This window comes from Tachyglossus aculeatus, chromosome 9, assembly GCF_015852505.1.
Source record: "Tachyglossus aculeatus isolate mTacAcu1 chromosome 9, mTacAcu1.pri, whole genome shotgun sequence".
Lineage (NCBI taxonomy): Eukaryota > Metazoa > Chordata > Mammalia > Monotremata > Tachyglossidae > Tachyglossus > Tachyglossus aculeatus.
In genome coordinates this window covers 14,819,368-14,941,945 of record NC_052074.1, presented here as the reverse complement: position 1 = coordinate 14,941,945, position 122,578 = coordinate 14,819,368, and the positions used below count along the sequence as shown (strand labels likewise).

The 122,578-nt window shown below is 43.1% G+C and overlaps 1 protein-coding gene and 1 non-coding gene across 4 annotated transcripts; both read right to left on the bottom strand.

The window, feature by feature from the left end:
- Positions 1-2,737: 2,737 nt before the first annotated feature.
- On the bottom strand, positions 2,738-54,400 carry BMP2 (bone morphogenetic protein 2). 3 transcript variants are annotated; one of them, XM_038751511.1, is made up of 3 exons: positions 54,326-54,400; positions 7,925-8,271; positions 2,738-4,714 (listed from the first exon to the last, which is right to left on the bottom strand). In XM_038751511.1, exons 1-3 carry the CDS (start codon positions 54,328-54,330, stop codon positions 3,870-3,872), a joined length of 1,197 nt encoding a protein of 398 aa, XP_038607439.1. In that variant the 5' UTR covers positions 54,331-54,400; the 3' UTR covers positions 2,738-3,869. The 3 variants fall into 3 exon arrangements, with proteins under 3 accessions (XP_038607439.1, XP_038607441.1, XP_038607440.1); XM_038751513.1 differs by lacking the exon at positions 54,326-54,400 and adding an exon at positions 27,377-27,426; XM_038751512.1 differs by lacking the exon at positions 54,326-54,400 and adding an exon at positions 9,951-10,830.
- A 12,343-nt stretch (positions 54,401-66,743) lies between these two features.
- LOC119932684 lies at positions 66,744-66,881 on the bottom strand. Its single transcript, XR_005452425.1, has one exon. It is a non-coding gene; the product is annotated as a small nucleolar RNA SNORA7 (small nucleolar RNA).
- Positions 66,882-122,578: the final 55,697 nt, after the last annotated feature.

Sequence of the window (122,578 nt, the reverse complement as noted above, 5' to 3'; positions counted from 1 at the left end):
CGAGTGTAGTACACTGACTTGAGTGTTGGCCTTAAGAAAAAGAGTTTACACCTGCTCCCTCATCCTCATAGATGGGCTAATGTGTATTTTACTAAATTGGCTCCAGTACATGCCCAAGCAAGCAACAGAGCTGATTTTACAAGATAAGCGACCATGTGTTTTCAGGCATCAAAGTTAGTGCCTCACAAATTGCCAGCCATTTTAGGGAGGAAAATAAAAACATCTTTGAAAAATGTACAGACATTATTTAGAAAACAAGTAAAAGATGTTCAGAGGGTCTAACAAATTCATATTAAAGAAAATGATGGGATTGATGTAACAGTGATAATAATAAAATTGCGGTACTAAGCACAGGGGTAGATAGAAGATAATTCTGTCGGCTATAGTCCCTGACCCACATGGAGCTCTTAGTCTAAGTAGGAGGGAGAACAGGTATTGGCTGAATCCCTATTTTACAGATGAGGAAATGAGGCCCAGAGAAATTAAGCGACTTGTCCAAGGTTGCACAGCAGGCAAGTGGTGGCCTGCTGTTGGGTAGGGACCGTCTCCATATGTTGCCAACTTGTACTTCCCAAGCGCTTAGTACAGTTCTCTGCACACAGTAAGCACTCAATAAATACTATTGAATGAATGAATGAATGAATGGTGAGGCTGGGACTGCAACCCAGGTCCTCCGACTCCCAGATCAGACAAGTATTTAAACTTGGTAACACTTTTAAGTTTGATTTTTGCAGCAAAGATTGAAATGGCCAGCAGCAGAATTATGCATAGGCATATATGATCCTGAGATCCCTCAGAAGATCACACGTGAGATCTGGAAGACAGAAGATGACACTAAAGGGAAGGCGAAATACTGGGCTAGTGCTAGTGACCAAGAATAAAATGGGTCTACACTGGTAGAGTGGAGTTGAGGCAATTATCTGGATAAATCAAGCTCAACTATTTTCCTATTGAAAAGAGGGCATTTTGAACTGAACTATCCAGGATGGCTGTCTTCACATTCTCACCAACGAATGTGCCACAGTGATCTACTTCACTTTGCCCAGGTAAGCTTCGGTCTACAGTGGTAGGCTTGGAGTACAGCTGAACGGAAAGAAAAGGGGGAGCTGGCGGAAAGCAGAGCCAGAGCGTTTTATAATTCAGATGCAGAACATAAGTAGAAGAACTGAAGTGTGGAAGGGGGTGAGAAAGAAGTCTAAAAACTGAAAGAGAATCGGCAGCATTTGGGCCGCAGTTCAAGGGATCTTGGGCAGAGAAATCTGGAAATCCCCGCTCCGATCAATCAATGGTGTTTATCAAGCATTTACTGTATGCAGAGTACTGTACGAAACATTTGGGAGAGAACCTTACAAGAGTAGGTATAAATGATCCCTGCCCACCATGAACAAACCAGTGAAAGCATGTAATGTAACCCATTAGCAGGTCAATTGTTGCAGAATTCAAAGTATCTAGGGAAAGCAGGCTGGCTCTCCCAAGCCTGAATGAATGGCCATGATTTACAGCTCTTGGAAATACAATCCTTATGCTCGGGGATGTTCAGTCGATGTTAAAATGAAAACACCAGGCAGCCCACTTCCTACACAAACGCACCGATGCTGTCATTCTGATGAGATCCCTTAAAGTCCAAACAACCTCCCACTTCTCCAAAAACGGCTTCCTATTTTTGTTCACATTCCATTTTTTTTTTTGCTTTACAATGTCAGCAGAGAAAATGTGATTGAACACCTTAAAGAAAAACCCAAGACAAACAAAACTCAGGATTAAAGGGGTACATGGGTGATGTCACTATTGGAAAGAAAAAAAGCACCTTCTTTTTTAACCCTATCCTCCCATAAATGTGTCCATCTCTTGTTCTGGCACAAGCTGAGAGAGAGAAAAAGGGAAGCCACTGAAAGGATTCATCTCCAAGCACGTCTTCTTCTGATCCTTGTGCTCTCTCAAACTCTTTCCCAATGAGACATGGAAAAGGAACTGTCTTTCATTATTTTACGGTGGTAGACAGTTCTTCCACCCACAGGCCCCCTTTGCTAGTTTATTTGGAGGTTTTCCTTAAGAGTCCTCATGAAGCTGGGACCATTACATGACCAACAGGCCCTTTTAGAGATCTTATCAGGAGCTGCAGATCTGGAAACTTAGCTGGGTGGAAAATGATGAGTAGGGGTGTTAAAAATGCCTCCTCCATTTTGTAAGCATCCTGAAGCGTCTGCACAATGCTGATAATTCCAGCCCAGAATATTTCCACTACCCCAGCCACATTGCTGTGGCAGGTAGGGAGTGTAAAATAGGAAAACACTTGCTACAAGTAAAGCTAATTTGAGTTCATTCTGCTTTGGTTTCAGTCCAATTTTCAGATACATTCGAAGAAGTCAGTTTCAGGCACTTTCCTAATCTAATTTTTTGACAGAATTGACAATGTCACAAGTCAAGTTTATATCGGTACCCTCATTCCAAGTTCACCAGATCTGGGGTGGTTTCATTTTTTGTTTGTTTTTGTGTGGCAAGACATGGAGCCAAACGTCTTTTCTTGCATAAAATGTTAAATGATTGGAAATCCCTTTGGCGCAAGTATGAACTGTTATTATTGCCTTGCTTGCCCACTGTAAACGGTGACTTTGCCCTTTTCTTTTCCTTCTAAATGAAGAATTTCAGAAGCAAAAATGCAAACACAAGGTATCATTGTGAATACTACACAAATGAACCATTTTCTTTTACAGATTGGACTTTGCAGAATGAAATGTCAGAGCTCCATTATTTATTATCTGAAATAGGTTTAACAGTTGGAGAATGCTTTCAAACACAAAATCTTTGAACGAAAAGCAAGCTAATCTGACAGACAGCAAAACCAGCAGCGGGGTAGACAGAAACTGTAGACAGCAAGATTTTGCTGTGTTTAGGGTGAAATTTTGAAGATGGTGCCCATCACAGCAAAATGAGCTCCCATTTGAGGTAAAAAAAAAAAAGTCTTATTCCCAGCTGTTAAGACAAGGGCCAGTAGAAATCAGTTTTACACATACATAACCACGATATCAATGATAAAGAAATCTTACATTTTATTTCATACTTTGGCCAGGACAGCGATTTAAAGGGAGCACTATTTAAGGAAAGAGGAACAACAAGCCATCATTCACTTTCCTGTGGGTCCAAACCAGGTTCAATGAACATTTTCATAAAGATTTCTATTGGCCCTGCTGTATTCATTCTGCGAATTAGTTGGGAATAGCAGTATTTATATTAGATCAGCAATGTCTGGTTCTTATCCAAATATTCCACCTAACAAGGATGCCAGTTCTCATGGATTGGACAGCCCACCCTGCAGCATTCCTGAGAATTGTACAATATAATAATCTTGAAAGTCAGCAGAGTGGATTATCCACTTTTTTTTCTGGACTTGAACTTGTGACCTTAACAGTAGCACTGCAAAAAGCAAACGTGCTATGCACTTTGCCATAGTAACCTTCCATGTATACTTTTCAACTTAAATACACACAACTGAAACAGCTACAATTTTGGAAAATTATGTACAAACCCTATATTTCTTTTGATTATATATAAATACAAATTAGCTATTCTTCTAAAAAGTGGTTATAATAGTAAATAAATACAAAATAAGAATCTGACCATTATACTTCATGTGCTGGGGTTAAACCCATATAAAATGTACAACTAAAATACATTTAAAATCTTTAAGGAATAATTCTCTGATTAAAATATTTGTTTTCCCAACTTCTTTTTGTAGACATAAATATATTTTCAAAATAGCTGTGTTTTTTTTTCCATTTCATTACATAAATAAAGTCTTCATTGGGAAATATTAAAGTGTCAACTTTTTTTTTTTTGCTTTTGTCTAATATATATCTTTATTTGCTGTGCTAACGGCATCCGCAGCCCTCCACAACCATGTCTTGATAGTTCTTTAAGACAACTTTCTCGTTCTCATCAAGATAAAGCATGGAGATGGCGCTGAGTTCCGTGGGCACGCAGCACGCTTTGGGGATTTTGGAATTTACCGAATTGACCAAAGTCTGAACGATGGCATGATTTGTTGAGTTCAGGTGATCCGCCAGTGGAAAGGGACATTCTCCATGGCAATAAAAGGCGTGATACCCTGGAGGAGCAACAATCCAGTCATTCCACCCCACATCACTGAAGTCCACGTACAAAGGATGTCTTTTGCAACTCGATTTGAGGCGTTTCCTCTGCTTGTGTTTCGCCTGACGCTTCTCTCGCTTGTGGAGAGGGTGTCCCTTGCCGTCGTGGCCGAAAGTTACTAATAAGGGCCTTATTTGAGGCCAGCTCTGTTCGTCTTGATGCAAAGACCGACTGATCCTCACATGCCTCTTGGAGACACCTCTCTCATCTTCCAAGTGAACCACTTCGACCACAAAGCCGTGGTTGGGCTGTCCTTGTGCAATCCACCTCGTTACAGCTGGGGTCACATCAAAGCTTTCCCATTTACTTGCATTGTGATTCACCAACCTGGTGTCCAACAGCCGGGTGACAGGGTCCTTAGAGATGGCGGTGGCTGGTTTGATAATCTCATAAATATTAATACGGTGATGGTAACCGCTGTTGTTGTCCAAGGCTTCCCGTACCTGCTCCCGAAAAACCTGAAGTTCAGCTGAGGTGATAAACTCCTCATTAGGGACGGAAGTTAAATTAAAGAAGAAACGGCGGGCTGTTGTCCCACTTGCTTCGGGCAGCTCTTCCAGAGATTCTGAGTCGATTCAATGAAAAAAACAAAACAACAACATTGGTGAGTGGGACAAGAAATGAAAACCTGAAGTAGAAAATTTCCAGTGATGTATGGGATTCTGGGAGGTGACTGCTCAGCATATGGGCCATGGGAGATTGAAAATCTTAAAAAAAATAAAGAAAGAAAGAAAGAAGGGAAGGAAGAGAGAAAGAGAGAAAGAAAGAAAGAAAGAAAGAAAGAAAGAAAGAAAGAAAGAAAGAAAGAAAGAAAGGAAGAAAGAAAGGAAGAAAGAAAGAAAAAGAAAGAAAGAAAGAAGGAAAGAAAGAAGGAAGGACAGAAAGAAGGAAGGAAAGAAAGAAGGAAAGAAGGAAAGAAAGAAGGAAAGGAAAGGAAAGAAAGAAAGAAGAAAAGAGTTTTCCCTTGCTGTATGTTTGTTTACGTAAGCATGTACAGCATGAACCAAAAATACTTAATTCACTGTCATGCCTTTTGATCCAATACTGGTACACTGCATTCCAGGTGGTTATAATAACGGGGAAAGGACTGTGAAGCATTACTTTGGAATTCAAGGACTTTAGCAAGAAAACTTTAGCACTATAGTTAGCAGAGGTCTAATGAGAATAATTAAAACTGACTGAGGATTTACGGAAATTATTGCATTTCTTTTTTTAAAAAAATACGGCTTTAATGTCAATCCCTTAAGCTCTAGTCTAAAACATTACTCTGCAATTTAGATGATTTACAAATCTTGATATACAGAGTTTTGTGTCCTAATTAAAGACCATGAACTCAACATCTGTGATGATACTTTACAAAGCACACCCTGCTATTTTATTCAAAAGTCCACAGACAAGGGCATTTTTATGGATTTAGTTCTCTGTGGAAACACACGGGTGGCTAGGATGACACTAATAATATAAATTAGTTCCAAACAATTTCAAGAGAAATAGCTTTCCAACTGCTGCCTTTCCTCTCACCCCCACTTGACCCCAGAAACTTAAATTATTTTTCAGACACTTTCAGTAGGAAAACAACTTTTTTTTTCCTTTTTTTTTTTTGCTGAGCAGTTTAGTCAAAACCAAAGTCCAGCCAATTGCTGAAGAAATACAAAAGACAGAATGCAACATTTCCAAAATCCAGTATCTAGACTAGGTAAATTGAAGCCCCATTCCACATCACACATGCAACATATCTGTAATCCTGACTTTGAAATAGCCAACATGAACGTGTGTTTTGAGCAACCAACAGTACTTTTACCATAGATAAATCTCACAGATATGGGGCTCACTGAATTTCAGATGGTTTTAAGACAAAGAATTATGGTTTTAGAAGAAAAGACAATGGAATGTTTCTCTCGGTTACAGTCTCTGGCAGCATTATCAACCCCACTCACTGCAAACTCTGCTACCATTTTTAAATTTTAGATGCATTTTTTTCCACCTACAGTGTAATCTGCCAGTCACTTCCATAGTTTGCTTTCAAACACAGGAACCCAAACCACAGTTTAAGGTTAAATTTCACCAATAATCTCCTTCCTCATTATAAGGCTTCCTATTAGATGGAATAATCACTGATCTCAAGCCACTTCCTTTGTATACCAACTTAATTAAACCCTAATAAAATTTCTTTCGTCACAGTTCCATGTCATAACAAGTGGAGTCTGTGTTTTCATTAATTTTATGGTTTGACTACAGCATACCACCACTGAAGACTAATAGCTAAAAGTTATTTACAAGCTCTAGTAGCCTCTGCAAAGAGTACAATATACAGACCATTCCACCCAAGGCTCTGAGCTAGTCCAATCTCAGCAGATCTATGTAAACTCATTGATGGAATCCAAAACGACTCATTAGTTCTGGTGTCCTTGGAGAGTTTGGGGATGGAGATTAGCAAGTAATACATTCCTGCCTTTGGAAGGGGTTAGGAATATTTTGATTCTGCTGGGCTTATTCCAAAAAAATGGAAATAAAAGATAACAAACATATAAAAAGCCCAATTAACTGAAAACTGAATGCAACCCCAGCTTGCCTGAAATGGGAAGCCTTGAACTCTAGACAGACGTGTTCTGGTTTAATTGCTTCAAGCAAGGTGCGGGGGTTGGGGGGTGTGTGGAACGATGTCAAAAATTGTTATGAGATGCAGTTTGGCATATGTTTTGTCTAGATGCCCTCTTTATAAACCTGGGCAACAAGGGATATCTAGTTATTTTCAAGAGCATAGACTCTTGAAGGCATCTTCGGCCACAAACGTCTCTTCTGATGAAGTGTGCGGAAGTCTTAACTACATTTGGGGGAGTCCTCATTAAGTAATAACCGCATTACCTGGAGGTTCAGGTGCACATGAAACAAAAATGGAAAGCTGTTGCCAAGCTTTTATCGGCCTGTTTCTAAAGGCTTAACTTGGATCTACACTAACTCTAGCCTAGATTTAAACGGGAGACAAGAAAGTCATTGTGGAAACAATGCAATTGAATGTGAAATTGATCTCTCGCAGGGCGATTAGGAAGCCTTCCAAGAGACCCCCAGATCGACTGCAAATTAGAAGACTTTGCTGGTATTTAGTAGTAGAAAATAAAAGCTATCTGGGAAGTCTCAGCTTGGATCCAGTCTTGAAAACACCTCACATGGGCAGAGGGAGAAAGGGGAAAAAAGGGGAGGGAAAGGGAAGGAAGGGGATTTTCTGAACAAGTGCGTCAGAATAGACATTTTTTAAGAGTCCTTTAATCTGCTTCAAAAGAAAGGCCTATTCTTGCAATATGGGGAATTTAAACAAGGACACAGAAAATCTCATAAGCAAATTGGGAATGCATTTTGCCCACCTCTTCTCCACTCCGTCTCCCACCTCCAACCCATATACTTGAACGAGCAGGGACACTGCCATTCTTCGCATCGATTTCTCTCTATTTAGGGGGCCAAGGCGGAGACACTCTCCACCTTGAGCAGCGCAACCGGCTGAGAGAAGACAGGGAGGACTGAGTTGTGGCCCAACATCATGCAAAGGGATGATTCCTCCCCACCCCACCCCCACAAACCCATCCACCGCTTCACATACACATACGCCCCATCCCTTCTAACTTTTAATGGGAAGCAGTAGAACTTTTCCATCATCAATGACTTATTGATGATGAGTGTCCGTGGATGCCAGGCCCTCTACGAAGGACTTTTCAGAAACCAGCAAAGGCCTCCCTTCCGACCTCTGTACTCCTACCCACTCCCTCTCCTCCAGCCTTACCTTCGTGATGGAAGCTCCTGACAGTGTTAGCTCGGCTGGCCGCTCTCTCCAGCCGGTAGTCCATGGCGGGCTCCTCCAGCTGGCCCGAGTGCAAGTGATACAGGTCCAGCATGTAAGGCGGGATGACGGCACCCTTGCTGGGATTGGGTCTCCGCTTCAGCCCAAACATGTTGAGCAGTCGCAGCTCAAACTCACTCAGGATGTCTTCCGACTGCTGTGGCGTGGAGCGGCCCGACTCGGTGAATTTCCGCCGGCCCACCTCGGGGATGAGGCCGGCCGAGCCGCCCAGCAGGACCTGGTAAAGCAGCAGCGCTAGAAGAGAGCGGATCCCGGCAACCATGGTCAACCTGCAAGGATAAAAGGGGAGGAGAAAGGGGAAGCTTTGAAGGTGAGTCAGGGTGGATATGTCAGATGCAGCATGTGTTTAAAAATAGTCTGCAGGTGAGAGAGGAGGGTGGGGAGAATCCCGCCAGTGGACTCTGAACTGTAGTGATTCCCCCCCCCCCCCAACCCCCGACCCCTACCTCCTCATCTCCACCCCCACGCCTCACTTCCCATCCCGAAATAGAGCATCTTCTCGAACTGGGATGTTGAACTATGATCTCTTCCTGAGAGATTAAGAGAAAGAGATTAGGAGCACCGTACCAATTTTTCAGATACAGTACCCACAGCCTATATGCCTATATGCATCTGTATACATGTACACATCTATATTTATGTATGTAAAACATAACTGCTCCCACTAAGCACAATACTTTCAAAGTCGGTAAAACACACACACTCGGCCTGTGAGTGACCACCTGATTCACACACATCGTCTATACCATCCGGATGAAACGGGTAGGGACTGTCTCTATTTGTTGCCTATTTGTACTTCCCAATTGCTTAGTACAGTGCTCCGCACACAGTAAGCGTTCAATAAATACTACTGAATGAATGCGCACAAGGGTCTATAACTTCCCCAGCATATTACACACTGCTTACTGATTCAAACTCTAACGCCTCATCACAAGCCTTTCTTCTATGCCCACATCCACTGCTCAAACCTTGTAACACTTGTAAGATATTGTTCACACACACACACACACACACACACACAAACTCCTCTGAGAGAGTTAGGCAAATGTCTAGGTATTTGATCGACGTATTATATTTCAGGTGTCAGAGTCGTTAAACAGTAAGGGGGATGGGGTGGGGGAAACCCAGCTGGTCACCGTCTCCGGAAAACAGAAAAGGAGGCAAACTCCAAATACACTCCCCTCCCTTGCCCCCAAATGCCAAAAAGCGAAAGGAGGGGAAGGGGTGGGGGCTCCTGGGCGGGAGAAGGGGGCGTGGAAGGGGAAAGGATACCTGGTTGGCAGCGGGAAGGGGCCGGTGCCTAGAGCATAACGGGCGAAGCAGGAGGGTAACCCTCTTAAAGGGGTTTTAAGTCGTCGGCGACGTGTTAACAGCTATAATAAAATATCTTGGACATGGGGGGACGAGGGAGCCTGGGGATTGCCAGGGCGCTGCTGGGCCGGCCTCGGGACGGTGGAGGGGGGGGAGGAGGAGGGATTTGAGGGCGATGGGATGGGATGGGATGGGGGGAAAAGGGGGGGTCGAGCCGGGGCCAGCTGCAGCCGAGAGCTCGCAGCACGTGTGCATCGCAGAGTGTTTACCTTCTGCGAAGCGCCCGGGAGGCCGAGGGGATGGAGGCAGAAGAGCCCAGGCAGGGGGGCAGAGCATTCACCCACCAGGCCGATCGTCCCCCCAATCCTCGACCCACCCCCCTCCCGCTGCCCCTTCCACCGTGCAACCCCTCCCCGGCGCGGTCATGGGTTCAAATCCCGCTCCGCCGCCTGTCAGCTGTGTGATTTGGGGCAAGTCACTTCACTTCTCTGCGCCTCAGTTCCCTCCTCTGTAAAACGGGGGTTAAGATTGTGAGCCCCACAGGGGCCAACCTGATCTCCTTGTATCCTCCCCGGCGCTTAGAACAGTGCTTCGCACAGAGTAAGCGCTTAACAAACACCAAAATCATTGTTATTACCTTTAGGAAACTGCCGATTGCCTAAGAAGCACACGGGGGCACGTCCATTGAAACAAGCTCCACATGGAAAAATCTCTGGCGGAGGAGACCGGAGGTGGGATTTTTTTATGTATGTTTTTTTATATCCGTTCCTGCTCCCCGTGCGACGGCCGGTCGGTGGTGGTGGTGGGCGCCTCGGGCTGGAGACGGTGGGGTGAGGACGGGTCCTTTGGGGAGATGGGGGTCGGCAGAGTCGCGAGAGAGGGGGATGGGGGGTCCTGCGGAGTCGTGAGAGAGGAGGATTTGGGGGGCCCTGCAGAGTCGTGAGAGAGGAGGATTTGGGGGTCTTACAGAGTCGCGAGAGAGGGGGATTGGGGGTCCGGCAGAGTCGTGAGAGAGGAGGATTGGGGGGGGGCCCTACAGAGTCGTGAGAGAGGAGGATTTGGGGGTCCGGCAGAGTCGCAAGAGAGGGGGATTGGGGGGTTCTACAGAGTCGCGAGACAGGAGGATTTGGGGGTCTTACAGAGTCGCGAGAGAGGGGGATCGGGGGGTCTACAGAGTCGCGAGGGAGGAGGATTTGAGGGTCTTACAGAGTCGCGAGAGGGAGGATTGGGGGGTCCGGCAGAGTCGTGAGAGAGGAGGATTTGGGGGGCCCGGCAGAGTCGCGAGAGAGGAGGATTTGGGGGGGCCCGGCAGAGTCGTGAGAGAGGAGGATTTGGGGGGCCCGGCAGAGTCCTGAGAGAGGGGGATTGGGGGGGTCCTGCGGAGTCGCGAGAGAGGGAGACTGGGGGGTTCTGACAGAGAGTTTACTTTCTCTGCGAGTTCAACAAGTCCTCGGCCAAGCGCTGACACATAACACCAGCGAGGAGGAGGGAGGAGGAGGAGGAGGGGGAGGAAGAGGAGGAAGAAGAGGAGGAGGAGGAGGAGGAGGAGGGGGGGCAGGGGGCAGGAGGGGAGAACGTGGTGCTGTTGTCCCGAAGGGCAGGCGGCGGCTGGCCTGGTCCGGCGGGTCGGGCTGGGCCGGCTCTAGCTCCTGCGCGGCCCATGGTGGCGGGCAGACATCATCCTGGGGGCCGGGCCCCGCCAAGGGACGGGGGGCAAGCCCAAGCGGGCTCTACCGACCGGACGGGGCGGCCACGGCGGAGGAGACGGCGACGGAGGCGACGGCGGAGACAGAGGCGACGGAGACAGCGGACACAGCGACAGGGGCGACAGAGACGACAGAGGCGACGGCGACAGCGACGACGCTGGGGTCCCCGGGAGCCTTCTCTGCCCTCGGCGTGTTTCGTCCCGCATCACTCGGTGTTACTCCCAACTCGCCGCTCTTCCAGCTGTCGGGCGGCCCGCACAAAAATCTCCCCACTCCCGCCCGCCTCTTCAACCGAACTCGCAGCGGCCGGGAAACAGTCCCGCAAGGATGCCCTTTCTCCTTCTCCCTCCTCTCCTCCTCCTTCTCCCCGGGCGCTCAACAAGTCCTCCTCTCCTTTGTGTCACCGGCCGGAGGCGAATCCCCCATCTCCAGGCGCCGGCCCACCGGGTCCCCGCTCAGGAAAGGGAAAAGCGGGCGGAGGGGCAGCGCGAGGCCGGCAGATCCGGGACGGGGAAGGTTTTTCCCCTTTTCCCCCCTTCTTCCTCGTCCCCTCTCCTGGAGCGGCCGGATTCCTGGAGGGCGAAGCGGCTGGGCAGGGAAGTTTGCCTCTCCCTCTGGCCCGCAACTTTCCAGGCTCCTCCTGAGCGTGTGTGAGGGAGTGTGTGTGTGCGCGTGTGTGTGGGTCTGTGTGTGTCTGTGTGCATGCGTGCGTGTGTGTGTGAGTGTGTGTGTGTGTGTGCGCGCTGCTGTAAATTGATTGAGGTGGTTTGATGCCTCCCTGTGCTTTTTGTTTCCCGGCTGATGTCACGACCCCGGGGGCTGGAGAGCGCTCTGCCAATCACCAGCGGCCTGTGGGAACCGGGATTCGCCGGGATGAGAGCCGGGAGACGGCGGCGGCTACTACGGAGGCGGCGGCGGCGGCTACTACAGCGGCGGCGGCGGCGGCGGCCTCGCTGCTTTTAAAGGGACCGCCGTCCCTTTTCGGCCTACCCCGGGAAAACCGCCCCACCCCGCCCGGCTCCCTCGCCTTGCCCCCCTCCTTTTTTCCCATCGATAGTAATAATAGGAAGTAAGCGCTTATTATGTGCCAAGCGCTGGGGTGATGATAACGACGGCATTTATTAAGCGCTTGCCATGTGCCAAGCGCTGGGGTAATGATAACGATGGCATTTATTAAGCGCTTACTACTAAGAATAATAATTGGCATTTGTTAAGCGCTTACTAAGTGCCTGTTCTAAGCGCTGGGGTAATGATAACGACGGCACTTATTAAGCGCTTACCATGTGCCAAGCACTGGGGTAATGATAACGACGGCACTTATTAAGCGCTTACCATGTACCAAGCGCTGGGGTAATGATAACGACGGCATTTATTAAGCGCTTGCCATGTGCCAAGCGCTGGGGTAATGATAACGACGGCATTTATTAAGCGCTTGCCATGTGCCAAGCGCTGGGGTAATGATAACGATGGTATTTATAAAGCGCTTACTACTACTAATAATAATTGGCATTTGTTAAGCGCTTACTAAGTGCCAAGCACTGTTCTAGGCGCTGGGGTAATGATAACGATGGCATTTATTAAGCGCTTACCATGTGCCAAGCGCTGGGGTGATGATAACGACGGCATTTATTAAGCGCTTACCATGTGCCAAGCGCTGGGGTAATGATAACGATGGCATTTATTAAGCGCTTACCATGTGCCAAGCGCTGGGGTAATGATAACGACGGCATTTATTAAGCGCTTACCATGTGCCAAGCGCTGGGGTAATGATAACGATGGCATTTATTAAGCGCTTACTGCTACTAATAATAATTGGCATCTGTTAAGCAATTACTAAGTGCCAAGCGCTGGGGTAATGATAACGATGGTATTTATTAAGCGCTTACCGTGTGCCAAGCGCTGGGGTAATGATAACGATGGCATTTATTAAGCGCTTACTACTACTAATAATAATTGGCATCTGTTAAGCAATTACTAAGTGCCAAGCGCTGTTCTAAGCGCTGGGGTAATGATAACGATGGCATTTATTAAGCGCTTACTACTACTACTGATAATTGGCATTTGTTAAGCGCTTACTAAGTGCCAAGCGCTGTGGTAATGATAACGATGGCGTTTATTAAGCGCTTACTACTAATAATAATAATTGGCATTTGCTAAGCGCTTACTGAGTGCCGAGCTGTTCTAAGCGCTGGGGTAATGATAACGATGACATTTATTAAGCGCTTACCATGTGCCAAGCGCTGTGGTAATGATAACGATGGCATTTATTAGGCGCTTGCTACTACTACTACTAATTGGCATTTGCTAAGCGCTTACCATGTGCAAAGCGCTGTTCTAAGCGCTGGGGAGGATACAGGGTGATCAGGTTGTCCCACGGGGGGCTCACGGTCTTAATCCCCATTTTACAGATGAGGGAATTGAGGCCCAGAGAAGTTAAGTGACTTGCCCAAGATCACACAACAGACATGTGGTGGAGTGGGGATTAGAACCCATGACCTCTGACTCCAAAGCCCGGGCTCTTTCCACTGAGCCACGCTGCTTACTATGTGCCAAGCGCTGTTCTAAGCGCTGGGGTAATGATAACGATGACATTTAGTAAGCGCTTACTATGTGTCAAGCGTTGTGGTAATGATAACGATGGCATTTATTAAGCGCTTACTAGGTGCCAAGCGCTTTTCTAAGCGTTGGGGTAATAACGATGACATTTATTAAGCGCTTACTAGGTGCCAAGCGCTGTTCTAAGCGCTGGGGTAATGATAACGATGGCATTTATTAAGCGCTTACCAAGTGCCAAGCGCTGTTCTAAGCGCTGGGGAGGTTACAAGGTGATCAGGTTGTCCCACGGGGGGCTCACAGGCTGCATCCCCAAGAAAAAAAGCGCTGGGGTAATAATAACGATGGCATTTATTAAGCGCTTACTGTGGGCCAAGCGCTGTTCTAAGTGCTGGGGAGGTTACAAGGTGATGAGGTTGTCCCACGGGGGGCTCACAGGCTTCATCCCCATTTTACAGTTGAGGGAACTGAGGCCCAGAGAAGTAAAGTGACTTGCCCAAAGTCACACAGCAGACAAAAGGCGGAGCCCGGATTTGAACCCGTGACCTCTGACTCCAAACCCGGGCTCTTTCCATTGAGCCACGCTGTTTCTCTGGGTAGACACAAGGTGATCAGGTTGTCCCCCGAGGGGCTCACAGTCTTCATCCCCGTTTTACCGATGAGGGAACTGAGGCTCAGAGAAGTTAAGCGACTTGCCCAAGGTCACACAGCAGACATGCGGGGGAGCCGGGATTAGAACCCATGACCTCTGACTCCCAAGCCCGGGCTCTTCCCACTGGGACATGAAGGTGACACCCCAGAGGTGCTGGGTGGGGAAGGAAGGGGAGGACAGGACCGGCCCGGACGGCCCACTCTGACCCACGACCTTTAAAAAAAAAATAAAGAAAGAAAAAAAGAAAGAAACCAAGGAGGTGGAGGAGGAGAAAAAAAGAAAACTCCCCGAAGGGGAATGTCAGGAGTCATTCATTCATTCAATCGTATTGAATGAGCACTTACTGTGTGCAGAGCACTGTACTAAGTGCTTGGGAAGTACATGGCTCAGTGGAAAGAGCCCGGGCTGGTCATGGATTCAAATCCCGACTCCGCCACTTGTCAGCTGTGTGACTTTGTACAAGTCACTTAACGTCTCTAGGCCTCAGTTACCTCATCTGGAAAATGGGGATGAAGACTGTGAGCCCCACGTGGGACAACCTGATCATCTTATATCCTCAGCGCTTAGAACATAGTAAGCACTTAACAAATGCCATTATTATTATTATTATTATTACAAATCGGCAATATATAGAGACGGTCCCTACCCAACAACGAGTCACCTTGCCCCCCTCCCCCCCGGACCCCCGCTACCCCTCCCCTGCTGCCGGCCCGTTATTTGCCTTTCAGTTTTTGAAGGCTTCTCCTGCAGACGGGTTTGGAAAAACCATCTACAAGTTTATGACATTTGCAGGGCGGCGATAAAGGCACATCTGTCCTCCCAGCTAAAACTCAAGCATCAATAAGCCATCGGAACTTTAACTCTGTGGAAGGTGGGGAATAGAGAAGGATATTCAACCATTAAATATATGTACCTTAAAAAAATCTAGTCTGCCTTGTACGTCTTTTTTTTAATCTTTGTGGGGGATGGAATAGGAGAAAAGGGAGGATTAATAGCGATGGACAACAATCTCATCTCATCCAGCCCATCGATTAGAAATCGGTTGCCCAGGATGATAACAGAATAAGGTAGAGAGAGGGGGGAGAGAGACGTGTATCTGGACAACTGTGGTTTTAAATTCAGCCTCCTCTTTCCCGTTCTTCAACTTCCCCGACCCTCCCCTCGTTCCAGGGCGGGGAAAAAAAGATATTTGGCATCATTTCTCTTTTTTTTTGGGGGGGGGGGGTTTCCTTTTTTTTTTTTTTGGTTTCTCCTAAAACAGTAGTCCTAAGGACCTGCTGCTGCGGTGGCTGCAGGAACGGTGGGAGGGAGGGGGTTTTACTGAAACTTCCAGTGTCAGGATCTCCCCAGGGCCTGAGCAGCCAGAGCTGGGATCGCTCAGGCATTTCCTAAAATGTTGAAAGGGATCGCCCCCGACCCACCGAAACTGGACGCGGCCAGGCGCGGAGGAGGGAGGTCCAGGGAGATTAGAGCCCGCGCGCCTACAAGTGGAAAGACAGGGACAAATAGGATCACCTATGGATTGAGCAGCGATCCATAAGGCATGCGAAGGGTGTAGACGAGGACGGAGACACACGAGCGGTACGGGGGAGGGACTAATGATGCTTCGCTTCGTTTACATACATCGGATTAGCTCTCCACCGTGAGGAATTAAGCCTCGCTGCTTGGCGAGGTGTGAAGGTCATTTAAGGTGACGAGGTGATTTCGACCGTTGGGAACTGGAGAACTGGGATCGTCTCCACACGGAAAGACATTAGACCAGAGGATACATCAACGGGCCACACGGTCAGCACTGCAGGTTGAGGGGGAATTTCTCGACGCTCATTTAAACCCAGCTTCCCTCTTCAAACGCTTTTACAAATCTGAGCTCATTGAAAAGGCTGCAGAAGGAGATCGCAGAAAAGAATGGAAAGATCGAGCCCCAAAAGAACACAACTAAAACGCCCTCTCTCTCCAAAAGTCAAACATAAGTCACTGCTTTCGGGAAACCTAATTGTGAGGAGAGCGATTGCTTAAAACCTCCTAGGGAGACAATAGGGAGCTGCTTTCTCTAATCTTATTTTTTTACCTACTCAGATCAATGTGTAGCTTCCAAAGAGGAAAAAGCTGCTCCTTGCAACTGAGGTCTCAGAACAAATTCCCAGACAAATTTTGAAAGCCACTAGGGTTGCCCCTTTCCCTCCCCCCCACCTCCCCCTCCCCCCACCTCCTTTCCTGTATCCCTAACTTTAAACAGCCTATAGGATGGCCCTATAGGTCTATTTTCAGTCTCCATAAGGAAGAGAATCATGGAGACTCATTACATATGATCTCACATGACTTCCTAGTCAATCAGGACAAGGAAGAAATTCCAGTGACTCAGATCATCCCATTGCATTTCAGTGCACCTATTACACGCTGCTTTCTCTTTGAGTAAGCCATCCCCGAAGGAGTAGACGAATCAGAAAGTGAAACATAATACTTCTTATTGGTGACCCTTTTCCCCCCATCTCTTTCAAGCATATCCCAAGGCCTGTAGAGCAGGTCCTTTAACATCGATCCAGTGCTGACAGTGGGCTTGGCGCTGTCCAAAACAACAAGGAAGAGGGTTGGGGTAACCGGAGGGGTGGGGAATGGCGGGGGAAGGGAACTCCAAAGGGCAGAGTTCATTTCGTTATAAAGACAACACACCGTACCTGGTTTGGGGGGCTATGGAAAGGACACCAAAAGGGAACTGCAGCGAACATGGTTTGGCCTACAAGAGAGGTAACCTATAAAATGACCCCAGAAGAGGAAAATCCTCTTCTTCTTTTAGCCTGCTGTCACAAGAAGTCAACAGATTATGTCACGCTTACTCTCGGCTGGCTTTGAGAAGCACAACTCAATTGCATTTCTAGGTCTTGTAAGAGCTCTCGCTTAGAGCGTCTGCAGGTTTTTTTAGAGATGGCTGCCCTCGTGTGGTAGAAATAGGTCAGAATGCATCTGAGGAAGGTTGAAAAGTTAAAAATCATCATCAGAACTACTCTTAAGTCTCTTGCTACCTTCCTCCGCCTCTCTAGGTCGATTCGCAGTCATGACTGGAAGCGCTGCCTCGAATGCCAAAACCTCCTGTGTCCCTCTCCCACGTTTCACCCTCTTTTTGCCAGAGAAGAGAGACTTGGAGACCATCATTCCTTCTAACCTTCCGAAGAAATTCCAAGTCAATAGTATGTAGTATGTATGTATTCCAATCAATAGTATGTATTGAGTAAGTAATAATAATAATGATGGCAATTATTAAACGCTTACTATGTGCAAAGCACTGTTCTAAGCGCTGGGGAGTTTACAAGGTGATCAGGTTGTCCCACGTGGGGCTCACAGGCTTAATCCCCATTTGACAGATGAGGTAACTGAGACCCAGAGAAGTGAAGTGACTTGCCCAAAGTCACACAGCTAAGTGGCGGAGCCGGGATTTGAACCCATGACCTCTGACTCCAAAGCCCGGGCTCTTTCCACTGAGCCACGCTGCTTCTCTGCATAGAACACCGTACTAAGTGCTGGGGAAAGTGACGGTAGAGTTAGTAAGACACGATCGACCCCTGACCTCAAGGGGTTTACGATTAGTAGGAAAGAAAGACATTAAAATAAATTAATGGTCGAGGGAGTGGCAAAGTTTAAGGATCTGTATGTAAGTATTATGGGGGAGAAGGAAGAGTACCTAAGTGCTAAGGGGCTAAAGTTATATCCAAAATCTTTCAATTTGAAGGGAGAGATCTCATTGTTTCTGAGATTTTCAGACATTTTCCCTCTGCCAAGAGATTCTGGAAGGCTGGCATGTTTTATGAAGTGAAGGTGAGCGCACAAGGTTCTCAGGTGCTTGGTGTCTTAGTGCCTTCTTCCTCCACTTGGGGATTCCTATTTCCTATTCTCTAGTCCTTGTCTATTCATATGGCAGATTAGTTAAATGTGAGAGCCTCCTCAGGGGAAGAAATAGCTTCAGCTCTTAGAGTCTCTAGTTCTAGCTTTTCGATTCACCCTAGATTGTTCATGGGTAGATGCAGGAGACCTGACCCAGGGTCAAATGAACTCCTAAAAGAGTGACAGGTTGGCCACTTTTCCTTAAACAATCCGGTCCAGATAGTGTTTAATTTTATTGCTTCCTTCGGTTATTTAGTGTGTGCATGCTGTGTTACTCCAGGGCTTACCAATTATGATAATAATAATAATAATAATAATAATGACACTTGTTAAGTGCTTACTTTGTGCAAAGCACTGTTCTAAGCACTGGGGGTGATACAAGGTGATCAGGTTATCCCACGTGGGGCTCGCAGTCTTAATCCCCATTTTACAGATGAGGTAACTGAGGCTCAGGGAAGTTAAGTGACTTGCCCAAGGTCACACAGCAGACATGTAGGGGAGCTGGGATTAGAACCCATGACCTCTGACCTCCAAGCCTGGGCTCTTTCCACTGAGCACACTGCTTCTCAATATGTAAATCAACAGTAAAATAACAATCACAACGCACTTCACACATTATTGGCATTAAATGATCATCCTATCTTGTAATTGTCATTCTGGTAAAATCGGACCATTCTCGAAAAGTGCCTCAACACCATCTTTTTGTTTAGAGCATTAATTTATCCACAAAGCCATTTTACAGCCTAGTAGCACTAATACAGACAAGATTGCTTCATAAGAGTAAGAATAATGAATAATTAAACATAAATATACATAGCCACAGTAAGCACTGAACAAATACAGTTGATCGATAAAGTATAGAGAAGAAGCGTGGCTCAGTGGAAAGAGCACGGGTTTGGGAGTCAAAGGTCATGGGTTCTAATCCCAGCTCCGCCGTTTATCAGCTCTGTGACTTTGTGTCACAACTTCTCTGTGCCTCAGTTACCTCATCTGTAAAATGGGGATTATGACTGTGTCACATGGGAGACCCTGATTACCTTGTATCCCCAGGGTTTAAAACAGAGCTTGACACATAGTAAGCACTTAATACAGTGCTCTGCACACAGTAAGTGCTCAATTAATACGACTGAATAAATGAATGAATAGTAAGTGCTTAACAAATACCACCATTATGATTATTATTGTTAGCTTGATACATCTAGGCTGGCTCAAACTAGATTAGATAGTAGAAGTGAGTATATTGACTTAAATGCACATTTTTATAAAAGACTATCAATGAAAAGTATTTATTGAGTGCTTTCTGTGTGCAGAGCACCATACTAAGGGCTTAGAAGAGCACCTAAGGCCTGAACCCTGCCCAGGATGAGTTGATGATCTAATGGGAGAGACCACAGTTACTTTTCCCGGGCAAGGGCATGTCTTTTGGGGCACCAATGAGATGTGTGTGAAATTGTGAGAATATAACACTGAATAGCTGATTGACAGTGCCTGTGTCTGCACTTGCCCCCTTACCCCCACCCCAAAACCCCCCAAATCTATGGAACCTTTCTATTGGGTTTGAATCCCGACACTATTGCTTGCTTCTGGTACAACCTTGGGTGAGTCACTTAACCTCTCTTTGCAACAGTTTTTCCATCTGTAAAACCGGGATTCAGTTCCTCAAAAAATATAACTCTAAATTATTAATGATGCTATATATTATATATGTATATACATGTACATGTATCATTTGAATTTTATTCTGTATTTACTTGAACTCTTTTGCTCAAACTAGACTGCAAGCATCTAGAGATCAGGGCAGTGTCTGTTCACTGTTCAGACTCCCACTCTTTAGCACCTAATTATAGTGTGCCCGTCAGCTCCCTGCTTGAAGTCAGGTAACGTTAGTTGACTCAAATAGAAATTAATGGAATGAAGAACTTTTCCCTCAATATTTCACAAATACATTTTTTTCTAATTAAATATGATGATCTCTTGATCAAGTTACAGCCCTCTAGATTGCAAGCTCCTTGTGGACAGGTAACATGTCTATAGATTCTATAATATTGTATAATATGTTCCCATATGAGGATATTGGCAAAAAATAAAGGGAGTAACTGGGTAACAGGATGATTAGGCTTCCGTTAATCTGCCTGGATTCCATATTGTAAACTAGGGCACTGGCCTCCAATACACATCCAGTTCTTCTGTAACTCAAGGATTGCATTGTTGCAAAGCCCTTAGGAAAATTTTGCTAAAAAACTCACCTTTTCAAGGCTGTGCACATGCATAAAAGCCGTTTCTTCAATAACATGGAAAACTGAATCTAAACAGGCTCGTATTGTTGGGAGAATGTTCCCTAACGCCTTAATTTCATTCTAGCCAAAACGTGTATGGAAAACATGCGTTATGGCAGAACTGAGTGTACTCTGCTACCTTGCAAGCAACCCTTGTCTCTGCCTCCTCTTATGATGTCTGAGAGTTCACGATCAAAGCCCTTTTCACTCAGCCAATCGCCATCAGTCTTGCCTTCCTGACGCTTTCCCTTGCTGGCGTCATTCTTGTCTGTGTACTAAGCGTGTGAACTTCTAGGTCCCATACTTAAAAGCTTTCGAATTTGCCTCACAGCTGAGCAGTTTAGGAACTTAGGAACTTATATGATTCAGGTTAGGACATATCATTCACAAGTATTTACTATCAGATATTTATCTCTTTGATATGAAAGGAAAGTTTGGGAGAAGTGTCAACATCTACTGACTCTGTTCCTCTAGAATGTACCTTATGTTTGAAATCTAGAAATATTATGCCTTGAAACAGTAACCCGGTAAGAGCTTGTGAACCTCAGAGTATAGTAAAAGGGAGTGTTTTTTTTTTTAAAAAAAAAAACCTATTCAAGGAACTCATCATTTCCAGGCAAATTCCATGGAAGCCAGAAAAATCCCAAATGATTGCCACCTGCTATTTAATAGGCATTCTGATCTTAACCTCCTTTTAATCCAATGGAAATCATCAACATCAGCAAGTATTCATTATAATTCATATCATTATGGGATCTGTTAAGTGCTTACTACTTGTCAAGCACTCCACTAAGCACTGGGGTAGTTACCAGTGAATCAGGTCAGACACAGTCCCTGTCCCACATGGGGTTCACAGTCAATCAGTGTTATTTTCTGAGTGTTTACCGTACGCAGAGCACTGTACCAAGTGCTTAAGTCTAGGTAGAAGGGAGAACAGATATTGAAATCCCATTTTACAGGTGAGAAAATTGAGGCACAGAGAAGTTAAGTGACTTTCCCAAGGTCACATAGCAGGCAAGCAGTGGAGGCAGCACTAGAACCCAAGTTCTCCATCTCCCAGGCCTGTGCTCTTTCCACTAGGCCATGCTGCTCTTCACTGAGGACTCAGAGAGTGCACCTAACTATGCTTTAAAGAATGGATGTTTTAGAAAATAGTCCTGGATTATTAATTAACAGCGTTTACCTTCTGGACCCCAGGTTGGGTTGAGGAGACAAGACGTTGGTATCTTTTTCTTGAATTGCTTCTCTTTTGTGTCTCCAGAGCAAACAGCCAATATCCTGCGATCCTGTTGTTGATTCCCTGTCCCACCTCAACCCACTCAGTATTATAGCACAGAAGGGGGCTGAACTTGCTGTCAATCAGGTTGACATAATGATGCAGGAGTTGGTACAGTGCAGATTGTACTAAGTACAGACTGTAACTACTCCAGTGCTTAATAATAATGATGGTATTTGTTAAGCGCTTACTGTGTGCAAAGCACTGTTCTGAGCACTGGTAAAACACTGTTCTAAGCGCTGGAGAGGATACAAGGTGATCAAGTTGTTCCACGTGGGGCTCACAGTCTTAATCCCGATTTTACAGATGAGGTAACTGAAGCTCAGAGAACTTAAGTGACTTGCCCAAGGTCACACAGCAGACACGTGGCAGAGTCAGGATTCAAACCCATGACCTCTGACTCCAAAGCCCGTGCTCTTTCCACTGAGCCACGCTACTTCTTAGAACAGCGCTTGGCACATAGTAAGCGCTTAAAAAGTACCACAGTCAATTAATTAATTGTAAGCTCGTTTCTAGATTGTAAGCTCATTGCAGACATGTCTGTTCATTGCTATATTGTTACATTGTACTCTCCCAAGCACTTAATACAGTGCTCTGCACAGTAAGAGCTCAATAAATATGATTCACTGCTTGCACTTAATAAATCCTCAATAAATGCCATCAATTGACTTGACTGATTGATTGAAGCATCTTCACAACCCAACCAACCATGAGAGTCAGTCATCAACATTATCAACATCATCGTCATCAATATCAATGGTCAGACAAGAAGATTGAGGCACAGAGAATTTAAGTGACTTGCTAAATTACTTTTAGTTGGGACCCCCTCATTTTATGGGGCTTTTTTTATGGTATCCGTTAAGCATTTACCAAGCGCCAGGCACTGTACTAAGTGCTGGGGTAGATAGAAGCTCATCAGATTGGGCACCATCCCTGTTCCACATGGGGCATACAAATCTTATCCCCATTTTATAGGTGAAGCAACCGAGGCCCAGAGAAGTTAAAATGATTTGTCCAAGGTCGCACAGCAGAAAAGTGGCAGAACTGGGATTAGAACCCAGGTCCTTCTGACTCTTAGGCACCGTGTTCTATCCACTAGACCATGCTGCTTCCCACCGGCCCAAGCAGAACTACTCTTACCTCCCCAGGGTCAGGAACCAAAGCAGTTATCTCATTTCCCTTTCCAGCTGTCTCCACCTGCCCCCAGTCTGGGATAGGAGTAGTGTTGGGGAGGGGGGCAATGGTGCTGGGGAGGGGGTGATGGCAGTAGCCTGAGGCAGAGCTGTTTACCCAGCTGACTGATTTGCTTGGTCCCGGGGAGAGAGCGAGGTCAGAGAGGAGACCCAAGGAAGGGACCAGTGAGTGACTCCAAGAGATTGGTGAGTAGAGCTTTTGACTCAAGTTACCTTCTCTCCAACCGTGTGGCCGGGACATCTTGTCACCCCTGCCACACCCTCTGCATGGCCTTGTTTTCTGTTAAATTAGTTCAAATAACTATTCGGGATGTTCCTGCTTCAGGATAATAAATAACTCCCTGGAGACTTCAAGGTTCCTAATGTATAACCTAGGAGTAGCTTAGATACTGGGAGAGTCCCTCAATATATTCTCTCTCCAATTAAGCATCCCTTCACCCATTCCTCCTCCTGTACCCCAACCCCTTGAGCAATTTAGCATAGCCTCCTTTTTCATCCCTCCAGTTTCTTGTGGCGTTTTCAAGGAAAACCTTGAACAAGGGCGGATCAGCCTTAGAAAATGAATCGCTAACCAATCCTACCAGAGGATCTTGGTCGAACAAAGACGAACAAGAATATCCTGAACTTCATTCTAAGTTGTCTTTCCGTTTGTGATTTTTGGTGGTGGTGTTCATTGTGTGACATTTCCACTCTCTCAAAATCCTCTTAATCACTAGGCTTGAAGGCATATTAGCTTTTTGTACCATTTGGGGTGTTACTCTTCTTTGCTAAACATCAGTTTAATGATCTGCCCAGGCCATCTTCAAAGGAAGAGAATTAATAACCACCCAAGAGACTTTAGGTTGGCTGTTTTCTGGTGTGTTTTATTCCCCCCTCACCAACCCCGCCACCCCTTCACTAGGGAAGAAGCTAATGGATTGCAGCCTTTGTGGTAGCCAACTCAACTGTTAAAGCTACTCATGAGCTTCACAATACTGTCTCCTAGTTATGAAGTGGTTTGGAGGCTAATATTTTCGTTCAAGGGAAGATAAGTATGAACAATTTCAAATTTAACAATGGCTAATAAGCTTAAAAAGTACCATAGTCAATTAATTAATTGTAAGCTCGTTTCTAGATTGTAAGCTCATTGCGGACATGTCTGTTCATTGCTATATTGTTATATTGTACTCTCCCAAGCACTTAATACAGTGTTCTGCACAGTAAGAGCTCAATAAATATGATTCACTGCTTGCACTTAATAAATCCTCAATAAATGCCATCAACTGACTTGACAATTGTACAAAACCCCAAAAGGGAGAGATAAATTCTATTACTAATGTTGACCGATACAAACGCAAAATTTAAGTTACATTAGACAGAGGGAGTATTTTCAAGGTCATACTCTTAATTTTACCATGACCCTTCATTTTACTGCCGATTTTTAAAATGTAGCAGTCATAGCTCACAGATAATGGCACAAAAGACAGTCGACCTTGCCCTGAGTTTATATGTAATATAACATGTATAAAAAATATACTATTGTTTTCTTCAGGCAAAATATGTGTCCCTGAATACCTTACTGCATTCCCTAGAGAGATGTTCAAAAAGCAACTTCCATCATTTCAATTGCTAATAGAATCATCTTAATTTTTAGTTGCTTTTCACTTCAGTGGTCATTCACTTAGAATTAAATTGCATTTGGGTGATTTGAGCTAAATCGTTTCATCATCTTGCAAATTAGGCAACACTTGCAAAATTACACTTTATTATTTTTTTAAAAAACCCTCACTAAAATACTTTTCCTGTGCTGAATGTTATTCAGAAATGGATGAAAGTATAGCATTCAATCTTGGCAGGAATCAAATGGTCCCCAAGGAGGAAAAATCAAGGCAAATTTCAAGATAATTGGCTTAGTGTTTTTTACGGTTCTAAACATTTCTCGCAATGTGCTTTGAATTCAGGCAATACAACGTTTTCTGTTTGACTTAAAGTGAATCAGTGAAAGACTCTTAGAGAAAGGCCTTGTCAGCTAGAGTTACCATGGCAAACCTGACTCCATTAACAAAGTCAGTGGATTATCAGCTAAAGAAGAAAGATACTTCAGGTAAAAACCCTTTCTTTCCTTATTTTTTCTCTCCTTTTAAGAAAAAACCTGAATGTTGAATGTAAACAGGACCTTAGAAAAACTAAGTAGTCAAGTGCAGGTTTCATTGGTGACCACAGATAATCTTGTAAAGTGCTATCACAGTTTGAAATTTCTCTACATTCTCAATTTTTTCCCAGGATTCATGGATCAGGTAAATTCCATCCACTCCACAGTTGGAGCAAATATGATTCCCTCCATTACAGTCACGTTGCCTGTTCTCACTGATGACAACTAATTGGAAGGCCAACACCCTCTTCATTTTGCAGGAAGAGTATTCTGATTTATTTTGGGTTTTAAGTGCATGACTAGGTGGTGACACTGGTGAGTAGGCATAGGTGTGCCTCTCAGAATTTGGTGTAGTAAAGTAAAGGTGTGCCCAAAAAAGTTGGTATCATGTGATGTGAAGAAAATACATTATTGAGTTTGTGGCCCAGTCTTCATTTGTGAGTACCTTAATTTTCCCTGACTGACTAGACATTTTCAGTTCAGATACTCTTTTAAAGGGTTGTTACAACCCATTCTCTAGACCTTTCAAGCAACTGATGGCATTTATTGAGCACTTACTGTGTGCCAGAGCACTCTATAAAGTGATTTGGTGAATACAGTGCTGGTAGACACGATTTCCCCTTCCCCCAGACCCCTCAAAAGAGTTTATAATCTGGTGGATTAACAGCAGATAAGAGGTGGAGAAGGTAAGAGGTGTGGCTGCTATTGGTATCCCCCCGCCCTCCCAACCTTTAAAGTCCTCCTAAAATCGCAGTTCCTCTAAGAGGCCTTTCCTGACTAATGCCATCATTTCTTCTAATTGCCCTCCCTTTTGAATCATCTATGCACTCAGATCTGTACTCATTCATTCAATCATATTTACTGAGCGCTTACGGAGTGCAGAGCACTGTTCTAAGCGCTTGGGAGAGTACAATACAACAATAGCCTGTAGCCCTTAAGCGCTTGATAGTCACCCTATTACCCTCAGTCCCATCTTGTGGGCAGGGATTGTGTCTACCAACTCTATTGAATTGTATTCTCCCAAGCACTTAAAACAGTGCTCTGCACACTGTTAGTGCTCAATTAATACCACTGACTGACTAATCCAGAAAGGGTATATAAAACTCTTTCCACTGAAAGATGGCAGAGCTTTGGAGAGAAAGAGCAAAGTCATGATATGGTGTCCCTCCCCATTTCAATTTTCTCTCTTTCTTTTCCCCTTCTCCAAAGCCACATAAAATGGTTATAAACCTCAAATCCAGTTTTTCAACACCTGAAAAACCTAGTTCAAACTTATGAGTAGAAAGGTGCATTTCATCCCTATTCTTCTTGCTTCAGTCTTACGACTGAGCCTAACATTGGACACAGCTGGGATCTTCCGTGCCATTCAAACCAATGCCCCAGTTTCTGATCTGGGGCTGTGGAAAGATATGGGATGATGTCACCTGCTTAGTGAATTAAGATTGAGTAGGTCTGACTGGTAAATAGCTAGGAAAAATTACCATTCCATCCGCTTAAAAATAAAACAATGATCCTTCCTTCTACATGGAGAGACACTAGCAGTGCAATTATTCAATCAAAATTCCTGCCTTAAATTGTCACTTGCCCTACAAGAAACTATTTCCAAGGCTGGAATAGGATTGAAAAAACTGGCATGGAGGCTATCAAAAGAGGGGGAGATCATGACAACAATGCCAATATTGCCATCCAGGAGGAAAAAAAAATATGCCTGCTCCGTGATGGAATCTATTTACAGTCCTGCAGCTCCAGAAAATGCTGCCTGATATTTATATTCCATCTCATCTCCCTAGCCAACCCTGAGGGCCCGGGAGGTAGCCTTCTGGCTTGTCCCAAGGGATTAAAGAAGGAGGAAATGCCACATTGCTGAGTCCCTTCCAAGAATTGTGACTACTGAAGCTTAGAACCAGGCAGACTTAACAATTTCCTTTGGTGCCAATTCTAAGAAACACCCCAGAAAACTTGACAGTTCCATAAGGTTTTTCTTTTACGTCTGGACAACCTCAAGGTAACCCGAGCAGGTTCAGATCTACATAAACTCAGTTTGGCTAACTAGATTGTTTGACCCACATCTGGTCTATTCCCGCCCAGAATCCATATTCAGAGTGGTGACTTCCAGTGGAGTTCGCCATTTGGTGTGGCCATCTAACCCAAAATATGCAGTGCTGCAGTGAACTCTGAACACAACTGGAAATTGCCAGTCTAATAGTGGATCCCAGCCTAACACAACAACTTAATTGCATATTTGTGAAGTATTAGCCTCCCACCCTCCTTCCCATGGATTTCTCCTTTTAAATTCTAAGCTATTGGGATAATGATAAAGCCTGGCCACATTTCATTACATAGCATCTATAATAGCCACATACACAAGATAATAAGATCAAAATAATAATACATACTTACTGGTCCTCTACTTTGTTTAAACTACCACTCACTAGTGGAGGAGCAGAAAACTTCAATCCGGGAAGGCCAACAGCGAGGCAGAACTTTTTGCCCGTTATATCTTTTATTTGCTTATGCTTCGTCATTGCAGACGCACTGACGCAGAAAATGCACTACCATAAAGAAACACAAATACCTTAGGACCTGCATATTTCGGCAAAGAAAGTGGAGAGTATGTTGCAATTAACTAAAATCAAGGCAGGCTGACGTCCTTTTTAAAGCAGATTGAGTGGAAAAAGCCTTATTAGAGCTGCAGATTTAGAGCATATGAAAAGATTTTCTGTCCTTTAATTTCTGGATGAAGGGCATTGCATCACCAGGAATTCCTGTCCTCTAACCCATATTGACCAAAACTCCTTAATAAGTACTTGCTGTTTTATTTTCAGGTCAATAACGTCATGTTTTCGGCTCATTATTCGTCTGTTTTGAAAAATCTCTTAAAACTCGAGGGAAATACGTAAAATAATCATTCCAATGTTGTGACTCTTTGGTGTGAACCAGGCACATGTGATTGGTCAGTGCAATTCATTTTAAGTTCCAAATAAATCAGGCAGTTTTCAGGTTTTTATTTGGCCATGTTGCTAAGGAAAAACTTCCTGACTCTGTGGGGCAGGAGACACTGCGTTTCCAGGGCAGGCTGAGCATTTTCCTTCTCCAGAGGTCTTAAACAAACCTGAAATCTATGCCCAGGGTATTGTGGAAGGTGCTAATTTACCTAAAAGCAAAGGTGGGATAGATACTCGCTGGAGCTCTGGTTAGCACTTTTCAATGCTACGATGGCCACCCAATTCTACTTGTTCATTTGAGGAACCTTAGACCATATTTACCACGCATTTTGTACAGTGTTGTGTGCACAGTAAGTGCTCAATAAATATCATTAATTGATTGGTGGGGCTGAACCTGAAACAAGGTAGAAATTTCCACCTGGGTTGTTGCCACAGTGGTTCTAGATTGCTAACGGCTCTATTGACCATCTGGATCCCACAGGGTGAACTATTTTGGCCTAAAATTTCAGCTTCAGCTTTAGTCACCGTGGTTATGTAGCAATGTCTTTCATCTAGCTAAATACTTTCAATAATTTTCATAGTTATGACATCATGGCAGAAGGGAATCACATTATGGACACTTAATGGCTTTGAGATGGGAGCTCATTGCTGAGGAGAAAGGGAAAATATTTAAAGAGAAAATGCAATGGCCGAGGTCATCTTGACAGACTCTGAAAATTTGAAGATTTATTATTATGATATTTTCCAGCATTAAACAATTAGTAAAAGCTAAAGAACTGGGCTAAGTTCTTCAGACTCCACACAGTCCCTGTACTTCAGTAGAATCAAAATCTAAGAGCTAGGGAGAGTAGGGATCTTATCCCTGTTTTACAGTTGAATCGATAATCCAATCAATCAATGGTATATGATTGCTCTCACTGTGTGCAGAGCACTGTATTGAGCATTTGAGAGAATACATCAGAATTGGTAGACACATTTCTTCCCCACCAGGAGCTTACAAGGTAGAGGAGGAGACAGGCATTAAAATAGATTATGGATACATACATAAGTGCTGTGGGGCTGAGTGTGAGGTGACTATCAAGTACAGATCCAAGAGCAAGGAGGATGAAGAAGGGAGAGGGAATAAGGGGAATGAGGGCTTAGTCAGGGAAGGCTTCTTGGAGGAGATGTGATTTTAATAAGGCTCTGAAGAGGGGGAGAATGGTGGTCTGTCATATATGAAGGAGGAAAGAGTTCCAGGTAAGACAGAGGACTTGGGAAAGGAGTCAGCGGGGAGATAGGCAAGATTGAGGTGTAGTGAGTAGGTTGGTATTGGGTTGTAGCAGGAAATCAGGGAGATAAGACAGTAGGCGTTGAACTGATTGAGTATTTTGAGAAAGCCCACGGTAAGAAGTTTCTGTCTGATGCAGAGGTGGCTGGACAACCACTGGAGCTGAACAATTTTTTTTAGAAAAATGCTCCAGAAAGCAGAGTGATGGACATGTCTGCCATCTCTGTTGTATTGTGTTCTCCCAAGTACTTAGTGCAGTGCTCTGCACGTAGTAAGCACTCAATAAATATTCTTGATAATTGATGATGATGATGGTGATGATGATGATGGGAGAGACAGGAGGCAGGGAGGTTAGCGGGGAAACTGATGCAGTAGTCAAAAATTGAAGAAACTGAGGCCTAGATAAGTTTAATGATTTGGCCAGGGTCATCAAGCTGATTAGTGGGAGACGTCATGCCAGAGCCCACTTTTTCTGGTTCCCATTTGTGTGTTCTTTCCACTAAACCACAGTGAACTATTAAAAGTGAAGTTGTAAACTTGCCACTCTATTCAGCTACCAGGATCACCAGCGAAAGAAAAATATGGCGGGCATTTCCATGAGCACTAGCGTTTACAGCCAGACACAGCAGCAGACACATATGGTTCTACTATCAAATAAGGCAACTGCATTTGGTTTAGTTCAGGCCACGTTTAAACAATGCACTTCTTGTCAATAATGCATCAGATTAAATAAGAGTAGTAAAATCCTTTAAAATGAGTGATGAAACTTTCAGGAACTGCCTAAAGAACTGTCAGTTAAGGAAATAGCCTTTTATCTTCATGTCCCAGATGACCTTACTCCAAGGACAAATTAGAATTTAATGAAATGAAGCTGCCATTAGCTAGAGATTTCAACGCCGCACTAGTGAAATGACACAAGGCAAAAAAATGGGCCATTTGTAATTTCCAAATACAGTCTCAATGGCGAGGAAGGAAATTTAATGAGGAAGTTAAGTTGATCTGGTGATATTTCAAGCCTTTTGGGGGTCATAATGGATACTAATCATTTTGGGTTGGTTTAGGGTTCAGTCCTGTCTGTGGGCAGGGAAATAGAGCAGGGGATCTCTTAGGTCCCTGACAAACCTGCCATTCTGTGGTTCTGCAAGCTATTTGTTTTCTTTTACTATTTACGCTTAAAATTTTCCACACTTCTGCTACTGAAAACCCCATGTTACTCCGTCCGTTTTCCCTCCTCGTCCTGCCTCTGCTTACACTTGAGGGGCATTTGGTTTGCCCCGGACTCTCATACATGTTCAAAAATCCATGTTCTTCCCCAGCACTGATGGGGCAAAATGTAAATAGTTTATGCTTGGGCTCAACTACTGACAAAACCAAACATTACTGGGTACAAATGGTCAGTGTACATTAAATATCATTCCCTCTAACCCAATACTTTTCACTTTTTAAAGTGGTATTTGTCATGTGCTAGGCACTGTACTAAGCGCTGGGGTAGATACAAGCTAATCAGTTTGGACACAGTCCATAGCCACATGGGCCTCACAGTCTTAATCCCTATTTTACAATTGAGGTAACTGAGGTACAGGGAAGTGAAGCGACTTGTCCAACGTCACACAGCAGACAAGTGGAGGAGCCTAGATGAGATCCCAGGTCCTCTGATGCCCAGGCCTGTGTTCTACCCATTAGGTTTCACTGCTTCTCTATTATTGGGTCAAACCTGACACATAGCTGTAAAGTGGCTGCTAAGGAGACTCTTTCAAATGATATAGCGGCTCCAAAATACCATCTCTTTGGAATCTGAGGTGTAAATTATTCCACCAAAGTTCCCCTTTCTGTTCTAACACCAAATTAGCCCTGGAAATGTGCTAGTGGTGTGAGGATATGTAAATAATCTTTGAGGCCAATAACCCATATTAAGGTACTACTGATCTCTTTAATGAACTCTGTTAGTGACAAAGACATTTTTAATGCTTCTATTTTTACACAAACAATAGGGTTATAGAAGGAAAGGATAAATAACTCATTAGAATCAGGCAGGTTTATAGAGGGTTAGGTTAGAGGTCAGGCAATTTGCTGTCAGTCAAGACCAGTCGGCAAACAGTGGCATGTGCTGTATGTATGGAAACAGGTTTTTAAAAGTCTCTCCCCAAGCTATAAAAATGTTCCTTTTTGTAGCAGATGGAAACACTGGGCTATGAAACTAAGAGTAGCGTAATATCTTATAGCCTCTACAAAGGGACGTGAGACTAGGTGTTCTTCAATGAAAACCCTGTTCAAAAGAGACAATTAAAGGCACCAGAAAAAAAGGAATAAACGTGAATATTAAATCTACATAGCCATGTTTGCTGAGTCTCTAAATTATATAGGTGCTGGAGGACTTTGAAAGAAATAGAGGTTAAATTAGGTTAAACTAGCAAAGACAGCCTTATTTTGGGCTGTAGGAAAAATATGCAAAGAACATGGCCCCTTTTCCCCGGAACCAAAAATATATCTAGTGGATGCCTCTCTGTCCTTGTAAAGCTTTAAGAGGTAAAGAGTGTTTCTTCAGCCTCAGCCCTGGATATATCAAAATCTCAAGCAAAAATTGAAAGTCAAGGTGATATACTGCAAAACCCACCCAGGCCCTCAGCAGAATATCAATCTTACCCCAGATTTTTGTACAAATGTGAGATTCTAGGCTCAAAAACTCAGCTGGATGGGACTGAGGTAATTCTGTCAGTCAATCAATCGCATTTATTGAGTGCTTACTGTGTTCTGAGCACTGTACTTGTCACTCTGGAGAGTATAATATCATAGAGCTGGTAGCACGATCCCTGTCCACAGTAAGCTTAGTCTCACCACAGCATTATCAGAGGAAACAGGTAAATGGCCTCCCAAAATGACCTTGGGAAATTCTGTCCTAAAACAAAAGAGCAGCTTCAGAAAAGCACCATTCCACACACCTTATCACTCTGAGAAGCAAATTCAAGGCTTATTATTTAAAACAACTTCTTACAGTATTACTCAAAGTAAAATAAATTTGTATTCCCAAAGAGAAAGGAATGGGAAATGGATGCTTCCCTGATGTTTTCAAACATGGAAACAAAACACCGTATTGTACTTTCTCAAGCACTTAGTACGTGCTCAGTAATTACGGCATTTGTTAAGCGCTTACTATGTGCCAGACACTACTAAGTGCTGGGGTAGATACGAGCACATCGGGTTGGACACAGTCCCTGTCCCATGTGGGGCTCACAGTCTCAATCCCCATTTTTCAGATAAGGTAACTGAGGCTCAGAGAAGTGAAGTGACTTGTCCAAGGTCACACAGCAGACAAGTGCGGAACCGGAGTTAGAACCCATGACCTTCCGACTAGGCCCATGCTCTATCCACTACACTCTGCTTGATCATCCAGAGTGTAAAAGAGTACTCTCCCTGAAATTTATTTCTAGTTCAATCAGTCCTTCTGCATGACCATTTTAGTTCAGAACATTGACCCCAGCCTCATTTTATGGTGTCATAAAAGTAACAGTATTAGTAACAGTATTAGTAATAGTAATTAGTAACAGTAACAGTAACAGTTGGTAGAAACAGTAATAATGGCAGCAGCATTTATTAGGATTACGTGAACTTTCAGAACTGGTAGGCCTGACCATCCATTTCATTTCTATTTGTGGAGCACATACTTGTGCAGTGGAACTTGTGCTCAGATCGATTAACCTGGGAAAGAAGCGTGGCCTAGTGGAAAGAGCACAGGCCTGGGACTCAGAGGACCAGTGCTCCATACTTGCCTACTGTGCTGACCTTGGTCAAGTCACTTAACTTCTTTGGGCCTTTGTTTTCTCAACTGTAAAATGGGGATTCAGTACCTGTTCTCCCTCCTACTTAGACTGTGATCCCCATGTGGGACACTTCATTCCCATGTGGGATCCCCTTCCTTCCTCTCCCCCTCCCCTTCCTTCCTCTCCCCCTCGTCCCCCTCTCCATCCCCCCCATCTTACCTCCTTCCCTTCCCCACAGCACCTGTATATATGTATATATGTTTGTACATATTTATTACCCTATTTATTTATTTATTTTACCTGTACATATCCTATTTATTTTATTTTGTTAGTATGTTTGGTTTTGTTCTCTGTCTCCCCCTTTTAGACTGTGAGCCCACTGTTGGGTAGGGACTGTCTCTATAAGTTGCCAATTTGTACTTCCCAAGTGCTTAGTACAGTGCTCTGTACATAGTAAGCGCTCAATAAATACGATTGATGATCCATTCTCAGGATTGCACCTGGAGAATTTCCAGTACTCTACCTTTCTTGGCTAGGGGAGGGAGAGTCAAGCAGAGGCATACCCATTCCATTCCTAGCTTGGCCAGTGGCTAGTAAGTGGAAGACAATCTACTACAAGTCAAAACTCACCTATGCTGGGAGGAAGCGGCACGGGAGAGAGTCGAGTGTGGAGACTCAAGTTTTCTGTGTGTTAGGAGGCAATGGTAAACCACTTCTGTATTTTTACCAAGAAAACTCTAAGGATATACTACTAGAACAATTGTAGATGGAGGGTTAGAGAAGCAGCGTGGCTCAGTGGAAAGGGCACGGGCTTTAGAGTCAGAGGTCATGGGTTCAAATCCCTGCTCCGCCACTTGTCAGCTGTGTGACTTTGGGCAAGTCACTTCACTTCTCTGGGCCTCAGTTCCCTTATTTGTAAAATGGGGATGAAGACTGTGAGCACCCTGTGGGACAACCTGATCACCCTGTAACCTCCCAAGTGCTTAGAACAGTGCTTTGCACATAGTAAGTGCTTAATGCCATTATTATTATTATTATTAGGTGGGGCATTCTGGGAGAGATGAATCCATGGAGTCGCTATGGGTCAGAGGCAACTTGACAGCACAAAACAAGGCAGGACCACTGAGTAGCAAGCTACAATCATGGCGGTGGTTACAATTTTGGGGGCAAGGTCTGCTGATGTGGATATTTCAAGTGAAATGAGAAAGTGTTAATAGTGTAGCACCAACTCAATAGCAGAGGTTGAATAGAAGATGAATGGCTTTATTCCTAGTAATGCACTTCGGAATGTTTCAGCTGACATACTTAAGGGAGGTACTTTAGAGAGGAAAATGTTGATTGACACGCAAATCACGGAGTAAATCATCTAAGTCTGGCTGAGGAATTTTCTTGCAACAGAATTTATGCTGCACATTCAAGCAGGAAACAGGAGTTCAAGATGATGAGAATATTTTATAGAAAATGCAACAGCCTTTGAAACTAGTACTAAGAACCAATTTGATTTTTGATATGCACAGTAGGTTTATCAGGTCTATGATTGACAACTAGTAAAGAGTGGCTTAGTGGATAGAGCATAGGCCTGGTAGTTGGAAGGACCTGGGTTCTAATCCTGGCTCTGCCACATCTGCTCTGTGACCTTGGGAAAGTCACTTAACTTCTCTGTGCCTCATTTACCTCATCTGTAAAATGAGGATAAGAGTGTGAGCCCCATGTGGGACAGGGATTGTGTCCGACCTGATTAACTTGTATCTAACCCAGCACTTGGAATAGTGTTTGGCACATAGTAAGCGCTCAACAACATTCTTCTTCTTCTTCCTTTCAATACTTTGAAAAATTTTGATATATTATTATATATGATGTGAAATCAGGTATATATATATTTCATAATTCTATAAGCTTTGTAGGTTTGAATCATAGGACAGATCAAACTATTTTATAGCCTCGTAAGTATATGCTAATAATAAACATTTCTTAAGAAAAGAGATGAATAACAAAAAGAATAATAATGATATTTAAGTGCTATGTGCCAAGCACTGCACAAAGCACCGGGGTAGAGATAAAATAATCTGGTTGGACACAGTCCATTTCCAGATGGGTCTCACAGTCTAAGAGGTGTGTATGTGGGCGGTGAGAACAGGTATTTAATCCCCATTTTTCAGATGAGGAAATTGAGGTACAGGAAAGTTAAGTGACTTACTCGAGGTCACACAGCAGACAAGTGGCAGAACCAAGAACCTAGGCCTCTTCATTCCCAGTCTGGTACTCTTTCCTGCAGGAGGTAAATTGTCCTACAAACTAAAGACTTGAGAATGGAAATTCACTTTTACTCTTGTTGATTCAAAGAATTTAAAGGATCACTGGAATCTGTCTCACTAGTGGAGGATCATTAGCTACATCAAAATCTAATTAATAAACAGTGGGAGGAATGGGAATCTGTGGTTACATGTACTGATTTTGGGACTATTTCACTGATTCTTTATTTTCCAATATAAGGTGATGGCTAAATGGGTAAATGGCTATCAAGTTATTCTCTGTTGTTATTCTTGACTACAAATGAACTGACTCTATTCTCTGCTACAAATCAAAGCCACAATAAAGATAAAGGTAAGAAGTCTGGTTTCCTTTAAGCAATTTCAATAGAAATCAGGAAGACTTGGTCACTACTTGCCCCCAGGTATTTTTCCAATATCTTTGTGTTCCCTCCACATTCTTTCTCCATTCCAGATCATGCCTGCTTTTTCAAAAGGAACCCTATGTGTTGTACTTTCTCAAATGCTTAGTACAATGCAGTCAACTCAATAAATAGAAACAGTAAGGCTCTCAATAAATGCAACTACTATGTGGTATCAGTACACTTGTATTCACGTGGAGATCTGTGAAAACTCTCAGATCTTTGGCCTAAAATATCAAAGAAATAAAATTCTCACAAAGAAATGATCAACATAGACACCCTGTGCCTTCCAGCTAATCAAGTCATTATCCATCAATTGATGGTATTTATCGAGCACTTACTGTGTGCACTATACTAACTGCTTTGGAGAGTACATTGGAAAAAAAAAGTGGGAATGGACTGATTTACCACTGACCTTTCACACTTGTTTACCAAGCTGTGGTTATTCAAAAAAACATTTTTTTGGGGGGTGGACTTAAAGCACTTCAACAGACAGGATTAAATAGGCAGCATTTGACATGTCAAGCATCTTTAAGGGAGTTGAGAAGAAATCATTGGTATGAGGGCATTAATTTCAAGGAGTTGAAGTGTTAAAGCTGTTGAGGGGAAAAGGTGGACCATTTCCTCCAAAAGCAATATGGTGAAAGTATCCTCAAAAGTATTTGTCAGGTCTTGGCACTGCTCATAGCTAATGTCCAAGGGGTGAGCAGGCTTTTAGGATATGCAGGGTTGAGAGGGGTTGGGAGGGTCAGCAGGGTTTCAACTCTCTGGGTAATGCCTGATGAACTGGATGCTTCCAGTAAAACGAGAAACTGTCAATAGTGTAGGGGACTGGGAAGTAGTCAAGACATGCCTGCAAGTCAGCAGGGTGACTTCAGGATCTCTGCCTTGTGATTGTCCGATTGAACTGAGGAACAGCTGGTGAGAGGAGAGGCAGAAAGATTCTGCCCCCGGGGGAACAGAATAATCCCAGGGAAGAGTAGGAAGGGAAGAGTTAGGTAGGCTCATGTGTGATTAATCTTACTGTGGTTTGTTTGTGGTATCTCTGTTGGTAACGAAAATGTTGAGCTCAACTTTATATACCTCTCATTGAACCTCAGCTTGTGGGCACTGCTTCGGCCTAATTGGAATGAAATGGCCTTTCCTACTATGTGTGGCTAGAGGTTGACCAAAATGACCAAGTGTCTACCAATTCTATTGCACTGTACTCTCCCAAGTGATTTTTTAATAGTATTTCTTAAGTACTTACTATGTGCCAGACACTGTACTAAGCCCAGGGTTAGATAAAACAGAATCAGGTTGGACACACTCCCTGTCAAACATATGGCTCACAGTCTTAATCCCCATTTTACTCTATAGGTAACTGAGGCACGGAGAAGTGCGTGAGTAGCCCAGGGTCACACAGCAGGCAAGTGGTGGAGCAGGGATTAGAACCCAGGTCCTCTGACTCCCTAGCCTGTGTTGTTTCCACACAATGCTCTCTGTATACATTAAGTGCCCAATAAATATGACTGATTGATTGATTGACTGATTGATCAGACACTCTGCAAGAGGCAGAAATCACAAAAAACTTCACTGGCTGGTGAGAAGGTGGTGGTGAGGTGAGGACTTTTGTGTGGAGTGGGCCTGCAGGGATAGTAACAATAAAGAAGAGAAGCAACCAAAATAGCAGCTAGGTTGTCCGACTTCCTGCTGTGGCTGCCAGTCGTGGGGCTTATTGAGAATGGTGGGGGCTGGGAGTTAGTAGAAATGGTAGACATGGTGGCAGCCACTGAATCAACTGCCTCTGACTTCTTACGTGCTTCTGCTGTTCCAATCCAGGCTGAGGTTGCCTTGTTTCTGTGAGGGACTGATTTTGTCAGTAGGTGCATATGTGAATGTGTTTCTGTCTGCCCTGCCTGTGTGTGTATGTCCCTCTCGCTGTTTCTCTTTGTTTCTTGTTCTCTTTTTGTCTCTTCATTTGCTTTTAAAAGTCTCTCTCTTGTAATCACTTCATCTTTGCTCCTCTGTGACTCTCTGGATCTGTCTTTGTCTCTATGTAGCTTTGTGTCCCTCTGTCCCTGCTTTCTATTTCTCCTCACTCTGAATTACCGAGCCATTTCCCCCCTTGGAAATCCAGTCTTTGAGTTCCAGAAAATCTGATCATTTTAACCATACCCCCCATACAGTGAAATGTAAAACAAGACGATTCTTTTGGCAGACTGGGTTCGATCAAGCAGTTGAGTTCAAATTCAGGTTACCAAGTCCCAGAATCCAATGGGATTCTTAATGGTATGAGATTAGCAGAGACCCCAGGGCCCAGAGATTAGACCAGACATAAAAGAAATCAGGCTGTAGGTAAGATTTTTTTTTTTCCATTTAAATATAATCTCCTTGATGTTTATTGTCACAGGGAAGTAAGAATAGGATGGGTTGAGGAAAATTAAACATGTGCTGAATGAGAAGGTGTGTGTGTGGAAATGAAAAAAAGGAAATGTAGATTTTGATTCCTTTTTTTTCTGTCAGTCCATGAGTTAGCCTCCTCAATCAATTTAACTTGATCTCAAACCCAGTAGGAGTCAATGTTTGCTTTTGTCTCGGGGTTCAAAGTACAGAGTACAGTAGTTGGCTTTTAAGCAATGTTCTAGCTTAATTCTTCTGCTCAGATGAAATGAGGAATACATTAGGTCTGTGAGGAAAATCATGATTGATGAACTGGCTTATATGACTACAGTTCCTTAAGCAACAAAAATATTTTTTAAGTTCATTTATTATTGAGATCAAGCAATGAGCCTGAATCTAAACGACCCAAAATGGTTCAAATTAGAGTCAAGTAATTGCCATTCTGAATGAACATAAACTTTTTTTGGATGAAAAAACACCAATAAAAGCTGAAGTAAAACTCACATCTGAGATTTCTTCTTCAAAGCTCTTAAAAAAGAGTCACAGAAAAAAACAAGGGGATGTATGAACCAGGAGGAGTGGTTTTCCCAAGCTGATTTTTTTACTGGGTGACCCAGGCCCTGTTGGAATGTTACCCATGTGATCTGCTCAGACTGTGTCAGCAACACAGCAACAGCACAAGAGCAAGGAACTTCTGTAGCATCATTAAAATAATTGGCCAAAAAAAGAAGTTAAGCTCTACAAGCAAATCACAAGCTCTTTGGAGAGGTTAATAAGCTTGTTGAAATCTTACCACTGTGGTTATCCCCTTTTCCCTCCCCCTTATGTTTTAAAGGTAGACAGGGCAGCTATCAGGAAAGTAGGAACCAGCACGGAATTCATAGAATAAGCCTTTGTTTTGAGAAACCTAGCAGAACACCTCACTGAACTTAAATTTTCAGGTGGTTGGATAAAAACAGGAACTTTCAATCCATGGGCGGGACCCTCTGCCTGCATCTCTCCCACCGCCTCCAAGGCACATGGCCCCATGCAACACATCAACCAAACAAGCTCCTCTCGCTGCTGCTGCCATACAAGAAAGAAGTCACAGCCTCAGGAGACTGGGGGAGAAAAGAAAATCTGCTAATAAACATTCCCAAACCTGAGGCAGTCAGAAACATCTCCAGCTCCTGGACTAGCAGTAAGAGCAGGAGCGGCAGGAACAGGAGCAGTCATTCTCCCAGAAAGTGTTGGAGCATGTAGTAAATTAGACCACTTTCGGATTCTCGCCAGCTGGATCGTGACGGCAGCTGGATTAATGTCAGAAAAAGAAACGAGAACTGCACAGGATGGGCCTCCTGTAAACTCACTGCCATTCTACCCTGGAATCTCCTTGCAGCCAAGAGTATGCTTCCTCTAATTCTGAGGCCTCTCTGGCCTGTCTTTGCTGTTCTCAGACTGAAACCCTCAGTTGGAAATCAGCACTGAGGCGTGCGTCACCTCATCGGAGCTGGTTCTACCGCCTCAGTGGGAGAGTGTACCTGTCCCCAGTGCCAGAGGTACTTACGCGACAGAAGTGGAAGTTGGGGGGGTGACAGGATGGGCAGGGTTTCCTTTTACAATAGGGAGAAAGTGGGCGATGGGGCATGTGTGGGAAGGGAATGTGTCTATCAACTCTGTACCCTCCCAAGCTCTTAGTACAATGTTCTGCACACAGTAAGTGCTCAATAAATACCCCTGATTGGGAGGCCAGACTGAGAGTCAGAGTGAGGATCTGGGGCCTGCACCAGAACCAGGATACTGGTATGCAGGCGAGACCTGTAGAATTAACTCTGCTCCTGATTAACTCTGGGAATTGATTAACTCCAGGAATTGATAACTGAAACACAAGTCACTGTTTTCATCCAGACTTCATGCTTTGCAGCCCCACGAAGAGCCATCGCTGCCAACTAAGTTGGCTATAGTTGAATTTCTATAAGAAACATCTTCTAATAAAATGTGGAGAAGCAGTGTGGCCTGGTGGAAAGAGCCTGGGCTTGGGAGTCAGAGGAGCTGGGTTCTAATCCCAGCTCATCACCTGCCTGCCTTATGATCTTAGGCCAATCACTTAATTTTTCTGTGCCTCAGCTTCCTCACCTGTAAAATGGGGATTCAATATATTGCTCTCCCTTCTACTTAGACTGTGAACCCCATGTGGGAAAAGGACTTTGACTATTGTCTCTACCCCGTGCTCAGTACAGTACTTGGCACATAGTAAGCGCTTAACAAATACCACAATTATTTATATAATGTCTTGTTGCCTCTATTAGTACTAGGATGATGCAACTTGACATTTATGGGAAAGAATCTATTACTGTCCTGTTGTTAAAAATTGTTGGGTTTTTTTGATGCTTTGTCTACAGTCAGACCCCCTATCTAACCAAAGAGTTTGGCATCTTTTCTGTGCCTCGCCATTCATTTTTTTCTCCCGTAACTCTGATCCAATTCTGATTAATTTTGGAAATGTCCACTAGAGGAGTTAAAATCAGGCAGTCACAGCAGTTTGATATCTAACAAGCTGTGGAAACAACAAAACAAACATCAAACCAACTAGAAATAAAAGATGAAGTTATGCAGTCAAAAAGATAAAGTAAAATCTGTAAATTTTTTTTTTTTTACTTTCCAGACAAGAGTTGGGAGGTCCGAGAGGCCAACTGAAAAATATTCAGAAAATTATGAATCTGCCTTTCTTTGGTCAGTTTATCTGGGCTTAAAAAAAACCAAGGGATCCCCTAACAATGAAAAATGACTGCAAAAGAGACAGATGCTTATTTGTAAAAGAAAGATCCATAGGAAGCAGGAAAAGACTAAACCTCACAGAGATCTGCTGTGTCTCAGGGCTCCATGACAGAAGTCACCATTAGCCAACTGGTCAGGTTAGGTCACTGGTGGAGGGCAGAACATTGAGGCTGACCAGAGGTCCGAAGGATTGCCACCCATCATCTTGTTGACCCAGAACAATAAACATTGTGCTTTCAAAAGAAATGGGAAGAGTTTGGTCGACAAGGCCCCTGAACCCAGTTAAGGCCAAAGATCAGTGGTTAGGAAGTGAGCCCTGTGGCCATTTTGTGAAAAACATGTTATTCTTTTCCCTACCACACAGATTTACATTTGAAAATGAAAACATTGCCTACCAGTACATCCTTGAGGATTCCAGAAACTGACCCAAGAGCGGAGGGAAAGGTGATCTTTAAAGCAAAGGTTCCAGAATGGAAGGATGCAATGAAGGAAGAAGTTTGTCGGAGAATTTTAAAAGATGGAAATGACTTGTGACTCTTGACATGGCCCTGGGTTAGCCCTGGAAATTTGATAATGACTATAGCGCCTAGTTCTGAAAAATAAAATAAACAAACAGAATATCCTTCCTGCCTCCTTAACACTATAGATGATTTGTTGGTTTTTTTTTTTTTTTTTTTTTTTTTTTTTTTTTTTACTATAAATGACCCAAACCAGCAGGGATTTTAAATTTTAAATATCAGTGAGGGGGAGCCTAGTGGAAAGGGCATGGATCTAGGAGTCGGAGGACCTGGGTTCTAAATCTGATGCTGCCACTTGCTTGCTGTGACTGTGGGCAAGTCACTAAACTTCTCTGTACCTCAGTTTCCTCACCTGTAAAACAGAACAGCAACTGTGTCTGACTTGATTGCCTTGTGGCTAACCTGGTGCTAAGTACAGCACAAAGTAAGTGCTTAACAAATACAATAATAATAATAATAATAATTTTGGTATTTGCTAAGTGCTTACTATGTGCCAAGCACTGTTCTAAGCACTGGGGGTAATCAGGTTGTCCCACATGGGGCTCACAGTCTTAATCCCCATTTTACAGATGAGGTAACCGAGGTCCAGAGAAGTTAAGTGACTTGCCCAAAGTCACACAGCTGATAAGTGGCGGAGCTGGGATTAGAACCCATGACCTCTGACTCCCAAGCCCGTGCTCTTTCCACTGAGCCACGCTGATTATATAAGCAATATTATCATATCTCACCAAATTCACTCCTCAAGGAGAGCGAAGTCTGTTCAGCCTCATTCATTCTTTCATTCAATCATATTTATTGAGCGCTTGCTTGGCTAGGTTAGGGTATTGCTTCTGGTGACAATACAATACTTTTTTAAGAGTAGATATCAGGACGATGTGTTGGTAGGAATAATAATAATAGTAATAATTGTGGTATTTGTTAAGTGCTTACTATGGTCTTACTGTACTGGGGTACAAGATAATCAGGCCAGACATAGTCCTTGATCCATATGGGGCTCATAGTCTAAATAGGAGGTAGAACAGGGACTGAATCCCCATTATACATATGAGGAAACTGAGGCACAGAGAAGTTAAGAGACTTCTCCAATATTATATAGCAAGCGATTTGCAAAGCCGGGTTTAGAACTCAGGTCTCCTGACTCCCAGGGCCATGCTCTTTCGAAGGAATGAGTATAGCTAAGATTTGTGAGATTCGGTCTATTTAATTGGATCTCCGCTTATTTCTATACCTGGTTTCCAGGTAAACAGGAGAAACAAATGAATAGTTAAAATAATAATAATAATAATAGTTGTGGTATTTGTTTAGCATTTACTACGTGCTAAACTCTGAGATAGATATACAGGATAATCAGGTTGGACACAGTCTCTGTCGTGCTTGGGTTTCACAGTCTGTGTAGAGGAGAACAGGTATTTAATCTTCATTTTACAGAGGAGAAAACCTGGGACCAGAGAAGTTAAGTGTCTTCCCAAGGTCACACAGCAGGCAAGTGGCAGAGGCAGGGTTAGAACTCAGGTCTCCTGACTCTCAATCCCAGGCTCTTTCTCCTAGGTTATATGCTGCTACTCAGCTTCTGCTTAAAAAAAAGAATGATGTCATCTTCACCTCATTTAATGTTGGTCCCTTGCTCTGAGCTCTAAGCTTCTTTGCATGGCTAACTTTTGAGAAACATGATTGTTTAAAAAGGAAAGAGGAGAATATCAAAAAGACAGGCTGTGGAAGATGGGGGAATAAAACGACTTGCACTGAAAAAAAAATGTTTAGATAAATTTTGGTCACTTAAGAAATTGCAATATTTCCACCTTCAATACCTGGCAAGGTAACTATATTTAATAGTACCTCACTATTCACTCATTTATCGTGCATTCTTTCCATCTGCTAAGTAGAAGAACCATAGTGAACTGCTAATTATTTTTCCATCAGCTGGAAAATATTAAACTTGACCAATTACTGCAGAACTCTGGTAAGCCCTGTGGTGGTTGTAAGGAAAAATTTTCCCAGAAATTTTGTGTATTTATCCAAAGACCAAAGGTGAAGTAACACTGATCTCTGGTGCTCCCAACATTCTGCCAGTTTCTAGTGTGCAATGTTATTTGTTTATTGGTGGCTAGAGAACAGCTTTCAAATTGAGAAATCTGTTAATGCTTTGTGCTCTTGCGCTTTCCCCTGACATTACTTCTCACATCCATTCTTTGAAGAAGGTCAATGAATAGTGGTCTGAACAACAATTAAAGAGCTGATAGGTTAAGTGATTTATGAGTAACATGTCATAAATCAGGATGGAAGAGGATAGGAGTTGGAAGTCCTGCTAGATGATTTATTTTGGCTCTTAGCTATATAACCAAACTCTCACAATAGAGCTCATGAAGACCATATTTTCACGGTTGGTAATTTGGGCCACTTTACATATGCCCCTTGTATGCAACTCACCAGTGAATTTTGGGTTCTTAAATCAATTTCCCTCAATCTCTCTGGTGCTGATCCATTCAGCACCAAGGGCTAACATTACATATGTGTGGAGGGATATCTTTGCTAGGGCTGGAGAGAGGGAACCCTCTCCCGTGTCTTAGAAGCTAAATTCAGAAAGATGCTCTCCTGGGGGTCTGAGCTTGGAGAAGCTGTAGAATACACGGGTCTGAGGTAGCTGGAAAACATGAGATTCTATGTCAATTGATCAGTCCATCCTATTTGTTGAGTGCCTACTCTGTACTGAGGACTTGAGTAAACAGGAGAATATAGTAGGGTTAGGAGACACAATCCCTGCCTTTAAGGAGTTTACAGGCTAATTTACACATAAAAGAAGGAAAAATGGATATGTAAAGGAGTCAGTATCCCAGAGGTATGATGGAAGGGGGAGTGAGGGCATAAGTGATTAGTTGGTTCTGAAATTGCAGCAAGGGAGAAGAAAATATAATTGCAGTAGACCTTCTAAAGAAAATATGATCACAGGAAGCCTTGGAAAATAGGAATAGTTATGGTGTGGTGGTTTGAAGGGGAAGGGACTTCCGGGCAAGAAGATGGGTGTTAGTGAGGCAACACAGCAGGGAGAGATGAGAATGAGGCACAGTAGGTAGGTGAGCTTGGGAAGAATGAGGAGTGTGAGTTGGGGTGTAGTGGGAGAATGAGTAATAGGCAAATAATTGATGGAGTGCCTTAAAGGTGAGGAGTGAAGAGTGAAGAGAAAGAATTGTATACAGTCTACTTGCCTCAAGAATTATCTGGCATCGACCTGGGAAAATGCTTAGAAATACAGTGGTCCCCAGTTTTATCTTGAAGATCAATAAATCCATAGAGCTTTTAACACTTACAGTGTGCAGAGCACTATACAGAGTGCTTAGGAGAGTACAATCCAAGTTAAAGACACCATCACCACCAAGAAACTTCCAATCTATGACAGAATATCTTGTTCCACTGCTCTAGCAGCCCACATTCCCTCACCCCCCGTGGCTGCAGCCCTCAGCCATAAGGATAAAGTTAGAGGGATTCTGGAAGAAGCTCACTTAGCCAAATAATAATAATAATAATGATGGCATTTGTTAAGCGCTTACTATGTGCAAAGCACTGTTCTAAGTGCTGGGGAGGTTACCAGGTGATCTGGTTGTCCCACGGGGGGCTCACAGTCTTAATCCCCATTTTACAGATGAGGTAAATGAGGCACAGAGAAATTAAAAGTGACTTGCCCAAAGTCACAGAGCTGACAATTGGCAGAGCTGGGATTTGAACCTGTGACTTCTGACTCCAAAGCCCGAGCTCTTTCCACTGAGCCATGCTGCTTCTCTAAAGTTGCTAAATGGTCGACAAATCTAGGCCCAGAGAGATCTAAGTCAGAAACTGCAGAAAGTGGACTTGTGCTGGACATGGACACTGGGCAGTGTCCTCTCCTCTGAAAGCTTTCTTTTTTTTTCTAGCAGGGGCCATACAACCATTTACTAAATGCCAAACTGGATTGCTGCAACTCAAGCTGGACTCCAGCATGCTTTTAGGGCATTCTTATTGTACTCTCCCAAGCACTTAGTACACTGCTTTGCACACAGTAAGTGCTCAATAAATATGACAATGAATAAATTGTTTTAGTGAATTGAATAGTGCCCCAGTATCCTGAACTTACAAAGGCAACCCCAAGAAAGGTCTAAATTTACAACCTGGGAACTGCTTAGACCCTGAAAGGATCTGGCACAATTTGGATCTTGGGGGGAGTATATTTAGGCATACCTTATGGCATAACTACATAATGTTAATGATGGAGAGTGCAGCCTCATAGCAGAACAACACATGTGAAACTTTCCAGTTTGGGAAAGGAAGGGGAATAAAATTAACCTGAAATCTTAGGTAACACACTGGTATAAACTAACCTTGGAGATTTCAGGTACTTGGTCTGAATGGAATAAATAACTTCCCACTTATTCACTTATCTGATTCCTGGTTTGGCTCTCTAAATTATCTTCCCCGCCAGTCACATTCCCATAAACCCCTTTGCTTTTTTCCCCCTATTCTGAATGCATGGCAGTGTCCCAGTATTTCTGGCAACCCTCCTGGGCCAGCTGCTACATCTCCAGCTGTGGCGTCTGACTGGTGTGTTCCAAGTCTTCTTCAAGGTCATAAGATGCAGTGTATTCTGGGATGTCTCTAATGCTCAGGAGATCCAGAGAGACCATAACTCTCTTTTTCCTTTATAACCACTGTCAATTCAGTACCAAAGATAACACTGCTGAAGATGTTATCATCATGATCACTGCTTTGTGAAACACATATTGTCTTCCAGGAGCAGGCTAGGAGAAATACACACCTTGTTGCTTAACTAACCGGTATTCCACCAGTTTGCTAGGAGCTCTATAGAATTGGACTTAGTTCCTGACTAACAAGCTTGCTTGCAATCATCAGGTACAGTAAAACCTCGTTTAACACAGTAGTTGTGTTCTTGGAAAACACCACGGAACATGAAACCCTGTTATGAGTCATTGATTCAGTGGTAAATAGGAGTTTAGGCTTTTGAGGTCTTCGAAGGTCTGTTCACCAGGAGGGATGGGTATCCCTAAGACTTTTAGAACCCTCCCGGGAGGGGTGGGAAAGTGGTGGGGGAGTGGAGCTGGGGGAAGGTTAAAGGGAAGGAGAAGGAGAGGTGGTAAAAGGGAACATCCACTCTATAAATTCTTCCCTAAATATCTGGACTGGTGGTTTGCTGTTGCTTCCCCACCTCTCTGGTCGAATCTCTGGGCCACTTCCTGGGTATTCCTGGGTTCTGTGGGCTGGGAGGCATTGGAGATAATAATAATATAATAATGATAATGATGACATTTGTTAAGCGCTGACTCTGTTCTAAACGCTGGAGTAGATAAAAGATAATGAGGTTGTCCCTCGTGGGTCTCACAGTCTTAATCCCCATTTTACAGATAACTGAGGCACAGAGAAGTTAAATGACTTGCCCAAAATCACACAGCTGATAAGTGGCGGAGCCAGGATTAGAACCCATGACCTCTGACTCCTAAGCCCCTGCTCTTTCCACTAAACCACACTGCTTCGGTCTGGAAATTGGGGGAGAGGGAGAAATAAGAGCGGAACTTCCACACCTCAAACCGGAATCCCACCATGCCTACCCTGAATGGATGGGTTCTGCATTAGGCGAGAGACACCTTGTCTACATCATCCAAGTCACTCCAAATAATCCAGTCACATAGCTCCACCCTCCCACTTCTCCATCAATCATCCAACCTTCCCACCTCCAAGATTATTGAATACTTGGGTGTTTAGCTGCTTATGTTTAGGATGTTTATAGGTTTGATATTTCTGTTTAATTGCTGAATATAATGTTTAATCTCTATATTTCATTCTTCTGTCTATTTTCCCCACTAGAATGAAAACTCCTTGAGGACAGGATACTTTAATTCCCAACAGATTATAGTATTTGCAAATAATGGGAACTGGCTAAATATGATATTCTATGAAATGTTAACAGAGAAAAACTAGAATGTAAAATAACTTGGATATTTAGTAGTCGTAGTATTTTTCAGTGTATTCTTTCCTATTGCTTAATTTAGTGCTTTAAACACTGGAAGCACTTGCTAAATTCTACTACTATTTTTTATTGAGCACCTTGTGGGTGCAATGCACTGTAGTAAGCTCTCAAAGTGAACTCTCTAGACTGTAAATTCGCTGTGGACCCAGGGTACGTGCCTACCATCTCTGTTCTATTGTACTCTCCCAAGCAGCATGGCTCAGTGGAAAGAGCATGGGCTTGGGAGTCAGAGGTCATGGGCTCGAATCCCAGCTCTGCCACTTTTCAGCTGTGTGACCTTGGGCAAGCCCCTTAACTTCTCTGTGCCTCAGTAACCTCATCTGGAAGATGGGGATTAAGACTGTGAGCCCCACGTGGGACAATGTGATCACTTTGTATCCCCCCCATTGCTTAGCTAGAGAGGCAGCATGGCTCAGTGGAAAAGAGCTCAGGCTTTGGAGTCAGAGGTTATGGGTTCAAATCCTGGCTCTGCCAATTGTCAGCTGTGTGACTTTGGGCAAGTCACTTAACTTCTCTGTGCCTCAGTTACCTCATCTGTAAAATGGGGATTAAGACTGTGAGCCCCCCTGGGACAACCTGATTACCTTGTAACCTCCCCAGTGCTTAGAACAGTGCTTTGCACAGAGTAAGCATTAAATACCATCATCATTATTATTAACAGTGCGTTGCACATCGTAAGCACTTAACAAATACCATATTATTATTATAGAGGTGGGGTAGTCATATTAGGAATTCAGCATTCTATGCTCCTTTCCCCTCTTTTCCTCATATATCTGGTATGGTGGCAAGAAGGGAGGAAAACATGGATGCATTGACATTATGATAATTGAAGTTGGGGGGAGTGGGAGTGGGAAGAAGAGAGCAAAGACCTGAAAAATTTTATTAACTAAAATGGGTAATTCTCAACTTTTGGCTTACCACCAGATTTGCAAACTCAGGGAGGTCTGCCCATCACTAATTATCACATAATAACATGTTCCCAGGAAAAAAAAAGTGTTGTTAAAATACCACTGTGCTTCAGCTCTTAGAGGATGGAAGACTTCTGAAACATGATTCTATGGGGTTTCCATGAGGTTTAAAGGGAATAAATAACCACCCCACAGACTTTTTTTTAAAGTGAACATAGCCAGAGAAATGTCCCTCCCCAGGACAGTGTTTGGAAATAGCCGGAGTTGAGTTGTATATTTTAAACATGATGATGGGCCAGCTTGTTAGGCTGGCTGGCTAACTGCCACTCATGAGCAGACATTGAACCATTTGTGGGAAATGCAGTGCCCAATACTGCTAGTGTTCTGCCTTTGTGGAGCACTCAGTCAAGAGCGTTTTTAAGGACTCATGTTGGCTTATTTTCATTCCCTCTGAAGGAGATAGATGAACCTTAAGCAAGGTAAACTCTGACCTCTAGGGTGGGATCTACCATTTCAGTATGGTACAAACACTAGGTATCAAGGCATGGATCCATTATGAGCCCATTGTTGGGTAGGGACCGTCTCTATATGTTGTCGACTTGTACTTCCCAAGTGCTTAGTACAGTAAGTGCTCAATAAATATGATTGAATGAATGAATGAATGAAAGACTCAAGGCCCCTCAGTGGAAATGGGATACCTGAGGGGAGAGGATCAACCAAGGCCCCTGAAAGTTCCCCTAATAAGGGCGGAAGGTGATAGATGTGGTGGGTCGGGAATGCAGCCGCTTCCTTTATTCCCTCTCCCCTTAGATCCCAGAAATCAAAACTTACTCAGAGTAATCAAAGGTGTCTTTCTGACCAGTATATGACTAGGAAGTTCTCGTACTCCATGATGTCATTGGCTTTCCTAATCAGAGGACCTAGGGTTTTAACTTCATTCTGTCTATTCTAGGGCTGTCTCTGACAAAGAAAAATGGTGGCAGAAAAAGGCAGGACTGATGGTGGAAACTGGGGAGCCATGGCTCCAATCTTGAGGGAAATGGAATGGCCCACTGAAGTTGGGGCATGATGGGGCCACAGTGGGGGTGTGCAGGGATGCTTGAGGGAAATCCGGCCACCTGGAAAAAGTTCCCAGTCACCAGAAGGGCCGGGTGAATTTGAATTTAAACACTAAGCTGATGAAGTCACTTCTTCCCACAGTTTCTTTTTTTGTCTTTTCCTAAGCAGTCCCGATGTAGTCTGACGAAAGGACACAATGTGGGGGCTCTAAGTCAGCACCTGCAGGAAGTCAGCAGCATTGGGAATAACTGGGAAACACAGGCAAGACTTACTGTGCTAAAACAGAAAGGTTACGGTGCAAGTGGTGATTGGAATGCGGGCTATACTTTCCTTAGAGAGAGCAATTGATGCCTCATTTAATCTTTTTCCCCCCTTTTTGTATGCTTTCAGAATCTGCTAGTCTTAGAGTGTGTGGCTTAGGGAAGATGGAATTTCAGCACATTATCCTGACCTGGATGTCTCATGGTCTCTCTAGCTACTGAGCAGCAACTTAAGTTTTACAACTTTCTTGAGGACCTACATCTTTTGGAATCAAATCCCTCAATCAATCTTTGTGCAGAGTCCTGTACTAGGCATATGGGAGAGGACAAGAGAGTTGCAAAGACACTCAAGGAACTTACAATCTAGTTGGGGAGACAGACACTAAAATAAATTATAGGGAAGAGGGAAGCAACTGAGAAAAAAGATATCTGCAGAGGTACTGTAGGGAAAAGAGATGAGGTGAGCACCTAAGTGCTCAGGTGATGCAGTACTTAGGGAAATAGGTTAGGAGGTGAGAGATTTGTCAGGGAAGTCTTCCCGGAAAAAAAATGTGATTTTCATGACTTCGGGTCTACCAAGATGAGGTTTTGAACAAGTCATCATCTGAAATTCAACCAAACTTTTATTAGTTAGGATCCACCCTGAAAGATCTTACAGCAAGAAGCAGTGAGGTATAGTGGAAAGAGCATGGGCTTGAGAGTCAGAGGACCTGGGTTCTAAATCCTGGCTTGGACAATTGCCTGCTGTGTGACCTTGGGAAAGTCATTTAACTTCTCTGTGCCTCAGTAGCCTCACTTGCAAAATGGGGAATAAGACTGTGAGCCCCATGTGGAATCTGATCAACTTGTATCTACCTCAGTGCTTAGTACAGTGCCTGGCTCATGGTAAGGACTTAAAAATACCATTAAAAAAAAGATGATTTTCACCCAAACATCATCCTCTTCTTCAACATCCATGAGGAGGGAAGGAGGGATCTTTGTACAACTCACTGACACCAAGTTTGGTTTAAATGATCCACTGCATAAGGAATACCTTTCAAAAAAAACCCCAAAAACCCAGAGCTAAAGTTATTTGTACGAGGTATAATCTAGTCTTGAAAAGTCACTTGTCTATTTGTCTTAGGTAATGTGTTCTGCAGGGTGAGATTGAAAGCCATTGAATTTCAGTTCTCTACTTCTAAGTCACCAATTACCAATGGGTAAAGGATGGCTGGAAATAAGGAGTATTATTATGCCTGTTTTATTAATATACCATATGCCCTGCATTCCTCTGAAATAAAAGCACCGTATGAATTCAAATATTAGAAAAGTTTGCAAGCTGCTCTGCTGGATTGCTAGCTGAATGTTAAATTTGGTATGTGGATGGTGCTTTTCTCTCAGTGACCTCAAAATGGCTGGAAGTCCACAGGAGAAAGATACCACAAGCACCTAGGGAAGTTACTGGAAGACTCTCAGTTCGACTATGCATGTTCTTTCAGGGAAATATGTATATAAAGTGTAGTCCTGAGTTACCCACTCTATTCTCTATTTATAGAGAAGCAGTTTGGCCTAGTTGAAAGACCATGGGCCTGGTAATAAGAGGTTCTAATCCTGGCTCTGCCACTTGTCTGCTCTGTGACCTTGGACAAGTCACTTAACCTCTCTGTATCTTCATTTCCTCAGTGTAAAAACAGCATAAAAATCCTACTTCTTCCCAGTTAGACTGAGTGCCCCATGAGAGATGGTGATTTTGTCCAAATCAATAAACTTGTATCTACCCCAGTACTTAGAACAGTACTTGGTACATAGTAAGCTTCGATGATTATGAATTATTATTCAGATCACTGAAATTAGAAACTTCTAACAGTTTCTAATAGCTATTTACCTCTCTCCTCCACTCTTCCTTCCACCTTCTGTGTACTCTCTCTCTCTGTTCCTCCCCACTTCTCTCTGTTCCTTTCCCCATATTATCCCTCCCTGCTTCATCGCTCTCAAAGTTACCTAGGGTGATTCTGGAAAACGAGTATGCTAGTGTATACAAATGAACCTAAGGGCCTAGGGGTGAATATTTTGTAGGTAGATGAATGTCACTGAGCTGCTCACATTTTTCCCCACTTACTGAGGCAATGAGACAATTTCTGGTGACAATTTGAAGGCCCTAGGCTTAAAACAAGCTCAGACAGTGCCTTTTTCTTGGTCCTCTACTTCATCTTGGTTTATCACAATTAAATCAAGAACATCTTTAAAAAGCCAGCGCACTACTTTTCTAAATGAGTTACACGAAGCTGAAGAAACAAACTGATGTAGCAAGATAAATAAAGCAGCACAGATGTGGAAGGAGGAAGAAAAAAAAAACCCAAACTAGCCTGGGTTTATGCCAGTTGGTACATGTTTTATATGACATCTTGCACTAAAACGAGACTTAGCCAGTGTGTTCGACTCCGAGCCAGATTTTATTAAAGGTGAAAATCACGTTATTGTGAATGCCAAATGTGAAACCCGAATACAGCTTCAACCTGCCCCAAGACTTCAAACCCACTTAGTCTTCCTTCCTACTGTTACTGCTGGAAAGAGGACCAGTCCTGGAGCTAGACATTAACAGGAAATGCTCACTTCTCCCTAATCTCCCATTCGACAAAGAGGGACTGATCGGCAAAGGGGAACCTTTACGGCTAGCCACTGTGGCGCACACATGTGGTAAGAGGTCCAGGGCCTGAATGATGCAGCTGAAGGGTGGGGAGAAGGTTTAGGGCTTCAAATCAAAGCCACATGCCCTCAGCCTGTTACACAAGGAGCCAATTCTTAATTATTCCATGTGTGGATTATCCAGGCCTACATTTGCTTTCTCCCTTTGGCTGACCACCATTAGACTGCTTATTAGCAGGGGAAATACAGGGACCTGAAACTCAACTCAAACCAGTCAGTCTTGTTTCTTACTGACAGGTCTCGTAAAAGGTTTAGTGGGAGACGAGGCTGAAGTTTGGGGTTAAATGGATTTTTTTGGATTATCTGTGGATTTTAATTACCCATGTGCTCCATGAATAATTGAGAATTGGCTCTTCCTCTGGTGAGAAGGAAATCAAATTATCATTAAGAAAAGGATACTTTTCGCCAGCTCCCTTATTGGCAAATTTATGGGCAACATAAAACTGATGGGAATACCATTTATAAGTAAAGCAAAAGAATCTTTTTAATGCCTGCAAGATATACTCCATCTGGGCTGGTTAGCGTTCCCGGGGGTTGGATGTAATCACTACTGAATTTCTTTCTTACTAAATTGTGGAAGGGGCTCCAGATTTTCACTGAAATTAATAAGGCTCCCATGTTGCCATCTGTACCAGTTCCAAGTGTTTGTGAATTACATTCAAGCACTCCAGAAGGGCCACCTTTTCAGGGGAATGAAGGGAAGGTTTTTACATATTCTGTATCTATAGTTAAATGGATGATTTCCTTAGGGTCAAAGTACAGTTGTGTAATTAACTAAAGTCAAATCCAGGATCAGTATCTCATGTTTAGCTCACACTTAATGAAAAGCCACTCTAAATTATTTATTGGATGTCATACTTCAGGTTTTAATTTCAATATACTGTGATCCATATAATACATAATTTAAGAGTCAAATTCCAATTCAGTGTTTACCTATGCTTCTCCATTCTATGTCCTGTCTGCTGCTTGCAGTTTGTGCCCACTTTTCACATCAGTGATTTAGAATGGACGCTAGCACCCTCCACCTCTTCTCCCACTTCCAAAACCCAAAGTGATGTTTTCCTTCAGAGAAAGGTTCAACTATGTGAGCCCACTTTACAGACTGTGAGCCCACTGTTGGGTAGGGACTGTCTCTATATGTTGCCAACTTGTACTTCCCAAGTGCTTAGTACAGTGCTCTGCACACAGTAAGCGCTCAATAAATACGATTGATTGATTGATATTCAAGTAGAGTAAAAATCTTTTCTGCAGAATGATTTAACAGCCCACTCCTACCTTAGAAGTGTCCCTGAAACATGGCTTAGGTTAGAGTCTCAAGTGGATCTAGCAGAGAATGGCCCAAGTGTTTCTTTTTTTTCAGCAGCTCCATTCAAGGAGTCATTCTGGAGAGAGCACTTTCTTCCTTCCCCTTCACCCATGTTCGATTCCCCTGCCTCCTGCCACAACCCATTCATTTTGAGCTGAGTGTTCTCCACTATTTTCCCTTTCCTCTGTTGTCTTTCCCACCCGGAATTATTCATTAGCCTCTGAGGTGGAGCCCAGGTCTCCTCATAGCATTTCCTCTATTTCCTTTGCCTCTTAGGTAATTCCTGAGTACTCTAAAGAGCCAGTGAGTTCTAACATATACAGCTCGGAGATTTGGAGCTCTGTGCTGGAACAGCTTTACAATTACCGGTCCCCTGGCATCATTTCCTCTTGACTTTTTGGCTAAAGGGGAGTGTTAGAGGAGGAAGTGTGGTACGACACTTAAGACAGCCGAGCGAGAGTCAGAATCCTGGCTCCATACCCTGGCTCCAATCCTGACTCATTGTAAGATCAAGGCCAGTTATTTAAGTTCGCTCCTCTCTGCCTTCGTGGCTCTGCAATGGGGATTACTATCTCATTTGCCACCTACCCATCAAGTCTGCCAGGCTTCACTGAACAAGAAAGAGATCCAAAGTCACAAGTTCTTTGAGGAAGAAGATGATGCTTGCAATGGGCTTTCATAATCGGGAATGAGAGTACTATACTCCTGGCTTCTACTCAATATACACTTTTGATGTGAGAGTGGTCTTGGAATCACTGGGGAATCTGGAATAATATCAGAGGGGCTCTGGATACCAAATTTTGCAAATGGAGTCGCTTACCACATCCCATCATGCCTACCAGCCTTGTCTTTGAATGGGTGGAGAGGTCCAACACGGAACTTGTTGGCTTAGTAACATAAATGTGGTCAGAGCTGGGAAAAAGGAAAATGAGGAAGGAAGAAGGAGAGAAGGAAGAATATTAGGCATATTCTGTTTGCATGGTCATCCTCACCAACTTATTTATTTCTACCTGAGCCACAGCTGGAAATAAGAACAAACTATATAAGTGGCTAATAAAGGGAGGCAGGTCCTTTCTGGAGTCCAGTCATCACAGTGGGAGAGAGGAAGGAGCAATGGAAATCTCACTGGGAATGGGATAAAAACTTCTCTTTGGCCACTTTTACACCTATCATGTAAACCTGTCTCCCTTCACCCTACACTTTTCTTTCCCATGAAATTGGTGGCAGAAGGAAGAACCAGTGAGAGCTGTGTTGATCGGAAAGGCAAGTTTCATCTCCATCTCCTGTCCCCCCTGGCTACTACCAGAATTCTCTGGAAGCAATGAGTTGGAGTGTTGGAGCCAAGTTGTGGACTTGTGTTCCACATTCCCTCATGAATCCCATACCTCTCACATGCATAACTCCCCCGACAGGAGTAGAATTGAGGAAGCTATGATTACCCCCATAAAGGAATAGCTATTGTGTGTGCCATTCTTGTCACAACCTCAACATGGTTATGAACAGAAAATTCCCTGTAGTTCTAAGGGAGGGTTGGAACTCCCCTAGTCCTACAGGTAATGGGGGTTAGATGGAATTTCCCCCGGAGTGAGGAGCCCCAGTGAGTTAGGGCTGTATAGGAAAAATTGGAATCTCTTCTACCCTCATACTTCTAACCACCATGGTCTCCAGGGGGCACCCAAAAGGAACTGCGACTAGTTTTTTGTATTTTTAAAAAAGTATTTGTCAAGTGTTTACTATATGCCAGGCATATACTAAGTGCTAGGGTAGATACAAGATACTCGGGTTGGACACAGTCCCTGTCCCACATAGGGAGAAGTTAAATGACTTGCCCAAACTCAGCCAACATATATGGCCTAGTGAAGCACAAACATGGTCTAGTGAATAGAACACAAACCTGGAAGTCAGAAGGACCCGGGTTCTAATCCTGACTCTGCCACTTGTCTGCTGTGTTACCTTGGGCAAGTCACTTCACTTCTATGTGCCTCAGTTAACTCATCTGTAAAATGGGGTTTTAAGACTGCGAGTCCCATGTGGGGTATGGACTGTGTCCAACCTGATTAGCTTGTATCTACCCCAGCGCTTAGAACAGTGTCTGGCACATAGTAATCCCCTAACAAATACCAATAAACAAAATTAGAGCCCAGGTCTTCTGACTCCAGGCCTGTACTCTTTCCACTAGAATATTGAAGTCTCTATAATAATAATAATAATAATAAGACAATGGCATTTATTAAGTGCTTACTATGTGCAAAGCACTGTACTAAGCACTGGGGAGGTTACAAGGTGATCAGGTTGTCCCATGGGGGGCGGGGAGGCTCACAGTCTTAATCCCCATTTTACAGATGCGGTAACTGAAGCCCAGAGAAGTGAAGTGACTTGCCCAAAGTCACATAGCTGACAATTGGTGGAGCCAGGATTTGAACCCATGACCTCTGACTCCAAAGCCCGAGCTCTTTCCACTGCACCATGAGAGCTGTTAAAATTGTGATCAAGGCCTACAGGTGTGAACTTTTCACAGTTACCTGAAGATTCACCTGGCCAAATACCACAGCACTTCCCAAGGTGCTGTAGTATCTATTAGTAGTATTACTGTATACTGAGAAGCAGCGTGGCTCAGTGGAAAGATCACGGGCTTGGGAGTCAGAAGTCATGGGTTCAAATTCCAGCTCCGCCGCTTGTCAGCTGTGTGACTTTGGCCAAGTCACTTAACTTCTCTGTGCCTCAGTTCCCTCATCTGTAAAATGGGGATGAAGACTGTGAGCCCCACATGGGACAAGTTGATCACCCTGAATCCTCCCCAGCACTTAGAACAGTTCTTTGCACATAGTAAGTGCTTAACAAATGCCATCATTATTATTATTATTACCTAGTACAGGCTCTTCAAGGAGTAAGCCCTCAAGAGAAATGAATGATTGAATGAATAGGTCAAAGTGTCCTGGGGCTACGTTGCCTTCAGAAGAGATCTCCAGCTGCTGATGGCAGTTCTGTTTTCATCTGTTCTCTTCCCTCCCATGCTATCCTAGGGCAAGAACCCGGGGAAGGTGGTTCCTGCCATCCCCTTTCTCCCCTCAGTTTCCATAGAACTTTTCCAAATTACCTCAAAGACATCTAAAGAGCTGCAGACAGGCCCTGTGAACCAATCAGGAGTATTTATCGAGCTCTTACTCTGTGTAGAGCACTGTATTAAGTACTTGGGTACAATAGAATCAGTAGACACAATCCCTGCCTTCAAAAAGCACTAAAAATAAATTACAGGTAGAGGGAAGCAACAGAGTTTAAAAATGTGCACATAAAATAATAGAGTAGTAATTACTCAGGAAGGTTATTAAGCCCATGTATCTTGGATAATCACTGAATCTATATTTTGTTTTCACTATAGGAAAGTTCCAGAAAGCTAGAGAGGTTGGCATGGGTAGCCAGGCATGCAGAAAGTTTCTTCTTTGACATCAGGTAGACATTCCGATTAACACTCCCTGAAAGAAGCTCTAAGCTTGATTGGAACTCAATAAAATGCATTCATTCATTCAGTCAGTCGTATTTATTGAGTGCTTACTGTGTGCAGAGCACTGTACTAAGCTCTTGGGACGTACAAGTTGGCAACATATAGAGACAGTCCCTACCCAATAATGCACTCACAGTCTAGAAGGGGGAGACAGGCAACAAAACAAAACATGTAGACAGGTGTCCAAACCATCAGAATAAATAGAATTACAGCTATATGCACATCATTAACACAATAAATACAGTAATAAATATGTACAAGTAAAATAAATAGGGTAATACATCTGTACAAATATATACAAGTGCTGTGGGGTGGGGAAGGGGGTAGGACAGAGGGAGGAGGGGAGGAAAAAGGGGGCTCAGTCTGGGAAGGACTCCTGGAGGAGGTGAGCTCTCAGTATGGCTTTGAAGGGAGGAAGAGAGCTAGTTTGGTGGATGTGTGGAGGGAGGGCAATCCAGGACAGGGGTAGGACGTGGGCCGGGGGTCGACGGCGGGACAGGCGAGAATGAGGCACAGTGAGGAGGTTGCAGCAAAGAGTGAGGAATTTTTGCTTAATTCGTAGGTTGACAGGCAACCACTGGAGATTTTTGAGGAGGGGAGTGACATGCCCAGTGTGTTTCTGTACAAAGATAATCTGGGCATCAGAGTGAAGTGTACACTGAAGTGGGGAGAGACAGTAGGAAGGGAGATCAGAGAGGAGGCTGATGCAGTAATCCAGTCAGGAAAGGATGAGAGATTGAACCAGCAAAGTAGCGGTTTGGATGGAGAGGAAAGGGTGGATCTTGGCGATGTTGGGGAGGTGAGCCCACTTATGAACACCTGACCAGTCTCACTATCTCTGGGTCAACTTTGGTTTCGTTTGTCTAATCTTGCTATTGGGAGTTTGTGGGTAATTCATTAATTATGGGGTATTCTGGATTCTATTTTAGGACATTCATTGCTTTATATCTCTGATCTGCCTTAAGTTTTAAGTAGTTACTATGCCAATTACTATGCTTTAAAGAGTTGCTATGCCAATTATCAAGCCAGTGACAGCATGCATTGTTATGTTAATGACACAAGGATTGAATTTTGTTTCACAGTGATCTCATCACTGCAGTCTCAATTCTTTTATCATGCAAATGGAACACAACCTGGATTTGGACAGTTAAGTCTAAGGAAGATGCAGCTCTGACTGAAAAGGTGTTGTGGGGTATTTGAATACAATAATAACAGGGGTCAGGGAAGGAAAAGTGAATGCCTCCCCTGTACTAACCTCTACCTGCCAATGTCAACAGGGTTTGTGAGAGAACACTTCTGCTGGACTCTCCCAAGCACTTCGTACAGTGCTCTGCATGTGGAAGCCCTCAATAAATATGATTGGTTGATTGACTGATTGCAGTTCAGCCTCTAGGTCACATTTCCCATGATACGGTCATTCATTGCTCTGGAAGTCTTCATGCTACTCTCTAGGAAATATCTTTTTAAGACAAGGGCTGCAACATGAGGTAGAAACATGCTGTGGGTTTTAGGGTGCCTTTTCAACTCCCTAATCTTTCTCAGCTCTGTTGTCTCTATCAAAAGAGATTTTTGACTCTTTGGAACCTACTTCAGCGTTCTGTGGCAACCTGTGGATGCTCATTATATACTCTGGCTGCCCCCTTCACCACTTCATTACTTTTCTACACAATTCTCAAGTAATGTCCTTGTGCCTATCGAACCCATTACGAATTCCGACTTTGACTCTCCTTCCTCCTCCCTTTTCTGAACAGAGGCAAAAGATAGAATAACACTTTACTGATAAAGGCATTTATTTTAATACTATGTGCCGAGGCACTCAGCTACGAGCTGGAATCTATGTAAGATAATCGGATGGGACACAAACCCTAACCAACATGGACTCAGAATCTAAGAGGTCAGGAGAGAAAGGTATCTTATCCCCATTTTGCAGAAGAGGAAACCGAGGCCCAGAGAGGTTAAAAAAAAACTTATGGTAGATCACACAGCAGTCCCGTGGCAGGGCTGGGATTATTACCCAGATTTCATGACTCACAGTCCCATGCTCTTTTCACAAGGCCCTCTGTCTCATTTTCAGTGGAGCCTCTCAGGAAGGTAGACTGACTGTAAGATGAAAAGCAGACCATATAGGCTGGTGTGAGGTACTTTCCCAAGGTGCCAAAAGCAGGCAGCAACCAAAGGCAGGAGGCTTCTGGTGGAGCTGGGAACAAAACCTATGATTCCTTGTCTTTAGGCCCCTGTTCTAACCCCTATTTCCTAATATAAACAGGATCTCTGAGGGAGTCTGTCTGCTGCTGTTCATCCTTCATCTGAAGTCAAAATACTCTAACCGTGACATCACCACTGGCTGTTGTGGAAAGGAATAGGGTTATCTCAAATAAAGGATTATGACCTTAGGTTATAATGATGGAGCAAATGAACTCACCAAGGACTTGGATTCTATTTTCATGCAAACATACTTAGCCAAAACCTGTAAATCTAAAAAGGATGACCCAAGCAGACTCCCCGGTTCAAGTTCTCTGTGAAAGATATTAATGCATTAACTTGCTTGATATGTTATTGGTTGTTCTGAGAAATCAACTGGTAATGACACTGTTTTCTTCCAGAAATCTATAAAATCATATATTGTTTACATCCAGAAAGGAGAGTAACCCATCAGGAGCTCTCAGATTCTCCAGATGCTCAAACAAACCCACTTTGTCAGGTTAGCTCTTCAGGCTGATTTAACACTTGGGTTTTTTTGTTTGGTTTGGTTTTTTTTTAGTCCTCTAACCTTCTCAGGTGTGCTGGAAGGATGAATGAGCTATTGTTTAGATAGTTCTGTGATGAGGTAAATTAGTATGCAATGCTACTACATTAACAATAATAAAATAAGAACAACAACAAAACCTAACAGCATTCCAGTGCTGAACATGTAGTGTTGCTTGTTTTCATGCTTCATGTTATTTTGAAAAATACCAGCAGCTGGAGTTACTGGCTGGCTTTCAGTTAATCATTTTTTTGTTTTCAGAGGTACTGTTTGTGGGGAGTAGATTAGAGTGACCATTTGTCCAGTTTTATACTAGACAGGTTTACAGTTTTCAGTTCGTCTGTCCCCTGTCTAGTAAGCATACTGCACTAGGTACCATAACGTTCAGTATTTTTATTTCTAGTATCTAACCATCTTCCACTGCAGGCCCTGCCACTGAGCTCCACAGCTCGGAAGTAGTGCCTGTGTCCACATGGTCCCAAGATGGGAATGCAATAGCTCTGGAGCAAGTGGTGGGTTACGGGATCAACCTCCAGATCCCCTCCTCCCTGAAACCCTCTGACTTTGGGTGGGCTCAGAGGACTTCTGCTAAATGGTATACATGATGTCTCGATCTCTTGTCTGGTTGAGTGCCGTCCATGGTCACCTGCGGGTTGGAACACCAAGAAGGGAACACCAGGCCCTTATGATTACGAGCATAAGTACAAGTAGCTGAATCTGGGGCCAGGAGCTGAGGCAGAGGGAGGCTGGACAGGTAAAATAAAAGGCACTGGGGGGGATGTTCAGTCTGTCATAAAATGGATGGCCCCCCTATTGAGAAATCCGGCCCAAGCAGAAGCCTCCTAACAAAATACAAGTTCCTGATCAGAAGAGAAAAACAAAGCATAACGACCTTAGAGAGGGACAAAAAATGCTACTGATTGATTCATTTAATTATAACTTGAAAACTGTTTCTTTGGCCTTTCCTGCCACAAACACCAATAGGTGAATTTCACCATCAGGGGTGGTTTCTTTGAATACAAAAGACAAACATACATGTAAAATGCACACACTTTTCAATAGAAATTCTCATAAGGCTTTCCTGTTTCACATAATTGCATGTGGTTCTTTGGAAAATGCAAGACCGATTTAGAATAATTTTATAGGAAATTATGTGTTCAGGGCATAAGCATCTTTCTTAAACATTCCATCTTAATTAACGTCTCATGAAGATGCATTATTATGTGGGTGACCTCCTGCCCTTCCATAATCTCCACCTATCTTTTGAAAGATCTGACGAGAGAATCCTCAAATAATTATGATAGCTTTGAGGCTGGAACTCTGGCCTTGAAACAAATGTTCTCTCTCTCTCTAAACTTCAAGTGCATCATAAGTCTTGATTTTGTAAGAGGAGGTTTCTTCCCTGAAGGGCATTGGTGAAAATCCAGTTTTCACATGAGCATAATGAACTGAAATTACCATTTATTGTGCATCCCATCTAATGTCCAAAGAGATCCATAACCTTGTATTTGAACAGAAACAATTCTGCAAAATGTCAGAGGGAGCTTGGGATTTTCTGAAATGTGATACCAAGTCCATTTTGAAATAATAATAATTATGGTATTTGTTAAGCACTTACTATGAGCCAAGCATGTACTAAGCACTGGGGTGGATACAAGCTTATTGGGTTGGACACAGTCCCGTCCCACATGGGGCCACTGTTTCAATCCCTATTTTACAGATGAGGGAACTGAGGCACAGAGAAGTGAAGCGACTTGCCCAAGGTCACACAGCAGGCTGTCAGAGCCGGGGTGAGAACTCATGACCTTCTGACTCTGAGGCTCATGCTCTATTCATTACTCCATGCTGCTTCTCCTATGCCATTGAAAGGTGACTCTGCTTGGTTGTCTTCAGCTTAATGATTTACTTTTTCCAGGAAAGCCCAAATATACTTAATATTATCACTCTACCTAGAATGATGAGTGCAAAAATAGCTGGTACAGTTTCAAAAGCAAGTATGCAAGTAAGCCAGAGCTCAAGGTAATAATAATAATAACAATTATGATGGCATTTGTTAAGCACTTACTATGTGCAAAGCACTGTTCTAAGCGCTGGGGAGGATACAAGGTGATCAGATTGTCCCACGTGGGGCTCACAGTCCTCATCCCCATTTTACAGATGGTAACTGAGGCACAGAGAAGTTAAGTGACTTTCCCAAAGTCACACAGCTGGCAATTGGGAGACCTGCTGTAACCCACTTCCAAAGACAGGATGATGATAACAGCAATACCATCACCAAGAAAGTTAATTTCAATGCAAACCCCAGATTACAGGCTTTTATCATCTTGGATCTATTTTTTTCCAAATTATATCAGAGTAGTGTTTGACTGAAAATGTAAAAACACAGTAATTCAAAACATCCTGGTTTTGCACAGTGTCTTTTATCCATGAATTTCAAAACATTCCATTAGCATTAACTCATACTCAAAGCACACTGTGAAATAATTATCATCTCCATTGCATAAACAATGAAACTGAGTCAAAAGAGTGAAATAGAAGACCTATTGAAAGACCACCGCAAGCCAAAGACATGACCAGTACTAGAATTAAAATTCCTGCTTCCAAGATTAATGGTTCAAATTCCTAAAATAGTCTTGTGAATGATTTTTTTAAAGAAATTATTAGATTTTAAAGATTATATTTGTCCCACGAAGTTTACATTATTGCCACTTAGAGTTAGTCTCTGTCATCTTCTCCCTCCCCTAGACAGCTCCTTCTTCTGCTCCCACTATCACAAGGCTAAGAGAACACAAACACTGGAGTGCAATGAACTTCACTCAGAGCTCCCCCCAGACCCAGATTCTCAGGAAAGCAAGTACAGACACAACAGACTGGAGAGGAGGTATGTACTGAGCTTCTCATCAGCTCTGATTTTCATTAACTAGTGAATCAATCAATCAATAGATGTATTGAGAACTGTCCCTGTGCAGGGCACAGAAATAAGGGATTGGGAAAATACAACTGAGTCCTCCTTTCTTTTAGACCCTGGGCATGGGCCCTGCGATTCTTCCAGGCATGGTTTTGAGTTATGGTAGATGATGCTCTCTTACTGTAAAAATGGTAGGTTTGCCCAGTGGGGTGGCTTTTTCCAGTCCTTTTGGCTAAGGGCAGGTGATCGTAGCCTGAGGAGTTTTACATTCCTCACTGCAAGCTGGCACCATCATTTCACGCTAGGTAAAAGAGTCTCTGAGCTTTCGAGGATTTTCCTTTTCGCGTTCTCATCCTTACTAATCCCCCCCATCAATCGAGTGGGATTTACCACTGACAGAACACTCTCAGTTTAAGTCCCAGATAACAATTTGCGACATCAAAGCCAAAACAAAGTCAAGCCACTGAAAGCTTCTGAGACCAACATTATCAAGTCAAATTACAGCAGTTTCCTAAAATACCAATGGGCTTCATTAAAAAATACGCTTAGAAATTACCACATACTAGTAATAATATTTATTAGTAGTAATAGTACTTAATAAGCACTTACTGGGAACAGAGCACTGTACGAAACACTGGGAAACAGTCTACAAGTGGGAAATAGACACAGACCCTGTCCCTCGAAGGACTCACAATCCATAATTAGAGGTGGGGGAAAGGACTTGAGACAGGCACCTCGGGGCAAATTTTAAAAGGACTACTCTGGATTGGCCACCCCTTCTCACATCCCTCAAACAAACCCTCAGAATAATTGTGAGTATGAAACATGGACAGCTCATCTGAAATACAAACAGCTGCCAGTTTAGGCCAGAACGAATTCTGTACCACCTTACTAGAGAAAAAAGATGCATACAACTGGAAAAATCTTTTTTTCCATGGACTTGACTCAAAACAGCCCTGACTACGTCAGTGTTGAATATTTGGTGAGTTCCACCAGCATATCAAGCTAAGGAATGAAAGAATTAGGGGAAGGGGCCAGAAGAAATGTTAAATAGAGAGTATTCAAACCCAGGGTCGTAGATCCAAGCTGTTAAACCTAGAACACTCTTTGAGCTACAAAAGTGATCTGTTTCACTTTTCTATTTTGAGCCTGTGACTCACATTACAAATATTGACTTCTATTTTTCTATTAGCATCAGATTTTTCTCCTATCCTCCATATTGACTTTGACTATGACTTTGGTTAATATTAAACCTCTCAGGTCAACACATTTTTATAGCTGTTAGCTACTCCAACCACAAAGGGTGGGCATTGCTACTGGAGAGTTACAACTCGGGGAACCGTAAACTGAGAGTGATTCTTCTACCTCAGCTATTCATTTTATTCACCTGATTAATGTAGTCACATTAACATGCCAAGAGTAAACACTCTACAAGGTGGCACAACCAGGATGCCATGTTTAAAATAAGATGGGCTTTCTTTAATGAGATTCTCAAAGAATGCAACCCACATACCAAACCAGATTCTCCTGGTGAGAAGCGGAGAAACTGGTGGCTTTTGAGGGAAAATTTGGCAGAATACAGCTAAATCGTTATCATCCACTGAAATAGAGAACTGGAATAAGCATGACAAACTAAAATCCACCATTAATACAGAAAACCTTATTTTATTCAGTAGTTTTCACCTCTTCCCTTCCCCAAACCAGAATTGTTAAAAGAGAGTGTATGGACTCATCTCAGTTTCATCACTGGTCTCTGCCCCTCTAGACTGTAAGCTCCCTGTGGGCAAGGGATATGTCTACCAACTCTGTTGTATTGTACTCTCCCAAGCCCTTAGTACCATGTTCTGCACACAAAAAGTGCTCAATAAATTCCACTGATGGATTGCCCTTGCACAAGGCCTGAAGTCGGCTGACAAGAAAAAGAAGACTCATGAGGTGGCCTGAATCATCCACATTCTGGATAGCAGTTCCTTTGATGATAAAGAGTGAACCGTAAATCTTTCAGTGAACCAAATGACCTGAAAATGTTAATACACTTCCAAACTGTGTGGAATGCTTAACCTTCTTACCTGGGCATTTAGCCCCTTAATTTCCCAAGGCTTTTTAAAGGTTAGACCCATTCCTTTTTTTTTTTCTCAAGGCAAGCCACTGATTCTCATCAGTCCTGGAATGAAATGGCTATGAAAGAGGGAACGATCAAGGGTTAGATCATCTGTGACTCATTAGGGCAGGATTTTCAGTTAATGACCAAATTATCAGAAATTCCACCTGACAGTTTCCCACATCATCTTCCTAGCCTGGAATTCCCTTCCCTTCCATATATGCCAGACCAACACACTCTCCACCTTCAAAGTATTATTAAGGTCATATCTCCTCCAAGAGGCCTTCCCTGATTAAGTGTGCTCTTCCTCAGCTCGATTTCCCTTCTGCCATGTCTATGCCCTTCAATCTGTGACCTCTGGACACTTTATATTCACCCCGCCATCATCCCCATAGCACTTGTGTACATATGTTTATTTCTATGTTTATGTTTATGTTCATATGTTTATGATCTATTTATTTTATTTTGTTAGTATGTTTGGTTTTGTTCTCTGTCTTCCCCTTTTAGACTGTGAGCCCACTGTTGGGTAGGGACTGTCTCTATACGTTGCCAATTTGTACTTCCCAAGAGCTTAGTACAGTGCTCTGCACATAGTAAGCGCTCAATAAATACGATTGATGATGATGATGATGATTAAATATGTATACGTATGTTTAAATATGTCTTTAGACTGTATGCTTGTTATGGGCAGGGCATGTGTATGCTAATTCTGTTCTAGTGCACTCTCCCAAGCATTTAATACAGTGCTCTGCACATAGTAATTGCTCAATAAATATGACTGATCGATTGGTTAAGAAAATGGTGATGAATGGTTAAGAAAATGTGCAGCTTGATTTCCATGAACTCTGATTTTTTTAAATCTGTCTCATTTGCTTCTGAAATTCAACTTTTGCCTTCCACTGAATATTTTGTACTAGATTTCCTTAGATGTAACTTCAAAATCATTTTGGTTTTAGCAAAATAAGGAAAGGAAAGGCTACCTGATAATAAAACTTGCTAGAAAATACATGAGCGATTTGTGACTTTTTTTCTCATGTTTGGAGTAATGGAAAATCAAGGAGAATGAACTTCCATTTTGTCAGATCCCCATGGACATTGAAATCCATATTTCCCCATTGCCTGAACTTAATGGAAACACAAATAAATAAATAAAAATCCTCAAATGAAAACCAGCAACCTAATTTTTATGACTCATTTTCAGTGTCACCAAATTTTCCTCTCCCCCAACTGAGCACTTTCAAAAGGAAAAACAACGGAAAAACAAACCACCCATCAACTTAACCATTTGAAGAATGAGAAACTCCATACGAGTTGACTGCAGACATGGAAGTATCAATTTTATATCAGAAGCAGTCTTTCTATCCTTAGTCTCTCAACTGAATCTGAAATTGAGCAGTTCATCTGCAACAAACCTTTCCCCTAAAACTTAAATCATATTTTGTCCACAGTTTAGTTAGTGTTTGAAGACCATCCTGGAACATCAGGGGTTGAGACTGAGGTTTGGGAAACTCATTCCACACTGAGCTAGAATAACACAATCATTTGAGTGGACATCTCCATTATTAGACTGTGACATGGCCAAGAGCAGGAACCTTAACCCTTCTTTACAATATACCCTAAGTGCCTAAAATGGTTTTTTCAATTGCTTGTTGACTGACACATTGATTCTAGAAGATGTTGTTCCAATTCATGGTAAAATTCAGTGAGAATTAAGGTCTCTACCATAAAAGATAGTCCCAGGGCATTTATGTCTTATTTTGTCTTATGTTGTCAAGTTGTTTCCGACCCATAGCGATGCCACGGACACTTCTCTCCCAGAACGCCCCGCTCTCCATCTGCAAATATTCTGGTAGGGTATCCATAGAGTTTTCTTGGTAAAAATATGGAAGTGGTTTACGACTGTCTCCTTCCAGGCAGTAAACTTGAGTCTCCACCCTCGACTCTCTCCCATGCTGCTGCTGCCCAGCATGGGTGAGTTTTGACTTGTAGCAGATTGCCTTCCACTTGCTAGCTACTGGCCAAGCTAGGAGTGGAATAGGCATGCCTCTGTTTGACTCTCCCTCCCATAGCCAAGACTGGTAGAGTACCAGAAACTCTCCAGGTGCGACCCTGAGATGGGGTGCACTTATGAACATATCCGTAATTTGCTTATTTATTCATATTAATGTCTGTCTTCCCCTCTAGGCTGTAAGCTGGTTATGGGCAGGGAATGAGTCTACAAACTCTATTATATTGAACTCTCCCAAGTGACTGGTACAGTGCTGTGCACACAATAAGCACTCAAAATATATGATTGATAGAAAAAGAGGAACTATGAAATGGAAATAGCTGAACATCCCTTTTCCAAGAAAGGTACTTCCTCCTGAACAATATAAGGTAATAATTGGGAGAGATAAATCCAGGAAATCTGGGCGAACTGACAGGTGACCCCTGAAATTGTTTCCTGGGTTCTTTGAAGCAAAGTAAGTGAAATGTTGGCTTTATGGTTACCTGGCCACTTTTTAATTCAACATTCCAATAAGGCAGTATTCATTTTATGAACATCATAGTAGTGTAATAATCACCTCCATGGTGCATATACATATATGCACATATGTTTATCCTATTGAACTTATAATTATTTATTCTGATTTTACTGTTCATTAATAAATATATTATGGCGGTCTCCCCCTTTAGAATGTAAGCTCCTCAGGGGTAGAGAATGGGTCTTGTGTTTCTGCTACACTTTCCCAAGCATTTACTACAGTACATTGCAAATAATAATAATAGTAACAGTATTTAATAATAATAATAATGGCATTTATTAAGCACTTACTATGTGCAAAGCACTGTTCTAAGCGCTGGGGAGTTTACAAGGTGATCAGATTGTCCCACAGGGGGCTCACAGTCTTAATCCCCATTTTACAGATGAGATAATTGAGGCACAGAGAAGTTAAATGACTTGCCCAAAGTCACACAGTTGACAATTGGCAGAGCCGGGAATCGAACCCATTACCTCTGACTCCAAAGCCTGGGCTCTTCCCACTGAGCCAAGTACTTACTATGTACTGGGCACTGTTCTAAGGCGAGGAAATAAAATGGGACACTGTCCATGACCTCCATGGGGCTCACAGTCTTAATCTTCATTTTACAGATGAGGTAACTGAGGCACAGAGAAGCTAAATGACTTGTCCAAGGTCACACAATATACAAGTGGCAGAGCAGGGATTAGAACCCAGGTCCTTCTCACTCCTAGGCCCATGCTCTAACCACTAGACCATGCTGCTTCTCTATTTAGTGCTTTCCTTCCCTGTATCCTTTTACCGCACAACTCTCAATGGCTGAACAGCCATTACACTGCATACTGAGAGTCTTATTTTGATCAAGCTCCAAGTATCAGAAGAGCCGGCTCTAGTCCCAGCTCTGCAAGTAAGGTTATGCCTGCTAGGTCAGTGCGATCAGTGGTGCAAGATGCTACTTAGTACTTTCCCAAGCACTTAGTACAGTGCTCTGCGCACAGTAAATGACCAATAAATGCGATCAAATGAATGAATGAACTACCCAGAGCTTTTCGTTAGCTGGGGAGGCTCAGCAGAAATATTGAAAAGACCTGGCTAGTGAGGGCAGAGAAAACTTCAGCAGGTGTGGGATAGCTTTGGCACCATGCTGAGATCACCCAAGCTATCCAGCAGAATCCTTCATATACAAGGTGCTGTGATCCCATCTCCCTATTTGCTCATTGCAGTCTCCCCAGCAGAGTTATGACTCATAAGGATGAAAGGGTACAAGTGGTACCACACAAACCATTAGCACAATCGTCAGTCCCTTGTGCAGATTCATTCATTCATTATTTCAACTGTATTTATTGAGTGCTTACTGTGTGCAGAATACTGTACTAAGCGCTTGGGAAGTGCAAATCGGCAACAAATAGAGACAGTCCCTACCCAACAACAGGCTCACAGTCTAGAAGGGGGAGACAGACCACAAAACAAAACAAGTAGACAGGTGTCAATACCATCAGAATATACCATCAGATCCTTGGCAGAGACTCATCGTCTCTCTACTCCATTGACCGGAGATCCCATTGAACAGTCATTTTGCTGCCCTTGACTTATGCTTTCTATTTTGACCCTTGTGCATCTGGAAGCTTCCCTGCTGAATTGTCTTCCAGTTCCACCACCAACCAGAAAAATACATCTTCACACATTCCATGGGAATCATCCTATCCCAGTGACTTTCTCCTCCCAAAAGGGGCTTCCCACCCTCCTTTATTTTCTGCCCCATGACTCTGCCCTGGGAAGGCCTTCTCCTTTGTTACCTTCACCAAGGCAGCTTGACAAACCACTGACCTCAATTATTAACTGGGTTACGCAGGGACACTATTAAACCTGACTCTTTGCTCCCTGTCGGGCTATCATGTGTCTCTCTGCAATCCAGCAGGAACCTTTTTCTCACCCTGTGCCCTTCCTATTACCTCTAATTGTGCCCCGAAGCCTTCAAAGCAACCCCGGCAACACAACCCGGGGTATCAGAAATGAAATTGCTAGACTCTTTGCTCCAATGATTTTCCACAGGTCAGCACCTAACAACAGGATTATTCCTTTACTTGGCTGTTTCACGTTGCTATGTACAAATCTGTCGATGCCAAACTTATGCTAGAAAATTGCCCATTCCTCCTCAGGGTCACCATTTGCTATTTGATAAGCTAAAAAAAATGTATTTCTATGGAAAAAATATCATCATTCAACCATAAAAGAAGGTTGGACATTTTTGGAGCAAGACCCATCTGGCCCAGAGGGCTACCAGCCTACGGTTTAAATCCTCGAATGCCAGCCAGTTTGTTCTGACACTGATCATTCAACAGGGTTAGATTCATCAAGAAAACCAATGCTGGCATCCCAGAGATCACTCTCACTGCTGAAATTAGCAAAGTTTAGGCTATTTGCAGAGAGATGTAAATATGCATATGGTTGGCAATTTGAGCGTGGCTCAGTGGAAAGAGCCCGGGCTTTGGAGTCAGAGGTCATGGGTTCAAAACCCGGCTCCGCCAAGTGTCAGCTGTGTGACTTTGGGCAAGTCACTTAACTTCTCTGGGCCTCAGTTACCTCATCTGTAAAATGGGGATGAAGACTGTGAGCTCCCCTGTGGGACAACCTGATCACCTTGTAACCTCCCCAGCACTTAGAACAGTGCTTTGTACATAGTAAGCGCTTAATAAATGCCATTATTATTAACTAAACACAACAGGCAATTGGCAGTGATGTGGCATCTATTTACATCATCCTTGCTCTCACTGAAGATAAAATTCTTTAGGAAGTATATCCTGCAAAGTAAATGGTGTCTTAAATGGGATGTTTTTGCCACCTGGTCCTCCTGAGAAAAGGGTTGGCCTATGCTGTTGGGACCTGGGAGGGAACTCAGTTGTTTGCCAGATCCAGGACCAGGAGGTGGTGTTGTCCACACAGATCACCTCTGCCAGGAGGCAAACGGCACACAGCAGACACCTTGGGCGACACCTTCCGCCCCAGGTAAAATCATGAACAATTATGTGTGAGGGCGAGACAAAGCTGGGTAAGCAGAGTGGCCTGAGAAGCAGTGTTGCCTAATGGAAAGAGCACAGGCCTGGTGTCAGAGGACCTGGGTTCTAATCTTGGTTCTACCACATAGCTGTGTGATTTTAGGCAAGTCACTTAACTTCGCTGTGCCTCAGTTACCTCATCTGTAAAATGGGGATTAAGGCTGTGAGTGCCACATGGGACATGGACTCTGTCCAACCTAATTAGCTTGTATCTGTTCCAGCACTTAGTATGGAGCCTGGGTTATAGAAAGCATTTAACAAATACCATTTTTTTTAAAAAAAGAGTTGTTTGGGTGGCATACACACAAGTTGAAACAGAAGACCCATATTAACTATGCAATCGATGCCAGTGTGCTTTGAGAAAGGTCTGTGTTTTCTGGGTGGGGACTCACCAGTACTGTTAATAACAACCCCTTTGGACCTCACTGTGGCAGAATGGATTCTAGAAGAGAGGGCCAGAAACCCTTAAAATATTTGTTTTTTTATTGACGACCAGGATCCATTTCAGATTCTGATTAGGTTGAGCAAATTCTGGAGGGCTCGACCCTTTGGTGAGACATAGGCAGGGTGTTGTTCTGCACCCTTAGTTTTAAGAGTGTAGTTCATCCCTTGAGACTCATTTATTCTCTATTTCCTTAACACTATTTTTCCCTCTCTGATTTTTGAGGAGGCTTGTTTTCAGTCTTTCTCATGCTTCCATTCTATCCTTTTTTACTATGTGGGGACTATTTTCCTTTGCAAAATACTAAAACCTGATAAAAAGTGAGAGAGGATACCACTCTCTTGCCTCAGCACCCCCTCTTTAAACAAAAAAAAAAAGCAGAACATTACAAGCTTCCACTAAGTCATTTTTTTTTTTGGTAGCTCACGTTTAGGAAAGGACCACTCTGTTGAAATAACAGTGGGAAAAGGAAATTCAGAGCCTAGAAGCAGAGATTGTGCTAAGAAAAGACAGAGGAAAGTAGTTCAGCTGGGTGACACCCAATCAAGACCATCGTAATAAAGAAAAGTTCAAACATTGCTTGGGGACATTTACTGGAAATGGAATAGAGTAAAGGCACTAGAGGTGAATGAAAAAAAGAAATCAGCCTTGCTTGAGCTGAAACAGAGTTTTTCACAGAAAAGGAGTTGTAGAAGGGTTTTAATTAAAATAAAGTAGCTCTGAATGTGTAGAGGCATACACCTAAGCTTAAGAAGTTAATTATTCCATAGATGAGATTTATTTTCTGTTTTTCCTCAATGAAACCAGCAATTAGGCTTATGACTATCCATATTTTTTTTTTATGTCAGGAAGACAAGGGTTCCAAGGAAGGGAATGGGCAGGACTGCCAGAGAGCGATGAAAGAAGGCCCAGTTGATGAAGAGCGTAACTGTATCAGAAATTAGCAACATTTCTTGCACAATCAATCCTTGAAAACATGCTAGCAGGAATAAAGCCATCTTTAAATGTCAGCAACTAAACTGAAATAGACTACTTAAGTAAGGGGAGTCATAACCCCGAGCAAAACAACATGGCCTTGTGGAAAGAGGAAACCCAAGTTCTCATCCTGGTTCCACCACTGGCCTCTTATGTGTTCTTGGGCAAGTCACTTAACTTCTCTGGGGTCCATTTTCCACATGTGTAAAACAGGGATCAAATATGTGTTCTCCCTTCTAGTTAGACTGTAAGCCCCAGCTGGGACAGGTACTGTCTTTGACTGTACTGTATATAACCAAGAGCTTAGTTCAGTGTTCGGAATGTGGCAAGTGGTTAGCAAATACCACAGTTATTGTTACCAGCAGGCTTAGTAACACGTGACACTGATGATCTAAAAATAAGATACTGTCTCCACATTTGAATGAAAATGCTATAGTATGTGTCAGCACACTAAATTTAACAAGCTGGAATTATTTTTAAAATGCCAACCTATTCAAGCTTTGGAAATGAGAGAACTGCTCTTTAATGGAAGAATTTGCATTTCATCATCAACATTCTGCACAGAAACAGACACTATAATGCATGCTTAGCAGGAGTACAACCACAGATGCCAGCACATGCACTTGAAGCCTACAAGATGGACTAGAGGCCTACGTCTATATAGCTAAAGCATGGAAAATTCAGCCTGAAATACCAGATTACTAAATATCATATAGTAAAAACTCGCAGATGACATCACTAAAAACTCCAGTTTCATAACTGGTCTGTGAGGATAGACCAAGACAAGAAAAAATGGGCTGATTTAGAACAAATGATTAATGCAATTAAAGTTATTGGTAAAGGAAGCTCAGTCATTGAGGGGGTAAATGACTCAGCAGCAAGTTTAAGCCACTAAATAATGCTCCATGCGGTGTTTCTTGAATTCTTGTTTACTTGGAGAATGTAGGATGCCACCCTCAGAGATCTCCTTGAGTCTGCCGTGGCCCGAGCAATTAAAAAACGTTGTGGGGGCAGAAGCATTCGGATGGCTGGCATTTCTAAAGCAAGAGTATACTACATTATTGGCAGTTTCTGTGGCCTAGGTAAGAAGTCAGTGAGGGATGATTTTAATAAACCTGACATGTTTTCCATCCAGATCAACACCGCTCAAGGCATAACTGAGGTTTGTTCAGAATCATGTCAAATAATCTGCAAGAGAAGAACCAGGCTCACAAAGGGATGGCACAGATTTCAAAAGGATTTTTCTCGTGGACTCTCTCATCAGAGCATGATCTGATGAGCCCAAGGTGAGTCTAACCTCTCAACAGGAAACCAACACTTTCAGGGAGCTCACCACAGGCAGAGTTTACATCTGTGAAATTCCAGACCCCAAATCCCATCATGGACCTTCACCGGGATGCTTTGTATGAGCCTATCTGCTTTATTAGCAGAGAGCATATAAGCTTTTCCTCTCCAGTTAATTGACCCATCAGTTAGTATTTATTGAGTACTTACTCTATAATTCTATTTATCTATTTTGACACTATTGATGTCTGTCTCCCCTTTCTAGACTGTGAGCCCATTGTTAGGTAGGGACTGTCTCTATATGTTGCCAACCTGTACTTCCCAAGTGCTTAGTACAGTGTTCTGCACACAGAAAGCGCTCAGTAAATACAATTGAATGAATGAATGTGAGCCCGTTGTTGGGTAGGGATTGTTTCTATCTGTTGCCAAATTGTACTTTCCAAGTGCTTAGTACAGTGCTCTGCACACAGCAAGTGCTCAATAAATACGACTGACTAAATGAATGAATACTCTGTGCAAAGCACTATGATAAGCGTTTGGGAGAGTATAACGGAGTTAGTAGACGGGAATGTATCCACCAACTCTGTTGCATTGTACTCTCCTAAGTGCTTAGTACAGTGTTCTGCACACAGGAAGCCCTCAACAAATATCACTGAGTAGCTGATTGGAAGCAACCAAGTTTAAATATATGCTCATAAGTATTACTGAAGGAAAGGGGTAGGGCTGAGTACCCAAAGGCATTGGTGATGCAGAAGTTCTGAAGAGGCTCTTACAGCCTCAATTCAACTGCCACCCTGAAAAGAGAGTCCAGTCAGGCTGGCAAGGGGAGATGGGAGTAATTGAACTCAGAAAAGCTCTGTCCTCTGGGAATGCAGCCATCAGTCAGACAGATGCCAAGGCCAACAGGAAGACATGCATAAGAAAGCAGTTATGTGGCCCAAAATCACGGTCCACACAAGGTGAGATGAATGGCATGCCATTTGACAATTAAACATTACAACAAAACCTGCCATTTGTTAAATCTCTGCAGCTGCTGCATGGATCAACTTCTTGGAGCTTCACTCAGCTCACATTCTGCTAGATTGTAACCTCTTTCATTAGACTGTAAGCTCCTCGTGGACAGGGATTGTGTATACCAACTCTATTGTACTCTTCCAAGCTTTTAGTACAGTGCTCTGCACACAGGAAATCCTCAAATATCGCTGATGGATTGACGGCTGTCTTGTCTCAAGTCCCTCCAATGGCTGCCCACATCCCTCAGCATCAAAAAGAAGTTTCTCACACGTGGTTCTCAACTAACTCACCCGAACTCCTGCATTTGCTCTCTTCAGCTACTACCCCTCAGCTTGTTCTTTTCACTCTTCTCAAGATGACCACCTAACTCTACCTCATCTTGTCCCTCCTGTCTTCATCATCTTGTTCCTCGCCTTCATCCCAAGCTGTTCCCCTAGACTCATTGCCCTTCCTTCCCAAAGTCCAACAGACCAGAGACCTCCAAACATTCAATGTCCTCAACAGCTAATCTCCCCCAGGAAGTCTTGCCTAATTAGTTCCAAGCATCCCAAATTGTACAAACCCACTGGTCAGTTCCAGTATTTATGTACTTATTTATGCACTTATTATTGAGGAGCAGTGGGGCCTAGTGGAAGGAGTATGGGCCAGGTTGTCAGAGGACCTGGATTCTAATTTCAGCTCTGGCAGGTATCTGCTGGGTGACCTTGGGCAAGTCATTTAACTTCTCTGTGCCTCAGTTTCCTCATCTGTAAAATAGGGATTCAATTTCTCTTTCCCACCTAGACTGTGAGCCCCATGCATGACAGGAACTTGGTCTGACTTTATTAACTTATATCTACCCCACCACTTAAAACAGTGCTTGACATGCCAATCACTCAATCATATTTATTGAGCACTTACTGAGCATAGACCACTGTGCTAAATTTTTGGGAGAGTACAACATAACAGTGCTCTGCACATAGTAAGCGCTTAATAAACGCCATTATTATTATTATAACATAACAGAGTTAGTAGACACATAGTAAGTGCCTAACAAGTAAATAATAATAATTAATAAATAGTCATCCTGAACACTTTTGTATATGTGTTATTCTATTGAACATTCAATCCACTAGACTGTAACCTCCTTTTGGGCTGGGATCGTGTCTACCAACTCTATTGTATTCTCCCCAAAGCATAGTCCAGCGCTCTCTGCACACAGTAAGTGCTCAAAAAATAGCACTGATTGATTGAATTTCTTGGATTACTCTATTTGTACATGTTTTTTATGTCTCACTGTAAGTGTAAGCTCCTTGTAGGCAGGGAGTGTCTTACGACTCCGTTTTGCCCTGATCGAATGTTTAGTACAGGACGTTGTACCTGGTGGGTACTCAATAAACATCATTACTTCTACCCCTATTCGGACACCCCAATAAACAATAAGTATGGGTATATTGCTAATGCTGATAATTATTTTCTTAATAATCAAAATGTTATGTACTGAGTCAGGACATTTTACAGCTGTTCTTGAGAGAACTCAAGTTTGACTTTGGAGCAACAGCAGAACTCAGTGCCAAAGAAGCTGACGATTTGCTAGAAAATGGTCCACCTAAATCAACAGATAAAACTTTAGAAAAATACGAACTCCCAAAACATACAGGGTGGTGAGGGTTCAACTCTGTTCAAACCTCAAAGATAGATCTAAAAGGCCCTCAAGCTGAGAAACTTGGGTAGCATAAACCTAATATTCCTGATTGAACTGGATAACAATAACACCATTCTCACAAATAATTCAAGTATATTTGTTTTGGCCAGTGGAGGTAAGAAAATTGTATGTACACGGATACTAAAGTAAATTATGAACTTGTTACCCTTCATGAGTTTATGGGAATTGACTAAAAAGGGACAGACCAAGAGTGAGTGAAGATGTGGGGGAACATGAAAGGGGAACGACTGAGAAGGAGAATTGCAGAGGTGGGAAGAACTGGTGGAGTGTGTCAGGCGAAAGTGGCAGATGGAAAGTTTCCCCCACATTTCCAAAGGTTCACCAAGAGAAACTCTTTAGCACCCTAACCCGGAAGGAAACTGCCTTCTGTCTAGGGTCCAATGGAGTATTTCGATGTTCCACCTCCTCAAAGGGCCTCCCTTTCATCTCCACCTCCTCAAAAGGCCTCCCTATCATCTTACCTCAAGAAAACTGCCCCACTTCCACTAAACAGATAGCCCAACCCTGCCAGGGCAACTTATAGGTCTCCCAACACACGAGAAGCTTCTTCCAAGTTTCACAAAGAACAAGTGGTTTTAACCCCCTTCTGCATTCCCAGTTTCCCTACCGACCTCCACCCAAAAAAAGATGCAGTTATGAAAATAATGCTGCATACTGAGCCATTAGACTAGAAATATTGAGAGCTGTTTTCTTTAAAGCTTATTTTTTTCAGCGCTCCCTTTTTTGGTCCAGTATGTTTTTAGCAATTTAAACAGGTTGGGTTACCCACAAGGAGCAGCCCTGAAGTTATTTTTCCACCCAGTGGATTGAGGCATTCATTCCCACTTTAAACTTCTCTAAATTTATTTGCCTGAATTTTCCATGTAGACGTATTTGCAGGTAAGATCTGGATTGGACTCCTCCAGAATTCACTGGGGATGGCAGACATCACTTGGACAAATCCAGGGTTTAAAGTTTCATACGCTGACCTTTGGCAGTGCCTGGATGGGTTGCACTTGGATAATTTTCAACCTTTTTTTTTCCCTTCTGTAAGGAAAAAGGCTGTAAGGAGTTTACCAAACGAGCCCAGATCCTCAGGCTTGAAATAGCCACTGTAGTCATCTGTGTTTGTGACGTGCCTACGGACTGAATAAAAATGGATGGAATTGTTTGTGACCCTGACATAAGGATGAACTGGGATGTTTGGAAACAGTCTCTCATCAGCTTCTACCTTAGTTTTCCAGGGTGACAGGATTACTGTGGGTCACCCAATGGGACTAGAGAGGCAGTATACGTCACACGGGAGATGCTGCTCCCTGGGAGTAGGTTACGCACCCTGGATCACCAGGGGACCAGGCCCATTATTAAGGATCATTAGGCAAGGGGAGGAAGCTGAGGAATGTTCTGGAATTTGGACGGCTCCAGGTTCTAGCATCTAATCCTGGCTTTACTGCTGACTCACTGGATGAGTCTGGTAAAACCACTTTACAGTGCTCCGCACTCGGTAAGTGCTTAATAAATACCAGTACTACTATTACTTCTACTATGGCTCCCTCTCTCAATTTCCTGAAGTATAGGGAAAGCACTGTGAGGTGGTCATAAAAAACAAGTGAAACACTGTGGAGTTTATTAATGATATAAAAGAGTCATGGACATACTAACTCAGAAAATTAAAAACAACTAACTCTTCCACATCCCTTTGCCTCCACTGCTTTGTTAAGCACTTACTATGTACAAGTGATCATTGGGGTATTTGTTAGGTGTTTAATATGTGCCAAGCACTGGACTAAGCACTGGGACATACACCAATCAAGTCTGATCCACGGATCACAGTCAAGTAGGAGGGAATACAGGTATTGAATTCCCATTTTGCGATGAGGGAACTGAGGCACAAATAAGTGATTTGATTTGTCCACGGTCACACAGCAGGTACCTGAGAGGGGTGGGATTAGATCCCAGGTCTTCTGATTCCCAGGCCCATGGTCTTTCCACTGGGCCATGCTGCTTCCTCATGTCATGCAATAAGATTTCATTAAGACTGAAATCACCTCTGGGAGGGAAACAATGAAGGCAATTGCACCTAATCTATAGATCTGAAGTCGGAAGCCCATGAGAAGTCACCTGACCTTGGGGTGTCAGGGTCACACAATGAGTAAGAAGAAGTTTAAAATAGCTTCAAGCTCTCATGACCCTCCTGACACAGCTTTGGAAGGACTGTGCTGACTCCTTGAATCCCATTCTTTTGAAGAGGGAATCTTTGCAAACTGCAAACCGATATCAGATATGTCCCTCCTGCTATGAGTTGGCCACCCCAATAGGGCCATGTGCAAGAGCAAAGCTATTATTATTATTATGGTATTTGTTAACAATAATGATAATAGTAATAATAATAATTCTGGTATTTGTTAAGCGCTATGTGCCAGGCACTGTACTAAGCACTGGGGTGGATACAAGCAGATCAAATTGGACACAGTCCCTGTCCCACATGGGGCTCACAGTCCCAATCCCCATTTTATAGATGAGATAACTGTGGCACGGAGAAGCTAAGTGACTTGCCCAAGGTCACACAGCAGACAAGTGGTGGTGCCAGGATTAGAACCCATGACCTTCTAACTCCCAGCCTGTGCTCTATCCACTGTGCCATGCTGCTTCCCATGCTGCTCGTTAGGTGTTTACTATGTGCCAAGCGCTAACCTCAATAATCTCCAGTGGCTACCAATCAATCTGCGCATCAGGCAGAAACTCCTCACCCTGGGCTTCAAGGCTGTCCATCACCTCACCCCCTCATCATCATCACCATCATCATCATCAATCGTATTTATTGAGCACTTACTATGTGCAGAGCACTGTACTAAGTGCTTGGGAAGTACAAATTGGCAACATATAGAGACAGTCCCTACCCAACAGTGGGCTCACAGTCTCCTACCTCACCTCCCTCTTCTCCTTCTACAGCTCAGTTGGCACCCTCCGCTCCTCTGCCACTAATCTCCTCACCGTGCCTCGTTCTCGCCTGTCCCGCCGTCGACCCCCGTTCCACATCCTCCCCCTGGCCTGGAATGCCCTCCCTCCCAACATCCGCCAAGCTACCTCTCTTCCTCCCTTCAAGGCCCTACTGAGAGCTCACCTCCTCCAGGAGGCCTTCCCAGACTGAGCACCCTCCTTCCTCTCCCCCTCACCCCCCTCTCCATCCCCCCGTCTTACCTCCTTCCCTTCCCCACAGCACCTCTATATATGTATATATGTTTGTACATATTTATTACTCTATTTATTTTACTTGTACATATCTATTCTATTTATTTTATTTTGTTAATATGTTTGGTTTTGTTCTCTGTCTCCCCCTTCTAGACTGTGAGCCCACTGTTGGGTAGGGACCGTCTCTATATGTTGCCAACTTGTACTTCTCAAGTGCTTAGTACAGTGCTCTGCACACAGTAAGTGCTCAATAAATACGATTGATTGATATACTAAGAACCAGGGTAGATACAAGATAATCAAGTTGGACTCAAACCCAGTCCCCCATGAGGTGCACAATCTAAATCAGGAGAATAGGATTTAATACCCATTTTAAAGATGAGGAAACTGAGGCACAGAGGACTAAGTGACTTGCCATGGTCACACAGCAGACAAGTGGCAGAGCTGGGATTAGCACCCAGTTCCTCTGACTCCCAGGCTAGATGCTTGATCCTCTAGGCCAAGCTGCTTCCCCAGTGAAAGCTTGGGGGGAAACTGAGTCATTTTTGAAGCAGAGTGGCTTGGTGGAAAGAGCCTGGGCTTTGGAGTCAGAGGTCATGGGTTCAAACTGGCGGAGCCAATTCTCAGCTGTGTGACTTTGGGCAAGTCACTTAACTTCTCTGTGCCTCAGTTCCCTCATCTGTAAAATGGGGATTAGGACTGTGAGCTCCCAGTGGGACAACCTGATCACCTTGTAACCTCCCCAGCGCTTAGAACATCGCTTTGCCCATAGTACGCTCTTAATAAATGCCATCATTATTATTTTGAAGGGATTTTCTAAAATGTGATTGTTGCTGCCTAGCTGAACCTTGCAGACTTTTTTTTTTAAGATAAAAGCTGAGATTGACGGCTGGAGCTGAGGTGCAGTGAATCCACCTGAAAACCAGGGACCCAGTACCGGACGAGATGGAATTAGCACAAGACAACCATCATCACTCTGTTAAGCACACTTTGTTGGGTCAGAGCCAGGTGGAGGGAGAGAACAGAGGAGCTGGCAGGGGGGGATGGAGCAGAGGACAAAACATTAGGTTCTGTCTACCCCTACCCCAAAGAAGCTCGCTCATTCCCTCTGCAGCTCAAATGGATTCTTCTCCTCTCTCTCTTTGTCTTTCTCAATGCAGTAACAGGGCACAGGATAGAGTGAGGGGCCTCAATGACACAGACAAGTCCAATCAACTCTGAGCATCTTTCTAGAGTACTTTAGGGTCTGTCCATCCTAGCTTACATGGTAGAGGAACGGGTGCTTCCGAGAGACTTCCCCGAGTAGGCACAGATTGCCACACTTCACGCTCATAGCACATTTTACCCAAGCAGCGTAACTGAGCCTTCTGCAATGTACAACACAAGAAAGTGCCTAGAAAATAGTTCTCTGCCTGGCACTCATCAGGAAAACTTGGGGGCATCCTGCTGGGGTGCATGTTCCTAAGGTCCCTGGGCAGCTCCGTTTCACTCCCAAATTGGTGGGAGGGGGGGCATAAAGTTCTTCATAAACTGTAGATGGGCTTGGAGAGGCATTCAGGAATATATGTACATGGAGAGCACACATACGTGTTGAAGATAATACCGTATCATTAGCTCCACGTTTCGAAATTTCCCCAGCTTTGTAGATCAGATCATATTGCTTTTTAATGGTCTAAAAAATTAAAAGCTGATCGAGTGGACCCTTCCTCGAAAAGGTCAGCATCTATTTTCGACAGTTCAAATATTTTCACAGCAAATTCGTTGACTTACATTTATACTGACACTTTTTACTTCTAAAAATCATTTGCTGACAAAAGAGACATTGCCTTTAAACTGAATGCAAAAGGTACTTTCATGTCTAGTATCAACATTAAGAAATATCAAAAGCAGTGTTGACAGTTCAGCTTTCATTCACTGCTTTCAAGAAGTTGCCAAAATGAACAAAATGAAACACTCCAAGTCACAGCAGGGTAGTTTTGTCAGTTTCCCTAATCTGTAATTTAACACTATCATAACTCCTATCATTCTCACTTACTTGCCTTAAAAAGAGAAAAACATATTTGTCTGCAAAGGTACACTGTTGGTCCAATAAAGCCTCAGTTTAATCTTCAGATTTTCACAAGCCACCAAACACAATTGAAGCCTGCTCCTCTTACGTGGGGAGAAATATTATCTTGTGCTTTACAAAGGAAACTAAGTGAACACTGCTATTACAATTTGAAAATTGTAATGCTGAATCATTGGATTGTGAATGTAAGTGGTCACTGCAAATTAAAAGAGGTGTGTGTGTGTGTGTGTGTGTGTGTGTGTGTGTGTGTGTGTGTACACCAATCATTTTCACTGTCAGCAGAGGAAGAAATATTCTTCTGCTTGGTCACACCCACTCACGTCAAGAATAATTGAAGGCGAGTCACCTCCCAGCTGGCAAAATTGGAGGATTTCAAAAATCAGTGGGTCAGATTCCCAAATTCCTCAGTGCCCAAGCAACTCCCTGGGATCAGTCCATAACTCAAGGAGAGAAATTCACACTTTCATGCCACTGGGGCTTTTAAATGTGTGTTTCAAAACAGCAGCAAGAATGAATTGAGTTCCGTAGTGACTAACCTACTTCCAGGAAGCATCTAAGAATCCATTATATAAAAGGTTCTTTCGGATTTAGAACGTCATCTCTAAAGGGCAGGATTGTAACTCCAGAACAATGTCTAGGATTGTGTGGGTACTTCATTAAAAAAATCAATTAGTTTTCCAGTGGAGAGTTCTATGAAATGGCAATACTCTTAAAATGCAGATATGCTTATTGTGTTTCTCAAAACCACGGAAAAAGAGAGGAAAAAGCTAAAAAAAAAAAAAGGCAAAAGAGCAAAAACATGTAACATGCAAGTACTCTTTTGATGTAAAGTTCAGAGTATTTGTGGAACCTGGATTGATGCTTCAGTGAGAAAGAGAGGATTGCTGCATCTTTGAGAATTTCATTAACACTTTCAGTTAGCATAATATTGAGTAGTACCATAGATTCCCTAAATGACATTCCCTTGGCATGAAAGAATTAATGCACCTCCATGACAGGATCAAGCCTGTTACCTCAGATCATCCCATATCCCCATGAGAAAGATAGGTGGGTAGTGACAAAATGTTTTCCCAGGACATGTTCTTTGCTGCTTGTTCTTCCGAACTGTATTTATGACTAAATGGCAGTTCCATTTTGAAATGAAATCCTGATGCTGCTCTGACATAGGGGAAAAGAGGGGCACCACATTACCTTAAAGAGAAAGATGAAGGATAAAAACAGCATTTTTCAAACAGCGCTATTAGTGGGATTTAACCTTTTCTGGAGATTTTGACCATAAGCAGGGCTGGGGCAGAGCTAAATAGCCCCCAAACACCCCAGAATAGAGTCTGAAACTGCACAAGCTGCTCCCGCCTCTGTAGCCCTCACCCCCACAAAAGCTGTCCTCAAGTGCTATCTCATGGAGCACATAATAATGTTAACAATAATAATAATAATAATAATAATAATAAATGATGGTGTTTGTTAAACACTTACCATGTGTCAAGCACTATTCCAAGCACTGAGGTAGATGCAAGTTAATCAGGATGGACACAGCCCCTGTCCCAAATGGGCCTCTGAGTCCTAATCCCCATTTTACAGATGTGGTAACTGAGGCACAGATAAATTTAATAACTTGCCCAATGATACATAGCAGACCAGTGATGGAGTCATGATTAGAACCTAAGTCCTTCTGATTCCCAGGCCCGTGCTCTAACCAATAGTCCGTACAGCTTCCCATGCCCCACCAATCACTGCCCTTACTGTGAGGAGTTCTTTCTCCTCCCCTCCGTGCACCTCTGGCCTGTGACTGGGTCATTCATGGCATGTGATTGGCAGACAATGTGACCACATTGGGAAAAGAAGATCAGGGTCTGGGAAGTCGAGAGCAGAGGGTGGTTTGGGCAGTGAGATGAGAAAGGGAAGGAGACAATGGTGATCACAGCCAGCTCAAGACACTGAAGCACCCAGTAATGGCTCCTGGCTGCACCTAGCCAGGGTCTCCCTTTCGATTTGCAAAGCTTTTCACTCAGCCGTTGTTTCCCAGGGAATGTGTCCAAATTCCTGACGGAGAAAAAGCAAAGAACAAGAAGCTGGGGAAGAAACTGTTCATTTTTCCCCCTGAGTGAGGAGTTCAGGGATGCTCTCTGGGAAGCAGCAGCTGTTGGCCAAGCGTGGGGCTTTGCGTGACTTCACCTAGGATGGAGGAGGAGAACACTTCCAGGGTGTTGAGAGCCCCTAGATGATCCTGGGTGTGCTTGGGAATCAGGTTTGTCCCCCCAAACCCTGAGTCCCCATGTAATATGCAGGGGGTTGTTTTGGAAGAGGTCCTTGTGATTTTCTCCCTTTTTCTCTGTATCTCTTTCTCTATCCGTATCTTTCTCTCTTTTGCCATTACCCAGTGACTTGGGCATGCATGTCACGGTATGATGGCATCCCACTCCATGTAGTATTCTTGCATAATTGATATCTCTGGCCATATCGCATCCTATCCCGTCTGGACTACTGCACTAGCCTTCTCTCTGATCTCCCATCCTCGTGTCTCTCTCCACTTCAATCCATACTTCATGCTGCTGCCCGGATTATCTTTGTCCAGAAACGCTCTGGACATATCACTCCCCTCCTCAAAAACCTCCAATGGCTACCGATCAATCTGCGCATCAGGCAGAAACTCCTCACCCTGGGCTTCAAGGCTCTCCATCACCTCGCCCCCTCCTACCTCACCTCCCTTCTCTCCTTCTACTGCCCAGCCCGCACCCTCCGCTCCTCCACCACTAATCTCCTCACTGTACCTCGCTCTCACCTGTCCCGCCATCGACCCCCGGCCCACATCATCCCCCAGGCCTGGAATGCCCTCCCTCTGCCCATCCGCCAAGCTAGCTCTCTTCCTCCCTTCAAGGCCCTGCTGAGAGCTCACCTCCTCCAGGAGGCCTTCCCAGACTGAGCCCCTTCTTTCCTCTCCCCCTCGTCCCCCTCTCCATCCCCGTCTTACCTCCTTCCCTTCCCCACAGCACCTGTATATATGTATATATGGTTGTACATATTTATTACTCTGCTTATTTATTTATTTATTTATTTTACTTGTACATTTCTATCCTACTTATTTTATTTTGTTGGTATGTTTGGTTCTGTTCTCTGTCTCCCCCTTTTAGACTGTGAGCCCACTATCGGGTAGGGACTGTCTCTATGTGATGCCAATTTGTACTTCCCAAGCGCTTAGTACAGTGCTCTGCACATAGTAAGCGCTCAATAAATACGATTGATTGATTGATTGATTGATAAGCAGTGATGGAATTGTAGGATTCTTAATTTCCTTCTCCCATCTCGATCCGTTGTGTAAGAAGACTTTGGCTTGGTGGACACCCTCTAGTGGTGAGATTTTTCTTCAGTACCCATTTTGTCAGTTATGCGGGCTCGCTCCGAAATTGGGACTGTATCATCATCATCATCAATCGTATTTATTGAGCGCTTACTGTGTGCAGAGCACTGTACTCGCCCCTAGTTGATCACCCAACATCAAGTAACCTGCCCATTCTTCCTTTGGAAAAGAGGTGTACCGTGCATCCCCTCCTCTCATGTGAGCTCTTCAGCTAACAGTAGAAAGGGGTCTGTTAATGATGGCATTTATTAAGCACTTAGTATGTGCCAAGCACTGTTCTAAGCGCTGGGGAGGTTATAAGGTGATCAAGGTTGTCCCACGGGGGGCTCACAGTCTTAGTCTCCATTTTACAGACGAGGTAACAGGCACAGAGAAATTAAGCGACTTGCCCAAAGTCACACAGCTGACAATTGGCGGAGTTGGGATTTGAACCCGTGACCGCCGACTCCAAATCCCGTGCTCTTTCTACTGAGCCACGCTGCTTCTCTAGTAATAATGATGGTATTTGCTAAACGCTTACTATGTGCCAAGTACTTTTCTAAGGGCTGGGGTAGACACAAGGTAATCAGGTTGTCCCACATGGGGCTCACAAGTCTTAATCCCCATTTTCCAGATGAGGTAGCTGCAGCACAGAGAAGTTAAGTGACTTGCCCAAAGTCACACAGCTGACAAGTGGCAGAGCTGCGATTAGAACCCATGACTGCTGACTCTCCAGCCTGTGCTCTTTCCACTGAGCTGTGCTGTATTACAACCCCAAATGCCCACTGTTTCCTGTCCAAAACAGCTAGGCCTGCTGGGGTCTGACCCTCTCCCTTATCAGCCAAAAGCAAAACAAAGAATTACAGATTTTTAAATGTAGGTCTTTCACATCAACACAGGATTACTGATGACTTTTTTTATCCTGAATGGGAATTTCAGATGAAATTCCCCCTGTAGCTTCCAGGAAATGGTTCCGTTATCCTAGTTAGGGAGTTTCCCATTCGCTCAGCATCTGTGTGGTCCCTCCAACGCCAAGCTGTTCTGTTTTTACCGCGTGTGAAGAGTGTCAGAAGTTTGCAGTACATCCCTTCATTTCTCAATATGCAGAGAAACATTCACATGAACTCTGGGAGGATAACCTCCAGGAAATTGACACCAAGGGTGCACTTTGGAAACAGAGCTTGGAAACACAGCTTGTTTTTATCCAGACCTTCAAAGAACTCCCAAGCAATTACCACATAGCCTTTAAAAATGAAGTATAATCAGTCAGTGGTATTTATTGAGCATTACTGTACTGAACACTTGGGAGAGTTCAATGCAACAAATTGGTAGACACAGTCCCTGCCCACAACAAGCTCATAGGCTGCCCAAGAGTGGGTGGACTTCAAGGTTTCACCACCAGAGGAGAACAATAAATTCAAAAATTGTAGCAAGTACAATATCAATCAACCATTAGTATTTATTGAGTGCTTACTTCGCACAGAGCTGCTAGGGAGAGTATAGTAGTTAGTAGGCACGATTCCCATCCTCAAGGTGCTTACAATCTAGTGTGGGGGGCTGGTTCTCAATAGAGGCCCATAATGATCTGTTTGGGATTGTTTGGGGAGAAAGAGAGAATAGACTTTGGTTTTAGGTATTATTTCCTTACTTTTACTGTATACCTCTTTGAGTCGAAGGATGTCTGATTCTCTGGGAGTAAGGAAGCTGACCAGAATCTTTATCCTACACTGAACACTAGTGGCACCTTTTCTAACACAAAGCTCTACCCTCATTTGCCATGAATAATCACACAAAGGACATGTCTTCATGGAACAAGCCGAATCAGAGTAACACTATCCTAGAGGATAGACTAGGTTAGACTTTTCTCACTCCCTTCTGCATCGCCCTAACTTGCTCCTGAGACCCACAGCACTTATTTTTATATCCATAATTCATTTATTTATATTAATGTCTATCTCTCCCTCTATTCTGTAAGCTCACTGTGGATAGGTAATGTGCCTGCTATATTGTTGTGTTGTATTCTCCCAAGTACTTCGTACAGTGCCCTGTCTACAGTAAGTGCTCAATAAATACAATTGATTGATTGATTGATTGATAGATAAAGGACATTTGCCCTATGGCCTACGAGGTAAGGAGTACTCTTTATTGCCCTTCTACTTAGGCTGTGAGCCCTGTGTGGGACAGGGACTGTGTCCAAACATACTAACTTGTATCTACCCAACCACTTAGAGAAGAAGCATGGTCTAGTGGATGGAACATGGGTTTGGGTGTCAGAAGGATGTGGATTCGAATCTCAGATCCACCGCTTGTCTGCTGAGTGACCTTGGGCAAATCACTTAACTTCACTGTCTCAGTGAAATCCTGCAAAGTGGGGATTAAGACAATGAGCCCTACGATTTGCTTGTATCCACCCCAGCACTTAGTACGGTGCCTGGCACATAATAAGTGCTTAACAAACACCTCAATTATTATTGATTATTATTACTTAGAACAGTGCTGGCACCTACTGTTTAACAAGTACTATAATTATTTATATACTTGCCAGGTGAAGTGGGGAATGGTATTACACCTGTTACTTATCTAAACCCACCCTTTTGTGATGTCATACACAATATCTTCCATCTCCAGAAGGCTTAATCAGTAGCATGTGTGCAGTTTATATTGTATGCAGTATTAAACACTTCCTAGACTACAGTGAAAGCAAGAGGCATGATCCCTGTCCTCAAGGTATTTACAATCACCCCACATGCTCTATCTACCTCATGGTTTTTCTTCATTCAGTAGGACATCTGGTTTGTCAATGTTTGAAGAGTAAAACCAAATTCCCCCAGTTCCTTGACTTCCGTTTAGCCTGAATTTGTTAGCTTGTTATCCCTCTGAAAAGACACCCCCTCTTCCCCATTCATGCCAGAAGTTATTATTAGTGCTTCTGCAGAGTTTAATGACAATCACTGTTCTTCCAGAGGTTCTTCTGTTTCCAACGTTTTATCATTTGCTGTTCCTTTTAAGTGCTGTATTCAGGCTATAATGTATTTATCAGTCTAACTGCATTTGGCTAACAAATTTGTTAGCGACAACAAACAGTTTTCACAGCTGTGTCCCAATGCACTCTATAGAAACTGTTTCCCAATATATTCTTGAGTTCGTACTTCTAATAATGTTAATCCATTTACCAACTTGTAATTAAGGGTTAAATTAGCAACCCTGTTGTGTCTGTTGGGAAAATTCAAAGCAGTCACATTAGCATATCCTCCAATTATCCTAGAAGGAGGAGGAAGAGGAGGAGGAGGCGGCGGAAGGGAAAAAGCAAGAAGAGAAGAAGCAGTGGAGGAGGAGGGAAAACTAATTCATTCTTAGAATATCTTTCAGAGATGCTCACATTTCTTAAAGCAACACACGAGGAGCCTTTATTAAATTCATTCTCAATTGTGCATGTATATAGACAATACCACACCAAGTTAAATTCAGAATAGTAATTTCAAACAGACTGCTTCATTTTGAGTCAAATAGATTTCCACAGTTCTGCAAGAAACTAATGTTTTGCATATAATTTTCCGAATGCTAAGGGTTCTCCATAAGTAGCAAAACCTACAAGGCTAAATGGTTTTCATCTGCATTTTTTCCAACTAACAGAGGCTCATTTGGTATCCACACCCGTGGATTCTCTCCTGCTGCAGAGCAATCTCTGTCATCGCCATGTACACCTTCTGGTCTATCTGTAACCTCCAACCCCAATAGTCTCGGAAGAGGTTTCAAAGACTAGAGAGCTTGTCTTGGCATTTTCTAGACTCCAAAGTTGCCCCAGTAGAAAGAGCCCGGGCTTTGAAGTCAGAGGTCATGGGTTCAAATCCCAGCTCTGCCAATTGTCAGCTGTGACTTTGGCCAAGTCACTTAACTTCTTTGGGCCTCAGTTACCTCATCTGTAAAATGGGGATTAAGACTGTGAGCCCCCTGTGGGACAACCTGATCACCTTAAAACCTCCCCAGCACTTAGAACAGTGCTTTGCACATAGTAAGTGCTTAATAAATGCCATCATTATTATTAGTATTATTATTACTCAAGGGTTTGATCATTTTCTCTAATATTAAGCGACAGTTTATTTTTACTTCTCTAGGTGGTGTGCCAATAATAGATTCGAAAATAGCCCCATTTCCTCTCAAGTGCATTTATCCCTCTCAAAAAACACCCCCTCTTCCCCATTCATGCCACAAATTATTATTAGTGCTTCTGCAGAGTTTAAGGACAATCACTGTTCTTCCAGAAGTTCTGTTTCCAACGTTTTATCACCTTTCTGTTCCTTATAAGTGCTGTATTCAGGGTATAATGCATTTATCAGTCTAACTGCATTTGGTATCCATGGTAAGAACAATTTAAATCATCCAAATTCAAGAGGAATGAAAACAGTATTCAATTTGTACTTTGCTTCCTCAGATAATTGAATTTAGAAAATTGGGAATGTGATTACATCAATTGTAAATTTGAATCAGTGCCTTGAATATAATCACCCTAGTCATTTATAAATAATATCAAGCTGTAGTTGCAGGATAAGTGTTCCATTTATTTTCTGCCCCTTGTTTTCTAATCAACTTTAAATCAGATATGCCCTCTCATCATTTAGTAAGCCTGCACTTTTGACTTTAATCTTTTTTATTTTTTGAGATGTATTTATTTTTCAGGCCTCCCAAAGCTGAACCATCAGGCTCAACAGCAGATGCTAAACTCACCAGACTAGACATTTGCTTACTTGGGAATCTAAACATTTTCAAACATTATTTTGAACTGACACCTCTCCACCTTCATTCTCTACACTCTGCAACCAAGTCCCTCTGACTCTGTAAATAATAATAATAATAGTCTTTGTTAAACACTTACTATGTGCCAAGCACAGTACAAAGCTCTGGTGTAGATACCAGATAATCAGGTCCCACATGGGCTCGTTTGCAGATGAGGGAGAAGTTAAGTGACTTGCCCAAGGTCACACAGCAGACAAGTGGCAGAACTGGGATTGGAACCCAGGTCCCCTTGCAACTTTAAATCGCACCCTTGTTGGTTCGTCTGGGATGGAGACATGATTCTGCAGCATTTTTCAGCATTTCCCTACGATCCATAAGCAATAAACAACTCCTAACTACTGACTGTTCTCTTCAAGAACAACAGTTCAACCCAGTCGGATCCTGTGAGCAGCTGTTACGATTCCTACCAACCAAGATATGCCCTGGTCAATTCCTTTGAAAGGGCCTGAAATTTTTCTCCCACCCCATATGAAATGGTTTCTGTCCTAGTATAAGTTATGTAATTGCAGCCCATGTTGTAAATAAAGAGCGAACCCTTAATAGTACTTTAGCATATTGTATTGGCCAAAAGCTTCATCACTTTCTGAAGACTCCCTTGATATTAGCTTTATTCTCTTTAGGAAGGGCTGGTCACAAACGTTAAAGGCCTCAGAGGATGGGAAAGCTGGAGCCAGTCTGCAATATCTAGAAAGCGTCAGCATTCCCCACTGACATTGGAAGTCTACTCCACAATACAACATATCTCACTGACAAGAAATTTTCTCTGGTACTTATCCTGCATTTCACCTTTCTGAAGTTCCAGACTTTTCCCTTCATTGCAAGGCCTTGTACCACATTGATTACCATCTTCTCCTCCCCCGTTTTGCCCTTCGCTAACTTGTGGACAGTTTTATACCCTTTTATTCTTCCAAATTATCCCTACTCTTCCTCCATGTCCCCTGGGCCGTCAATAATAATGTGAGGGAGGTGCAGGCAGGAAGGAAAGCACCCGGCCAACTGGATTTGGTTCGTTTCATCTTGCCTCATGAATCAGCCTATCCAGACCCATAATCATTCTTGTGGCTCTCCTTGAAATTCCATCCAGGTCAGTTTTCTCCTCCACGGGTAATGTGGTGCCAAACACAAATAGACTATTACAGTTGTGGTTTCACCAGGGTCACAAAGAAGGGGCCTGTTCTCTTCCTGGTGCGGGAGATGATACTTTTTTGGAGGCTGCCTAAAATTATCTCAGCCCTTTTCTGCCGCCATATCACATTGCAAACTTCCATGCATTTCACTCTCCACTCTGTCCCTCTAGGTCTCTTTTTGGCATGACTACTTTCCAGGTTTCTCCCTCCCATACAATATCTGTGTTTCTCATTATTTCTCCACAGATGTACTTGTCTTTCTCTATGTAGGATCTTGGCTTCTCATCTTTGGTCCATTTTTCTAACCACCTTACAGTCACTGAGTAAAATTGCATGGTCTCCACAATATCCCTCACTGTTGTACCATTTCCAGATGCTCTGCTAATGATCACAGACCCAATGGATGAGGTTCAATCAGCATTCTGCAGATTGCAAATGTTACCTTTTCATTTACTTTGATATCTGCAGCCATCATGCTCTAAGCCCTAAATATCTTTGAGACCACCTTGTTCTTACACGATTACACTAATTATCATTTTCTGGAACATTCCTGCTAATGGTCCCTGATTTTTAATTCCATAGAGCTGGAATCAGCATTTTCACCAATCTGGAGAAAGACTATTTGGTCCAGGATACAGAATGTGCATAAGGTAGCTATTTTTCCAGATTCGTATGGTGAATTGCAACTTATTTGTATTTTTAAAAGGTTCATGCAAACATCAGGGTTGAGTCTCTTCACTTCATAATTTAAAAGCAGCTTTATAAAGACAGAACATTGCCAGGTAATATAACATGAAACAAATGTGTGAATAACTTGCATTAATACTACTATTTCTGGAACATTTATGTTTCCCCCTCTAGACTGTATACTCAAGGGCAGGGAACATGTCTAACAACTCTGCTGTATTGCACTCTCCCAAATACTTAGTACAGAGCTCTGCACACAGTAAGTACTCAATAAATATCTTTGATAATGATGATGATGGTGACTTTCAATACTTTATCTCATTGGTCTGACTTCTGAAGGACAAGATCTTGGGTTCAGTGGAAAATTCTTTCTGGGCTTCAAATTTTCTTTGGGCAAATAAAACTCAGAGTCAAAGAATATCTGATCGTGCCTTGTAGTTAGAGATACTATCATCACTGGAGCCATAGTTCCTCTACTCCTGGGACCCCTGTCATTAGTAGTAGTACAGGTAGAAGTAGTATAAGTAATAATACTGAGCATGGGCCTGGAAGTTGGAAGGACAAGGGTTTTAATCCTAGCTTCGCTACTTGTCTGCTGTGTGACCTTGGACAAGTCACTTAACTTCTCTGTGCCTCAGTTCCCTCATTTGTAAAATGGGGATTAAGACTGTGAGCCCAATGTGGGACAGGGACTGTGTCCAACCTGATGATCTTGTATCTACCCCAGCGTTTAGAACAGTGCCTAGCAGATAGTAAAAAATTAACAAATACTACTTTTTATTGTTCTTATTATGATGATTATTATTATGAGAAGCACTGTACTAGGCACTTGGGAAATCGGAATAAAGCGACATGTTCTCTCCTGACACAGAGCTAACACTCTGAGATGGGAAAATGAAAGTAAAAACATTTATAACTAGAGTGTCAAAATAAATTGAATGCATGCACAAACACACATACACACACACATATATACATATGTGTTCTAGGGAGGGTGTAAATGCATTCATAAGTGCTAGAGATGGCTGAAGGGATGACATGACTCACAGTGCCAAGAAAGCCTGTTGGAGAAGGTGGGATTTTTTAGGAAGAATTTAAATGTAGGGAGAGCTCTGGTCCGCTTGATTCAGAGAGGGAGGGTGCAGCAAGCTGAGCGAAAAGTGAAAGGAAAGGATGGAAGTAGGGGGATAGAGAGCGAGACATAGCTTGAGGGTTGATATGGGAAGAACGACAATAGCAAGCTGCCTAATAGTGGTAAGAGATTAAATTGTGAAAGGAAGCCAGTGAAGACTTTTGAGGAGAGTAAAGATGAGGGCTGAAAGATGCTTCAGAAAGCAGCATGGCTCAGAGGAAAGAGCACAAGCTTGGAGTCAGAGGTCACGGGTTCACATTCTGACTCCGCCAATTGCCAGCTGTGTGACTTTGGGCAAGTCACTTAACTTCTCTGTGCCTCAGTTACCTCATCTGTAAAATGGGGATTAAGACTGTGAGGCTCCCGTGGGACAACCTGATCACCTTGTAACCTCCCCAGCGCTTAGAACAGTGCTTTGCACATAGTAAGCCCTGAATAACTGCCATCATTATTATTATTATTATTATTATTAAAGATGATCTGAGCAGCAGTGAATCATATAGTTTTTTTTAGTGGTATTTGTTAAGCACTTACTCCCTGTCAAGCACCGTTCCAACCACTGGGTTAGATGCGAGATAATCAGGGAGGAAACAGCCCCTGTCTCATATGGGGCTCACAGCCAAGTGGGAGGGAGAATAGGTATTGAATCCCCATTTTACACTTGAGGAAACTGAGAAAAGAGAAGTTAGCTGACTTGTCAAGGTCACACAGCAGGCAAGTGGAAGAGCTGGGATTAGAATCCAAGTCCTTTGGCTCCCTGGCCCATGCTTCATCCACTATACTATGCCAGAAGGGTGAAAGACTGGAGTTTGGGAGATGCCTGAGGAGGCTAATGCACAGTCCAGTTGTGGCGAGGCTAGAGCCTGAACAAAGGTGGTAGCAGTTTGGATGGAAAGGAAGGGGCAAATCAAGGAAACGTTTAGCATAATAAAACCGGCAGGATTTGGCAGTGTGCTGGATGTAAGAGTTGAATGGTAACCAAGGGTTCATTCATTCAATCATATTTATTGAGCACTTACTGTGTGCAAAGCACTCTAAGAGCTTGGAAAGTACAATTCAGCAACAAATAGAGACCATCCCTACCTAACAATGGGAAGATAATACCAAAGTTTCAAGTTTTCCGAGATGGGAAGGATGGTGATGTTATCAACTGAAATAGAAAAGTTGCAGGAGGGGGAAAAACGAGGATTTCAATTTTCGACATACTAAGTTTGAGGTGCTGATAGGACATCCAAGTGGAGATGCCCTGGAGGGAAGAGGAGACTCGGCAATGCAGGGCAGGGCCAGAGAGTCAGCTCTGTGATTTTTCCTTATAGAGGTGATAATGGAAGCCTTGTGAGCAGATTAGCTCCCCCCAAAATTCTGTGAAGCGAGAAGAGTAAAGTTCCCAAAACAGATCCTTGGTGGGCACTTCTTCTAACAAGAGGGGGAATGTCAGTCAGAGGAGGAGTCAGAGAATGAATCTGAGGAACAGGGAGAGAAGTAGAAGGAAAACCAAGATAGCCCTGTGACAGTAAAACTGTCCTGACAGTGCTGTCTTTGGTACCCTTGGAGAGAGCAGCCTTGAAGAAGTGAAGGGGTTGAAAGACAGACTGCAGACGATCTAAAATAGGATTCAAGGTGAGTGTGTCCACTATATTATTACATAATATTTCCTCAGTCCTTCTTCTTTTAACCTGCTGCATCATCTCAGGTTAAGGGAACTCAGAACATCTGGAACTTCTGTCTTTAGATGACATCCCAGTCTAATTGAAGGTTTATGCTGGAGGCCAAAATAACCTAGCCAAAAGTCCTGGTCTACAAGAGCTGAAATGAACAAGTTTCAGTCAATCCCAGAATTCTATAGTCAAATTTGCCATTTTGCTTTCATTTGGGGAGAAAATGGAGCTGGATGCAATTGTGCTATTAAGAAGTGTGTATTTCTGTCTGTTTGTTTTTTTCTCCAGAAACAAACATTGGTTTCTGCCATGCAGATGCAGTCATTAAGTGGAACAAGGCACTTTCCATGTTAGTTTGAATCACAGAACAGAAACAACATGACAGGAGAAACAACTTCCATGGCTACCTAGTCCATCCCTCTGCCTTTGGGCAGGAATCACTAAAACAATTTCAACCAGATGGGTGTTCAAAAAGATCTCCTGAGAAAGGTCTCCTCCCTCAATATGGTCCCTTTTCATAATCATTGCCAGGTGAAATATAAATGCCACAAAAGCTGTTGGAACAAAAGCCTTGTGCTCCACAAAACAAAATGGCACACAGTCTTGCCACTAGTCATTGCAATGACAGCTAGATCTATTTCCACTAAGTTCATTATTTTAAAAAGCACACCAGCAGATTAATAGTAAATCCTACATCGCCAATAAAATGAGTTGAATCACTAAGGCTCATTTTGCACTTTCACATCAAAGTTAACAATTGCCCAGGTCTTAAAAATGAAGGCCCTCCATTTCCACAAATGCAGTCTACCAAACGCTTACAAAAAATTGGTGTCTATGAATGCATATCTTAGTGTCCTGTAGAGTTGAATCTATTTTTTTTAAATGATATTTGTTGAGTGCTTATTATGTCCCAGGTACTGCAATGAGCACTGGGGTAGATACAAGATAATCAGATTGCACACACATGGGGCTCACAGTCAATCTCATTTTACTGATGAGGGAATTGATGCACAGAGAGGTGAAGTGATTTGCCCAAGGTCACCCAGCAGACAAGTAGCAGAACAAGGATTAGAACCCAGGTCCTTTGACTCCCGGGCCCGTGCTCTGTCCACCAGGCTATGCTGCTTCTAGCTCAGTATAGCTAACCGAAGGTTGAAGGTTGAGAATAAAGCTTTCCTGAATACTTCCTATGTGCTAATCATTCTGCTGAGCACTTCAGAGAGGTCAACAGAAGCAAGGTACACACATTCCTTGCCCCTGAGGAGCTTATACTCTAATGGGAGGAAACTGATGAAAAGCATTTGTAAATAGTACAAATGTAATGCCTGATTGACATTCTCAATCCAAATGTTGTTTGGATGTCTGTCTCCCCCCTTCTAGACTGTGAGCCCGTTGTTGGGTAGGGATTGTTGCTGAATTGTACTTTCCAAGCGCTTAGTACAGTGCTCTGTACACAGTAAGCACTCAATAAATGCAATTGAATGAGTGAAATAAAAATATAGATGGAACATCTATATTTTGTTCAAATTAGGTATTGCTGATAAAGCCATCCCTGAACCCGTTACCCCTGAACTCTTACAAAAATATCTGGGAGTTCTTGGATTCCAGGTCTCATTTCAGATTTTCAGTGAACTCTTTCTTTTCAAAAAAGAAATAAACTTCTCACTTTAGGCTCAGCTAGGACCCTTATTTGGAGGAGCTTCAGGAGTTTGACTAACTTTATTAACTTTATGTCATTTGCTCTCATAACATGTCTCTGAGGTGGTGTCAAACACTGCTATCATTTCTCTTTTACAGATGAAGGAACCAGCAGGATAGGCATCTAGCCCTAGGCCCATCTCTGAGTCAGTGGTAGAATAAGAAGTTAGGACTCCTGACTCTTACAGTAGCCTCTCTTTCCACTGGACTGCATTTCCTATTTAATGAGCTTTCATGTTCTTAAGGGCAGAGTACATATATTACTATGCTGTCAGAGCTGAGTTTTTTTTTTTTTACCCCAATGTATGTATGTGGGCATCTTTTTTATTTGGTCTTAAAAGGATATGTGCATATAGTGTTTTAATAAAAAGGAAGCATGTTTACATGTATGAAGGGTATATGTGTGTGCTAGGTATACCGAATACCAGCTGTGTAACTTTGGGCATTTCACTTTACTTCTCTGTGCCTCAGTTACCTCATCTGTAAAATGTGGATTAATAATAATGATAATAATAATAATGGTATTTGTTAAGCACTTACTATGTGCCAAGCACTGTTCTAGATTAAGACTGTGAGCCCCATGTGTGACAACCTGATAACCTTGTATCTACCCCAGTGCTTGGCACATAGCGCTTAAATACCATCATCATCATCATTATCATCATCATTATATCCTAAGGGTATAAGCATATAAATGTTAAGGATACATGACAGTATGTAAACACGCATAAAGGAAATGTAAAGATTATCTTTTATCTTGAAATCAATAGTGCCCGAGTTCTTTTCTTCTCTGAGGATATATAATCAGGATAAAACTTTTTTAAAGGAAAAAATAAGGCCCTTAAGATTCAGAGTCACTAGTAGCTTTATATGTTATGGGATATGTTCAATCCCCATTCATACTGAAGAGTATTTTCTGGTTTCAGAAAATCAAGAGGGCGTCTGAGAAGATGTAAAATCCAGACCATCCTAAACTGGGCCTATCTATTGAGTGTGGTCCGAATGGTCTTTTGTCTGAACCACGTAAAAATCTCTTGGAGTGAAGAGACTGTCCAGGAGGTACAGATCAACTGGAAACAGAGCAATGGAACAAGCCTTGCAAGGAAGGAGAAAAGCACTGTGGCAGACCACCAAAGAAAATGAGCCAGTGATCCTTTCTATGGTAGGAAGTATGCGATAGATCTCCATCATCATCATCATTGAGGTATTTGTTAAATGCTTACAATCTATCCATAATGATAGTATTTGTTAAGCACTTATCATGTATTTGTTAAGCACTAGGGCAGATAAAAGTTAATTAGGTTGGCCACAATCCGCATCCCACATGGGGCTCCAGTCTGAATCTCTATTTTACAGATGAGGTAACTGAGGTAACTGAGGCATAGCGAAGTTAAAGTGACTCGCCCAAGGTCACCCGGTAGACAAGTGGCAGAGCTGGGATTAAAATGCAGATCCTCTGATTCTCAGGCTCGTGTTATTTCCATTAGGCCATGCAGCTTCTTCCCCAGAAAAGACTCCTCTCTACCCAGCCCTTGCGATGGTAATAATAATGATAATGATAATAATAATGGTAATAATGACACTTGTTAAGCACTTAAATATGTGCCAAGTACTCAGGTAGTCACAACAAAATCATATTGGACACAGTCACTGTTCCAAATGGGACTCCCAGTCTAAATAGGAGGAAATAGGATTTAATCCCCATTTTACAAACAAGGAAACAAAGGCACAAAGTTAAGTGATTTGTCTAAGGTCACAGCAGGCAAGTGGCAGAGCCAGGTCTCCCGACTCCCAGCCCTACAATCTTTCCACTAGGTCACACTGCTTCTTGTTATCCAGCCCTACTAATGTGCCAGGTGAGCCAGAATGAAATCAAGGTTTAATTAGGGTTGAAATCAGTCTATCAATGATATTTATTGAACACTTATTTGTGGGCACTCTGTAAGTTCTTGGGAGAGTACAATACCAATTCTCCCCATCCTGACCATAAGTGCACTGTGGGCAGGGAATGTTTCTGTTATAATTTACTTTCCCGAATGATTAGAGTGGTGCTCTGCACAAAGTAAGTGCTTGATAAATATTATTGATTAACTGACTGAGTAGGTAGATGTGATCCTTGCCCATAAGGAGCTTAAGGGTCTTACAGGCTAGCAGTTGGGTCTAACTTTTATTGGGTGGCAAAATTTGGAGCTGCCAGACAAAACCCATTCTGCTGCCCAAGCAGTTTCAACAGCATCAGTGGCGTATCGTGCTTATCATCCTGTAGTTACTGGGCAAGACAAAGGAGTGGGGAGGTGTTCTTCCGAATTAAGAAAGGAACAGAGTGAAATGTACTTTGAGTATATTTGAATTTGGGGAAATACAAAATAAAATGCCATGATGACCATAAAGAAAAAGCTTGGTACTTATTCTTCCAAATTTGGTGCAACCAATAATCTCTAGCAGAATTATGTCACCAGAACCATAATTCCAATTTTTCTGCTGAATTTCCTGGATTTTAGTATAGGCAGTTAGGACAGTGATATCTCATTTTTCCCATTATCTCACTGCTTCTCATCCATACCCTAACTCTCTCCCTTTGATCCACTTTCAACTACCCTCAACTTTCTCCCATTGATCCAATCTCTTTAATTTACCAGTCCACCCACTCTCTCCCAAACCTTCCTGTTCTCCACTTCTCTGTTTCATTTCCTCAACATTTCCATATTTTCTCCTTTACCTTGCTTTCATTTTCACTGGTAACCTATTATCCATTTGTCATTCTTCCACAGTTTTCCATTTGTCTGACTTACTAATTCTTTTGATTTCCTTTCTTCTGTAGTTTTCCTCCTCTACTGTTTCTCTTTTTCCTCTTTACTGTCCTATCCCTTTTCCCTTCCTCTTTTCTACTTATTTCCCATTCTTTCCTTTCTTTTTTCATTTCTTTGTAACTGGAGTTTGTTAAGGCAGGAGAACAGATTAGGTAACCTGTAGGAGTCCTTTCCATCTCAATTATTCTGATAATAATAATGTATAGTCAGTTTGCAATTGTTCAGAGCAATAGGTATGAATGGATTACTGTAGTCCAGATAATGACCAAACCTAATTTTAGCCACTATTTCCAAATTTCTTTCCTCAGAAGTCCTTTGCCAGAGCTTCTAGCAAGCAGGCAAAGAGACCATCTTTCTCAGTTTTCATTATTCCCCTGACCACCCCCGGGAAGCAGATGAATTTGCTGGTCAGAAGGCAAGCAGGCAGTCAGAGAAGGAAAAAGAAAGAACTTGGAGAGTCATAGACTGGATAATCAGTCCCGGGTTAATGAGGAACTGACTGAAGTTGACCAACAGAGCAGATTGTCTGGGCTAGGTGAGTTCTGTTGAGTCCACAGTGAGCTCCTCAAAGCTTTACCCTTTAAAGCTGGGGGTGTTCTCCGTAGACAAGCACAAGGGCTTGGATTTTCGGCACAGCAGCTATCATGCCTAACCCTGTTCCTCGGCCATGAACGTACAAAGAACTTCCAGTCAGTCGTGCACTGCACGTCCTACTAGTTTAGCAGGCATGGCAGGGTAGGAAGAGGTGTGCCCTGGGAAGGGTTAAAGAAATTACCAGCCTCCATGGGCTTCCTGATTTTTAATACAGGCACCTGTCCTACTGCCTAGCCAAGTGAACACGAACTGTGGCATTGCTGCCAGCCATTCAGAGGGCTGGAATTGGGCCGGGAGGGACGACACTTTATTTACACAATTAGCATTTTGATAATAAACCCCCAACTTACCCAATACACCACACCCAAGAAACAGGATTGCTGTAATGTGGACGAGCTAGCAGTCAGAAGTCATAGTTCAGGAGTAACATTCCAATCCTCCCCAGGGAATGACAATACCTGGGCAGCGTAGTGGACCCAGACCTATCCCCCTTTGCAGCAATCTGCCCTGAAAGACAGCCCCCACAACCCGGGTGGCGGGAACTTGGTTTTTCAATAATTCCCCCGAAGTCCCCCACTGCTTTGCACACCGCCTTGCTCCAGAGAACTGGTTTTGGCCGTAATGATGAAATCTCATCTAGATCTAAGGCCTCCTCGAAGACTTCCATGGTTTGCAAAGCAGTGAGGAATGCATTTTTATAAACTGATGCAACAGTGACAGATTTTATATTGGCCTCCATCCATTGGACAGTCTCTTTTGTAAGAATTTTCTAGTTAAACTGTCACCACTGCTAGCCTGACATATTGTTCTCTTCTCAATTTGTATTTGCTTGCCCAATTTCAAGTGTATGGTAGAGGCAGAAGCGTTTTATATGGTATTTGTTGAGCTCTTACTATGTACCAAGCATTGTTCTAGGAACCAGGTTAGCTCAAGGAAATCATGTTGGACACAGTCCATGTCCCGCACGGGGCTCACAGTCTTAATCTCCATTTTACAGTTGAGGTAACCGAGGCCCAGAGAAGCTAAGTGACTTGCCCAAGGTCACATAGCAGACAAGTAGAGCCCTTCCCGGACTGAGCCCCCTTTTTCCTCTCCTCCTCCCCATCCCCCCAGCCCTACCTCCTTCCCCTCCCCACAGCACCTGTATATATGTTTGTACAGATTTATTACTCTATTTATTTTACTTGTACATATCCACTATTCTATTTATTTTGTTAATGATGTGCATATAGCTTTAATTCTATTTGTTCTGATGATTTTGACACCTGTCTACATGTTTTGTTTTGTTGTCTGTCTCCCCCTTCTAGACCGTGAGCCCGTTGTTGGCTAGGGACAGTCCTTATATGTTGCCAACTTGTACTTCCCAAGCGCTTAGTACAGTGCTCTGCACAAAGTAAGTGCTCAATAAATACAATTGAATGAATGAATGAAAGTGAAGGAGTAGGGATTAGAACCCGGGTCCTTCTGTCTTCCAAGCCTGCGCTCTATCCACGAGGCCTTACTGCTTTCTGTGGGAAATTTGTGGTAAAATGTTACATGGTCACTAAATGACCCGAGGTCTCAGTTTGCAGATCGGGGATCTTAATTGTGATTAGCCTGTCCATGAGGAAGCAGGCACGTGGCCACATTTCTAACCCCTATTTGCTGGGCACTTTGACCACTCCCAAATACACATCTGCATAAAGATCTATTAAAAAGAAAAAGAAAACATGTTGGTCATCCCCAGTGAATTAAGAATGTGAGAAGCCTGGTCAGTCCAAAGTGTAACTCTTCAACATAGGTCCTAAGAAGCAGCATGGCCTAGTAGAAAGAGCACAAGCCTGGGAGTTGGAGAAGCTGGATTCTAATTCCAGATCTACTTCTTGTCTGCTGCACGACAACTTCCCTTGCCTCAGTTTCCTCAGCTATAAAATGGGGATCCAATACCTGTTTTCCCTCAAAAATGTGAGCCCCAGATGGGACAAGGACTCTATCTACCCTGTAGGCTGTAAACTTGCTGTGGGCAGGGAATGTGTCTGTTTATTGTTGTATTGTACTCTCCCAAGAGCTTAGTACAGTGCTCTGCACACAGTAAGAGTTTAATAAATACAATCGAATGACTGAATCCGACCTGGTTAGCTTATATCTACCCCAACGCTGAGTACAGTGCATGGCACATGTAAGTGCTTACCATATAGCATAATTATTATTTAGAGAAGAATTGAGGACCCTGTGGATCTCCAGCGGAGCTGCATCTGCATTTGTCCCACATGGGGCTCACAGTCTTCATCCCCATTTTACAGATGAGGTAACTGAGGCCCAGAAAAGTGAAGTGACTTGCCCAAAGTCACACAGCTGACAAGTGGCGGAGCCGGGATTAGAACCCATGACCTCTGACTCCCAAGCCTGGGCTCTTGCCACTGAGCCATGCTGCTTCTCCACTTGTACTTCCCAAGTGCTTAGTATAGTGCTGCTCTGCATACAGTAAGCACTCAATAAACACGATTAAATGAATGAATGAATCTGCAAACACCTGGTTGTGCAGTCCTTTGATGGTAAATTTAACTGTTCAGCCTAGGTAAGGGGCTACATTCTCTATCTTTTTAATGTAAGCTGTAAGCCTTTACTATTTGTCAAGCACTGCTCTAAATGCTGGGGTAGATAAAAGGTAAGGCAGACACAGTCCCCCCTTCCCCCCCCCGTCCCATGTGGGGCTCATAGTCTAAGTAGGCTAGAGAATGACTGAATGCCTATTTTGCAGCTGAGGAAAATGAGGCACAGAAAAGTTAAGTGACTTGCCCAAGGTCATGCGACAGGCCAGTGGAGGGGCTAGGATTAGAACCCAGGTCCTGTCGCTCCCAGGCCTGTGCTTTTATGACTAGGCCATGCCGCTTCCCTAACGCCAGAAGGGGAAGAGCTGCTGTGAACTTGTATCATGGGCCCTTTCCCTCTCAGTGCTTGGATTTCCTTTACAACTCACTCCCATTCTGCCCTTCCTCCAAGAAGAAAAGGTGTCCCTGACTAACCCTTATATCTCACTTAGCATCTTACTCCCCATTTGGGTCCATGTACTGTTCTAGCATCCAACCATGGCTCCCAGGATTTAGGGAGGTAAGGACTTATGGGGTTATCAAGGGGTACTGACCTAGACTGGGACAAATGCTAGCTGGGCTCAGCAATCCACAAACTTTTAAATAGGCCAAGGTGAATTAAATCTTTGATATGTTTTCCTTAGAGAAGCAGCATGTCCTAGTGCATGGAGCATGGGCCTGGGTTCTAATTCCGACTCTGCCACCAGTCTGTTATAATAATAATAATGACATTTATTAAGCGCTTACTAGGTGCAAAGCACTGTTCTAAGTGCTGTGGAGGTTACAAGGTGATCAGGTTGTCCCACGAGAAGCTCACAGTCTTAATCCCCATTTTTTACAGATGAGGGAACTGAGGCACAGAGAAGTGAAGTGACTTGATCAAAGTCACACAGGTGACAATTGGCAGAGCCGGGATTTGAACCCATGGCCTCTGACTCCAAAGCCCATGCTTTTTCCACTGAGCCACACTGCTTCTGTTATGTGACCTTGGGCAAGTCACTTCACTTTTCTGTGCCTCAGTTACCTCATCTGTAAAATGAGGATTAAGACTGTGACCCCCATGAGGGACAGGGACTGTACCCAACCTTCATTCAATAGTATTTCATTCAATCACATATAGCGGAGAAGCAGCGTAGCTCAATGGAAAGAGCCCGGGCTTTGGAGTCAGAGGTCATGGGCTCAAATCCCGGCAACACCACTTGTCAGCTGTGTGACTTCGGGCAAGTCACAACTTCTCTGTGTCTCAGTTACCTCATCTGTAAAATGGGGATTAAGACTGGGAGCCCCACGTGGGACAACCTGATCACCATGTATCCCCCCAGCGCTTAGAGCAGTGCTTTGCACATAGTAAGTGCTTAACAAATACTATTATTATTATTATTATTATTATTATTATTATTATTATTATTTCGAGTGTTTACTGTGTGCAGAGCACGGTACTAAGCACATGGGAGAATTCGATATAACAAAAAACAGATTTATTCCCTGTCCACAATGAACTTACAGTCTAGAGGATCAGCTTGTATCTACCCAGCACTTGTATGCCTAACATATAGTAAGTACTTAACAAATACCACAATTATTAGTATTATTGTTATTATCATATGACAGTTGCCATGAGAGAGACCACACATCTTTGATCCAGTAACAGCATGGTCTAGTGGGAAAGAGCTGACAGCTGGGAGACAGGAGACCCAGGTTCTAATCCCGATCTGTGATTTGCCTGGTGTGCGACCTTGAGAAGCATGGCCTAGTGGGTAGAGCACTAGCTTGGGAGTCAAAATGACCTGGGTTCTAAGTCACTTCAGTTCGCTGTGCCTTAGTTCCCTCATCTGCAAAATAAGGATTACGACTGTGAGTCCTATGTGGGACGTGGACTGTGTCCAACCCGATTCCTTTGTATCTACCCTAGCCCTTTGAACAGTGCCTGGAATGTAGTAAGCACTTAAATACCATAAAAAAGTCAACTGACTGCTCTGTGCCTCAGTTTCCTCATCTGTAAAATGGGAATTAAATCCTAATGTCCTTCCCCCTGAGTAATAATAATAATAATGATGGCATTTGTTAAGTGCTTGCTATGTGCAAAGCACTATTCTAAGCACTGGAGAGGATACAAGGTGATTAGGATGTCCCAGGTGGGGCTCACAATCTTAATCCCCATTTTGCAGATGAGGTAACTAAGGCACAGAGAAGTTAAGTGACTTGCCCAAAGTCACACAGCTGGCAATTGGCAGAGTCGGGATGTGAACCCATGACCTCTGACTCCCAAGCCCAAGCTCTGTCCACTGAGCCATGCTGCTTCTCTAGTCTGTGGGTCGTATATGGGAGAGGGACTGAGACAGATCTGATTGAATAGTTTCTACTGCAGTGCTTAAATCACACTAGCATTATTATTATAATCGTTATTATTATTATTATTGTTGTTCTGCAGGCTCCTTGGGTCCGGGTGTTGCCTCTCTAAGCCCTAAGCTCTAATGCCTACACATTAGGTAGCCTGACAGTGGAGTGAAGAGGGAAGACTTAGGTGACCATATTCTCGGGCCAAAGTGAAGCACACACAAAGGAGAAATTGACAAAATACAATGCTGAGGTGATGAGATGTCCTGGTTTAAACAGGTCAGTCCTAAAATTTAGGTTCTTTGGGACACGACCTGAAAACTAGAGGGAAAAATGGTCAGTTGTGATGCGTGAAGGCTTGAGGTGTTATAGAGTTAATGATGCAAGTGTCTATATAGCCTCCCCTTTCTAAGTGGGAAATAAAGTGAGGGAGAAAATGGAAGAGGGTATAGATGACACCTAGCCTGGGATCCTGAAGGTCGGCCTTCAGATCAGCCATTCTGATCACCAGGCCAGCCTGGTTGGCTGCAGGCTCCGGAAATGGTTGCATTCTTGGAGTCCCCCCTGCCCCCCACATCCTCTGGGAAGTGGAGACTTCCATTCCCTCTGTGATCTGGGTGGTGGTTAGCCCACTGACAGGCTTGGGCTAATGGTAGCCCTCCTGCTACCTAGGTCATGAGGTAAATTGGGGCTAACGAAAGCTCAGTGGCCCTCAGGCACGGGTGGGTGCTTGGGAGGTGGGGGATGGCAGTCGATGACGTACGTTCCTCTCCTCCTCCTCCTCCCCCCGTCCTCCTCTGGTTCCCTTTCCTCTCCCTTTTTCCCCCCTTGGGCCTAGCATGACCAACTTTCTGGTCAACTTACCTCCTATGCTCTATCCACTAGACCCCACTGCTTCTCAACTGGGAAGCAGCAGAGCTTAATGGAACAAGCATGGGATGGGCCAGTTCTAGTCCCACCTCCACCACTTGCCTGCTCAGTGGCCTTGGGCAAATCTCTTGACCTCTTTGGGCCTCATATGTAAAATGGGGACTCCATCCCTATTCTCCCTCCCGCTTAGACTATAACTCCATGTAGGACAAGAATTGTGTCTGATCTGATTATCTTGTATCAACCCCAGCACTTAGTACAGTGAGAAGCAGCATGGCTCAGTGGAAAGAGCACGGGCTTTGGAGTCAGAGGTCGTGGGTTCAAATCCTGCTCTGCCAACTGTCAGCTGTGTGACTTTGGGCAAGTCACTTCACTTCTCTGTGCCTCAGTTACCTCATCTGTAAAATGGAAAGTGACTGGGAGCCCCACATGGGACAACCTAATCACCTTGTAACCTCCCCAGCGCTTAGAACAGTGCTTTGCACATAGCATTTAACAAATGCCATCATTATCGTTATTATTATTACAGTGCTTGGCACATAATAAGCACTAAACGAATACCACTATTATCATTGTTATTATTATTATTTATAACTTTACCATGCTAATTTGAGACAAAACGCATGAGCTTCCAAACCCTCTTTGTTAAACAACAAGGCTGTTCTCAGTGACTAGTTAAAAACACTGAGGAATACATGAGCTTTCTTTTCACTTTTTCTAAGTGTCCACACAGATTCATCTTCTATAGACATGTTTAATGGATGGGCAATAACTACAATTGACTGACCAATTTACCAGTTTACATGTGGTGAGATATATTCACTTTGAATATGTGAATACATATTAATATGAGGATTCACACAATCAAAAGAATACAGTATGGGCAAAGTTAGACTCAACTCTAATTGTCTTACTAAATACAAGCACTAAAATGTCCACTCTTAGAAGAGCACTGAGCTTTTTCTTCTTTTGATTTTTATCAATCAGAATTTAAACATAATTAGCATTCAGTGGCCAATGCACAGTCCGTGAGTGGATGTTCAGAAAACTACATGGAAGCACCAAAATCAGTGGCCAGAATCAACTAATCTCATGCAATTCTCAAAGAAAGTGGCAATTTTAGGAACACAGAGAATTTCGGAACTGTTTCAGCTAGAATTGGTTCTGGAGGATAATGTTGAAAAATCTTCAGATCATCCAGATTTCGATCTTTACCTCAACTCGTTGTATTCTAAAGTCACTGGAACAGAAATATACTTAGGAGATCATCTTGTCCACTTTCTCATACATAAACCCCCACAACACCCAAGACTGTGAGCCCCACATTGGGCAGGGACTGTGTTCTGCCCTATTTGCTTGTATCCACCCCAGTGCTTAGTACAGTGCCTGGCACATAGTAAGCACTTAACAAATACCATCATTATTTTGGGAAGCAGTGTGGCCTAGTGGCAAGAGCACAGGCTTGGGAGTCAGAGGACATGGGTTCTAATTCCGGCTCCACCACTTGTCTGCTGTGTGACCTTGAGCAAGTCCCTTGACTTCTCTGTGCTTCAGTTCCCTCCTCTGTAAAATGGGGATTAAGATTGTGAGCCCCAAGTGGGACAACTTGATTACCTTAGTTCTACCCCAGTGCTTAGAACAGTATTTGGCACACAGTAATTGCTTAACAAATACCATTATTATTATTATTATATATCCATTGCCTTAGGCTATGACTCATTTTCAAATATCAGTGGCCCCCTCAAATAGTCTACTTATTGTCCCTGCCTCTATTTACTGAGTCTATTTATTAATAAAAGTCTATTTATTGCTACCTCTGCCTTCTACTCACTGATCTGGGGTGCAGAAAAGAGGTCCCAATACTGAGTGCAGTCAATACACTCGATTTTTCTTCACTAACCCAGATTCTCAGAAAACCCAAACAGAAAGGAAACACAATGAGGTGAAGTAAATAGAATGTCTTTCTAGCCTTTTGCCAGTCCTCAGGAGGCTTCCTCTGATTTATTTTAGTCACAGGGCACATGTTTATTTTCTTCTTAGATTTAGAGATAGCCCTGTCTGGAACATCTTAATCAGAAAATCGGCTTACTCAAGATATTTCACCAGTGACACACAGAGCAATGACACAGGAACCTTCTGTTGTAGTCTGTGGTCATTGCACCCTGTAGGTACCTTTTCTGACAGCTTTATGTTCTTCTTTGGCTGTGTTCACTGTCTATGTTTGAATATGATGCAACCAACAGCAAACTTCATCCATGAGTGCAGATGTGGCCAAGAGAGCATTTACCTTTCACACAGCACACCCACAAAGGCAGTCCTTTACATCCACTGGACTTGCCATTTGCTGTGCCTCTTGCAATTTTCAATTCTACCTCTTAAAAATCGAATCTCCTTGATACCTCTAATTGAAAAGAGCCAATGAAAAATTTCTGATTACCACAATCCTAGCTGGTCCAGAGGCCCCTGTTGTCTCCCAGGAGTGCACTGTGACACTTTTTCAAATGAAGCCGCTTCTGTGTTCTTGGCTATAATTTTTTTATGGGATTTGTTAAGCGCTTACTATGTGCCAAGCACCGTACTAAGTGCCGGAGTAGATACAAGCTAATCAGGTTGGACACAGTCCATGTCCTACATGGGGCTCACAGTCTTAATTCCCATTTTACAGCTGAGGTAGCTGAGGCCCAGAGAAGTGAAGTAACTTGCCCAAGGTCACACAGCAGACAAGTGGCGGAGCCAGGATTAGAACCCAGGTCCTTCTGACTTCCAGGCCTGTGGTCGATCCACTAGGCCATTCTGTTTCTCTAATACCTGGAGAAGGTAAATGATGGTTACTAGAGTCTCTAGTCTGGGTCCTCACTGGTCCGAGCCATTGTTTCTCACTAGTGGCTACTTCCATTTCTTTCAGGTTCCACAATGAGGGCCAGGTAGCAGGACTGCTCTGGACTTGCTAGTCACCATGGGCAAAGGGTTTTCCCTGTGAAAAGAATCACACATTGAGGTGGAGTAAATCAAATCTACAGGAGCTACTGATCAATGGTAGGGAGGGTGGGGATTGGGCTGTTGATGCCAGCATTTTCCAATGTTCGTGCTGCCAAGAGTACCATCACAGGTATATCTTGTTGGATTATCTATCAAGATGTTGCCCATAAGACAATAGGGGCTAGTTACAAGGACCTCTGGATGTTAAGTGATGTGGTACACAAAAGCCTGAGCCAGCTGGAAACATTCGCTTTCCCCACCTTTAGTCTTAATAATGATCTGAATCCTCATCTCCAAGTAGACATCCCAGGGACTTTTATCCATCAGTCTCTCTCAGAGTAAATCATCCAGGTATTTCCTGTTAATATGAATGTTACCCTCCTGCCTTTTGGGGCCAGTCAGGAATGGCAGCCACCCCGTCTTCCCCACCCCCCTAATACCTCTCCTCAAAATGAATACAAAACCCACATATCCGTAGCCCTTGGATTCTCAGCCAAATAAACAAGGAAGCCTAGTTCTTAATATCCCCCTTTCCTAGAATCCACAAAAGGGCTTAATTTAGATGCTCTCTGACATGGCCCATCAATCATGTGGTTGAAAATAACAAGGACCCCGAAATCCTGAGGACTTAAAAAATATGGCATTAATTCAGTATTTACTGCATGCTAAGCACTGACATAGATACAAGGTTAGCAGGCCAGACACAACCCCTATCCCATGTGGGGCTCACTGTCTATCTTATCATCATTTTAGAGTTGGGGAAACTGAGGGCAGAAAGGTTAAATGACTTGCCAAGTTCACACAGAGAAGACCAGGGCAGATTTGGGACTAGAACCCAGGTCTCCTAATTCCCAGGCCCATGATCTTTCCACAAGGCCAAACCAAAAGAAGCCTCCTCTAAGTATGGCACTCATCAATCTTTACTGTCAGAGGAACTATGCTGAATCCTTCTTCCCATTTTGATAACAACTGCATATTTCCAAGAGATGGGCAGCCACGGGCCACTTTACAAATCAACTGCCATCTCAAGGCCCCCACCTGAGGAGCTATCAGGTGTTTATTATTATTATTATGTGATTACTATGTTCCAAGAAATATACTAAGCACTGGGGTTGATTCAGTATAAGCAGATTAGTCCCTGTCCCACATGGGGCAAATGGCCTAATCCCCATTTTCTAGATGAGGAAACTGAAGCACAGAGAAGTTGTGTGAGTTTTCAAAGTCACAGAGGAAGCAAGTCCCAGAACCAGAATTAGAACCCAGATCTCCTGACCCCCAGGTGCATACTGTTTTCAATAGAACACTTACTTTCTTTATACATTTTTCTTCAGCTGACCCCTTCAACTCAGCTTCTTTTCCTGGTTCACTTGCCAGTTTGCAATGTCTCTCAAGAGTCCAGATCCCTTTTAATCAATCAATCGTATTTATTGAGCACTAACTGTGTGCAGAGCACTGTACTAAGCGCTTGGGAAGTACAAGTTGGCAACATAAGACCTTAGACCTTTCAGACCTTACCTCAGGCTTTAATAAATCCCCATACAGTTCCACTATAAAATAACACCTGCATGCTGTTCAGCTTTCACCTGATGACTCCTATCACATGGAGTTGTGATCATCCAGGAAAGGCAGGGTTAGATCTGTCCTAGGATTTGCTACCCTCTGCTTATAAAGCCACTTTCTTTCTCCTCTCTGCCCTTGGTCAGAGATTATTTCAGCAATTATGCGCTTCACCCCACCCCAGATGCCACAGCATGTAAGGGCTGCTTCCCCTATCTGTAATTTATTTTAAGGTCAACTCTAAACTCTTTAGAGAGTGGGGATTATGTCTACTGACTATTGTATTGCACTCTCCCAAGGGCCGAAAGCAGTGCTCTGCACACATTAAACACATAATAAATACCACTGATGGATTGATTGATGATTTCTTTCCTGTTTGGTCTCTACAATCAAGGCTATAAGGCAGGAAAGAGAGCCTCAGAGCATAGCATTTAGCCCATTTTGTATTATCCCAAACACTCAGCACAATGCTCTGCACAGAGTAAGTGCTCCATAAATACCAATGATTGATTGACTGCAGTGCTGTGACCCTGAGGAGAGATGGTGACACTGAAATACATGAGAAGGAGGGCTATGCATCATCCTCATTTGCTAGCATTAAGTGAGGGTCCACAAAACTCTAGGCATCTTGCAGGCAGAGGCTTCGGTCTCTAGAGGTGAATAACTCATTTATGGGTTTCTGCAGTCACTGGTTTTGCTTTGCTGTCCACAAAGCCAAATGGAGTTATTCATTAGCCTGTACAACATGGCCAGATTTTGTCTGTCGCAGGCAGCAAGTGGCCTGTTCCTAGGCACTCAGGAGAAACAAACAAAAAAAATCCCCCAGGAGATGTTAAAGCTTTCTAGATCTGGGGAGCATAAGTGGAGAATTGTGTTAAAGGAGAAGGATAAATGCCAGCATGATTCTGTTAGCTTAGACCCCCATTATGAGAGACTAGCATCTTCTCTCCCAGGACAATGGAGTATGAGGATTCCAAGCAATCAACAATGTTTGTTAAACAGCTACTGTGGATAGAGGAATCAATCAATGATATTTATTGATTATTGAGTGCAGAGCATTGTACTAAGCATTTGGAAAATCCTTGGCCACAAGAAGCTTACAATCTACAGGGAGCACTGTACTGTTAAGCACTTAGGAGATTATAATAGAATCAGTAGACATGATCCCAGCTCTTGAGGGACTTAGAATTAAGCCAGGGGAAACAGATACTAAAGGAATCCCCATGGCCATCATTTTATATTCTGGAAGTCCAGCCCATGAGGCAGGAGTAGCCCTCACTGGCCAACTAACAAAAATTAGGGACCAGATTGACCCCAGTAACACAATCCACTGTCAGCAGCGTCAGCTGGTGGAAGTGAAAGCAGAGGGGGAATCCATCACCAATGCACTGAGGCCACAGGACAGACATGCCAGGACATCAGCTGGCTGCGGTGGCTCACAACAGCCGTGTCTCTTATGACGAAGGCATCATGGTCACCGGCCAATGCCGACCGAGGCTCAGTTCACGTCCTCTGCGAGTCATTCGTCAAGCACATCCCAGATGGTAGCAGGGGCTGCCGAGCAGGCACTGAAAATTCTGGTTCAGAAAAATAGCCCCCACTGTTCTTCAAAAGAGGACCTTCCCCACTGGCTCACATGACGCCAAAGCCCCCATTTAGGAATGAACTGAAACCCCAGGTAAAAAAAACAAAAAACAAAAAAAAACACACAAAAAACCCCCATATAGAAAGTCTGTTTACTCCGGTGGAGTCTCAGGCTCCACATCGCTATCGGGGTTGAAAGCAAATACTGTCAGCAGCTGAAAGAACAACATCCCCTCTGCTTTTCTCTTAAGACTCGATTCACTTACAAAATGGGCTTATGAACTTAAAATTATGGGAGGGAGGAGAGAGGGGAGAGACAAGAGCCCTTTTATTTCACATCTAATTCACAATGAAAATTGGCAAAGAAGCCAACCACATACATTAACATAGCTTGGGCAAGTTTAAAGCTTATGAATACATTTCTGTGGAAAAATGTGAATATGGAAAATCCCCTCTCTTATTTTGACATTTCAAAAAAAGTAATGTGCTTCTGTGTTGAATGTCTGTCCCTAGCCTTACTTGGAAACTGGGAAATGCAAAGGATAGGAGTCAATTTACTGGGACCAAGAGAAGTGTAGGGAATTGGGGATGACGTGTGTGTGTGTGTGTGTGTGTGTGTGTGTGTGTGTGTGCACTTGGAAACTGGAGAGGGAAAGGGAGGAGGGTCAACTAACCAATTCAAGAGGAAGATTTCATCATAAATCAGAGTGAAATATAGAATCACAGGAGTGTCTTTCCAAAATATCCAAGATCTCTCTGTCTCTCCCAGTCATAGGAAATGAGTTAGAAGAGACAAACAGTGTTTATAACTCTGTTCACTAACTTGAAGTCTAAGTCAAAGGCTTCTATACACCCAGGCTGGGTGATACTGTATTTTTGATCATGGGGGCAATATCACTTTTGTTTGTTTTTATCCCCTTCTTAAATCATTAACCTTAATAATCCTGCTGTGTGAAGGGCTCAACAGAAAGTGTACTACTATTCCTATCATTGCCTACAAATAATCATGGAAACTAATTTCCAAGCTGATTTACAACTGCTGCACAAAGTTGCTTCTCCCCAATTCGGGGTTTGTGCCTACCTCACTTACCAAGGTACTTCACCGAGAAGGGAACAGATTCACAGAGAGGTTCACTGCCCACCCACACGGCAACACCCAAGCCAGCAGAAGAGCCACCCAAATCCCAAATTTCCAGTTCACTGCTTAATCCACTGAGCCAATCTTATTTTATTCTTTTATCAAACTATCAAACAGCCCTCTGATCCTGACCCTCCCCTCCATATAAACACACATATTTCAGGAACACATTCGCCCCTTTCACCCAGCAACAGGACACCTGCATTCAATCCATTCGATGACACCATACATCCTACACATGCTGTGATGACATCACACCCACCCGCCATACAGGCTGTTTTCTCTGTTTTCTCTCTCTCCTCTCTCTCTCTCTCACACACACACTCACACACTCAGAGATGAACAGCCACACACACTCAAACACTCACAAAGAAATGCTTACGGGGTGGGAGCTGAAATCCTCTCGGGATAATGGCTAGTAGGTGGAGGCCGGGGTTTCTCTTGAATCAGTAATGGTACTGGGGACCAAGGCAGGAGAATCCACAGAAAGCAACTTCCAGACTCTCGCAGAGTCGTGCTAGTGGTTGGGGATGGCAAAGGTGGGACCGCTCTGGGGGCCTCTGCCCCACCCAGCTTAGCTACAAGGATATGCCTGATTGGAATAAGATTTCAGAACCCAGGAGACATCGCCAATCATTCTCTCCTCGCCAGCCTGCCAAATTTCCCTTTCATCCTGATCCTTGGGGATCCCAGGTCTGAAGGCCAAAAAAAAAAAAAAAAGTCACAGTCTCTCTGATCCATCAGAACTTCTGCTTCAGAGTTTGGCAGAAAATAAATTTAGATGTGTCTTGGGGACCTCTTCTGGAGGTGGGGGTGGGCTGACCTAATTTTTTTAAAACCACAAAACTAAAATACCGGTTCTCAATTTTCAGATCACTCCTCCTTTGCTGTAAACCATGGAGCTAGGCTCTTCCCTTATCCCCAGCCAGACATTTTCTCCCGCGGAGAGAATGTTAGCAAACCCGACAGCCGGATCTAGACAGACTTGAACAGCAGGTCCCGCATCAGATCAACCTAGTTGCACTTCCCTGCATTGTCAACAATTACCCTTTAGTAATTTACAAAGCTCATTAGCAAAATATGAATCCAAATCCCTTAATTGATTATCACGTTGGGCCATACGTCACATCGCAAGGTATTTGCTAAATCTGACTCTATCAGTTCAGCAATGCAACATGAAGTTCTACATGGTGGGGAAAATTAAGGTGTAGCAGGAAGCACATGCCAATTTTGCTCCCTTTTTCTGAGCTTGATGGGGACCGCCCAGGCCTATGAAAATTAAAATGAGTGACTGAGAAGACACAATTCTTTCTGAACCTCCCAGTACTACATGATTTCCCTCTAACTGTAAAAAGAAACGCACCGTAAAAGGCAGTTCTTGCTATTTTTCATAAACACTATCTTTCTTATGAGACACATCCCGACGGGTCAAACTGACCCCTTTTCACTCCCACGTTCCTGGGTCTCACACCTCTCATAGGTGAGAATCACTTGTGTTATTCACTGGACATGATCTACTTCAAAGGACGGAGGCCCATATTTCCACTGAATCATGTAGCCTCCCTCCACCTGCTATGCCATCTATGACTGCATACATCAGTGGCGTATGACAGAGGTGAATGGCTGAGCTCACATGGAGCCAGTGCATTTTTCTGGGGAATCTGCTGGCTGAGCAGAACTCTGGAACTGAAGACGGGGTCGCTTTGACCTTCAGTGAAGGTGAAAAATCATGGAAACCATTACTCGGGGAGTGTATGCAACATGTTTGCATTACCTGTTCCTCAGGTTCCTGATAGTGGTTTTCAGCTTGCACATTCCTGAAAAATCTAGCTGATTTCAGGGAACTCTATATTCTAGATATCACATCAAAAATAGAAAAATCCATATTTTGGTGGACAAGTTTTTATTTTACCATCATTGGCTTTGGACCATTTGCAATCTTTTTTACATATATAAAGCAGTTGAAGTAAGTTTGGGAAATCCTGGCTTGTTAATGGTCCTTTTGAGATTGCAATGACCAAAAACCATGATTTCTACCTTGACCAGGACCAGAAAGGTCACTAATAATTATGCCAAGGAATAGTTTGAAGTTTAACTTCAGAATTTATGGAAACAGCATTGGACTATTTCCCTCCACTGAGAAATCCTTCCTCCAATTTCCTCTTTCTTTTAGAGAAGCAGCATGGCCTAGTGGAAAGAGCATGGGCTTGGGAGTTAGAGGACCTGGGATCTTATCCTAGTTTCACAATTTACCTGCTTTGTGATCTTGGGTAAGTCACTTAACTTCTCTGTGCCTAAGTTTCCACATCTGAAAAATGTAGATTCAATACCAGTTTTGCCTCCTACAGAATATGAGTCCCATGTGGGATGGGGATTGTGTCCAATCTGATTATTGTATCTACCTCAGTGTTTATTACAGTGTGTGGCACATACTAAGAGTTTAATAAATATTAAAGTTATTATTTTTATTTCTACTACTAATAATAGCAATAATGGTTATTATTTTCTTCAATTTCCTAATCTCTTTGTTTCCTTGAGTGAGGAGGGGATGTAAAAGCAATTGTTATATTTAAGCTAAAGAGACCAGGAAAAGTCCCCCACTCCCCATCCCCAAACCAATACAAGCACATTTGGCTTAAGGAAAGGAACTGAAAATATGTGAACCATACTTAGGAGGAAGCTGAAAGGTGTAGATTAAAAAAAGTGATTTATAAAATGCCTGCAGGCTGCCACATATCATCTTAAAATTCCAGTTGAATGTGTGTCCAAAACAAAACAAAGGTGACTAGATAGAAATGCTGTACCTGGCAGGTAAAAGCAGTCATCAGAAGGCAAAGGTCATCCTTTCAAAAAGTGGAGAACTCACCAGAGTGAGGAGAAAAGGAAAGACTATAAAGAGGGGCAGGTCAGGTGCATACAAGAAATTAGGTGGACTTGAAAGGAATTTGAAGAGCATTTTTCAAGGAATGCCCAAGTCAATAATGAAAGATTCATCAACTCAACTAAAATATGGAAGTCTGTTAGGGAATCAGCTGGGCTTCTGGGTGATATTGGGGGGGAAAAGTGTCTTCAGTGAAGAAAACGGAGGTAGTAGCTGAGAAGCTGAAGGAATTCTTTAGTTCGGTCTTAACTGAGGAAAATGTGAGAGATTTCCACCCCCAAATTGCTTTTTGCAGTCAAAAGGAACATAGAGGGGAAATAATATGGATGTTAGATATTGCTAAACGTTGGAATCATGTGCAGATAGACAACCATCACCCAGCCACTTTCAACATCTTGTTGTTCCTGTCAGAGACAGTATAAAGAGCTGAAAGGTCCACTACTGGTCTGAGCCAGTAACAGCTTGCCCTGAGTTCTTATGCACCAATAACTCCTTGCATTACTTGAGAGTCGGGTCTTGAAGTGAAAAGCTGAGGCAGCTTAGAAGAGCTGAGTAAACAGAGACCCTAAAAGAAACACACAGAGTAAATATAGCTGACGTGAAAAAAAGGGTTTGGATTTCTACACAGTCTTTTCTACTAGGTTTGCCAATGGGGTGTTCTTTTTGGTATCTGGTATCTTCATGCATATCTCTGATGCCAACCTACTCACTGTACCTCGATCTCGACTACCTCGCCCCTTATCCTCTGCCCACGTCCTCTTTCATATCCAACAGATGATCACATTCCCACCTTCAAAGCCTTATTAAAATCACATCTGCTCCAAGAAGCCTTCCCTGTCTAAGCCCTCATTTCCCTTACTCCCTTTCCCTGGCACTTGTATCTGTACCCTTCATTCACCACACCCTCAGTCCCATAGCACTTAAGTACATATCCATAATTTATTTTAATGTCCATCTCCTCCTCTAGACTGTTAGTTCCGTGGGGGGGGGCAAGGGACATGTCTACTAACCCTGTTATATTGTACCCTCCAAAGTGCTTAGTAGGCTGCTCTGCACATATTAAACTGTCAAAAAATAGGATTGGTTGATGTAGGGGTAGTGTTAGCATGCTTTGCAATGCATTTTTTTTCACTGCTTCTTGTCATATTTTGTCTACATGATTTCTGAATCCAATAAAAACAAAATAAGCAAATGATCATTGCTTTGGGATTTCACTCTTCCTGGGTCAGTAACAGTTTGTGTCAGAAGGAGCTTGCCATGTTCAGATTCTAAGTTGAAAGTATAACAAAAGGATTCTAAGTTTAGTAGTGAAATAATAAAAGCATAGTGATGGTAGGAATCTCAGGAGGGCTTCCACCAGCCCATTCCTTGGTCTCCAGGCAGGTGAAAACTTTACCATCCCAAGATAGATGGATGTTAATTTGATTATTTTTAGCAAGCAGGAAAAGGGTTCTACAAAACTCCCTAAGCAGCCTTTACTAATATTGAAATTATCTTGAGAGCCAAGCAGTTCTCCTGAAACTCCATCACACTTTCCCCAGATTATTAGGCTTATTTTTGTGGGGATTTTGCAACTTCAAGTTCAGGGAGAAAAGCAGGCTTTCTTATTCGGAGTCTACTGATTTCTGGCCATTCGGGCTGATTACAAAACTTCTTTCAAATGATGAACTACTCTCTCTCTTTTCACAGAGAGAACCAGGCCCAGAATGGGCCTATACATGGGGATTCTGGGTTGAAATCTGATTTACTCAAAATGAGATATTGACCAAACACCTTGTATTCCCCTCAGCATACCGGGGCAACCCTTCCAGTGGAAACAAGTAAACCTGAAAGAAGAGGTAGAGTTTGGGATTAAATAGTTTCAGAAGTCATATATTGTCAATAGAGCTGAATCCCTTCATTCAGGACCCCGAAGTATTGCTTATTGACCTGACCTATATTATAATGCACTCACCCCAGAGCTTAGTACAGTGCTCTGCACATAATACGTGCTCAATAAATGCAACTGATTGACTGAGTTTTTACATCTCACAGAAATGATTTAGTAATAATAATTATGATACTTGTTAAGCCCTTATTACGTGCCAAGCACTGTTCCAAGCCCCGTGGTAGATACAAGTTAATCAGGTTGGACACAGTCCCTGTCCCACATGGGGCTCACACTCTTAACCCCATTTTACAGATGAGATAACTGAGGCATAGAGAAGTTAACTGAGTTGCCCAAGCAGGCATGTGGCTTCTCTGTGATTAGAACCCATGTTCTTTCCATTCATTCATTCATTCATTTGTATTTATTGAGTGCTGTGTGCAGAGCACTGTACTAAGGGCTTGGGAACATGCAATGCAACAATAAACAGTGACATTCCCTGCCCACAACAAGCTTACAGTCTAGAGTGGGGGAGACAGACATCAATACGAATAAATAAAATTACAGATATGTAGGTACTGTGTGCAGAGCACTGTACTAAGTGCTGGGGGGAGTATAATATATAGAGTTGGTAGACATGATCCCTGCCCACAAAGAGCTAACAAAACACAGCTACTGTCCCAAGCAACACAGCTACAGAATAACCAAACAATGAACCGATGGATGGATGGAATTCTCAATTCTCCAAAAGCTAAAAAGCATCACTGTGGGTAGATTTTTATCCCACTGTGTTTACAGAACTCCAAAGTCACAGAAATACTTATGGAATGCTAAACATTTTTGTGTAGTTGAACACTGTCTTAGTCCATATTTGTTTTCATTTTACCCTGGGGATTCTTCTTTGGTGAAATTTAAATACATGGAATGGTTCAGCTATTTTTGAGTTCTTCTCTGTGTAAAAGATGAGTTTAAGTTAGTTTTAAAGCAGAAAAAGTAGATTCTTCACATTCACATAGATTGAAACATCTGAATGTTTTTCAAAAATAAAAGAGTGGCTCTTGGGGTGAGACCAAGTATGGTAATTTTCAGCTCCAAAGGATAATTTATTGGGTCGCTTATGAAGAGCAAGCTGAGCAGTGAAAATAAGCAGCTGTAATGGGTGTCTGTAACCTTAGCTACCACAAACAGTATAATATATTCTATTTTTTAATGACTATGATAAAGTAGGTGAAGACAGCCAGTTAAAGGTTTTCCACTAATGATTCACAAAATAAGACTTCAACATTACCAAATATTAATTACTTATAATACGTAATTGGTGCTGGGCTAATACAAGCATCAGACCGACCCAGTCATCACCCTCTATGAATTTACCCACTAAATCCATATGGCTCTGAATTAAAATTCTACCCAAGACTCTTAGAATCCAGGAAAAATTCTCTACTTTGTTTTCTATTTCCTTTAATCCCTTGGGGAGATCTCGTTTTTTATGCAAAGGAATCATAGCTTCATGAATCTGTTACAGACTTTCGGGAACAACTCTTTTGCATTTCAAAGATTTGGGATAATAAAGTTCATGACTGCATCTTTAGCTTGTCACATCAGGCTTTAGCTTTAGCTTGGCATGACAACTGTAATGCGATCTTATTCATTAACATTTGCATTGAACATTTCAATATTATCAACTGTAACCTAGGAGCAAGAGTGGTACATGCTGCTTAATGGCTTTCCCCATCCAGTTCTCTGGGAGACACAACTTCCCTAACCTGGAAAAGGTGGAAAGGCCAGTCAGTGCAAGTGTCACTTCGATTTACTCTCAAGGTCACAATGTTCAAACAGTACGATGGAACTGTTACCTTGTCTGCAAAACAGAGATCAGTGGACGAGCCTTGACTGTGGGTTTTGTAAATCATAAGGCTGCAAAAAACTCCATTCAGCTATCACAATTTGTAATAATAATAATAATGATGGCATTTCTTAAGCACTTACTATTTGCCAAGCACTGTTCTAAGCACTGAGGTAGATACAAGGTAATCAGGTTGTCCCACATGGGGCTCACAGTCTTAATCCCCATTTTACAGATGAGGTAATTGAGGCACAGAGAAATGAAATGACTTGCCCAAAGTCACACAGCTGTTCAAGTTTTCCAGTGTTACCACTCATTCTCCCCACCCCTATTCCCACATCCTCATGCCGTACTGCACAAGGCTTGGAGACCCCAAGTGTCTCCCTACAGCAAACACTCTAAATTCTCATGAAAATGTATGGATCTATATGTGAATAGCATATCTGTAGAGGTTGATTTTGGCATGTTGAGGGAATGGAAGCAGAATGGCCTACGGAAGGACCTGGGTTCTAATTCCAGATCTGCCACTTGTATGCTGTGTGACCTTTGGCAAGTGACTTCAATTCTCTGTGCCTCAGTTGCCTCATCTGGAAAATGAGGATTAAGACTGTGAGCCCTATTTGGGATGGGGACTGTGTCCAACCTGATTATCTTGTATTCACTTCAGTATTTGATACAGTGCCTCACACATAGTAAACGCTAAACAAATACCACAATTATTATTATTGTTGTTATTGGAAGTTGCTGAGTAGTCCAAAATTCCAACGAACTCCTCAGAGTCAAAGTTATCACAGAGAACCATTCTCACGAGATGACACTGTATTGGTTATCCAAACAGCTTCCAAATATCCACATCAGTCAATCAATTGGTGGTATTTATTGAGAAGTTACTTTGTGCAGAGAACTATGTTAAGCTTGGGAGACTACAATACAACAGAGTTGGCATGCACGTTCCCTGCCCACAATCAGCCCACAGCCTAGAGAGAGAGGTAGACATTAATATAAATAAATAAGGTATAATATATAATTTAAAGATATGAACTTGAGTGCCACGGGGTTGAGGTGGGGCAAATAAATTCCCGGAGGTCACAGATCCTAGTGCATAAAGGGGAGAGGGAGCAGGGGAAAAGTGAGTTTAATCGGGGAAGGCCTCTTGGAGGAAATGTGACTTTAATAATGCTTAGAAGTTGAAGATAGTGGTTGTCTAAATAAATAAATAAATGAAAGGAATGATACTATAAAAGACAGAGAGTTGAATCCTGGCCACATTTAAGTTCTGGAATTTGATGAGGATGCAAACCCTAAAACTGTTGTTAAGAAAATCATTTGCTAATCAGATTAGCAGAACGCTTCCTGTTTGCCTACTCTGCCCTGCCCAACCCTGGTAGGATTTCCAAAGAAAAGGGAAGTCATCATGAACTACCCAAGGGGTGTAAGCTCCTTCATTAGAGCATTAGCTCTCTGTTAGAGTGTAAGCTCCTCGGGGGCAGGGAATAATAATAATAGTATTTGTAAAGTGTTTACTATGTGCCAAGCTCTGACTATGCACCAGAGTAGACACAAGGTAATTCAGGCCAGACACAGTCCCTGTCCCACATGGGTTACGAAAGTCAGAGCAGGAGGGGAGAACAGGTATTGAATCCCCATTTTACAGATGAGGAAACTGAGGCACAGAGAAATTAATTGATTTGCCCAAGGTCACAAAGCAGGCAACTGGCAGAGCTGAGATTAGAGCCCAGGTCTTCTGTATTCCAAGCCATTGCTTTTTTTCTATGAGGCCACACTGCATCTCTGTTGTAGCACTTGATACAGTGAATTGCTCTCAGTAGATGCCTCCCAAAGCCCATTGTTACTACTAACCTGATCTTTGTAAACTTCTGCTGTTCTCAGAAAGAACTGCGTCATATTGACATCTATCAGAGATGCCAGATAGCAAAACCTTTTATTTAGTTGAATTTTGGCTAGAACAGCTTTTAGTGTGGTTGTCCTGTATTCCTGAAGCTGTTGCCATCTGGTTTCATCTTTGCAAATTGAGAGGAGTGGATAGAGAAACGGGGTGGCCTATTAGATAGAACACGGCCTGGGAGTCAGAAGGTCCAGGGTTCTAATCCCAGCTCCTCCACTTGTCTTTTGTGTGACCTTAGGCAAGTCACTTCACTTCTCTGTGCCTCAGTTTCCTCACCTGTAAAATGGGGATTAAGACTGTGGGACCATGTGGGACACAGACTGTGTTCAATCTCATTATCTTGACTTAGCCCAGTGCTTATAATAATAATGATAGCATTTATTAAGCACTTACTATGTGCAAAGCACTGTTCTAAGCACTGGGGAGGTTACAAGGTGATCAGGTTGTTCCCCCGGGGTTTGCAGTTTTAATCCCCATTTTACAGATGAGGTAACTGTGGTGCAGAGAAGTGAAGTAACTTGCCCAAAGTCACACAGCTGACAAGTGGTAGAGCTGGGATATGAACCCATGACCTCTGACTCCAAAGCCCGGCCTCTTTCTACTGAGCCACACTGCTTCTCTGCTTACTACAATGCCTGGCACATAGCAAGAGCTTAAATACCATTAAAAAAAAAAGCAGAGGAATACTGAATTTCCCATTCAGCACAGAGTCCAATTCATTCTCTTTCCCCTCCTTAAAATTCACCTCCTTGATCTCTGGCTGAAGTACACCGTAGTATGAGGCCAGGCTTCAGTAAACTAGAACAAATTGATTGTGTGCCAATACTTACCCTGATCCTTCTGAATAATGAATTATGTGAGGGTGACATGGAAAGGATCCTCTTAATATTTCTCTTCCCCACCACACTGTATGCTCCCTGAGGGCAGAGACTGTGTCTATTTACTCTAGTGAACTCTCACAAGCTCTCAGTATAGTGCTCTGCACACAGTACACGCTCAGTAAATGATTTAATGAGCCTCTTTACCATCCCTGCTAAGTGCAAACTGAAATAATTATATTACATTCAATTATGGAGAAGCAGCATGGCCTAGAGGAGCATGGGTCAATGAGTGTGAAGGGCCAGGATTCTAATTCCAGCTTCACCACTTGTCTGCTGTGAGACATTGGGCAACTCACTTAACATCTCTGTTCCTCAGTTACCTCATCTGCGAAATGGGGATGAAAACTGTGAGCCCCATGTGGGACATGGATTGTGTCCAAACTCATTAGCTTGTCTCTACCCCAGTGCTTAGTGCAGTGCCAAGCACATAGTAAGCACTTAAATACCATTTAAAAATACATACCTGGGATCTTTATGCTCTGGGTCAGTTGAAACCACATTAATGAGCATTAAGGGATGAATTGGGGATATTGAGAGAACTAGAATTTCTGCATTAGGTTATTATTTGTCTGCTGCTCCATAACAATTGCTTTCCTCAAGAACAAGCACCAATCAAAATTACTGATATGTTCAACACCAACCAAGTGCAGATCGCTGGGAAAGTGCATTAAAGGAAGACAACATGATTCCTGCCCTCGAGGAACTCACAGTCCATGATATTACATGAACTGTTCTGTTCCTTTTGTGCACTAGACTGTAAGCTCCTTGTGGGCAGGGCTCCTCTACTATCAACTGTACTCTCCCAAATGCTTTGTACAGTGCTTGGTAAAGAGTAAGCCCTAAATAAATCACTAGTGGTATAATTGAGCATTTATTCTATGCAGTTTACAGTAGTAAGCGCTAAGTAGAGTACAATACAAAAGAGTTCCTGCCCACAACAAGCTCATAGTCTACAGAACTAGAGATGTTATTGATTGATTCCTTTTCAGACACATGATCTTATTTATTCCCAAATTTGTTTTGTCACTTGAAGTCATTCAGGTTTTGATTTAAAAGCATTTAAAGATTATTGTTCCACTTAGTCTGCATCCTCAATTCTTCTTCTTAAACAGGGCCTGCAGTGTCACCTGATTTGCTTTAATTTACATCTTTTTGCCTCCTGAGACTCCTATAGTACGTGTTGAGACTGTAAAACACTTAAATAATGATGGACGTTTTTTCCATATGTGCAAATATTAGAGATGGGAAGACTTCTTTTGGGAAATTTGAAACAGTTTGACTTTGTGGACTGGATACTGAAGTAGCTGGGATCTTTTGAGAGTGTTGAGGCTTATTTAAAAGGCTGGC

Coding starts and splice junctions, on each gene's coding strand:
- BMP2 (XM_038751511.1), bottom strand. Junction 4,715..7,924: donor CAGGAGCTTCCATCACGAAG/GTAAGGCTGGAG, acceptor GAATCGACTCAG/AATCTCTGGAAGAGCTGCCC.